Raw genomic sequence first — 144,179 nt, 5'->3', positions numbered from 1 at the left:
AGGCATAAAGAACAGTTTTTATATTATAAAACTGCATGCAGGACACTGGGCAGACCACTAGGGACAAAAGGGATGTGAAATTATTACATACAGCAATGTAATCTGTAAGATTACATTATACTGTATGTATACTGTGTGTTTCACTTTTTGAATTTGGCATCGATCTCCGTCCCCGTACGTCGCAACGCTCGCAGGGAACGGAGATTGGCTCCGTGATGAATCGAGCGGAGGACGAGCCACTCGTACAGCGCGGGGACAATGCTGGATCCAGGGGAGAAGGTAAGTAAGTGTCCTCCTGCATACAGCGATGCGGTCCCGAGTCTGGCTCGGGGTTACCGCTTTTGGTGTAAAAATTCCACCCCGAGCCAGACTCGGGAATACCGCCAGGGGGTTAATCATAGTTTTGGCTGGCTATGATTCAGGGGCTATAATTAAGGCTCTGTAGCTGTAACGCGTGAGCAGTTGTACATCTGTACTCCACCTGCATCAATAAAAAATGTATTGTGTTGCCAGCTGTATTCTTCAACACAGGGAGGCAACTGAGCTATCCGAAAGAGGGACACCTATAAGCATGTAGACAAAGGACACCCCCCACCATCTCTATTACTTGGAGAATTAATACAACCACTACTATTCTTATCTAATTTACAAATGCAACAATCTAGAAACTGGATGAGGTTTAGCACTGTAAAACATTTTTTATAGATAAATAGTGCATGTTTGTAAAGGTATATACACTATTGAGCCATGACATATCAAACCTGTTTTTTTCAGCACATCCTTGTGCTCCTAAAACCATTCTTGATATCATGAGACCAGGCCATTGCTCCATGGCGCAGGTCTGATGTTCACGTTCCCATTGTAGAAGCTTTTGGCTGTGAACATGGGTCAGCATGGGTAGCCCGACCGGTCTGAAACTACACAGTCCCATATGCAACAAACTGAGATGCACGGTGTGTTGTGACACCTTTCTATTGGAACCAGCTATAAAGGTTTCAGCAATTTGAGCTATACTGACTCTTCTATTGGTTTGGATTACACGGGCCAGTCTTCAATCCCCACGTTCATCAACGAGCCTTGGCCGCCCATGACCCAATTACCAGTTCTCCTGTTTTCCTTCCTTGGACCACCTTTGGTAGGCTTGACCACTGCAGACCAGGAATATTTCACAAGTAAAAAAAAGGAAGCACTGCTCCAGGTCGGTCTGTCTTTACAGCCCAATTTCCCAGTGGGTGTAGGTCCAGCTCATGACTGTATGCATACAAGAGAGAAAGTCAGATGACTGACTACACACCAGTGTAAAATCAAAAAGCAAATTTGTTAATTAAAGTGATGTGCCTATAAATCAAATCCAAGAATATTATATAAAAGCGGCTAAAGTCGTTACTCAGCTTTCAACATAATATAATGTGAATGTACCACCTATCATAAAATATAAATATTGATACAAAAGTGATCCATAATGTGCTCAAGTGCATATAAGTCCGTGATACTCTGACCACCCAGGATCAGTTTTCAGTGTCCTTAATACAGCAAAAATAAACGTGACTTGTCCACTGATGAAGTCGCATGTTGTGATGTAACGCGTAGGGAGTGGCTGGATATACAGAATGAACCAAGAAGTGATGTAAGAGGTGTCTAATGCTGTCTACAACTAATTGTTTGCACCATTACTGCTGTTTTTTTTTTTTTTACTGCTTTTAATGTAAGAGTCCATTATGGCCTTTAATAAATTGAGTTTAGTTAAAAGTTTTTATGCTATGTGAGGCTTTTTCTTTATCCCCTTACAACATCTGACAACATTGGAGCCATCATATAATTGGGAGCCTGGAAAGTCAGAGACACTGGTGGAAAACTTGTAGCCATGTCCAGCATTACCAGAAACCGCAGTGTCCTTGTGGGATCAAGAGATGGAGATTTGATCTGTCCCAGGGAGATCGTTAAGGCGGTTTATATTCCTCATTGAGGTAAGAGCTCTGGGAGCATCAAGTTCACACGAAGATCACATATAGAAGAATCATTCATTACAAGAATTGTTTTTCACAAGATTTGTAGATCACAGGAATTTTGGCACATTGTTTGAAAAGGACTTTCTTTCACAGCAATTGACCGATAGTTATCATTATAATTTTTGTGCATTTTTTGATGGATTTTGTCACAGTAATCATTTCAGTGTATGTTATCCAATTATAGGAAGTTGTGCTGATCACTATTATACTTATACCCATTTTTTTGTGCACTGTGTACACTAAAGGTCTAGCAGAAATTTTCACGTATATTCTATTCACTTGTATTTGATTTTATTTGTTTGTTCACTTAGTGTGCAAGAGATTACATTTTCTCAATAAACGTGACTTGATAGGTGACTGTGAATATGGCAATCTGCAGCAGTGATTACACTGAGGTGTTCCCCACTCCAAGGTAATGGCCGATCACCTCAGAGCGTGTGACCTCACAATAAAGTTTGGTCAATACACAAATTTGAATCATCATAATGGATTCCAGGTCATGTTGCTAGGTCCAAACACTGCTCAAAGATGTAGCCTCCTCACATATAAATATCAAAAAGAAACTCCATAGTGTGATACCATTTTAAAAGATTTTATTTACTGCAAACAAAGCCCTATTATAGGGTATTCACACATGGGCGTCTGCAGAACTTTTTCCGGGGGGGGGGGGGGCATCATTTGAAGGCCACTCATGCTCCGCCCCTTTTCGACAATCTCATGAAAATCTTTCCACTGGTAATACATATGTGTTATATAACAGATAATTCATCTTCACTTTGTATTGGAAGTTACTCTGGCAGCTGAGTTCCATGCCCATATAGCCTAGAGAATGTACATCTTTTTACATTGCAATACATCTGTTGTGGCCATATTTTGATCTCATACTGTCACTATATAGCTGTTTTCATCAAGATAAAAATATGGCAACAACAGATGTATTACAATGTAAAAAGATGTACATTCTCTAGGCTATATGGGCATGGTACGCGGCCACCTAAGTAACCTTGCGGACGCCCATGCTTTCAAAAACCAGCCCTGGAAAAAATGTCATACCAGCCTCACAGCATTATTATACCAGCCCAACAGCATAACGTCATTATTTTCTTGTTCATGAAAGGGAAAACCATACATTTTAAAGCACATTTGATGAAGAGAGCATTAGATATAGATATGAAATCACATAGGGCTATATATATATATATATATATATATATATATATATATATATATTCAAATTCCAGTTAATAGTGGTAAGTGATCAATCATCAAGGTGGACCCCAGAAACTCAGAACGTGGGGGGAACCACCTTCTGCAGAAAGAATACTCTAATGTAAGGGGGGTGGGTTACTAATATAAGAAGGAAACCCTTTATATCAGTGCCCCTTACATTATTGTATTCACTCCCCCCTTACATCAGTGACCCCCGACTGGCCTGGCAGTGCTTTCGCTGACCTCCTCTCAGGTGCACTGTGCAGAGCTCAGTCAGTCGGCTCCAGCTTGGTGGCTCTGGTTTTATCCTATAGTCTCCTGTCCACAGTACACACAAGTCTGACTTATCCCATGACCCCCATCCCGGCGGCGCTCCCACTCTTGACTCCTCTCCAGACTCCCTCAGAGACTGCAGACATGCTACAGGAGATGGTCAGAGACTGCAGACTTGATGCAAGAGCTCAATGCAGCCTCACCAGTGCCCATCAAATGCAGCCTCACTGTGCCCATCAACGCAGCCTCACTGTGCCCACCAATGCAGCCTCACTGTGCCCACCAAATGCAGCCTCAATGTGTCCACCAAATGCAGCCTCACTGTGTCCATCAAATGCAGCCTCACTGTGTCCATCAAATGCAGCCTCACTGTGTCCACCAAATGCAGCCTCACTGGGTCCATCAAATGCAGCCTCACTGTGTCCATCAAATGCAGCTTTACTGTGCCGTGAATGCAGTCTCACTGCCCATCATTGCAGCCCCTCCTGTGCCCCATGTCCCAGTCTGCAGTCCCTGTCTGTGGGAAGGTGTGTTGTTGATGCTCGGTACAGTACCTTGCATGCCAGCAGGATATCCATGACGACCAGCAGAAGGCAGGGTCTGTTCTTGTTTTGGATGGGGACAGTGCTCCTTCCAGAGGATCTGTTTGCTGTGAGATGGAGTGGTCCCTGGTCACCTGTACCTTCAGCCGTCCTCATTTTCCGGCCCCAGTCAGCCTGCCCTCTGGTCCTGGGGAAGTGGAGAGCACTGGGTGGGAGTTGGAGAGAAGGGGGAGCAAAGAGTACTGGCGGGGTTGGAGAACACATGGGTGGGGGCAAAGAGTGAGGGGGAGTGGAGATCACAGGGGTGGGGAGGAGCACTGGGGGGGGGCAGAAAAACAGGGGTGGAGAGCATGGGGGCTGGAGAGTACTGGGGGGGTACAAAGAGCAGGGGGGGAGTGGAGAGCAATGGGGAGAGCTTGAGAGCACCAGTGGGGGCCAGAAAGAACAGGGGTGGAAAGCACGGGGGACTGGAGAGCACTATGGGGGGTGGAGAGCACATGGGTGGGGGCAAAATGCAGGGGGAGTGGAGGGTACAGGGGTGGGGAGTGGAGAGTGTTGGGGGGAGCCAAAAAGAACAGGGGCGGAGAGCACGGAGGGTAGAGAGCACTGAGGGGGGGGGGGGCTGGAGAGCACCAGCGGGGCAGAAAGAACAGAGGTGGGGAGAATGGGGAGCTGGAGAGCACTGGGGTGGTGGCTGGAGAGTGATGGGGAGAGCTGAAGAGCACTGGGGAGGAGAAAGAACAGGGGGGAGAGCACTGGGGGGAGTCGAGAGCACTGGGGGGAGAGCACTGGGGGGAAAGAACATGGGGAGAGAGGAGAGCACTGGGGGGAGAAAGAACGGGGGGGGGGGGAGAGCACTGGGGGGAGTGGAGGGCACTGGGGGGGAGGACAGGGGGGAGAGCACTGGGGGGGAGAATGGGGGGAGAGCACGGAGGGGAGAGGACTGGGGGGAGTGGAGAGCACTGTGGGGGGAGAACAGGGGGGAGCACTGGGTGGAGTGGATAGCACTGGGGGGAACAGGGGGGAGAGCACTGGGGGTAACGGGGGGAGAGCACTGGGGAGGAGAACAGGGGGAGAGCATGGAGGGGAGAGGACTGGGGGGAGTGGAGAGCACTGTGAGGGGGAGAGAACAGGGGGGAGCACTGGGTGGAGTGGAGAGCACTGGGGGGAACAGGGGGGAGAGCACTGGGGGGGAACGGGGGGAGAGCACTGAGGGGGAGAGCACTGGGATGGTGGCTAGAGAAGGATGGGGAGAGCTGGAGAGCAGGGAGGGCAGCAAGAACAGGGGAGGAGAGAACTGTGGGGGGGGGCAGGTGAGTGTTGTGGTGGAGGAGAGCACGGGGGGGCAGGAGTGTGGTGGTGGAGGAGAGCAATGGGGGGGGGGGCAGGAGAGTGTGGTGGTGGAGGAGAGCACTGGGGGGGCAGGAGAGTGTGGTGGTGGAGGAGAGCACTGGGGGGGGCAGGAGAATGTTGTGGTGGAGGAGAGCACTGGGGGGGGGGCAGGAGAGTGTGGTGGTGGAGGAGAGCACTGTGGGGGGGGGGGCAGGAGAGTATGGTGGTGGAGGAGAGCACTGGGGGGCAGGAGAGTGTGGTGGTGGAGGAGAGCACTGGGGGGGCAGGAGAGTGTGGTGGTGGAGGAGAGCACTGGGGGCGGGCAGGAGAGTGCGGTGGTGGAGGAGAGCACTGGGGGGGGGCAAGAGAGTGTGGTGGTGGAGGAGAGCACTGGGGGGGGCAGGAGAGTGTGGTGGTGGAGGAGAGCACTGGGGGGCAGGAGAGTGCGGTGGTGGAGGAGAGCACTGGGGGCGGGCAGGAGAGTGCGGTGGTGGAGGAGAGCACTGGGGGGGGCAAGAGAGTGTGGTGGTGGAGGAGAGCACTGGGGGGGGGGGCAGGAGAGTGTGGTGGTGGAGGAGAGCACTGGGGGGGCAGGAGAGTGTGGTGGTGGAGGAGAGCACTGGGGGGGCAGGAGAATGTTGTGGTGGAGGAGAGCACTGGGGGGGGGGGGCAGGAGAGTGTGGTGGTGGAGGAGAGCACTGTGGGGGGGGGCAGGAGAGTATGGTGGTGGAGGAGAGCACTGGGGGGGGCAGGAGAGTGTGGTGGTGGAGGAGAGCACTGGGGGCGGGCAGGAGAGTGCGGTGGTGGAGGAGAGCACTGGGGGGGGCAAGAGAGTGTGGTGGTGGAGGAGAGCACGGGGGGGCAGGAGTGTGGTGGTGGAGGAGAGCAATGGGGGGGGGCAGGAGAGTGTGGTGGTGGAGGAGAGCACTGGGGGGGCAGGAGAGTGTGGTGGTGGAGGAGAGCACTGGGGGGGGCAGGAGAATGTTGTGGTGGAGGAGAGCACTGGGGGGGGGGCAGGAGAGTGTGGTGGTGGAGGAGAGCACTGTGGGGGGGGGCAGGAGAGTATGGTGGTGGAGGAGAGCACTGGGGGGCAGGAGAGTGTGGTGGTGGAGGAGAGCACTGGGGGGGCAGGAGAGTGCGGTGGTGGAGGAGAGCACTGGGGGCGGGCAGGAGAGTGCGGTGGTGGAGGAGAGCACTGGGGGGGGCAAGAGAGTGTGGTGGTGGAGGAGAGCACTGGGGGGGGCAGGAGAGTGTGGTGGTGGAGGAGAGCACTGGGGGGCAGGAGAGTGCGGTGGTGGAGGAGAGCACTGGGGGCGGGCAGGAGAGTGCGGTGGTGGAGGAGAGCACTGGGGGGGGCAAGAGAGTGTGGTGGTGGAGGAGAGCACTGGGGGGGGCAGGAGAGTGTGGTGGTGGAGGAGAGCACTGGGGGGGTAGGCGAGTGCAGTGGTGGAGGAGAGCACTGGGGGGGGGCAGTAGAGTGTGGTGGTGGGGGAGAACACTGGGGGGGCAGGAGAGTGTGGTGGTGGAGGAGAGCACTGGGGGGGGGGGCAGGAGAGTGTGGTGGTGGAGGGAAAGCACTGCAGCCCCCCCCCTCGATTCTCCTATCCAGGCACTGTGGCACACAGGGCGGGCTGTACGGGTGGGCATCTGCTCTTATGGATCACAGCGCTGGATGGCTCTGTGTTCGGCGGCCGCTCTGTAACAGAGTCCCGCCCCCTCCAAACCGGCTCATGTGATAGTCAGAACGTTGATTCTCTCTACTATCACACAGCAGGTCTGGGGGGGCGGGGCCATGTTACAAAGCTGCCGCCCAACACAGAGCCAGCCAGCGCTGTGATCCAGTGGAGAGAGCGGAGGATGCAGCAAAAAAAATGCAGCATGGCAGAGGCTGCAACACCTTGAAGATTCCGGGGGGGGGGGGGCACTTGACCCCCCTTGTCCTTGCTGCGAACGCCCATGTATTCACATGGGTCTGGTGCTTTACTGCACCACTCCATAGCATGCCTTAAGAGAGCCAGGACGAGGATGATATTGTGTGCGTGTGCTCCTACTCCATGAGGTAGACCAGCTGTCTCCTGCACCGTTCAGAAATATCGTATCTTCATCAGAATACAATACACTTCAAAATGTCCCTGTTTTTTATATGACAATGGTATGTGGTCATGCGACTTTCTCTCTTTGTCAACATTCCACAAGAACTGCAGTTTTAAAGATGCTATGACCCAGTTGTCTAGCTATTATGATTTGGTCCTTCCCTCAAATCTTTATGCTTGCCCTTTTGTTTTTTTTTCACTTATTTTTATAAAAATTTTCATGCATAGCAAATAATGAGGTACAGCTGCATATCAGCCTGCTCAGCAACAAAGTTTAACTGCAACAAAGTGTCAATTGTAACAGATCATCTACCATTCAAAAAGCTAGTATTCAATTCCAAAACACAGATCAGAGGTAACTTTTATAATGAAGAGGAGCACTAACAGTATTCAGATCCTCTAGGTGGAGATCTTTTCCCAGAGTCTCAAGTCCAGAGTGGGATCGTAAATCACTGCTTATTTGGTGAGTGAAGTACCCCAACCCCCCTGCCCAGAAGGCAGCCGCACATCACCCCCATGGGATCACACTGTGAGTGCGCGGTTCCCTCCCCGTATCCCGGAGGTCAGGGCCCCCCACCCCCTCCATATCCTAACAGTATATAGTGCTTGCCCAGTTTTCAACAGACTTCAGGACAACAAGCTCACTTGCTGCCTAATATATCTCACCCACTTTCAGATGCTATTGACACAAGATAATCAATGATATTCACTTTACCTGTCAATAGTCATAATATTATGGCACATAAGGCTCACTGCAGAATGGGCATTAGCATGCAGGCGCAAATGTATTAGTGTGTGCACAAAACGGAATGTGTATACTGTGTGCACGTGCACGCCTGGTACGGGGGGACAACTGGCCTATTTAAGCTAGACTGTGACATGAACAGATTAGGGGTCTTCAGCTAGTTCTTGTTTAACCTACGCCTGGACATGTTATATCTGCTTACCCTTGCACGAACCAGCTTGCTCTTGACCAGTCTCTGGATTCCTGTCTGCCTGCTGTGACCTCAGCTTGTACTCTGAATCTGCTCCCGTCTTGTGCTCCTGTACCTCACTTCCCAACTGTGTACCTACCCCAGCTTCTCAGCTGTTGATGATATTTTGGCTTATGTCCTGGCTACCCTCCTGCCTGCTGATCAAGTGTCACGGTGCTCAATGCCCAATTGAACTCTCAGCAGAAATCTTTTATTTCAGTAAAAATTATGCATACACTAATGTTCTTTATAATAGAGCCCCCTACATGCCCTCACATACCTACAGCTGAGTGACAGTTATAACTCTGCAATTAGTAAAGCTCACATTCCCATCTGATTGTAGAGCTGTAGCTGTCACTCAATTGAGGGAATGTCAGATTATAAACCCAATTTTTCAGTTTGACATGTATCAGTTTGCATTGTTATTAAAATTTACATACGATTAAAAATGTACGGTATTTATTTTTTCGTTAGTGGATCAGTTTAATTGATTAATTAAATTAACTTCTATACACCCATAAAATGTCACTGATGAAAGCAAAGAAATGTGTCTAAAACAAATGATGCTCGGGAAAACCCACTTCTTTAACATTTTGGACTTTAGGCTACAATCTTTCAGTGATAAATATAAATATATGAAAGATAATTATCTTTAAAACCATATTATATTTGCTTTGACCCAAATAAATCGAAACACTAAAATCATCAATATAACAGGCAGCAGTAAGAAGACTAGACTCTCCAGGACATTCAATGAGCTTCAAAAAGTAAAACTGGCACTTTTTGCTGTTCTATTATTGAAAATAAAATGGGCCTAAATAGGAAGTAGACATTAACCTTACTAACAAATGAATGAATGACTTGTATAGTGCTACCTATGCAAACTGAATCGCCTCTGGGTGCTTGTCGCCGGTGTCCATCTGCGGTATAGCACGGTCCTTTACCCCATCCCGATGCACTTACAAACACATCCACATATTTGGCCAATTTCTTTCAACAGGATCTAATTAACCTACCAGCATGTCTTTGGAGTCTGGGAGGAAACTGGAATACCCAGAGGAAACCCACGCAGGGACAGGGAGAACATGCAAACTCGAGACAGATGGTGTCATGGCCAGGATTTGAACCAGCAACTCTATTGCTGCTAAGTGAAAGTGCTAACCACTACACCACTGTGCTGCTAACCTAACCATCAAAAGTACACACAATTTTTTCAACTTGTTGGGAGATATTAGTACAACTCGGTGCCAATTAGGCAGGAGCTCGATGTTCGTGTCGAACGTAAGTTCGACCTGAAAATTGGGTGTTTGCCCGTTCGCCGAACAGCGAACATTATGGGGCATTCACAGGAAATTTGATCACCGTGGAATGCCCCACACTTCAGGCGGTGTTTTCCTATATATATATATATATATATATATATATATATATATAGATATATATATATCTATATATATATAAAGATGTAGCACTTACCCCCGAAAGGAGCGGCTGAATTTTTCTGGGCTTACCGATTACCTCCACCAGCTCGTACTCATTGTCCTTGTCTAGGGGTTCCCAGGGTTGATAACCCCGTAATTTTAGAGACCGATACTTTAATTCCTTGTTAGGATTTTTATTTTGCATAAAACAGTTGAACAAACTCAGTCTCTAAGTTGGAAATAGAGGGTATCGGGATAAGGTTTAGCTTAGGTGCTTGGAACTGCTGACTTCAATAAAAGTCTCTCTCTGTACATAATCCAGGGAATAGCCACTCACAACTGGATCTTTAACTGTTGGATAAATCCTTGAGTTTGGGTTTAGCAGCCAACAGGTAATTCTAGCTTTGAAAAGTCTCTCACACAGACTTGGTTGAAAAACTTAGTTGTAACTTGTAACCGGAAGGATAGAAGTAGGAACTTTTCTTACTGTACCAGAATCTTTCAGCCGGTCCGGCGATACTGTAAGAATTGTGGATTCAATCAATGTCCATGGCAGCTCAGCTTCCAGGCTCTTACTGAGCAGCCAGCCTTGTGCGTGGCCATCTTACTGAAGAGTCCTCCCCTGGTCGCATGTGGAGTTGCCGGGCCTCTCCAAACCCGAGACGGCACCGGAACACCTTAGAATCCTCCTTCCAGTTACTGCGCCTCGGACTAGCCAGTTCCAAGGCTCGGAAACGGATGGATCTGCACCCCAGACCATGAGGGCTCCCGGGGGCTGGTCAGGAGGACCAGGACCATGGAGTCAGTAACAACTTCTTGACCTGAACCCCGAACCATGTGACTTCAGCACCTTAGGTACCCTCTCCCAGAATACACATAGAGACAAACTCCCACTGATTGGCTCCGAGAGAGAGATTGGCACCTAATGCGTCCAACCAGACTGCATTCTAAGGCCTCTCACAGGTGTGAACCCCCACCTATGATCAGGCAGAACCTTGATACAGCCCAGCCAAACTGATGCCAAAGAAAATTTAGCACAATTAACCCCAAAACTTAACTATAGTTTTGGGCAAAAACAAAATTTACAAACATAGCACGTACTCATTAGGAGTACCGGCGCTACATATATATACATATATATATATGTGTATATATATATATATATATATATATATATATATATACATATATATATATATACATATATATACATATACATATATATATATATATATATATATATATATATATATATATATATATATATATATATATACCCTGTTTCCCCTAAAATAAGACCTAGCGTGATTGTCGGTGTTGGCTGCAATATAAGCCCTACCACCTAAATAAGCCCTACTCTGTTTCCTCAAAAATAAGCCCTACCCTGAAAAGAAGACCTACAAGGACTTTAACTAGGGCTTATTTGGGGGGTAGGGCTTTTATTGCAGCTATCACCGACAATCACACTAGGTCTTATTTTAGGGGAAACAGGGTATATACACACATATATATATATATATATATATATTTTTTATATATAATTAGTTATATGTATCTATATATACTCTGCAATCAGTGTAGCTTATATATACAGTGCATTCAACGGTGTACAGTCTAGTACATATATATCTACTCTGCATTCAGGGTATCATATATATCCAGTGCATTCAGTGGTGTATAGTTTCTAATACAATTCAGGTGGTGCACACAGTATATAATACAGGGTGTACAGTTTCTAATACACTTCAGGTGGTGTACACAGTATACAATACAGCGCCATTGCACCATTTCTAATACAGTGCAGGCTGTGTACACAGTATCTAATACAGTTAGTGTGTACAGTTTCTAATACCCTTCTAATAACCTTCAGGCGGTGTATTAATATATATATATATACAGTCTAATATGCAGAGTGTATATATATATATATATATATATATATTTATATATATATATATATATATATATATATATATATATACATACACTCTGCATTCAGTGTAGCATATATATATATATATATATATATATATATATATATATATATATATATATATATATATATATATATATATATATATATATATATATACATACAGTTTCCTATACACTTTAGGTGGTCTACACAGTATATAATACAGTGTAGTGCGGTGTTACAAAAAAAAACCCCAATAAATCATGTCCGGAAGGCCACCATGGAGAGGCAGATGCTCACAGGCCACTAAAAGAGCGCAAGCAGCCTCTGCGCCTACAGTCAACAGTGGTGGTTGTGGATGGCCGCGGGGGACGCTTGTCCTTTTTTTCTGCTGCTGGCCATGTTATTGAAGAAAAGAGAACAAGGTGGGACTTTAAATGAGACGTGCAGTCGACTGTGGTGAATGTATTTAATATACATCATAATTACAATTCATACAATAAGTTAAATGATAAGACAGCAAATTTCATATACAGTACAGACCAAAAGTTTTGAAAAATATAATTACAATTCATACAATAAGTTAAATGATAAGACAGCAAATTTCATATACAGTACAGACCAAAAGTTTTGAAAAACCTTCTCATTCAAAGAGTTTTCTTTATTTTCATGACTATGAAAATTGTAGATTCACACTGAAGGAATCAAAACTATGAATTAACACATGTGGAATTATATACTGAACAAAAAAGTGTGAAACTGAAAATATGTCTTATATTCTAGGTTCTTCAAAGTAGCCACCTTTTGCTTTGATTACTGCTCCGCACACTGTTGGCATTCTGTTGATGAGCTTCAAGAGGTAGTCACCTGAAATGGCTTTCCCACAGTCTTGAAGGAGTTCCCAGAGATGCTTAGCACTTGTTGGCCCTTTTGCCTTCACTCTGCGTTCCAGCTCACCCCAAACCCTCTCGATTGGGTTCAGGTCCGGTGACTGTGGAGGCCAGGTCATCTGGCGCAGCACCCCATCACTCTCCTTCTTGGTCAAATAGCCCTTACACAGCCTGGAGGTATATTTGGGGTCATTGCCCTGTTGAAAAATAAATGATGGTCCAACTAAACGCAAACCAGATGGAATAGCATGCCGCTGCAAGATGCTGTGGTAGCCATGTTGGTTCAGTATGCCTTCAATTTTGAATAAACCCCCAACAGTGTCACCAGCAAAGCACACCCACACCATCACACCTCCTCCATGCTTCTCGGTGGGAACCAGGCATGTAGAGTCCATCCGTTCACCTCTTCTGCGTCGCACAAAGACACAGTGGTTGGAACCAAAGATCTCAAACTTGGACTCATCAGACCAAAGCACAGATTTCCACTGGTCTAATGTCCATTCCTTGTGTTCTTTAGCCCAAACAAGTCTCTTCTGCTTGCTGCCTGTCCTCAGCAGTGGTTTCCTAGCAGCTATTTTACCATGAAGGCCTGATTCACACAGTCTCCTCTTAACAGTTGTTCTAGAGATGTGTCTGCTGCTAGAACTCTGTGTGGCATTGACCTGTTCTCTAATCTGAGCTGCTGTTAACCTGCGATTTCTGAGGCTGGTGACTCGGATGAACTTATCGTCTACAGCAGAGGTGACTCTTGGTCTTCCTTTCCTGGGGCGGTCCTCATGTGAGCCAGTTTCTTTGTAGCGCTTGATGGTTTTTGCCACTGCACTTGGGGACACTTTCAAAGTTTTCCCAATTGTTCGGACTGACTGACCTTAATTTCTTAAAGTAATGATGGCCACTCGTTTTTCTTTACTTAGCTGCTTTTTTCTTGCCATAATACAAAGTCTAACAGTCTATTCAGTAGGACTATCAGCTGTGTACTGTATCCACCTCCTGCACAACACAACTGATGGCCCCAACCCCATTTATAAGGCTTGAAATCCCACTTATTAAACCTGACAGGGCACACCTGCGAAGTGAAAACCATTTCAGGTGACTACCTCTTGAAGCTCATCAACAGAATGCCAAGAGTATGTGAAGCAGTAATCAAAGCAAAAGGTGGCTACTTTGAAGACCCTAGAATATAAGACATATTTTCAGTTGTTTCACACTTTTTTGTTAAGTATATAATTCCACATGTGTTAATTCATAGTTTTGATGCCTTCAGTGTGAATCTACAATTTTCATAGTCATAAAAATAAATAAAACTCTTTGAATGAGAAGGTGTGTCAAAACTTTTGGTCTGTACTGTATATACACAAATCGGAACATGGGTTTACATGACAGTATATAGCCCTTATACTACATTGACTGAGAAACTTCCTATTTGCTTGAAAGTGCTGGCAATGTTCCAGATATCCATATGAATGATAATAACAATAATTAATCGGCTTAAGCATAATAGCATATACTGAAGCTCTGTCCATATAAATAGAAATAGATGATAACAGTTCATCAATTTGTACACAGGTCCGCAAAAAAGGAGTCACACACCACAAGAAAGTTGTCTGTCCATGTGGTCGGCTCAGGTTACCGGGTTTGGCTGGCATTCATTTTATGTACATGTTGGTCGTTTGAAACTCAACAACAGGTAATATAGGCAATTGTGTGTATATACTTGCAGTACTTTGTTTTTATTCAAGTATGGCAATCATTTATCCTGGGACTATTACATATATACTTATTTTCTAATTTTAGTAAATATGAAATTTGCAGCCATTACCAGTATTTTGGGTTCACCACGGTCGATTGCACGTCTCATTTAAAGTCCCACCTTGTTCGCTTTTCTTCACACATAACCGGGATGGAGGTTTTTACCTCAATTAAAGTCCCAATTCCTCTCTGTCTTCTGGCCATGTTATTGAGCAACAACATACAGAAGAGTTGGTAGAGTGGATAACAAAGCCGTCCTCCTCCTCCTCATCCTCTGTCACCAAGGCTCAGGGTAGTTTGCCTTCCAACGCAGCTGCCAAAGCGGCCTATTCCACCAGCTCCTTGTTCACAGTCACTCCTTCCGTAACCCCACCATCATGCACGAAGGGGTCCCCAGAATTATTCGACCACAGTATTGGTTACATGCTGCTGGAGAATGCGCAGCAATTTGAAGGCTCCGATGTTGGTTCCCAGGTTGAGGAATGGAGTAACGTGAGCCTAGAGAGAAGGGGTGCCACAGAAGGACAAGAAACTGGCAGTCATGTTCCCCCAGCTGCAGCATACTGCCAAGTTTGCTCCAGGGATGAGGTGGGATGGGATGATGAGGTCACTGACTGTACTTGGGTGCCTGAGAGAAGGGAGGAGGAAAGTGAGGCGTAGGAGGCACAACTCCAATGAGGCAGGATGTCCTCCAGAGGGCAGCTTAAGGACAGCCACCCAATTGCATCACACTGCAGAGCTCCGCAGGTGCAGGGCATTGCTGACTCCCCACTGACTTTTAAAAGTTCCTTGGTGTGGGCCTTTTTTGACACGTATGCAGCAGATCTCCCCATTGCTGTTTGCGACTTATGTCTAAAGCAGATCAAGCATGGCCAGAACAGCAGCCGCTTGGGAATCACATGATTGTCCAGACATATGACAACCTGCCATGCAGTTAGTTGGCAACAGCACTTGAAAGACCCACATCATAGAAAAACGTGGACTTCTCCTTGCTCCTCATCTAGGATCTCCAACCCTACTATACCTCCAGTCCTCTAAAAAGCCTGAACTGAATGAAGGTATAGCAATAGGAGTCACAAGTACTTGCATCCAATCTGCTAGCAGTACACCACCAATTGATTTCAGCAAATTCCCCTACTCCAGTTGCTGAACTGTAAAAAGAAATTTGGTCCCAGCCATCCACATGCTCAGCGTCTAAATGCTAGCTTGGCCAAATTGCTAGCACTGCAACTGCTGCCTTTTCAGCTGGTAGAGTTTTGTGAATTTGTGGAATGTGCTGTACCACAATGGCAGGTTCCAAAACGGCATTTATTTTCACGTAAGGCCATTCCGGCTCTCTACCGCCATGTAGTTGATAGGCTCACATTTATAAAAAATGAATCAGTCCTGGATCAGTAGCTATCAAGCACCTGATGCTGATGTAACTGATTGAATTTGCTATGGATCGGGGGATCCCTTGAAGACTTCCTATGTTGCCTGTCTTATTCCCCCTCAATCATGATGATGCTAGCTTCCAACAATATTTTTGGTTTAGGGCACCACCACCACCACCCAAAGCCCAAATTTTCTGCCCCTGTTTAACAGGGTCATGTCATTACAATTTCTAAAATAATATTTACCAGCAGGGCCCATTCCTGCACCCAACAAGAGTAACTGTGAGGGGTTACAATGTTGTGACACCACCACCACCCAAGGCCAAATTTTTCTGCAGAGTATATAGTGCAGTCTGTATAGTATACAGTATATACTGCAGTTCAGAGTATATAGTGCCTGGGGGCCTGGGCAACCCCCATGGAATTTTTTTACATTTTGGCACAGGGTTCCCCTTTATATCCATACCAGACCTGAAGGGCCTGGTATGGATTTTGGGGTGGACCCCCAAGCCATTTAAAAAAAATAACTTTTATGTATAAATTACATTAATAAATACATTACAGCCGCAATTTTAAATTACATTTTTTCCTTTAGAAATGTAATTTTCTGTGGGACTGTTATGAACATGGGACAGATGCGCTACTTTAGACTAAGGTACCCCCCCTCGGTACAATATTTAAAGGAATATTTAATTTTTATTGTTTCACTTTAAGCATTATCAAAATCACCGCTCCTTAAAAAACTGCCATTTTTAAAATGTATTTTTGCATTGTTACATGTCCCTGGGGCAGTACCCAGGTCCCCATACACTTTTTATGGCAATAACTTGTATATAAGCCTTTAAAATGAGCACTTTTGATTTTTCATGCGTGTCATCCCTAGTGCCAATCCTGTTTTCCTTTGAGTATTTTGGTGCATAAGTAACAAAAAGCTATCACCTGAGTTTCAGAGGAGATCACAGCGGGTCCTGGCAGAGCAGTGACAGGTTTGCAGATAAACAGATGTCTTTCCACCTGCTATTCTCAGCAAGTCATCTGCTGCCCATGCTAGTAACAGCAAGTGATTTGAGCTTCATTTGAAACAATATGGCCTTATAAATGTGGAGTAGTTGCTACTTCCAGTCGGAAAAAGGGGTACATTGGAGCAGACTTTATAGGTACCAGAAAAGGAATACAAAATATTATTAGAAAAATAATTAATTTATTACACATAGATATAAAAAATTGACAATATATTAATAAAAACAAATAGCGTTGGCTTCCAATAAAATAAGCCACACATAGTATGTGTATTAATCCCTGTTGCTGCTTGAGTATGGCAGGTTGATGTTTCGCTTTCGCTTCCTCAGGACCTATATGCCTGACACCAAGCAGAGGGATTCTGCATAAGAAAGGAGAAATAATCACATTTCAAATATGGACAATGTGTACAGATATACATATCAAAAGGTGAGATGTCCCAGAAAGTGATGCATAGAGGAAACCACTCTGAGAACAGCATAACTTTCATACACATGACATGCCCCGCGCCATCCTCTGGGACTGTGACACCATAATGGGCGGGGACATCATCCGGCGATGTCCCTATATAAGTCGCCGTGCATCGCGTCGGAGCCATTGTGAGCGGAGGATGCGACGAGGCAACATCTGAAGAGAAGAAGAGAAGAAGAGAAGAACAGAAGGCGGCGGCGACGACAGCGGTGACAGAAGACCGGGCCCCCGCCTGTAAAAGAGCTATAAGAAGGCGCGGTGGCCCGGCAGAAGAACCGAAGAGGGGAACAAGACCCCCGAAGTTGGAAGAAGAGGGCGGCGGCAAGGAAGAAAGCCGGGCTCCTCCGCTAGCAAAAGAGCTAGCAGAAGATAGCGGAGGAGTCCGGCGAGAAGACCCCCGAAGACGGAAGACCCCCGGAGCTGTGCAATAAACTATTTTTACCCTGTGTTGTGTTTTTTTTTTTGTACTTTTTTTCGCAGGTGAATGGGTAGGGGTACATTGTACCCCATACTCATTCACATAGGGTGGGGGGCCGGTATCCGGGGGCCCCCTTATTAAAGGGGGCTCCTGGATTCCGATAAGCCCCCCGCCCGCAGACCCCGACAACCAACGGCCAGGGTTGTCGGGAAGAAGCCCTTGTCCTCATCAACATGGGGACAAGTTGCTTTGGGGTGGGGGGACCGCAAGGCCCCCCTTCCCCAAGGCACCCCCAAGTTGAGGGCACGCAGCCTGGTACGGCTCAGTAGGGGGGGGCGCTCGCTCGCCCCCCCCCTTTCCTGGCCGGCTGGGTAGCATGCTCGGACAAGGGTCTGATGTGGACCTGGGGGGAACCCCCACGCCGATTTTTTTCGGCGTTGGGGCTCCCTTTTAAGTCCATACCAGGTGGCGGGGCCAGCGACGTCTCCTTCGTGGGCCACGCCTACATGGAGACCCGCTCGAAATGAGCGGACTTTTCTCCGGGCGGGAAAAGACCGTTCATTTCAAAAGTACGGCGGACTGGCATACGCACGGCCGGATTGTCCGCCGAAATGCGAGTCCGGCGGGAAGATTGGAGTGCAAAACTACTTTCTAAGTCCGCCGTACTTTCGGGTCAAAAAAGTATGCCGGAGGCTACACACGGGGGGATTGTCCAGCGGACTTGAGTTTGCCGGACTTTTCCACCCGATTATTTGATCGTGTGTAAGCGGCATAAGCATCTATTACATGCTAGTGTGCAGATGTACACTTCCACAATTCAGCCCTGACATTGTGGATAGACTGCGCCTATGCGAGCACCATTGTGCGCATGCGGAAGAGCCGATGGAATGGTCCATTGGCCCGAGCTATCTAATGTGCACTTCTCGTCCCCTCTTTTCATTGCAGGGGATACTGACATTAGTGTGGCCTGGCTGTGTATCTGAAATAGCCAGTGGAGCAGTTTATTATTTGTTCCTAATGGGAATCTGACACTTCTATTCTTTGATGTCCTGTCTCTGTCTTCCCCCTGCTGGTGATCACTTTGGTAGTGCCCATTTAGCTGTCAGCAATAATTGCTGGAGAGCTGTTTGGCCTGCTTTTAAGGTACTATATAAAGCTCATTGCTGCTGTTGCCTACTATAGTGGTGTAACTTTGCTGGACACCTTGTGGCAGGTTTGTGAAATTAAGCTTGCATTGTTGCCTAAGATCCTCTTTTGTTCATTACTTATGTTTCAGTAATAGGCCATCATTGTGGAACTGACGCTAGATATCTGGTCTTTTTAGATTCTCTATCTGGAGCTAGAGGCTATTTTCTTAATGCGTGTTTGTGCCTTATCAGCACAGGGCCCTGGAATATACTAACCAGGAGACCTTTGGTGAGTCTGTATTTAGGCATATTCCTACTAATATATTACGCTTTTGTCCTGTTGGCAGTGGCGTTGCTGGGGGGTGGCTTTTGGGGCTACAAGTTTCTGCAGGGGCCCCCAAGGGGAGGGAGGCTCTCTGGGGACCCTGATGTAAGTGGGGATATATAAAAACACAATGACTTTCTTTACTACGCTGCTATGGGCTCTAGCCCCAGATCTTTTGTAGACCTAGCAAAGCCCCTGCCTGTTGGAGATCTTAAATTGTGTCATATTTCTCTATAGATGGTCACATACTGTGTCCTATGGAGATATTTTTCCTGCTGAGGGCATATCAATTTTCTTTTGAGGTAACCTCTGTTCATTATTTAATGATAGACCTTACTGGGGTTCTTTAGCTATCTACACTTCTGATGGCTTTTTTTCTTTTTTTCATTTTAGCTCACAGACACTGTCCTTTCACCTAGAGTCCAGTCTGGTACATGTACACCCACTAGCAGGGGCGTAACTATAGGGGGTGCAGCAGTCGCGACCGCAACTGGGCCCTGTGATGCAGGGGGCCCATGCAGCCCCCTCTACATATAGCCGGCAGCAGCATAGGCAGCTAGCACACACTATTACATACCCCCTCCATATCCCCCTGGGGACAGGGACCCCCACCTCCCCTTCATCTGCCCTGGAGAAAAGGACCTCATCTCTTCTGGGGACGGGGACCCAATCCTGCTTAGGGACAGTCCCCCAATGGGGCACCTAAAAATGTAAAAAATAAATAAATAAAAACTACTGATACCAGTTGTGGAACTACAGGGCTCACAAAGGTCATATCTGTGACCACGCCCTGGAGTTCCACCGCCGGACTCGGAGGGAAGGGCCCTGGCTGGGGTTCAGGGGGACCCTTCATGGTTTCTTGCATCGGGGCCCTGAAGGTTCTAGTTACGCCACTGCCCACTAGGCTTGATATTGAAACACTTACATCTCCATAGCCAAGTAAATCTTTGCTGAATTTAGGGATTATTATTATTATTATTTTCCATCCCCAAGGTTCTTGGATTATTTAGAGTATGCATATTTTTATATTATGTAGATTTTTGATTGATCCCTCTGGGTATCCTTATGATTCTTGGTACCATCCAGGCACCCGGGAAAGGCGTGGGGCATGTCATGCATATGAGAGTTATGCTGTTCTAAGTGAGTGGTTTCCTCTATGCATCACTTGTATGTCTTTCTGGGACATCTCACATTTTGATATGTATATCTGTACCCATTGTCCATATTTGAAATATTTTTTTTTCATTTTCTTATGCAGAATCCCTCTGCTTGGTGTCAGGTATATAGGTCCTGAGGAAGCAAAAGCGAAATGTCGACCTGCCATATTCAAGCAGCAACAGGGAGAAATACACATACTATGTGTGGCTTATTTTATTGGAAGCCAACGCTATTTGTTTTTAATAAAATATTGTACATTTTTTATATCTATGTATAATTATTTTTATAATATTTTGTATTCCTTTTCTGGTACCTATAAAGTCCGCTCCAACGTTCCCCTTTTTTTTCATTAGCAATTTCATATAGATGTGGTACGCCCTTGGCCCTTTCTTTATCTATGATACTTCCAGTCATCATAAGCAATATTTAATGCATTGTTAAACTGTATCCTTTCCAGTATAGTAAAATGTACATAGTTTCCATACTTTGTGCATAGCATGTACCTGTTGACTTAGAAAAAAAAATCATCAAGGAGTCATGGAGTTATGTGAGTTCTTTAAAGCAGAGTTCCACCCAAAAATGGAACTTACTCATCCCCCCGCCCCCCGGTGTCACACTTGGCACCTTTCAGGGGGAAGGGGGAGCAAATACCTGTCTAATATAGGTATTTGCTCCGACTTCCGGCGATAGCTCATCCCAGAATCTGTGGCAATCTACACTATGTCCGCCCCCCCCCCCCCCCCGCTGTCTTCTAGGAGACACACAGGTCCCAGAACACAGCAGGGACCAGTCAGGACACACAGTGTGACTTGCGCATGCGCAGTAGGGAACCAGGCTGTGAAGCCGCAAGACTTCACTTCCTGATTCCCTTACTGAAGATGCCAGCGCCTCCACCCCCGATCTGAGGAACGTGTCGTCTTCGGGGAGGACATCGCGGGTGCCCTGGACAGGTAAGTGTCCTTTTTCAGCAGCTGCAGTATTTGTAAATCTATATCTCTATTATCTCATGGGAGGTTGTTTTTCAGGGGTTGGGCTTGACCCAATAGATCCAGTGAAGGGAACTCTTAAGGCTTAAGCATACCAAGACATTTTGGACAATTTCATGCTCTCAACTTTGTGGGATGGGCCCCTTCCTGTTCCAACATGACTGAGCACCGGTGCACAAAGCAAGGTTCCATCAAGACATGGATGAGTGAGTTTGGGGTGGAGGAATTTGACTGGCCTGCACCTCAACCCAATAGAACACATTTGGGATGAATAAGAGCAGAGACTGCAAGCCGGGCCTTCTCGTCCACATCAGTACCTGACCTCACAAATGCACATCTGGAAGAATGGTCAAACATTCCCTTAGACATGCTCCTAAACCTTGTGGACTGCCTTCCCAGAAGAGTTGAAGCAGTTATAGCTGCAAAGGATGGTCCAACTCAATATTGAACCCTACGGACTGACGCCATTAAATCTTATCTACGTGTAAAGGCAGGTATCCCAATACTTTTGGTAATATAGCTGTAGCGCTGGCTCCTGACAAGCAGGTGCTATGTGTTTTTCAAAGTTAATTTTCCTGAAACCAAAGTTGGGTTTTGGGGCTAATTTTCAAAATTTCTGGTCTCGGTATCAGTCCAGCTGGCTTGCGCTGGGTTCTCCTTGACCGCAGGTGTCACTGTCACCGCCAGTAAGAGTAAGAACGCAGTTTAGCCGGGTGTATTGAATGCCACTGTTCTTTCAGAACCAGCCCAGTGGGAGTGTTCTCCTGATGTGCATTCTGGGAGTTGGTATTTAAGGTACTGACCTCATGTGCTTCAGGGTTCGGGTTCCGCAGAGGTTTTCTGCCTGTTCGGGTGGTCCTCATGACCCAGCCCCATGGCCCTCTTGGTCTGGGGTGCGGAACCATGCATTTTGGGTCTCGGGCTGGCTAGTCCGAGGCAACGCAACTGCAGGGACAGGCCTGAATGGATTTCGGGGCCTATTGATCCAGAGGTGGTCCGGTGCAGTCTCATCTGAAGGGAGAGGCCCAGCAACTGGAGAAACCCCAGGGGAGGACTCTTCGGGAGAAGGCCATGCGCAAGGCTGGCTTCTCTGAAGGAGCCTGGAGGCTTAGTTGAAGGACACAATCTGGATCTACACTCATACGGTATCGTCGGATCGACTGAGAGATACTGGTACCGTATGATGGCTCTTTAAATTTGTCTATGTCCCTCAGTAATGTTCAAGTCTGTGGCAGAGACTTTGTCAAACATCCTACACTCAAGTCTGTGGCAGAGACTTTACTTAACACCCTACCGGATGCTAGGCCTAGTGAGAGGAAGTCTATCCGGGGGGTTGTAAAATCCAGTTGTGAAATGGTTGCTATTCTCTGGATTTTTCATATAAGAGATTTTCCATTTTTGCGGTCTAAAGTACCTGAACTTACTCCTAACCCTCTACCCTAAGCAGAGAGACTCTGTTTCTGTTTCAAATAAATAACCCAAAAGAAGATTCAGTGTCAGTTTCCACATTTCTTTGGGCCATCTACCACGGGAACCCCTAGATGGAGAAGCAGTCAAGAAGGTAATGGTAAGCCCAATAAAACCAGCAGCTCCTTCGGGGGTCAGTGCTGCATGTGGGGGCTCGTCCGGGATTTGACGTTACCTCTCACTACTAAAGAGAATTGCCTGTGTGGAATTTATATGCTAGATGTGTTTTTTTTTTTTTTGACTGTGCCATTTTACAAGGAGTGATTGACGCCCACTATTTGGAGCGTAAACTGTGGGTGGAGTCGGAAAAAGCCTGCGAGTTGTGTGACCGGCAGCTCCTTCGGGGGTCAGTGCTACATAGTGTATATGTGACATCACAGAAGTGGACCTTCTTCTGAGGTGCCACATATATGTGCATTTGTGCTGGAAGTGAGCTCCATGGCATGCTCCCAGCTCAGAGAACAAGCTGTCACTCACAGCTCTAGGTCTCCTATTAACAATTGGGAACAAGGCAGACTGGTTATCGGTCATGATTGCTGTGCCTGTTATTAGTACAGTGAGAACTCAAATCTTCCACATACAGTTTTTTTTTTCCTTCTGAATGGAGAAAAAGATACACTGTATAATTTTCTCTTAGTAAGAGGAGAATAGTGTAAAACAAAAAAAAGTATGTCAAAAATAATTTTGCAAAGATTAACCGGTTCCAGTCTATAGTAGATTGATGGGCATTTTGTCATTCTGGGTGGATGTCATATGACATCCTCCCAGTCACACCACTCGTGCACACCCCCAGGGGGCCTGCAGCGCAACGATCAGTGGTGTGCCGCGTTCCTTGGCTCACACCGATATACCACTATATAATTACTCTTATTCGTATTACTTATTGCAACCATTCATTGTAAAAGGAATAAGAATAAATATATAGAGATGTCTGTTAGTAGCATCCCCCCACCCCAATTTCCTGGGGAGGCGGAGTCTTTCTGCGTGCCTGATATATGTATATATGTGTACTGCAAAGAGAGGTTAGTCATTCACTATGTTGGCTCCTAGGAAGAGTGTTCTCCCTTGAAATGCATTAGCCATCACAGACGCCGCCTGATCTTCCCACGCCACTGGTTGACTACAGCAGACCTGAAGGTTATTGATCTCACTTGCGTTGCTATAATATGCCTCTATACACCGTGAGTATAACAATTGTTACTTTAAATTTCAAGTAAAATTCATTTTGGTAATCGGCTAGGTTGGTGCACCCTTCTCTTGCTATTGTTTAGCTACTATACATGCTTGCCCCTTTTCTGCCACATGTAACTTGAGAAAACCTTGGCCTGCGGTACCACCCAAACACACAGGAAGGGATTCCCACAAAGTCTGGTGACCATAAGTCTATAAAGGGGGGGAATCCGCAAGTATGTAACTGCTGCAGCTGCCTGTGGTATAGGACCAGAACAACACCAGCAATTGGGGTAGCTTCAGGTGTACACTGTGCAGGGGGCACAATACACTGACTGTAATTGCACTAGGTTCAAAAGAAATGAAGACTCCGTCTTTGCCTATCTCTCCCTATGAGCCGCTGCAACACACTACGCAAGGCCGCCCAGCAGGCGCCCTTATATAGTGTGGGGCGTGTACTAAACCCCCTGAGCTATAATTGGCCACAGGCATCCTGCCTGTGGCCAATTATGGCTCTCCTCGCTGCTGGCGCTGTTATTGGCCAAGCATGCGAGTCATAGTGCATGCTTGGCCAATCATCAGCCAGCAATGCACTGCGATGCCACAGTGCATTGTGGGCCCTGAGCGTCACTCGAATATGGCGTGAACGGCCCATAAAGTTTTGGTTTCGCCGAAAGCCCAGCTCATCCCTACTTCCGACATTATCACACGTCACTAAAATATTAGTTTCACTTATTTTTAACAGCCTGCCATTTCCCTGTTTCTTTTTTTTGTTTCATAAAGTTTTTTTCTCTGTTTTTAATAATTTTTGCTGATCCATTTGCCTGCTGCCTTAATTGACCATGCCTCTGCCTTCCACCTTCAATGACCCTGGCCTGTTTACTGGCGATGCCTCGAACTGCCGTCTGGATTGTTTCTATACCAGATTTCGGCCCCCGGCCTGTTTATTGACGATGCCTCTGCCTGCCATTTGGGTTGTTTTTAAATCACGTTTCTACCTTCCACCTGAACTGACCCTGGTCTGTTTACCGATGATGCCTCTGAACGTCATTTGAATTTTTCTAAACCACTTTTCTGCCTTCCACCTGCACTGACCTCAGCTTGTTAACTGACCATTTTCTGCCCGTCGCTTGGACTGAGCTTTTGCCCTGCTACTGTAGTAGAGAGATTCAAGATAGCACAGGGGTCTCACATATGAGGGGCTTCCCTGAGTTTTGTAATTCATGGATCAGTGTCTGGAGGCTTTAAAGAGGTTGGGTGAGAAGAAGCCTCTACCCCTGTGCCCAGGTCTTACCCCACGAGGCCCTAAGTCTGATGTTTCTGTCTGCTGGACCAATAATTTGGCTGTGGTGACAATATATCTGCCTGCTGCCTGTACTGATCCCAAGACTTTTTATGGATTATGTTCCTGCCTGCTGCCTGTACCGACCCAGGACTTTTTATGGACCATGTTCTTGTCTGCAGCCTGGAAAAATACTTTGGCTGTGATGATCATATCTCTGCCTGCTGCTTGTACTGACCCAGGACTTTTTATGGACCCTGGGTCATTTATCAACCACATTCCTGCCTGCTGCCTCGATGATTCCTTTGGCTGTTTGCTGACCACATTATTGCCTGCTTAATGTGCCAATGCTCTCCTCTGCAGACAACTTCTCTACTAAAACCACAGGTAATCTTTTGTTTACCTTTTGTTCAGCTAGCCTGTGAAAAAGCCTCACACATGCCTAGGAGGAATAGCAAAATGTATTTTTGGGTGTAATTCTTTTTATGTACATGCTGTGTTTTAAAAATGTCTTATAAATTGACAACTTTGTGTAAAAATAAATAAATAAATAAATAAAAAAAAATTATTTTTATTTCCACATTTTCCAAAAACTTGAGGAAAAAAATTACATATTCAAAAGACTCATTATGCCTCATAGCAGTGATGGCGACCTTGGCACCCCAGACGTTTTGGAACTACATTTCCCATGATGCTCATTCACTCTGCAATGTAGTTGAGCATCATGGGAAATGTTCAAAAACATCTGGGGTGCAAAAGTTTGCCATCACTGCCTCATAGTATATACTCTGGGGTACTTTTTGTGGATATTTCCATGTCCTGGTGCTCCAGGGCTTTCAAAAGTGTTATAGATAGTCAGGAAAATAGATGTGTAATTTATGTTCCTAGAACATCTGAAGGTGCTCCTTGGATGTTGCGCCTCTCTATGTGGCTAGGCTGAGAAAACGTCTCACACATGTGTTATTGCCATGCTCAGAATGAGTAGCAGAATGTATGGCTATGCCGTGTGAGAGAAATAACTTGTTAATATGACAATTTAGTCAAAAAAGTAATGAATTTTGTTTAATTTCTTCATTTCCTAAATAATTGTGGGAAAAAATAAAAAAACTCACCATACCTCCTTACTAAATACCTTAGACTGTCTACTTTCAAAAAAGCGGGTATTTTTACTGTCCCGGCATTTTAGGGCCTCAAGAAATTAGATAGGCAGTCAATACGTCAGGGCTGATCAATTTTCAATGATTGGTACCATAGCTTGTGGACTCTATAACTTTCACACAGACTAAATAATACACACTGATTTGGGTTATTTTTACCAAAGAAGTGTAGCAATTACATTTTGGCTTAAATTTATGAAGAAAAACTACTTTTTAAACGTGTTTTTTTTTTCCCCCAAAATTTTCAGTATTTATCACATCACAAAAAATTACAAAAAACAGTGGTGTTTAAATACCCCCAAAAGAAAGCTCTATTTGTGTGACAAAAACTCCAAATGGGTGCAGTGTTGCATGCCTGCGCAATGGTCATTCAAAATGCGCCAGCGCTGAATGCTGAAAATTGGTCTGGGTGGGAAGTGGTTAAGTGGTAGATCAGAGCTTGATCTAGGTTAGTCCCAGCATCAAGGTCAAGTCGGGGTCAGAGGTTATGATTGGGACAAAGATCACAATCATTGTGTTTCTTGGACTTACTACAGCCACTAGCAAAGTGGGTGACATTACCCCATAAAGTACTACTGCAACAAAGAAAAACAAGAAAACAGGAAGGGTTGGTTAGAGAAAATGATTTGGTGGTCAGCGGAAGCAGTACTAAGATCCAGAAGTAACTGCTGACAACTTCTTTAAGGTCAAGACATATGAAGAGTAAAGGTCTCAGAGATTGGACAGATGTTGTTTTTGGCAAGTCACCAATCCACTGGTCAGCTGAGTATTAGCTCTGCTTAATGATAGCCCACAATCTGCGACAACACGTTTGCCTAGCAACATGCGTGTATCGTGAATGTGGTTTGCATATTCTATGGTAGCCAAAATCACACTGGAATTAAACTAAATAGTACAGGGTTCCAAAATTGCACCAAGCTGAGTCACATTCATGTGAACTGGCATCATTGAAAACAATGTGATTTCCATTGTCATGTGATTCTGTGTGACTCAAGTTGCATCTGAAATCACACTTGTGTAAACCGACCCTAAATGGATCATATATTAGATTCAACTACTCAGTGGCGTAACTAGAACCCTCAGGGCCCTGATGCAAGAAACAATGGAGGCCCCCCCCCCCCCCCGACCTCCGGACAGGGCTCTTTTCTCCGAGCCCGATGGCGGAACACCAGGGTCCCGTCACAAGTGGGTGGCTGCATATAAAGGAACCAATTTCTCCATTTCCCCCCGCTTCTCCTCCTCTCCCACCCACAGGCATTCAGCAGCTGCAGGAGGAAAATGGAGAGGCCAGTTCCTCTATGTTGGTGTTTCACAATCTTTTTCCAGTCAGGGCACACATGATGCATTTAAGGGGTTAAAACAGGTGGTCAGTAGGCAACATATTGCCTCTCTACCGGTTATACACATAATAAATATATATATATATATATATATATATATATATATATATATATATATATATATATATATATATATATATATATATATATATATATATATATATATATATATATTATAAATATAAATAAATGCACATATGCATGCACATATAAACCAGTGGCAAAGAAAATAAGGGGGCGCAAGCAAACTGAAAAATTCTGAAAAAAAATCAATTGCAGCCACTGTACCATCAAATGTCGACTCGCCACTCTGCCCATCAAATGCTGCCAGTGTGCCCATCAAATGTCACCACTGTGCCCATCAAGCTCTGCCACTGTGCCCGTCAGATATCGCCACTGTGCCCGTCAGATGTCGCCACTGTGCCCATCAAATGCTGCCACTGTGCCCATTAAATGCTGCCATTCTCATCTCCCTTCCTCTCCTCCTGATAGACGTCCAATAGCTGCGCCTATCGTTTCAGCCAATCAGGTGATGGGTAATAGACCCGCACACCTGATTGGTGGAGAGGCGTTTCAGTGTTAGAAAAGTGAATTTAATATTCACTTTACTAACACACCTGGGTGGACTGTGAGCGTCAAGTATGGCGCTCGCAGTTCACCTATTTTGAAGCCTATTAGAGCCTATGGCTCTAATCAGGTGCTTCAAACGCAACCCCCTGCCCCCCCCCGCCACTGTAATTCAGGGACCGGACACCTAAATATGGGGGTAGTAGCAGTGGCCATGGATAGATTCATGCTATGCTATGCATGAATCTATCCATTGGTCATAGAGGGAGTGGCTGGAGAGAGGGGGCGGCACCTGTGCGCCCTTTTGGACGCACCACCACTGATAAACACATGCATATTCACATACATACATATGCATACATGCACACTCGCATACATGCATACATACACACACATATATACGTGCATGCACACACACATACATGCACACACACGCACGCACATGCATATAAACACACATACAGTAGATAGTCTTATTAAAAGAAAACAGCAGTCATTTACCTTGGCTCTTCCTGCCTGGGTACTGCACTGTAGGGGGAGACAAAGAGAGCACACACTGTGCTTTCACTGTCTTAGGTTAATGTGAGGAGCTCCCTGCACAGTGCCAATTACAGTTCGGAATCGGGAGCTCCTCTCAGCCACCCCTCCTATCGGAGAGTACAGGGGGCTCTCAAGGGCCCCCTACAGAAAGGGGCCCGATCGCCATGGCGAGCTCTGCAACCCCTATAATTCTGCCACTGCAACTACTGTACTTCTGGGTAATACACTGTCAGAGAAATACACAAAAGAGCACAGAAATATAATCATAAAGTGTGTCATATGATAATAATCTGATATGTTCATTTGTATAACTTATCTCAAATCATTGAAATAAACTTAAAAATAGTTGTCCACTTCTTGGTCTTAAGTGCAAAAGAGTCAGTTAAAAAAAAAACATTAGGGAGACATGCATGGGACAGACACAATAGTTTATTTACAACAAAATGATTCAAATACAAGGATTTAAAGGGAATTAGTCAGTACACATAACAAACTTTTTAAAAAGTTTTACCGTTTTTATATTAAAAAAAAATTTAAAACATAAAACTATTGTTACATATACAAGCGTTTTATCTTATAATATTGTTGTAATTTAGTCAGTAATATTATAATATACTTCCTAGCCTAAAGTCTTAAAGTGACACTAAATGATATCCTTAAAGCGGAGTTCCACCCACATTTTTTACTCCTTACCATGCAGCACTAATGTGCATCCTTAAAATGAATTGGCAATTTATTTATTTTTTTCCGTTCACTTACCTGATTTAAGCCTATATCAAATTTCACTTCCTCCTTTACTGGCTGCGGCTTAGGATGTCATTTCCGGTTTTGCATTGGCTTCTGGGAGATCTTGGTCAGCTTGGCATGGCACTGCTCCCGTAACATTTAACATTGGCGTTTATGGAAATCCTTGGTCAGCTTGGCATGGCACAGCTCCAGTTACATTTAATGTTGGCATCTATGGAGATTCTTGGTCAGCTTGGCAAGCTGACCAAGATTGCACCGCACTGCACATGTACGAGATTAGCAGGTGCATGCTGGGTAGCCAACATGCATGGAATCCAGGAAGAAGGACACTATGGCTTCAGATGGCCACACTGGAGATGGCCGCGCTGTACAGGAACTTCACAAAATAAGAAAATGATGCTGCACAGATAGAAAACTGGGCATAGTTTACAGCATACCTTTGTTACATTGCACGTGGCATGAGTATTCTATGGGTATTTTTATCTTAAAGAGGTGTTCTGTACAGAGATATGTAATTTCCTGCTTGTGTGATTGGCTTACTGATTTTCTCAGAAGTCTGCACTTAGATACAAATCATGGCCTTTTGTGATTAAACCCTTTATCTACTTGTGCTGTTTTATTTTCTGTTATAAATGTATCCTTTATAGCTATGGTTTAGTCCCCTTTTCAGAAATGTATCCACCCCTTTGAATGAATGAAATATTTGTATAGCACACAACCTGAACTGAATTGCCTCAAGGCGCTGTGACGAGCTTTGATCATCAGCTAGAAGAGGAAGGTCTTGAGTTTTTTCCTAAAAGCCAGGTGGTTTTCTTCCAGGCGGATGTTGATTTGTAGAGCATTCCATAGCCGAGGTCCTTGGACAGCGAATCTCCGATGCCCCTTAGATTTGTACCTAGTTTTGGGCACGAGGAGGAGGTTTTTGTTGGCTGATCGAAGACTGTAGATTGGTGTGTAATGATTAATTTTCTCAGCTAGGTATTGAGGAGCTTCTCTATGCACGCATTTGTGGGTGAGGCAGAGGGTCTTGAATGTGATCTGATTTTTTTATGGTTAACTAATGTAGGCTCCTCAAGGAAGGAGAGATTGATTCCCAGGGTTTTTTCCTGTTATCAGCCTTGCCGCTGTGTTTTGGATCAATTTTAATCGTGCAAGTTGATTTTGTGGTAATCCTATGTAAAGTGAGTTAATGATTGTTCCAACTACCACTGCTTTATCATTCTTTGGGATAAAAGGGATGAGTCTGCGTAGTAGATGTAGCAGATGGTGAGATCCACTGACTACTGCTCCTATTTGTGCATCCATTGACATTTGTGAGTCTAAAATAACCCCGAGACTCTTGGCCTTGGTCTTAGGGGAGATGGTCTGCCCAAAGACGGTGGGAGGAGTCCAGGAGGTTTTGGTTACAGAATTATGATTTGGGTGTCGGATAAGAAGCTCTGTCTTTGATTCATTGAGTTTGAGGGAGTTGGTGGTCATCAGGTCTTCTACTGGATTGAGGCAATTTTCTAGTTGTTGGTGGTGATTTTTTTTGTCCAGTGATGCGGAAATAAAGTTGAGTTTTGTCAGCGTACAAGTGGAAGCGAAGGTCTAAACATCTGATGATTTGGAGGAGTGGGCGGATGTAAATGTTGAAGAGAACTGGTGACAAAGGTGATCCTTGAGGGACTCTGCAGGTGACTGCCTGGGATTCAGAGAAGAATTTTTCTAGTTTCACCATTGGAGATCTGTTTCACCATTGGAGATCTGCGCCTTGGACTCTGGCTACTTCTGTGAGGCGGACGAGTAGAGTATTGTGGTCTACTGTATCAAACGCTGTGCTGAGGTCTAACAGTACCAGGAGACATGACTCTCCGTCATCCGTTGCTTCGAGGGCGTCATCCCAAATCTTAAGGAGTGCTGTTTCTGTGCCATGACCCGGGCGGAAGCCTGATTGCAGCAGATCTAGGAGTTTATGTGTATCCAGGTGGAGTTGTAACTGTTGTACTACAGCTTTCTCCATGATCTTTGAAATGGTGTTAAGGCTTGTAATTTGCCTACGGTTGTTAGGGTCCTGAGGGTCGAGGTTAGGTTTCTTTAGCAGAGGTTTGATGATGCCTTGTTTGAAGGTGCTAGGAACGATCCTTTGATTGAACCTGTCTTGTAGGCCCACTGTCAGGAGCCACTTATTGGATCCAATGAAAATGGAAGTGCCCTATTGATTGGATCAGGTAACCTAATTTTGCCCTACACTTACCTACCATTCTTTATAATTGTTACCACCTCTAGATGCGCCCCCACATCCACTTGTTTGGGACTAGGCTTGTGCAATTCGTTTCGTAACGAATCGAAATTCGGCCGAATTTTGCATCTTTCGGACATTCGGATGCATCCGAATGTCCGAATAAAAAAATAACAAATTACAATGAATACGAAAGAAATATAACGAATGAATTCGAATTAAGTCGACATGATTCGAAATGATTTCAACTGCATTCGAAATGATTTCAACTGCATTCGACATTATTTCAACCACATTCGAAAATATTTTGTGACCCAACTTTAGGGCCATGTATCTCGGTGTCACTTGGTGCTAGACACTTCAAATTTGGATATGTTGTAGTGCTAGTATTATTGTGTTTTCATACCAAATTTGGGGTTTCTAGCTATAAGTGACCCCGAGATATGTGGCCCCAAAATCGGATGGGTCGCAAAATGTTATTAGTTATTAGAGCAGAGAATAACATTTTGCGACCCGACTTTAGGGCCATGTATCTCGGTGTCACTTGGTGCTAGACACTTCAAATTTGGATATGTTGTAGTGCTAGTATTATTGTGTTTTCATACCAAATTTGGGGTTTCTAGCTATAAGTGACCCCGAGATATGTGGCCCCAAAATCGGATGGGTCGCAAAATGTTATTAGTTATTAGAGCAGAGAATAACATTTTGCGACCCGATTTTGGGGCCACATATCTCGAGGTCACTTATAGCTAGAAACCCAAAATTTGGTATGCAAACACAATAGTACTAGCACTACAAAATATCCAAATTTGGAGTTTCTAGCACCAAGTGACCCCGAGATACATGGCCCTAAAGTCGGATCACAAAATATTTTCGAATGTGGTTGAAATAATGTCGAATCATGTTGAAATCATTTCGAATCCGGTAGAAATATTTTCGAATTTGGTTGAAATATTTTCGAATGTGGCCGATTTTTCGAATTCGGTAGAAAACTAAACGAAATCCGAAAACGAATTTAAGGAAGTTAACGAATATAACTAAACGAAATTAATGAATTAACGAATTAAAACAAAACGAAACTAAACAAATTTTTTCCTTTTGCACATGTCTATTTGGGACCTGGGAGTTAGCTGCTACTTTCTGCCTGCCTTAGTTCTTTACTTTTTGAATACATTGTAAGTATTTAATCACATCCTTGGTGTCCAGATTGCTTATATATAGTGTTTTTTTATTTACATATGTGTTGGTACTACTGAAAGTTTAACAAGCTCCTGAAAAAGCTTGTTTGTCGTGAAACACATGTTAAGCAGCATATGGAACTTGACTTTATCATCCCTGAATACTGTTGCCCCTAACCATATGTGTGTAGGGTACCTACTACTCATTTCTATTCCAACTGGGTAGTCTTTCCTATATCAGGAGTGTTAGTTGTACCAGTTACCTATTGGTATATAAATGCTAACAAGCATGTATTTTTAATTTCGTCTTACATTTTATGTTTTATGACTAAGAAAACATTTGAATTTTAACTATTTTGTAATTGTGGTGCCATTTAAAGTTCATCCTCTTTTTGCCAACCCAATACTAAGATACAAATCAGATTTGGAGCATCACCTGCAGATATCCCCTGAGATACTCTCAAAGTGAAATCTCATCTAAAGGGATGCAGACCCTGCCATTTTCTCCATTAGAGCCTTGCATGTACAGCAGCTGAATGATAATTATAAAACCACTCCCATTAGATTCATTGTGCACATCGACACAGGCAAACAGCTATATCGTCAGAATAACAAAAGGTAGGAATCTGCAAAGAAGTTCGTTAAAATCCTTGCAATGTACATAGATCACGCATAGGGGATTTATAAAAAAATTTTTAAAGAAAAGTGGAGTTACGCTTTAAGAATAAATAATTGAATAGATTATATTTTTTTTAAAACCAGAGTTTAGTGTCACTTTAAATTCCTGTCTGTATAGATCATTCAATCAACATGTACAAGGGGAAAGTATTAAAACAAATCCAATCCTCTATATTCTTATTACAAGCTGAAATCCAAACACAAAGGTATCATGATTAGGCTAAAATTTGTATTATTATTATTATTATTATTATTATATTGTAATAGTTTATTTACAGTGGACAAATGCAATCCCTATCTATTTGTTCATGCCTAGTGTATCTCAAAGTTACAACCAAATTCAAAACAAATCTGAAGCCGGTACATTATTGGTGCAGAACATTTATCCCTTATTGACAGAGTAATAATAGATATCATAGCACTGCATTGCTTTAGCTTCCAGCTTCACTGTATTTGAAGATATTCCTCCCTCGCAAATTCTTTTTGGGATAAGGGCTTCCTGGCTACTGTGATTAAGAACAGCAAGCCCAGACCGCAAAAAGCTTTGAGAGAGACAAAGAAGTGATGATGGTGTAAAGATGTCCTCTGTGTTTTTAAACCTTGAATCTGTAAAGACAATATTAATTATATATAATATATATGCTTCCACTTTCCCAATGTAAATTTTCACTTTCAGGAAAAGTACATTTTTGCCCAAGATCTTTGTGGGGGATTGAGACAGTGGACAGGAGGAGTGATGGTGGTGAGTTAATTACTGAATTACTGGAACCATGTCCTATGGTCTGATGAAAGCAAGATAAACTTATATGGTTCAGATGGTGACAAGTGTGTGTGACAGCAACCAGGTGAGGAGTACAAAGACAAGTGTGTCTTGCCTACAGTCAAGCATGGTGGTGGGAGTGTCATGGTCTGGGGCTGCTTCAGTGCTGCCTGCACTGGGGAGCTACAGTCCATTGAGGGAACCATGAATGCCAACATATAGTGTGACATACTGAAGCAGAGCACGATCCCCTCCCTTCAGAGACTGGGCCACAGAGCAATATTCCAACATAACACACCTCCTAGGTGACCGCTGCCTTGCTATAGAAGCTGAGGGTGAAGGTAATGGACTGGCCAAGAATGTCTTCAAACCTAAACCCTATTGAGTATCTGAGGGGCATCCTCAAATGGAAAGTGGAGGAGCGCAAGGTCTCTAACATCCACCAGCTCTGTGATGTCGTCATGGAGGAGTGGAAGAGGACTCCAGTGGCAAACTGTGAAGCTCTGGTGAACTCCATGCCCAAGAGGGTTAAGGCAGTGCTGGAAAATAATGGTGGTCACACAAACTATTGACACTTTGGGCCCAACTAGGACATTTTCACTTAAGGGTGTACTCACTTTTGTTGCCAGCGGTTTAGACATTAATGGTTGTGTGTTAAGTTATTTTTAGGGGACAGCACATTTACACTGTTATACAAGCTGTACACTCACTACTTTACATTGCATAAAAGTGTAATTTCTTCAGTGTTACATGAAAAGATATAATAAAATATTTACAAAAATGTGAGGGGTGTACTCACTTTTGTGAGATACTGTATATATTCGTCACTATGCAAGACTCACCTGTGCTTTCTCACCAGCTGGACATGTGAGGTGTTGCTCGCTTGCTGGCAAGTTGCAACTTACATTCTGCTGTGTTTTCATCACCTAGACAGTAAAGGAGTGAAACAAGAAAGAAGGTGAGTGTTTGCCTTGCACATTATGATCCTGTTGCATGCAAGCTCTCATAGGTCTGAATTTTTTACATCACTGAAATGTTGTACACTGCCTGCAGTTCTAGAATAATTGCACCAGGTGAGCAGTCATATTTATTTATTTATTTAATACTGATACTTATATAGCACCAACAATTTACACAGCACTTCACCTTCACATCAGTCCCTGCCCTCTAGGAACTTAGAATCTAACAGTACTGGATTTAGCCTGTCTGATCTGGGTGTGCATTAAAAAAGTCATTGGGCATACTGTCAACTGGTGCATGGGAGCTTTGTGAACTGGGAGTTTGTATTGCTATCTCGTTCAGGGGCTGCTGTGCCTGCTCTTCAACCAAAAAAATCAAACTGCTAATGTGTTCTAGCAAAGAAAACAAACTAGGGCACTGGAAAATCATAGCAGGCCTCAAATGTGGTCCTCTACACTTCTAGAGGACTGCAAAATAGCAGCACATTTTTGTAGCTTTTTATTTGCAATGTGTCGCAATGCACACTGAAGTTGCAGTATTGGTGTCAGTAATAATGACCAACACTGGTGTCAGTGGCCTCAATAATTAGTGGAAGTACTAAAAACGTTAACATAGACACATTAGTGGTCAGTACACATGACCGGACTTTCCAGCAGGCTAAGTCCGACGGTATTCCCGACGGACTTTCCGAACAGACTTGGCCACACATGAATGGACTAAAACCATTCGAAAGTTCATTTGTATTGAACATGATGATGTAAATGGACTAAACAAGGAAGTTCAATAGCCAGTAGCCAATGGCTGCCCTTGCGTCATATTTGGTCCGTTGGACTAGCACACAGACAAGGGTTTTCCCGATTTTAGTCCGTCAGAATTGAGTCCATCGGATAGATTTTAAACATGTTCTATTTCTAGGTCCGTCTGATTTATTTTAATTTTTTTGGGGGAAAAACAATCGGAAAGACGCATGTACACAGCATAAGAGTTAACCCCACCCAGCATTGAGAGTCAGTGACAGTTAACACCCCCACATTGGGGGTCATGTCTAGTTAACCCTTCCTTCTCCTCTGTATTGGTGGTTATGGCAGTAAAAGTTAATCCCATCTCCCTCTGCATTGGTGGTCATAGCAATTAAAGTGTTATCCCCCCCCCCCGTATTGGTGGCAATGGCAGTGAAAGTGTTAACTTCCAACATTCCCCCTTGATATCAGTGGTCATTGGGGATAAGCCCGATATTCGAGTCGAACGTAAGTTAGACTCAAACCTCTGTTTGGCAAATTTACAACATTATGGGGCGTTTGTGGCAAATTTGAGTGCTGTGGAATGCCCCATAATGCACTGCGAGATAGCGTCTAATGATTGGCCAAAGCATGCATCCTTCAGGTCTGGTATGGATTTTAAAGAGAACCCCACACCAAAAAAAAAATAAAAATAGAGTGGGGCCCCGCCCCCCCAAATCCATACCAGGCCCTTCAGGTCTGGTACGGATTTCAAGGGGAAACTCGTGCCAAAAAAAAAAAAATGGCGTGGGGTCCCCTCAAAATCCATGCCAGACCCTTATCTGAGCACACAACCTGGCATGCCGCAGGAAAAGGAAGGGGGAGGAGAGAGCGCCCCCCTCCTGAACAATAGCAGGCCACATCCTCTCAACATGGGGAGGGTGCTTTGGGGCTCTTGTCCCCATGTTGATGGGGACAAGAGCCTCATCCCCACAACCCTTGGCCCCCCTTTAACAAGGGGGCCCCCAGATCCCGGGGTAGGGGTACATTGTACGCTGCTCTGTCTCCATGCTGGAGAGAACTCCACGCACAGTACAGTCTCTCTACTAGAGCACAGAGATTGTTCCAGCATCCAGCACCCCGCTGCTACTCTGCAGTGAGACTGGTGCCCAAGAGTCCACGGGCCACACATAAAGGATCATCAGGCCACATGTAAGGCACCAGGGAACTAGGTAATAGTAGCTGAACAAAGCAAACCAGCACGTGTACAGACTTTTTCAGTTTCTCTCCCCCTCATTTTTTAATTATCTTTACAAAGTTCAGTCCCCCGCTCCATTTTTGGTCTCTCTAAAACCCAACTCCCCCTCTGTTTTCCAAAGTTTAGTCCCCCCCCCCTCCCCACCTGCAATTTTTTGCCGTTTCCAAAATCCAACTCCCCTTCTCAATTTTTGAGATCCCCCCTCTTCTTTTTTTTTTTTTGTCTCTTCAAAGTCCCTGCCCTTGCTACCTCTCCCTCTTTTTTGTCTCTATAAAGTCCAACCTCCCCCCTTTCTGTTTTTTTGCCTCTCTAAATTCCAGTCCCCCATTTTTTGTCTCTATTAAGTGCAGGCCCCTTCCCCTCCTGTTTTATTTTTAGCTCTCCAAAGTCCACCATATCCTCCTCTAAAGTCCATTACCATTTCTTCCTCTTGCGTCTCACCTCTCTCATTGCAGTGCAACTTTGTGCATTTAAAGCACAAACAAATGCACCTTACTGTACTTCTCTTCACTGCACTACACTGCTCATAGGATAACCTGGATTTTGGACTGTGTGCACTTGAGGTACAGTCAAAAATGCATCCTACTACATCTGGAGTGGATGGGTCCTAAACGGCACATAGTTGATGAGTAGGGCAGCATCCCACAATTTGTTCACAGGTCAGACTCTGCTGTATCGCATAGGTGCAGCAGCCAGCTTTGTGCTTGGACTCTGGAGAACTGTGCAGAGCAAGCTATATCTGGTGGGACTCAGGGGATCCCTGTGTGGCAGTGCAGGTAGGAGGAGCCCAGTGCGCCAACCACAATATCAGTAGCAGCCTGGGAGGGGGGCATGACTGAAATCTGGGGGGAGGCACAGCCCACCCAAGTACCCCGGTAGATCTGCCCATGCAATCTAAGGTATATATCACACATGCATACATACACATACTAGGGCCAATTTGGGCAGGAGCCACGTAACTTAAAGGCCTTTGGAGTGTGGGAGGAAACCAAAGCATCTGGAGTAAACCCACAGGGAATGCATGCAGAGTTCAATCAGACAGTGTCCTGATGTACCAATTGCTAAGTTGCTGTGTTGTTCCATGTCACTTTCTGGTTAAAGAAAATTCACAAAGCTAAATCACCAGGATACGGAGACAGTTATTTACAGGCAAGTCTAATGAGATTTGAAAAAAAAAAAAAACAGTCACATTCTCTTCTACTCCTGATGCATCTTGCCATATGTAGGAAAATACTTTGCTCATTACATGATCAAATAAATGAAAATCTCACTGTGTGTCATGTGAACAACCACATCTGTTTTTTGTGGTTGTAGGAGTGTTAGGAAATTATATCCAGTTTGCTTTTAGTCTCTACTGAAGGTCGACAATAAAAAAAAGTGTCACCCAATGCTGCCTGGCAAAACTGGGCATTGTGCAAGGCTGGAAGCATTCATTTCAGAACGTTTGGGTCCTCAGTTATATGGCCAGCCTAAGTATAAGTATGTTATGTGTTTGGGTGTGAAGCTACCTGTTTTTTTTTTTTTTTTTTAAATGAATGAAATTTCTGCATGCATTGCTCACAAATTCAAATTGGTGGAGTAGGCCAAGTGAGCATGCTTGATGTGGCTACCAATAGTCTCTCAGCAGGTCCTCAGTATCTGTCTCTCCAAATATTTATATGAGCCTAAAAATCAATATCCATTTGCACAATCATGCTGTAAATATGTGCAAACATATTGCAAGCCTGACAACCAAAATAATTGTATGAAGTATACAAATCATGACTGTTCTCTTGGGAAAGGAAGGATCGGAGTTATGTGATTACAGTATCCCATCTTCATTTTGCACCGTCTATTGATTAAGGAGATTAGATGCTAGTTGCCAACCAAGGGATGCAGTAGTGTGGACAGAAAAAAGTGGATGTCATAAAAACATCACAGATTTTATTTTTCTGCCTCTTAGAACCAGTTAGCACCGTTTGAATCCCAAACACATTTTTACATAGTGAAGGTTGTTTTCTCCTTAAAACTGCAATGGGATCCAGTGTTAAAGAAATAGATCAGTAGTTCTGTACTACCCACCTCCATTTCCATAGTTGTTGTATGTCTATATTCCTGTTACAATTGTGCAAGGTATCTGAATATGACTATGCAGTCCAATAAGTATTAAAAATAACCCCCGTCTTCAACGTTGCCAGGACCCGGCAATGGGGGCACATATGTCCCATTTCCAGTGGCGCCCACATTTTAGGGTTATGTGGGATTCCTTGCATAGCTGTAAATTACCATACTGACCTTGGGTGCAAAGCAGTGCAGAGCTGAAAATGGTTTTCCTGGTGTCCTCCTTGACTCTGATGTGTCCCAGGGCACCGCCAAGAGTAAGCATAGGACTTCAATTTACTAATGCCAGACACTGCTCTGCATCTAAAGTCTGGTGAGTGTTTTACACAGAAGAAGAAAGGGGATAGATTTATCCTGGGGGGGGGGGATTTTTGCCTGAGAGTGGGAAGAGGGAAGGGGGAGATTTGAGCTGAAGAAGTGGATTTTTGTTTGGGTGGGGAGAGAAGAGGGAAGAGGGAAAGAGGAGAATAAAGGAAGATTAATAATATATTCAATAATTAACACAAATTAGGAATGACATTGAAAATTCTCCTAGAAGACTGATATCAGGAATTCAGAAGGAAGCTTCTGTAGTGTGCCATCAAATTATCATTCACATGGACAGAAAAAATGCTGCATTTAGATTTTTATTTTCTGCATGACTCCACGTAAAATGCACACCTCATACTCACATTTATGCACGTTTAAACGTGTTTATAAGCATATGTGGTTAAAATCTGCAGCTGTCCTACTTTTGTGTGTGCGACTCAACGCAGCGTACAATTTCATAGGTAGATGCAGCTATGTATATGGGCTCATTGATAACTAGGTTTGCATTTACATGCATACAAAACTATCTGCTGTACGCATCTGAAAGTATCTAAAAGCAGTTAGTATGAACCTTTTGCATGCACCCTGTGAAAGGCATAAAGGCCCTGGTCATATACAGTGCCTCAGAGACATATTTATTATTTGCTCATATCTTGTTTAATAAACTACCCTTCACATTCAACTGTCAGCAGTTGGTGTATCATGTTAACAGAATCTTCCTGTGGATTAAGGATAAGCCGAACACCCCCCTGTTCGGTTCGCACCAGAACCTGCGAACAGACCTAAACTTCGTGTGAACTTTAGAACCCTATTAAAGTCTATGGGACTCGAAAGTTCACAATCTAAAGTGCTAATTTTAAAGGGTAATATGTAAGTTACTGTCCTAAAAAGTGTTTGGGGACCCGGGTCCTGCCCCAGGGGACATGGATCAATGCAAAAAACTGTTTTAAATACGGCAGTTTTTTCAGGAGCAGTGATTTTAATAATGATTAAAGTGAAACAATAAAAGTGTAATATTCCTTTAAATGTTGTACCTGGGGGGTGTCTATAGTATGCCTGTGAAGGGGCGCATGTTTCCCGTGCTTAGAACTGTCCCTGCACAAAGTGTCATTTCGCAAGGAAAAAAAAGTCTTTTAAAATCACTTTCCATTGTCTGCTCCCGTAATACAGAGAACACTCAATGAGTGTTCTCTGTATTAGCCGACAATTCATTGATTGATAAAACATTTTTTTTAAAAAGCGTAGGGGTTCCCCTAAATTCAATTACCAGGTGCGTTACATCAGAGGGGGTACATACGTCGCTGGGGAACCCCATGGCTTCCCTCATCAGTGTCAGGGGGGGGGCGGGGTCAGGTGATGGGTGGCCCCGCCCTCCCAATATAAGAAAGGTCAGCGCTGGGATCCCCGCAGTGTCTCCGCAGTGGAGACAGAAGACGGATGCATGTATGGACAACGCTGGACTGAAAATCACCCGTCGCTGGATCAGATCAGCCATCGCTGGGCCCTGGAGAGATGATCATCCATCGCTGGATAGCAAGAGTGGATTACCACTGCTGGAATCTTTATTTTTTTATTTTTAATAAAGGAATTTTTCAAAAGTGTGTTTGTCTTATTTAACCATTTTTACACTTTCTTTGTGAAATGGTAGGGGTAATTTTGTACCCCCTTACCATTTCACAAACAGGGGGGGCGGGATCTGGGGGTCCCCTTGTTAAAGGGGGCTTCCAGATTCTGATAAGCCCCCCGCCCGCAGACCCCCACAACCACTGGCCAGGGTTGTGGGGATGAGGCCCTTGTCCACATCAACATGGGGACATGGTGCTTTGAGGGGTCACAGACCCCCAAAGCATCCTCCCAATGTTGAGGGCATGTGGCCTGGTACGGTTCAGGAGGGGGGGCGCTCTCTCGTCCCCCCCCCTCTTTTCCTGTGGCCTGCCAGGTTGCGTGCTCGGATAAAGCACAGTAACTTGCATATTTAGCCTTTAAAATTTGCATTTTAGTTTTCTCCCATAGACTTGTACAGGGTGTTCCGGCTTTTCGAATTTCCTGCAAACAGCCCAAATTGTTCACTGTTCGCTGAACAGGCAATATTCGAGTCGAACATGAGTTCGACTCGAACTCAAAGCTCATCCCTACTGTGGATTATGTGTAATAGAAAGGAAACTTGATGGTATATTTATAAGAATTCTATGTGCTAATGCCTGAAGAATTTGTTCATCTGTCAATAATAATTGCTGTAATCTGTCCATGTTTATTTCTTATGATCGTCAGTTCCATCTAGTGGCCATAATGCAGTATTTTCCTGAAATACCTCAATCTGGAAAATACCACATTATTGCCAATAGATAAAGCTGACGATGATAGGAAATGAACATATTTCTTTTAATAAATAGGCCCCCAAGTATTTTTTATAGTTTTTAGTAATACATGTCAAAGTGACCAGCTTAATGTAAACAGTGACCTCAATGTGTGTTATTTTTAAAAAAAAACTATCTTCATTCCTGTTTGCAATTATCTATATACAATGAGGGGCAGTCATATTTGATCATTACATGTAGAGGTTTTTTTTGTACTTTTGCGGCTCCTCCTGCTAGTCCATAGCTCCTAACTGTCCCTGATTTTGAGAGACTATCACTGATTTGGAGCAATGTCCCTCTGTCCCTCTTCCCCCCTCATTTGTCCCTCATTGTAGTCTGATCCATATAGCTGTATATAAAATGCACTTTTTACCTTTCAAAAAGTGTTTCCCAGTGCTAAACCTTTCAACCAAATTCTAAATTGCTGCATTTGTACATTTTAAAAGCCAATATAAAGGAATAGTAGTGGTAAAAAAAAGCCCTTGTGGATTTAATTGACCTTTTTTTGGGCTAATTCTCCTTTAAAGGGGTGTGGCAGGGGCGTGTCTTATGCCTACATACGTTTGCTGGTAGGTGTCCCTCATTCCCATCTCAAAATGATGGGAGGTATGCTAGTCTACCAGAGGTTGTCTGAAAACAACAGATCAGAGCAGTTTCTTTATGATTGTTGGTCAGAGATTACATAGTATAAGCTACAACTACAAATGGTGGAAGCTTGGGGGCTGCAGTTTACTTTTTAATTATGTTACAAAATCATTACTTTTAACTCAATAATTGTTGTTTTTTTCCCCTAATCCTGTGATTTGGTGGTGCTTCCCTTACATATTCATGTAAATTGTAATGACAGAACAGTTTAAAACTAAAATTCTCCATAGATGGATCAAAATTCATCCAGTGCTTGCTGAACCGTATGAATTATGATCCATGTGTAGTTGTTCTCTATATGAAGATGTCATCACCACTCACCATAATCAGTGTATATCTTTTAGCACATTCTGTTCCAATGAATTAAATAACTTTGTTCCAATGAACATTTTGTTCCAATGAATCAATAAAATCAGGTCCCATTACTGTACCTGAATGTGACATTTTGGCTTTTCGGCAATTGCACTCTGTACAGAAAGCGTCTGTAACAAATTCTAGGATATTGCAGATACTTCACATTAATAAGAAGCACAAAAAGACACAATTGGCCTCTGGCAAGACCTAAAGTGGTAGTAAACTCTGTTTTATTATTTTTACTTATATGTACCGTTTAGGAGATATTCTAGCAAGCAGCAGCCAGGGATGTCAGCGGTGCATGCAGAAGAAACTGAAGGCTGAGTTTTGATCCATGTGTAGCTGTTCTTGTTTGACAGAGATTTCTGTTGAACAGGAATGATAGAAAACTCTTGTTGATCAGTGTCTGCAGCCACTGATTAACCACTTAAGGACCGCCCAGTCGTGGGTCGGGAGCGTGCCGCTGGCGGCACGCTCCCGACTCGGTCCTGTGCTCCGTGACCGTTGCCGCAGGACCAGCGGACCCGATCGCCGCTGGTGTCCTGCAATCGGGTCACAGAGCTGAAGAACAAGGAGAGGTCTGTGTAAACCTCTCCCCGTGCTTCCCTCTGTGGCTGTCACCGATTGTCTGTTCCCTTTTATAGGGAAGGACGACCAGTGACATGACATGCCAGTCCACGCCCCCCTACAATATAAAAAAACACATAACATCATACATAACACCTACACTGCCCCCTAGTGGTTATCTCCTTCACTGCCAGTGTCATTTACACAGGAATCAGTGCATTTAAATAGCACTGATTGCTGTATAAATGACAATTGTTCCAAAAATGTGTCAAAAATGTCCGATGTGTCCGCCATAATGTCGCAATCACAATAAAAATCACTGATTGCCGCCCTTACTAGTAAAAAAAAATAATAAAAATGCTATAAAACTATCCCCTATTTTGTAAACACTATAACTTTTGTGAAAACCAATCAATAATCGCTAATGTTTACCAAAAATATGTAGAAGAATACGTATCAGCCTAAACTGAGGAAAAAAAATGTTTTTTTATATATTTTTGGGGGAAATTTATTATAGCAAAAAGTAAAAAATAATGCGTTTTTTTTTTCAAAATTGTCGCTCATTTTTTTGTTTATAGTGCAAAAAAAAAAAATGCAGGGGTTATCAAATACCACCAAAAGAAAGCTCTATTTATGGGGAAAAAAGGACGCCAATTTTGTTTGGGAGCCTTGTCACATGACCGTGCAATTGTCAGTTAAAGCGACGCAGTGCCGAATCGCAAAAAGTGGTCTGGTCTTAAGCCAGCATAATGGTCCGGTCTGAAAGTGGTTAAAAGTATTGTTTTCAGCCTGTGTTTCTGTCCTCAATGGTTATTCTGCTGGTACTCTTGTGTGTCTTTGAGACAGATTCTACAATAATATACACCCATTATTTATCACATTGGATTTCTGATACATGTTACCTTATCTCCTACCCTTTAGCGTAACCACAAAAATGATGGGGCCTAGCTGTGTCTGGGAGCTCTGGTCGGCAGCATGTAAGAGCCATCCAGAATACAAGAAGAGCCTTTTTTATTCTGTATTAGATAACTAAATCATTCTTCACACTTGTCTGCTGCTCTATACAAAGATGTCATCACCATTTACTATTATCCGTATATATCTTTTAGCACATTTTGTTCCAATCAATCAAATAACTGGGAGAGAAGACCACATTACCTGGATGTGAAATTTTGCCTTTTGGCTTTTCAGAAATCGCATTCTCTACAGAAAGTGTCCATTCCTGCAGTTTATATAGGGCAATAAAATAGCGTTTTTTTTTAAAGGTAAGTCAGTGAAGCAAAGAAACACAAATTATTAGTACAGCTTAAGCAGTAAAACATAACAAATTCTAGGATATTGCAGATATTTCACATAAAAAAGAACAAAAAGACACAACTGTCCTTTGGCAAGACTTAAATAGTAAACCTTGGAACATAAAATGCTTAACTAAAGCCCGTGTGCCATCTCTTGCCCAGAATTTATGGGGAAACCAGGGAATGGAAAAGCAAAACTAGAAAATTAGTAACAGCACTTGAAAGTGTGAATATTCTGAAATATTATTTGTAGTTTTAAAACTGAAAAAAGTACAAGGAGCTGTTAAAAAGAACTTTAAGAGAGCTATCTTGCATCCAGTAAAATCTAGATGATTAAAGAAAGTATTTTAATGATTATTGCAGCCAATGTAATGCTGACAGATTCAGAAGACACAAGTGAATGCAAACACAATGCAAGCTGTGTAAGTACTGGGATTGGTATCAGAAACTTGCAGTCTCCTGTACAGCCAAGCTCAGATTGGGAGAGAGAGAAGCAGCACAATGAGCAAGTGAGTTATGCTGCAGTGTTCATGTGCTAACTACTAACATGCTACTAAAACTGAAGAGTGCATAATCCGGTGCAGCTGTGCATGGTAGCCAATCAGTTTCTAACTTCAGCTTGTTCAATTAAGCTTTAAAAAAATTCCTGGAAGCTAATTGGTTTCTAGGCAGAGCTGCATCAGATTATGCACTCTTGCACTGCTTTTTCTTTCGCTGTTCAGTCACAGGCTGAGGGTCAGACAAGATTTGTTCTGCAGCCAAAAAAAGGTCTTCAGGCCTGCCAAACATGCTGTGTGGCAGAGCTCTTAAAACTTCAAAATTGGATAGACAGGAATAAAAATCCTTTAACAGGTAAAAAAAAAAACCTCCCCATTATGCATTTCATGAAAGTATTTAGCCAATTGTATGGAATTCAGCTATAAAGACATCAATTAATGTTTTTACATACTGTACTATGTTATAAGTTAATCAATATGCGCAGCCTGAAAAAACAAAAAGCAAGTTTAAAATTAAAATTTTTGTACTCACCATAAAATCCTTTTCTTGGATCATTCTGGATCACAGTATTCAGAGACAATTGGATTATTCTGCAGCCTACAGGAGGATTTGCACACTAGCAAACAAAAAAAAGCGACCAGTCTGATGTAATCCCTCTCACTCCCAGCATGCCTTAGTTTTGTAACAAGTAGTGCTGAAAGCAAGTCCATAAACACAGGCCTATGAAATCCAAGAAAATGACTACAATGAGTACAAAAATCCAATTTTCTTGACTAAAAAATGCGTCAACCTTGGTCAGTTAACCTTTCTAAATAAAGACACAAAGCTGCATGACATGGGTTTAAATGGCCACAGCAGGCCCTTTTTTTTTTTAAACAAATGAATAATTAACATCAATAAAAACAAATGAACGATGCAACCAGGAAGGGGTCTTTGGGTGCTCTTATGTCACAGTTTATAACTGTAGTCGTACATGTCCTCAGCAGCACCCCATCTGGCTTGAAGATATTACGACCTCACACCTTCTTACATTTCCTCCCAGGAGACCTAGCTACTGCGATAACCACCAATAACCAACCAGGTGGGAGCACAATACCCTAGATGGGCCCCCAATTTTGTAACAATATAGTTACACTCTGACCCGCTAAACTGCTATGACAATGATTCCCCCTTTTTTTTAAATAAGGACTTGCCTATAAATTCATAACCCAAAATAGTAACCCAAGACCCCAAATATCCCAGTAATCCAAAATACAGGACGGGAGGGTGAGAAGTTTCCGCTTTACCTGAACTGCCTGGAATGAACACCCAGCATCCATTGCACGAAACACCCTTGCGGCTCCTCCCTGCCCATCTGACCTTCAGCCTCCAATAAGGTAAGAACTATGCCCCTTCACCACTAAATTGACAGGATTTAACCTTTCTCGTAAATGTTCCTCACTTTAGTCATGCCGACCCTCCTTACATTCTCTTCCCTGGGTTGTACTTCCTTGTTACACTATTCAGATACAATTAGGATGGCCAGAGGCATCCCAACTGGGAGGTGGGCTACCAGACCTACTATAAAGAACAAAAATCTGAAATACCTTACACCCACAGCTGGCACATCTGAACAACCACTTGGTAAAACTTAGAAAATGTGTAAATAGAAAACAAAGTGGTAGCCTTGCATATCTGGGAAACAGTTGCTTTTCATATGCCTGCTGAGCAGCAAGGCATTGCAGCCAAAATGTTCTACATCTTTACTAATATAATGCAGGAAATAAGACAGGAGATATTCAAAACCTGTCTCCACAGTAGGGATGAGCTTTATGTTCAGGTCGAGCATGAGTTAGACGGGAACATCGGGTGTTCGCCCGTTCGTCGAAAAAAAAAAAACATGGGGCATTTGTGTCAAACTTGAGCGTCACGTAATGCCCCATAATGCACTGCGAGATTGCAATGCATTGCTGTATGATGACTGGCCTACATGCTTTGGCCAATCCTAGCGCCCTCAGCTAAGAGAGACATAATTGGCCAAAGGCAGGGTGCCTTTGGCCAATTATGGCTCAAGGGGAATAAGTTCATGCCCCACACTATATAAGGCCGCCTGCATGTTGGCCCTGTGTAGTGTGTTGTTGGCGTGGAGGGAGAGAGAGTGTGATTTAGATTGAGCAGGCAGGCAGGTTATTCAGTTAGCTGCAGTGTATTAAAAAATATATATATATATATATATATATATATATATATATATATATATATATATATATATATATATATATATGTCAGTCTCATATATACAGTATCTTCAAAAAAGTGAGTACACCCCTCACATTTTTGGAAATATTTTATTATATCTTTTCTTTTCATGTGACAACATTTAAGAAATTGCACTTTGCTACAATGCAAAGTAGTGAGTGTACAGCTTGTATAACAGTGCAAATATGCTATCCCCTCAAAATAACTCAACACACAGCCATTAATGTCTAAACCGCTGGCAACAAAAGTGAGTACACCCCTAAGTGAAAATATCCAAATTGGACCCAAAGTGTCAATATTTTGTGTGGCTACTATTATTTTCCAGCAATGCATTAACCCTCGTGGGCATGGAGTTCACCAGAGCTTCACAGGTTGCCACTGAAGTCCTCTTCCACTCCTCCATGACAAAATCATGGAGCTGGTGGATGTTAGAGACCTTGCGCTCCTCCACCTTCTATTTGAGGGTGCCCCACAGATGCTCAATAGGGTTTAGGTCCGGAGATATGCTTGGTCAGTCCATCACCTTTACCCTCAGCTTTTTTAGCAAGGCAGTGATCATCTTAGAGGTGTGTTTCAGGTCTTTGTGTTGGAATACTGTCCTGTGGCCCAGACTCTGTAGGGAGAGGATCATGCTCTGCTTCAGTACGTCACAGTACATTTTGGCATTCATGGTTCTCATTAAACTGTAGCTCCCCAGTGCCCACAACACTCATGCAGCCCCAGACCATGACACTCCCACCACCATGCTTGACTGTAGACAAGACACACTTGTCTTTGTACTCCTCACCTGGTTGCCGTGACACATGCTTGACACCATCTGAACCAAATAATTTATCTCTGTCTCATCAGACCACAGGACATGGTTCCATTAATCCATGTCCTTAGTCTACTTGTCTTCAGCAAACTGTTTGCGGGCTTTCTTGTGCATCATCTTTAGAAGAGGCTTCCTTCTGGGAAGACAGCCATGCAGACCAATTTGATGCAGTGTGCCATGTATGGTCTGAGCAATGACAGGCTGACCCCCTTCAACCTCTGCAGCAATTCTGGCAGCACTCATACACCTATTTCCCAAAGACAACCTCTGGAAATGATGCTGAGCATGTGCATTCAACTTCTTGGGTCAACCATGGCAAGGCCTGTTCTGAGTCAAACCTCTCCTGTTGAACCGCTGTATGGTCTTGGCCACCGTGCTGCAGCTCAGGGTCTTGGCAATCTTCTTATAGCCCAGGCCATCTTTATGTAGAGCAACAATTCTTTTTTCCAGATCCTCAGATAGTTATTTGCCATGTGGTGCCATGTTGAACTTCCAATGCCCAATGACCAGAATGAGAGAGTGAGAGCAATAACACCAAATGTAACACACTTGCTCCCCATTCCCACCTGAGACCTTGTAACAGTAATGAGTCACATGATACCAGGGATGGAAAATGGCTAATTGGGCCCAATTTGGACATTTTCACTTAGGGATGTACTCACTTTTGTTGCCAGTGGTTTAGACATTAATGGCTGTGTGTTGAGTTATTTTGAGGGGGCAGCAAATTTACACTCTTATACAAGCTTTACACTCACTACTTTACATTGTAGCAAAGTGTCATTTCTTCAGTGTTGTCCTATGAAAAGGTATAACAAAATATTTACACAAATGTGAGGGGTGTACTCACTTTTGTGAGATACTGTATATATACACTGCATCCGGTGTAGCCTGCAGGCCATTCCTGGTGTACTTTTCTAATATACTTCAGGCAGGCAGGTTATTCAGTTATCTGCAGTATATTAAATATACATAAATCAGATATAGGCTACACTGGATGCAGTATATATATATATATATATATATATATATATATATATAGAGACTGACTGTGTGTGTGTGTGTGTGTGTGTGTGTGTGTATGTATGTATATATATATATATATATATATACTGCATCCAGTGTAGCCTATATCTGACTGCAGGCCATTCCTGGTGTACTTTTTATAATATACTTCAGGTGGTATACACATTACCATGCACCCATAGTGCCGTTGCTACTACTTTTCTGGTGGTCTGCACAGTACACAATACAGTGCACCCATAGTTGCTATTAGACTTCTGATGGTGTACACCAGGTGTCAGGTCACCTAGAGCCCAGGTGACAGGTGCACACCGTAGGGTTGGGGATGCACCGCAAGGCTGTGGACCCTACGGCTGATGGCTGCAGACGGGGGACAGATCCCACTGGGGTAAGAGCGTAAGATTCCCCGGGGCGCGGAGTCTAAAAGCCAGCTGGTGTTCACCAGAGCTTCGAGTGGTGAAGATGGTCTTGGCTGCAACTGGCTCCAGGTCGCGACCCCCAGGGTCCCCCAGCTCACACCCACAGTAGGTAACAGGAGGATAGGGATGGTGAGGGACAAAGCCAAGGTCGGGGCCACAAGCAGAACAGAATAGTCGGGTACACGCCAATAGGTCAGGGTCACAGGCAAGCAGGGATGGTCAGAACACGCCAAGGTCGGTAACGGAAATCAGAAGCAGAGCACACGACAGGAAACAGGAAGCTAATACACAAAGGTTGATCAGCAGGATAGGCTAGCAGTGCAAAGGTTAATATAGTGTAGTCTGATAGGGGCTAGGGTGGAGCCATTCCAGAGGAAGGAAATAAAAGCAGTCAGGTGAAGCTCGGCTGGTCTCTAGAAATGAACACATGCAGACAGGTAAGGAGAACAACTCTAATGCATAACCATGACAGTACCCCCCCTCTTACGAGGCCTCCCCCTCCCCCGCCTGGGACCAGGTTTAGAGGGGAACTTCAAATGAAACTTCCTCAACAGACGAGGTGCAAAGACCTCGGAAGCCGAAATCCACGACCTCTCCTCAGGACCAAAACCTTTCCAGTGCACGAGGTACTGGAGAATGCCTCTACAGAGTCGGGAATCCAAAATTTGGCTAACCTCGTACTCCTGATCATCCTCAGAGACCGGTGCTATGGTAGGGGAAGGACGAGAGAACTTATTGAGGACTAACGGCTTTAGAAGGGCAACATGGAAGGAGTTAGAGATTTTGAGGCTTTTGGGAATCTGGAGCTTGAAACAAACCGGATTCAGTTTAGAAATTATGGTGTATGGACCAATGAATCTTGGGGCAAATTTGAGGGAAGGAACCCGGAGTTTGATGTTCCTGGTGGAGAGCCAGACTTTGTCTCCTGGCTGAAAAGAGGGTGGCTTACGCCTGCGACGGTCAGCAAAACTCTTGAATTTGTTGGCAGCTTTCTGGAGGGAATCATGAACGTCAGCCCACATGGAATTGAATGATTCCTGAACAGTAGCCAAAGCTGGAATGTCAGAAGAACAAATCATAGGAAGGGGAAGCTGAGGATGTCTTCCATAAACAGTGAGGAAGGGTGTTTTCTGAGAACTGACGTTAACATGATTATTGTGGGAGAACTCAGCCCACGGTAATAGTGATGCCCAATCATCATGATGGGCAGAGACCAAGGTACGGAGAAAGACCTCTAACTCCTGATTAACTCTCTCAGTCTGGCCATTGGATTGGGGATGATAAGAAGAGGTAAAATCCAAGGTAATGTCGAGGGATTTGCAAAAGGCTCCCCAAAAACGAGAAGTAAATTGCACACCCCTGTCCGAGACGACATGCGAAGGAACACCATGAAGGCGGAAAATCTCTCGTACAAAAATGGGAACCAAGGCAGGGGCAGAAGGGAGACCAGGAAGAGGAACAAAATGAGCCATCTTGGAGAACCGATCGATTACTACCCAAATGGCCGTATTATTCTCCGATAGTGGAAGATCAGTGATAAAATCCATGGCGATATGAGACCAGGGCTCCTTAGGAATGGGCAAGGGCATGAGAAGACCAGCAGGGGCTTGAGTGGAAGATTTAGACTGAGCACAGACGTGACAAGCCTTAACATAGTCTTTAACATCCGAGCGGAGATTAGGCCACCAGTAGTGACGACTGATAAGCAGGAAGGATCGGAGGAACCCAGCATGACCTGCCATCTTGGAATCATGTCCCCAACGAAGGATCTTGGTTCTTAGCTCCGTGGGAACAAAGGTCTTACCAGGAGGAATCTTTGATTCCAGGGTGGTAGAATGGGCAACAATTCAAGAGGTAGGAATGATCGGCTCAGGATCAGGGTTGGACTCCTCGTCCAAGGTGTCAAATGACCTAGAGAGCGCATCAGCTCGACCGTTGCAGGAACCAGGTTTGTACGTAATCGTGAATTTAAAACGAGAAAAGAAGAGACTCCACCTGGCCTGTCTGGGGTTCAGACGTTTAGCATTCTGTAGGTACTGTAGATTCTTATGATCAGTAAAGATCGTTATGGAGTGAGGGGAACCTTCCAAGAGATGACGCCACTCCTCCAACGCCAATTTAATTGCGAGAAGTTCCCGATCACCAATGGCATAATTTCTCTCTGCCTGAGAATTTTTTTTGGAGAAGAACGCACATGGTTGACGTTTCTTCTCAAAGTCCTGAAGAAGCACAGCTCCCACCCCCATCGAAGAAGCGTCTACTTCAATAAAAAATGGGTCTTCAGGATTTGGTCTCCTCAAGAGGGGTCCAGAGACAAAGGCCTGTTTCAGATCGTGAAACGCAGAGACAGCCTCGGAAGACCAGTCTTTGGCATTAGCACCCTTCTTGGTCAAAGCGATAATAGGCGCAGCAATGGAAGAGTAATTCCTTATGAACTGCCTATAATAATTTGTGAAGCCAAGGAAGCGCTGTGTGGCCTTGAGGCTACCAGGAAGGGGCCAGTTGGTAATGGCAGAGACCTTTCCGGGATCCATGCGAAGACCCTCACTAGAAACAAAACATCCCAGAAACAGGACCTCGGAACATTCAAAGGAACATTTCTCCATCTTGGCATAGAGATTGTTCTCTCTAAGGCGCTGAAGTACGGTGCGTACATGGTTTCTGTGAGCAGGCAGATTTTGGGAAAAGATGAGAATGTCATCCAGATAGATGACAACAAACTGGTACAGTAGATCCCTGAATATTTCGTTGACAAAGGTCTTGGAACACAGCTGGAGCATTACACAAACCAAAAGGCATAACCAAGTACTCGTAATGCCCGTCCCTAGTGTTAAATGCGGTCTTCCATTCGTCACCTTCTCGTATTCGAATGAGATTGTATGCACCTCTGAGATCCAATTTAGTGAAAATGGAAGCCCCCTTCAACCTGTCAAATAGCTCAGATATTAGAGGTAAGGGGTAACGGTTTTTAATAGTCACAGCGTTTAAACCTCTATAGTCAATGCAGGGCCTGAGGGTGCCATCCTTTTTGGCAACGAAAAAGAACCCTGCTCCTGCAGGCGATGAGGATTTCCGGATGAAACCTCTCTCCAAATTCTCAGCGACATACTCAGACATGGCTTGGGTCTCTGGAATGGATAAAGGGTAGGTACGACCCCTGGGCAGGGTTGCTCCAGGGACAAGGTCAATAGCACAGTCAAAAGATCTGTGAGGAGGAAGTACCTCAGCAGACTTCTTACAGAACACATCCCGGAAATCGCTATAAGCCGCAGGAAGATCGGACGAGACAGATGTGGTAGCAATGGGAAGTTTCCTCTTGGGGGTCACCTTGGAAAGACAAGACGGGAAACACGAAGGACCCCAGGCCAGGATCTGCCCAGATACCCAGTCCACATGTGGCGAGTGGAGCTGCAGCCAAGGAAGACCCAATACAATGGGGGTAGAGGCCTTGGGTAGGATGAGGAAGGAGATCCACTCCTGGTGGAGTATCCCTACCGACATCCTAATAGGTAGCGTCTGGAAACGGATAGGACCCCCTGGGAGCACAGTGCCATCAATTGCCGAGACTACTAGTGGAGTAGCGAGGGGAGAAAGGGTAAGCTTCATAGAAGAGGCAGTTCTCCAGTCCATAAAATTGCCGGCAGCCCCGGAGTCCAGATATGCTAGGACTGATTGGGGAGAAGTGCCTACATGGAGGAACACCGGAAGAAGGAGACGAGAAGGTGATGTTTCTGGGTCCAATACTCCACCTTCCAAATGTATTAGACCCGAGCGTTTCCCGGACGGAGCGAGCAGGAGTCACGAAAATGACCCTTTCCCCCACAATAAAGACACAAGCCCAGAGTTCTGCGTCTAGCACGTTCTTCGGGGGTTAGTCTGGTCCGGCCCAGCTGCATGGGCTCCTCAGCAGACGGAGGATGCTCCACAGGGCGACGGGGAAAAAGCTCAAGCTGACTAGAACCTGGGGGGTGCTGGCGTCTTTTTTCTAAGGACCTCTCCTGGAAGCGAATGTCAATTTGATTACATAAGGAAATGACTTCGTCTAGACCGGCGGGGATAGCTCTTCCTGCTAATTCGTCCTTCACTCGGTCTGAGAGGCCATGTAAAAAGGTTGCGACCAGGGCCTCATTGTTCCAGCTCAATTCCGCTGTAAGGATACGGAACTGAAGTGCATATTGGCCCACTGAACCAGATTCTTGGCGAAGGCGTAAAAGGGCACTAGCCGCAGAAGAAACCCGAGCTGGCTCCTCAAAGATGTTACGAAAGAGCTTCAAGAAGTCGGACAGGCTGGAAACCACTGGATCATTTTTCTCCCACAGGGGGGCAGCCCAGGCTAAAGCTTCACCGGAGAGGAGGGAAATGATATAGGCTACCTTTGCCCGATCGGATAGAAAGTTTTGAGGCTGGAGCTCAAAATGAATGGTGCATTGGCTGAGGAAGCCCCTGCAGGCCTTGGAGTCCCCAGAGAAACGGGACGGAGCAGGCAGTACTAATGAATGCGTGGATGCGACTGGTGCGATAGGTGCAGTCGCAGACTGTACTTGAGGCTGCGGGTTCGGGGTTCCCAAGGAAGCCTGTAGCTGCTCGAAGCGAGAAGCCAGATCCTGGAGGAATCGCATCACCTGAGTCTGATTAGATTCCTGGGTCTCGAGTCTCCGCACTATGCCCTGCAATGGATCGACTGCAGGGAGCGGCACGTCAGCCGGGTCCATGGCTGATCAAACTGTCAGGTCACCTAGAGCCCAGGTGACAGGTGCACACCGTGGGGGTTGGGGATGCACCGCAAGGCTGTGGACCCTACGGCTGACGGCTGCAGACGGGGGACAGATCCCACTGGGGTAAGAGCGTAAGATTCCCCAGGGCGCGGAGTCTAAGAGCCAGCTGGTGTTCACCAGAGCTTCGAGTGGTGAAGATGGTCTTGGCTGCAACTGGCTCCAGGTCGCGACCCCCAGGGTCCCCCAGCTCACACCCACAGTAGGTAACAGGAGGATAGGGATGGTGAGGGACAAAGCCAAGGTCGGGGCCACAAGCAGAACAGAATAGTCGGGTACACGCCAATAGGTCAGGGTCACAGGCAAGCAGGGATGGTCAGAACACGCCAAGGTCGGTAACGGAAATCAGAAGCAGAGCACACGACAGGAAACAGGAAGCTAATACACAAAGGTTGATCAGCAGGATAGGCTAGCAGTGCAAAGGTTAATATAGTGTAGTCTGATAGGGGCTAGGGTGGAGCCATTCCAGAGGAAGGAAATAAAAGCAGTCAGGTGAAGCTCGGCTGGTCTCTAGAAATGAACACATGCAGACAGGTAAGGAGAACAACTCTAATGCATAACCATGACACCAGGCATGTCCAAAGTCCGGCCCATGGGCCATTTGCGGCCTACATTCTGGTTTGATGTGGCCCCCACTTGGAATTTGCATATATATACATTTGTGGCCCCCAAAGCTCGAGCGTGTTATGTTTTTTATGCTGTTAATATATCTATCTTCTTTAGCCTGACAATTCGCAAGCACTGCGCTTATTGTTAGTATAAGCCGGGGGATGTGGCTGGGCGTGTTCACAAGTCTTTGTGCCCGAGCCGCTATGAAGCTGACAGCGCGAAGAGCCAATCACATGCACTGGGACTATTCCCGATCTCTGCATCTGCGGACTGCAGATGCAGAGATCGGGAAAATGTCACAGTGCCTGTGACTGGCAGTGGCGTGCGGGCTCAGGCACATAGACTTGTAAACAGGCCGAGAAACATGCCTGGCTTATACTAAGAATGAGCTTGGCACTCGGGATTTGTCTAAAGAAGATAGGTATATTAACAGCATAAAAAACATAACATGCTCAAGCTTTGGGGGCCACAGATGTATATACTTGGGGGCCCAGATTCAGCCAGGAATGGTTGTATGCAACAATGGCACCACCTCTCCACCCTCCAACAGGGACACTTGACCCATGTTCCCTGTTTGGGTCACGTCCTGAATTTAGTGGTGCATTGGTTCTTGAGCAGGTAACCGGAGCAGGTTACAGGATCTCCTGAGGCAGGCCAGGAAAGTCTGTGGTAATTTCTGCTGGTCATATAATGCCAGTGCTCGGCTGGCTGACCTTAAAAGAGAATGCAACCTGCCCAAGAACCACCTCATTTTTGACATGCCCACCAGGTGGAACTTAACATTGACAATGCTGCCACGGCTGCACATGCAGCACAGGGCCATCAATGAGTACCTGTGTGAGTATGGCACCAGGACAGAGTCAGGGGGGCTTGGCTTTTTTTCGCCATGCCAGTGGCTACTGATCAAGGATGTACTGTCCTGTCACCATCTGAGGAGGCCACGAGTATGGTGAGCAGTGACAGTGCATGCATCAAAGATACTGTCCCTCTAGTCTTCCTGTTGGAGCACACGCTTTGTGGAATAATGGACAGGGCACTTAAGGCAGAACAGCGGGAGGAAGAGGAGGACTTTCTTACCTCTCAAGGCTCCCTTTATCCACAAAGTATTCCTGCGGGCCTGCCAATCACACAGGAAGAAGAAGAGGAGGAGAAGGAGGATTGTGTCAGCATGGAGTTGAAGGATAACACTCAGCATCAGCAGCAGTTTTCAAGGGATTGTTTTCAGTCCCCAGAAACCCATGGAGTTGTACATGACTGGGGGGAGGTGGTTGCGGATCATGTGATCCTTAGTGACCCAGAGGACTCAGGATCGAAATTCCTCTGCAAACTTACACTGCATGGCCTCCCTTATCCTGCAAAGGCTGAAAAGGACCCTAGGATTCATGGTATCAAGGAGAGGGATCATTACTGGCTGGCAACCCTTCTTGATCCACGTTATAAGGGTAAGATTGCAAAACTTATCCAGCCTTCGCAGAAGGAGCAGAGGATGAAACATCTTTGGGAGGCCTTGCAGAAAGGTTTGTGCAATGGGTTTCCAGAGCCTGGGAGGTTACAATTTCCTGGTGCTGGACAATGTGTTGCTGAGGCTTTGTTCAATCACAGAAAGAGCGGTGGAGAAGGTGGCCGGCTTACCGATGCCTTCAGACAATTCTTCAGTCCTCAGCACCAAGGTCTGATTGGTTCCAGAAACCATCGCCAGTGTCTGAATTACATGGTGTAGGAATATCTAGGGGCAAGATCAGACTTGGAGACCCTTCCAACAGAGCATCCACTGGGTTACTGGGTCTTGAGGATGGACCACTGGCCAGAGCTTTCTCAATATGCAACTGAGCTACTGGCCTGTCCTGCATCCAGCGTTCTTTCTGAAAGCACATTCACTGCTGCTGGAGGCTTTGTAACCGATCACTACTACCAAGGATTCTTGCAAATCTTGTGTGCTCAAGATGTATTATTCCAGCATATTAATTACAAGAATTTTCCAGATCAAATTCTTTACAACTATACTGCCTAGCTTTAAACTTAGGTCACTGGCTTAGAAGGGCCAATATGAAGGCTTAGAGAGAGAGATGACAACACCCATACTTACTATGGGGGTTATTTACTAAAGGCTAAAACCAGTTTACACTATAAGTGTACTGTAGGTGCAGTTGCTTTAGATCTGAGGGGAGGATCTAAAATTAGGGGAAGCACTGCTGATTTTATCATCCAATCATGTACAAGCAAACATGCAATTTTTTATTTTGCTTGCATGTCCCCCTCAGATCTATGCCAACTGCAATTCTAAGTGCACTTGCAAAGTGAATTTGCCTTTTGTAAATAAACCCCCATGTGTTTTAGCTGGGATAGGGAAAACATAAGGAGGGCTGCGGATAATGTGCATAGGGAAGACTTAGTGGAGGTCTGGCAGGTCTGTTAATGCAGATGTAAATCCCTTACTGAATGTCAGATAGCAAAATGCTGAGTTTATGAAAGAATTTGGGGGTGGGTTAGGGAAAGGTTTTAACTAATTTTCAGGCTGATAATATTATGTCACCTCTCACCGTCCACATGCACCACAGTGATAGCAGGCTACATGTGTTTACTCACAGGGCAAATTACCTAGTGGTTGCTGACACTACCTGCCTGCAAAGACAATTTAAAATACAAGGGAGCCACGGAATGATCCGACCTCAAGGGGAGGGGTAATGAGGGGCGGGCATGACCTGGTGCCCAGGAGCCAATGGAAGAAAAGGAGGCTGAGGGAACTGAGAGAAGCGAGGGGGGGCGGAGCCATATAAATAGGGGGCGGAGCTTAGACGGGACCAGTGCACGAGGAGACATCACAGGAGGAGGCAGCTTTGTTCACTGCTCCTCTACATCCAAGATGGCGGCGATCGAGGCGGCGCTGGCGCGATTGCGGGCACAGGCGGCGGTGAAGGGACCGGAATGGCTGACCAGGCAAGTGCAGGAGCTGCTGGGGGACAGTGATGAGGCGAGGGGCGGCGGGGGGACTGTACCACGGGCCCGGCGGTCTCGGCCGCCGGCGCGATTTTCGCCAGGCCCCGCCCCTCGGCCACCTCGTGACCGGCGGAGCCCGGGGAGGGACGGATCGGTCCCCCCGGCGAAGAAGAGGCAGCAGGAATGTCGGGGTTCAGGGCGGTCGACACGCCGCCGGCCCGCCCCGGGGAGCGGGGCCACAGGCAGTACCTGCGCTGGTTCCCCGTCTCACAGCCCGGCAACCAGTCGCGTGGGGGTGCTCGGGGGGGGCCCCAGCACGAGCGGAGTTCGGGTGGAAGAGGTGCCAGGGGCGGAAGACGGCAGGAGCGTAGCAAGGAAGCTGGAGACAGGGAGGAAGGGACGCAGACCGGCAGATGGACAAGCAGGACGCCGCGGGGGACAAGTGGAGGAGCAGGGCGGTACGGGGGGGCACCACAGGTCCGGTCCACATCGCCGGTCTGGGAGTGCGCACCCTGGGGAGACACACCTTTCCAGCCGCCGGAGCGTTGCGGCCTCTGGGGGGGGATCGCCCAGGGGGCTCCCTTCGCAAGCAGAAGCGGACGTGGCGGAGCGGTCGGAGGGAGAGCTGTCCACAGAAGACGAGGTGGCAGATCCGGCAGTGGAGAGCGGCAGTGCGGCTGTGGGAGCGGTGCCTGGTCGGCCCGGTAAGTCCATGCATAATGTTTTGACTGATGCTTTGCAGGGGTTGCTGGGGGTGGTTCAAGGGGTGCCGACGGGGTCTCCGGCACCGGTGGTGCCGGTGGGGGGGGAGCAGCGGGGGGCGGGGCCCGGCTCGACTATGCCGGCGCCTGCACCGCAGCTGCAGGGGCTTCTGGACGGCCTGCGGGCATTGGTGGAGAGGTTTGGGGGGGCGCCGGGCACTCCTGCCCTGGCAGCACCGTGGGGGTCGGGTGCGAGTTCGGCAGCTGCGGCCGTGCCGGCGGCGGTAGTGGAACCCGCGGCATCCGGGGTGGAGGGGCCGGCATCGAGTGGGGGGGCCGGTGGCGACAAGGTCGCGGAGGTGGCGGCAGGTCGGTCGGACGTGGTCAGAATTGGGGACGCGGCACGGTGCGAGGTGTACGTCTGCTTCGAGGGCCCGCTGGGAGCACACTTGAAGCCGGAGGTCCGGGAGAAGATTACAAAAGGTGAGTACGTGGAGATATTCTCGCTGCTCCCATTAGAAAAGTTCAATTTGGATCGGGTCAAACCTAATGACACCAAGAAGGACGATGAGGAAAAGAGGCGTTACCGGCTGATACCGCGAACGTTTGCAAATTGGTTGCAGGCATTCGCGATATTGGCGAGCGTCATTGGGGAAAAGAACCCCGAGCACTGCTCGGCGTTGTTTTGTTACATGGACGCCATCGGGGAGGCCCACAGGGTGTACGGGGGTGTTGCGTGGCTGCGGTATGATGAACAGTTCCGGCAGCGAAAGGCGGTGCGTCAGGAACTGCGGTGGGATCACAAGGACATCAGCCTCTGGATGCGACTGATGTCCTCGGCCCGGGCCCAGCCTTCGTTTTTTCAGGGGGGGGCCGGGGGTACAACCTCCTCAGGACTGTCGGCCGGAAAGAAGTGGGGAGTTTGCTGGCAGTTCAACGAGGGTGCGTGCAAGTTCGGGGGTGCCTGCAGATTCAAGCACGAATGTTCGGGTTGCGGGGGGGCCCACGCGCTGTCTCGGTGCTTTAAGAAAGGGAAACGTGCCGGCGACGCTTCTAACAAGAGGGAGGACGCCGGTGAGGGTGGAAAGGATGCTTCCTTTCCTAAATAAGTACCCGGACGGGGAGGCGGCGCGTCTGCTGGCGGAGGGGTTCCGCGTGGGTTTCCGGATTCCTTGCGACCTGCAGGTGGTGCCGCCGTTGGCGCGGAACCTCAAGTCGGCCCTACTGCATCCGTCGGTAGTGGATGACAAGTTGGGCAAAGAGGTTGCGCTGGGTCGCATGGGGGGTCCTTTTGAGGAAAAACCTTGGGGGTGTCTTGTGGTGTCTCCACTGGGGGTTGTCCCCAAGAAGGAGCCGAACAAGTTTCGGCTCATTCACCACTTGTCCTTCCCGAAGGGGGGTTCGGTCAACGACTTCATTGATCCGGAGTTCTGCACGGTATCTTATACGTCATTTGACGCGGCGGTCCGGTGGGTGCGGAAGTACGGCCGGGGGGCGCTTATGGCAAAGGCGGACGTCGAGTCGGCGTTCCGGTTGCTTCCGGTGCACCCGGACAGTTTTCCACTGTTGGGTTGTCATTGGAGGGAGCAGTTTTACGTGGACAAGTGTTTGCCCATGGGCTGCTCCGTTTCGTGTGCGGTGTTCGAACAGTTTAGCTCGTTCTTGGAATGGGTGGTGAGGGATGTCTCTGGCCTCGAATCGATCATTCATTATTTGGACGATTTTCTCTGCATTGGCCCCCGGGCTTCGTCTGTGTGTGCGATTCTTCTTTCCACGTTGCAGCACATCGCGAGCATTTTCGGGGTGCCTTTGGCGGCTGAAAAAACGGAGGGTCCTGTGCAGGTGTTGAGTTTTTTGGGCATAGTGATCGATTCAGAGGCCATGGAATGCAGGCTGCCGTTGGACAAACTGGAGGGCCTGCAGAGGGAGATCCGGGAGGTTCAGGGTCGCCGGAAAGTGCAGTTGAAGAGCTTACAGTCATTGCTCGGCAAACTGAATTTTGCGTGCCGGATTATCCCTATGGGGAGGGTGTTTTGCCGACGGCTGTCGGCTGCGACGGCCGGGGCAAAAGCCCCGACGCACTTCATTCGATTAACGAAGGAACACAGGGACGACTTGAGCGCGTGGCATGACTTCCTGTCCTCTTACAATGGTCGGGCAGTCTGGATGGCCGGGCCGGTGAGCAATTTCGATCTGGAGTTGGTCACCGACGCGGCCGGGTCAACGGGTTATGGGGCGTTTTTTCGGGGGGAATGGAGTGCGGCACCGTGGCCGAGCTCCTGGAAGGAGGCGGGTTTCCTGGGCAATTTGGTGCTATTGGAACTCTTCCCGATAGTGCTCGCACTGGAGCTGTGGGGGGAGAGGTGCAGGGATTTGAAATTGCGCATTAACTGTGATAACATGGGGGTGGTGCAGGTGGTGAATCGCATGTCGGCATCTTCCCCCCCGGTTATTCGAGTTTTGCGTCATTTGGTCTTTCGGTGCCTGCGTTTAAACGTGTTCATTTATGCCGTGCACATCCCAGGGGTGGAGAATTCCTTGGCTGACTCACTGTCTCGTTTCCAGTGGGACAAGTTCAGGGAACTGGCGCCTGGAGCGGCGGTGGACGGACTCCCTTGCCCAGAGTGGATGTGGGCGCTGCCCTTGGAATCGCCGCGGGATGGATACGGCGGTCTGTGAGTGGGTCTACCTGGTCAGCATACGAAAGGGTATGGCGGGAATGGCAAGGGTTGGTGGAGGAGGTGTCCTCGGACGGGGATGCGGGTGACTGGCGTTTATTGGTGCTGTATTTTGTGGTCCGGAATATGGAGGGCGGGCGCTCAGCGGCCGCGATTGACAAGAAAATGGCAGGTTTGTCATTTCTTTTTAAACTGTTGGGTTCGGAGGATTGGACAAAAGACTTTTGGGTGCGGCAGATGCTGCGGGGTTTCCGTAAACAGAGTAAGCGGGGGGACGGACGGCGTCCGGTGACGTTCAACCTTTTGGTGGCCATATGCGCGGAATTGGGGTCGGTTTGTAAGTCTAGTTTTGAGGTGCGACTGTTTACTACGGCTTTTTCGTTAGCGTTTTATGGGGCGTTTAGGGTGGGTGAGTTGGTCAGCCCGTCCAAAAAAATGCCGGGAGGGCTGTTGGATCAGGACGTGCAGGTGACGCGGGATAAGGTGTGTTTGCTTCTCCGAAGATCAAAAACTGACCAGCGGGGTCGGGGGGTGGAGGTTGCGTTGTTTCAGTTACCTGGGTCCCCGGTTTGCCCGGTTGCAGCGGTTCAGGGGTATCGGGGGGTCAGGCCGGGCTGGGAGGGCCCGTTCCTTATGCACGAGGATGGGTCTTTCTTGTCACGGTTCCAGTTTGTGTCGGTTTTTCGGCGGTGTTTGCGGAATCAAGGTTTAGTAGCGGCGGAGTATGCTTCACACTCCTTCCGCATCGGGGCGGCCACGGAAGCGGCCAGGTGCGGGTTGGACGAAGCATCGGTGCGCAAGATAGGTCGATGGGAGTCGCGTAGGTTCAGGTCCTACGTCAGGCCGCAGTTGGTGGTAGGGTGCTAGCGGTGGGGTGGTTGGTTTGGAGTGGGTGTCCCCCATACAGGAAGTGGGGGTAACTCGACAACTTGGTTCCAGAGGGCTTGGTGTCTGGTGGGATGGTACGGTTGGGTGGTTGATGTGTTTTTGCTTTGTTTTGTTTTTTTCTCTCCGTTTCAGTGTACGTGTGTGTGGTTTTTCGTTTCAGATGGAGGTGCACCACGCCTCGTTTGGATCGTGGGCCATTCTTATGTATGTTGGGGGGCCAGGAGAGGTGACATGAGACCGGATGGTAGGCAGCTGGGGATTTCCAGGAGAGCAGCGGAGTTGCATTGGTTGGGAATCCCGGGCATGCAGTGGGACGGGGTGATGGGTGTGGTGGACAGGTATGTGCTTCTAGATGGGCCCCCGGATGTGTTGGTGCTCCATGCTGGGGGGAACGACCTGGGGTTGCGTAAGGTCCGGGACCTGCTCGTGGACATAAAGGCGGATTTTCTGCGGCTCCGAGAGAGGTTCCCGAACACGATTTTGCTCTGGTCCGACATCGTGGCCCGGACAAGGTGGAGATGGGCCAGATCGGTGGCCAGTATCCAGAAAACACGGATCAGGGTGAATAAGGTGGTGGGAAGGTTCGTGGTCAAGAATGGAGGGTTGGTGATTAGACACAGGGAACTGGAGTCTAATGTGGGTTTGTATTTAAGACGGGATGGCGTACATCTCACGGATGTCGGCATCGACTTATGGTCCCTGGGTTTGCAAGGGGGCATTCAAACTGCTTTAAGGGTGTGGGGTTGCCCTCAAGGGTAAGGGGGGTCACCCTTTCAGGCTGTGGCGTTATCTTTCTGGTGGTCTTTTACGGTGGCGGTAAAATGGAGGTGATCTAAAAGGGGTGGGGGGCTCATCAGTAATAGGGGGCCCCTCCGGGGTATTCCCGAACGTTGGACGGAATACTGGGTGTTTTGCACTGCAGGAATTGGTTGTCTCCGGGCGGTCACAGCTGGAGGCCTGGTTTATGTTAATGGTACCGCAGTGAGGTTGGTTTTGGTTATAAAAGTGGGTCACCGTCAGAGATCACCAGACTGGACTTGGGTTTAAATGTTGTTTATGGTTTATATATATATATTTATATATTTATATATTTATATACAGATCTTTGGAGTGAGTTAAAAATTTCGGTGTGTTAATAAAAGGCTGTTGTGGCCAGTTTTACTCCAAAGAAAAGGTGTGGTCTCATTATTATTAAAAGGTTGATAAGGGGCAGAGGTGTCATGGGGTTTTTTTTAATAACAGGAAAGGGGACATTGGGGCTACGCAGGTCAAGGGAGCCACGGAATGATCCGACCTCAAGGGGAGGGGTAATGAGGGGCGGGCATGACCTGGTGCCCAGGAGCCAATGGAAGAAAAGGAGGCTGAGGGAACTGAGAGAAGCGAGGGGGGGCGGAGCCATATAAATAGGGGGCGGAGCTTAGACGGGACCAGTGCACGAGGAGACATCACAGGAGGAGGCAGCTTTCCCACCCTCCCTCCCTAATGTGGGGTTATTTGAGCATTCAGGTTATTGGTAGCTGGCTGGTTGTTGTTTTTCTTTCTTTCTTTCAGGAACAGAGGATTGGTCGTCACAGCAGTGAAAACGGCCCTATTGGGGGCTGCAGCGTTATCTTTCTGGTGGTCTTTTACGGTGGCGGTAAAATGGAGGTGATCTAAAAGGGGTGGGGGGCTCATCAGTAATAGGGGGCCCCTCCGGGGTATTCCCGAACGTTGGACGGAATACTGGGTGTTTTGCACTGCAGGAATTGGTTGTCTCCGGGCGGTCACAGCTGGAGGCCTGGTTTATGTTAATGGTACCGCAGTGAGGTTGGTTTTGGTTATAAAAGTGGGTCACCGTCAGAGATCACCAGACTGGACTTGGGTTTAAATGTTGTTTATGGTTTATATATATATATTTATATATTTATATATTTATATACAGATCTTTGGAGTGAGTTAAAAATTTCGGTGTGTTAATAAAAGGCTGTTGTGGCCAGTTTTACTCCAAAGAAAAGGTGTGGTCTCATTATTATTAAAAGGTTGATAAGGGGCAGAGGTGTCATGGGGTTTTTTTTAATAACAGGAAAGGGGACATTGGGGCTACGCAGGTCATGCTATTGCTAAAGAAAATGATTTCACCCTGCCTCACTGTTGACTTCTAGGATAGCTTGGAGTTCAAAATCTCACAATAATATGACCCTCCAAAGACATGGAGTGAATTTACATGGGGTTTCCTTTTTTGAGCTTTATTTTTAAATCCTCTGTGTGATTTGCCTTTCTTGGGAGAGCATTTTCCTCTTTTTTAACTGTTTCACCATCACTACTATATGTCATATATCAGCAACCTCACACTTCTGGCTGTTGTAGCCAACTTTTGACTAATAGACCCTTGATGTGTCAGTAAGGAAAACATATCATCACATAGGGATGTGCACCTCTTACCCATTGTTATTCAATGGTGTTAGTTCACATCTGTGTGGTGCATTGATATGTAATGTTGAAAAAAGTTAATCTCTGTTTTTGATCTGTTAATGCTTGCTGTAGGGGCTTTTGATGGTACTGGCAGCACATGTCAATGTACCTACCCAAAGCAATAGAAAAATTGCAGGAAGATGCAAATGCATATCTGTGAAGCCAGCCTAAATGAGATGAATACTGATAAAAATACAGAGGATGCTCTCTGACCTTCCTATATAAATACCAATTCTGTGGAGTCACTGACCTTAAACAAGCACATAGTTAGAGAAGTCAGTGTAAGATCAGAAGGTCTTTTTTGTATACATTAGCCCAGATAGCAAGAATAACTTGCCACAAATTTGTGGCAGTGTTGAATTGCAAGTCTTGTTAACTTGCTGCACATTTTTACTGGCAAGTTGTACACTTGCAGAGTGCTTGAAGCACAAATTCTAGTTGACACTTTTTCCAAATTCAGACACAGTAAGCCCTGAGGTGGTATAACTATTGCACAACATAACTGAACCAGAACCTGCAGCAGACTTGCAGAATGTTTGCAAAGAAAGTTGATCTGGAGTTATGCAATACAGACTTGCTGCAATTGTGCAATAGACTTGTGAAGCCTCGCAAGTCTAGCAATAGCATAGCAAGCCATTTTCAAACTTGCAGCCCAATTAATTGCTATCCGGGAGTAAGAGACTATTGCGTTCAGGAACAGTGGAATCCATATTCATTTGGTACAGGTTTCCTTTAATATATTCGAATGTGCTTTATAACCGCTTAAGGACCGCCTCCTGCACATTTACATCGGCAGAATGGCACAGCTGGGCACAAGCACGTACAGGTACGTTGCTCTTTAAGTGCCCAGCTGCGGGTCGCAAGCCAGCTGTCGGCAGCGCTCTCGCGACCCGGTCCTGAGCTCTGTGTCCGTGACTGTGGGATCTGTGGACCCGATCGCTGCTGGTGTCCCACAATTGGGTCACAGAGCTGAAGAATGAGGAGAGGTCTGTGTAAACAAACCTCTCCCCTTGCTTCCTACTGTGGCTGTCACAATCTTCTATTCCCTGTTATAGGGAAAGACGATCAGTGATGTCACATGCCAGGCCATGCCCCCTACAATAAAAAAAAACACACAATGTCACACATAACCCCTCCTCGCCCCCTAGTAGTTAACACCTTCACTGCCAGTGTCATTTACACAGGAATCAGTGCATTTAAATAGCACTGATTGCTGTATAAAAGAAAATGGTCCCAAAAATGTGTCAAAAATGTCCGATGTGTCCGCCATAATGTTGCAGTCACAATAAAAAATCGCTGATCGCCGCCATTACTAGTAAAAAAAAATATTAATAAAAATGCTATAAAACTATCCCTTATTTTGTAAATGCTATAACTTTTCTGCAAACCAATAATCGCTAATTGCAATTTTTTTTACCAAAAATATATAGAAGAATATGTATCAGCCTAAACTGAGGAAAAAAAAATATTTTTTATATATTTTTGGGGGATATTTATTATAGCAAAAAGTAAAAAATATTGAATTTTTTTTCAAAATTGTCGCTCTATTTTTGTTTATAGCGCAAACAATAAAAGCCACAGAGGTGATCAAATACCACCAAAAGAAAGCTCTATTTGTGGGGAAAAAAAGTACACTAATTTTGTTTGGGAGCCACGTTGTACGACCGCGCAATTGTCAGTTAAAGCGACGCAGTGCCGAATCGCAAAAAGGGGCCTGGTCCTTTGGCTGCAAATTGGTCCAGGGCTTAAGTGGATAACCAATCCCTGAAAATATATAAATTTTTATCTAGAAACAGGCTCTATAGAGGAAATCTATAACTGGGTAGTATATGTACTGTAGAAATATAGCTGGGACATCTGGTTACAGCAGCCTCCTGGAGGATTTAAAGCCTTGTACTTACCATTCTGAGATCAGAAAAGCTGCAGATGAACTGGCAGGTTGGTGGATTGATGAATGACTCCATCCAATCCTTTCATCTATGACAACAAGAGATAAAACATAAGAAGCATTTGTATCCTGCATGTTAGAGCCTACAATCTAATATGAAAGCCAACAGAGAACCAATGCAGTTAAAGTAGAACTATAGGCAACACGTTTTTGTTAGTTTTGGATAGAGTTATGCCGCGTACACACAATCAGATTTTCCTACAACAAATGTTGGATGTGAGCTTGTTGGCGGAACGTCCGACCATGTGTATGCTCCATCGGACATTTGTTGTCGGACGTTCCGCCAACAAACGTTGGCTAGCAGGTTCTCAAATTTTCCGCCAACAAATGTTTGTTGTCGGAAAGTCCGATCGTGTGTACACAAGTCTGTTGGATAAAAGTCCACGCATGCTCGGAATCAAGTACGAGCCAGAAGCACTCGCTCTTGTAAAACTAGCATTCGTAATGGAGTAATCACGTACGTCTTGTACGTCACTACGTTTGTAATTGTTGGCCAACCGTCTGTATGCAAGGCAAGTTAAATCCAACATCCTTCAAACAAAAATCCATGGTTTCATTGTCTGAAAGTCCGATGGTGTGTACGGGTGGGGGGGTTGGTTACAACCCATGCCAAATTTTTTTTTGCCATCTTGGGAGATGTACCTTCACTTCCTGTTCCAAAACAGGAAGTGAGAGGACATTGGAAGATTTCTCCTCTATTTGGGATTTTCTTTTAGTTTCACTTTCAATGATAATGGTAAACAGGACACTTATGCCGTGCACACACGAGCGGAATGTCCAACAGAAAAAGTCAGACAGAAGCTTTTCATCATATATTCCGATCATGTGTATGCCTCATCTGACTTCTTTTTTTGAAAATTCTGACGGACCTAGAAGTAGAACATGTTCTAAATATTTCCTACGGAACCAATTCCTATCGGGAAAACCGCTTGTCTGTATGCTGTTCCGACGGACCAAAAACGACACATGCTCTGAAGCAAGTACGAGATGGAAGCAATTGGCTACTGACTATTGAACTTCCTTTTTCTAGTCCCGTCATATGTGCTGTATGTCACCTCGTTCTTGATGATCAGACTTTGGTGTGATCGTGTGTACGCAAGACAGTTTCAGCGGAATTCCATCAGAGTTTATTCCAACGGGAAAACTGGTTGTGTGTACAGGGCATTAGAGAGGGTGAATCTCTCTAATGGGGGCAGAGACAGCAATAAAAACCTTGACAAGGTAGCCAGATACCTTACTACGCCAATCCATACATGTACACCCCTTTTATACCTTTTCTTATAAAAAATGACACAGACACCTGCTGGATGTAAATGGCCTTTCCAGGCCTTTATTTAAACAATAAACCAAACTAAAACTTTTTCTTTAAAACTTCTGTAACCATTTTATTTTACCATATATTTTCTTGTAACCAAAACCAGCTCATCAGATAAACAGTTGTTGATCCCTGACGACCCCATTTCAACTTGAGCCTGTAATCCCAACTTTTTATGGCATTCGTCCCCAGCCGCCAACTTGCCTCGGGGACTTACCAATTGACCACAGACCCCCAACTTATTAGCCCGTCAGTCTGGCCAGCCGCCAGACCACCCGGGAGGACTCCATACCCATGATGGGTCCTAACTTTACCAAAACCTAATTTGGAACAGATAGATTGCATACCAGCCGTCAAGGACCCTACCGCCACGCGTACTCATGGTCACCCCATATCCAACCAACCCTCCCCATTAACAGGGCGGGCGGGCGGGAACGTTCCTCCTGACCTGCTGCTCCAGACTGCTGACCCTCCTAGACTCACGTGCCTTCACATCAACTCTACTCCACCCCCTCTTACACCATCCTCCAATCAGGTAAGCCTTGTAACATTCTTAACCCCTCGTACCATTCCCCTGCGTAAGCCTTGCACCCTGTCATGTATGTCCTACGCTTACGTTGCACTACAGCTACGTACATGTCTTGACAAGGTAGCCAGATACCTTACTACGCCAATCCATACATGTACACCCCTTTTATACCTTTTCTTATAAAAAATGACACAGACACCTGCTGGATGTAAATGGCCTTTCCAGGCCTTTATTTAAACAATAAACCAAACTAAAACTTTTTCTTTAAAACTTCTGTAACCATTTTATTTTACCATATATTTTCTTGTAACCAAAACCAGCTCATCAGATAAACAGTTGTTGATCCCTGACGACCCCATTTCAACTTGAGCCTGTAATCCCAACTTTTTATGGCATTCGTCCCCAGCCGCCAACTTGCCTCGGGGACTTACCAATTGACCACAGACCCCCAACTTATTAGCCCGTCAGTCTGGCCAGCCGCCAGACCACCCGGGAGGACTCCATACCCATGATGGGTCCTAACTTTACCAAAACCTAATTTGGAACAGATAGATTGCATACCAGCCGTCAAGGACCCTACCGCCACAGCAGCACAAGAGTGACACCTCACCCTTGTGCCTGCCGCCACACCTGCAGAGCCCTGCCAATGCCATCTTCCAAACCCAAAGCCCACAGGTCAATCCCGATTGGGTTAAGGTGGACACCATCCCCCCGTAAATACCTCCACGTCTCCACTTCCAACTCCCAATGCCTCACCACAATACCACCATTCCGGGCAACAAACCTCCCCACCTCTTTGTTCACCTTAATCCGGGCCCTATTAATCTTCTCACAAGACCGGGCCCCCCTCCAAGACATGCGGGCCACAATATCGGACCACACAATAATCATGTCCGGGAAGGCAGTACGAAGCCTGAGGAAGTCCCACCGTATGTCTTTAATGATGTTGCGCATCGGCCTGACAACCAAGTCATTACCTCCCACATGTAGGACCAGTACGTCCGGTGCCCGATCCAGGCCCGCATAGCGATGAACCTCTGACACCACCCTGTGCCACATCAGTCCCGGGATGCCAATCCATCGAACCCGGCCTTCATCCCTGGACAGTCTGAGTTGCCTGCCGTCCGGCCTTACATCCGCCCGTCTAGCCCCCCAGAACACAAAAGAATGTCCCAAAATCCAAATGAGACATCCCGGCTCTGAAATGACATAACCAAAAATTAACCAACCCAACCCAAAACAACCAAAAACATATAGTCGACCACTCCAATGACCATACTCCCACCCCTTTTACACGAGGTGCGGTCGCACATAAAGCCGATACCTCCGAGACTCCCACCTCCCAATTTGCTTAATAACCTCTTCCGGCAATCCCCATCTAGCTGCCTCCGTGGCCGCCCCTATCCGGAAGGAATGAGCAGCATACTCTCCCGGAGACAAACCCCCGCTCCGCAAACACTTCCTCAACACTGCCGTAAATTGAAACCGCGAAAGGCACGAACCATCCGCATGCATGAATAACACCCCGTCCCGGTCCGGGCGAACCTCCAAATAAACCCTTAAAGCCTCCACCGGACAAAAACTAGGGTCCGTCCCCCGAAACAATGTTACCCGCACCCCTCTACCCAACTGGTCCGTTTTGGACTTCCTGACCAAAATCACCACCGAAGAAGGGGCCCATGAAACGTCACCCCTCCCCAAACCCCCCGGAGCTGTTTTAGATGGCGACACCAATTCTCCTATCCGAAACGCCCCAAAAAATGCCACCAGGAAAGCAGCTCGGAAAAGTAGTTGTTCAAAAACCAGAGAACACACTTCCCGGACGTGGCTCAACAAAATACCCAAAACTTCAAAAGAAATCGGGCGCCGCAAATCCCGTTTTGCCGCCCCTTTTCTAAAACCCCTCAACGCCTTTTTAACTAAAAAATTCTTAGTCACATCCGCCAACCCCTTACATTGAAACAAAAAGGCCAAAGCCGACATTTTCTTGCTGACTGCCGAGCCCGACACCCCAGACACATAATTGTAACAGATAAAACCCAATACCCACCGCAGCAGCTCAGCCGGGCCCTCCGACCCCCCAACCTCACCCAACCAGTTCGACCATTCCCTCCACACTGCATTATAAGCCGCTCGAGTACCTGCACTCAACGACTGCTGAATCAGTCCTCCGATGATTCCAACGCAATCCCCCACATCTCTGGAGGGCACGGGTCCCCGCGTCTGTTCGCGTCCGGAGCCATTCTGCGAAAGTCCTCCCACTGGAAACGAGACAGAGCATCCGCCAACTTATTCTCAATCCCAGGGATATGCACCGCATAAACAAACACATTAATCCGTAAACAACTGAGTACCAACCTCCTTAACAACCTAACCACCGGGGGGGAGGAGGCCGAAACATTATTTATGGCCACCACCACTCCCATGTTATCACAATGGAAGCGCACTTTTTTATCCCGGAGCTTGTCCCCCCACAATTCCACCGCCAGAACTATGGGAAAAAGCTCCAGTAACGCCAGGTTAGTTAAAAACCCCGCCTCCCTCCAAGAGTCCGGCCATGGTTCGGCACTCCATTGCCCCTGGCAATAAGCTCCATAACCTGCCGAACCCGCTGCGTCAGTAAACAAAACCAAATCAGCGTTGCTGACCGGTCCCTCCTGCACAATCGCTCTCCCATTAAACTCCACCAGGAACACCCCCCATACACCCAGATCATCCCGTAAGTCTCTGGACAACCGCACAAAATGAGTGGGCACCTTCACCCCTGCTGTGGCTGCCGCCAGTCTCCTGCAAAAAATTCTCCCCATAGGCATAATCCTGCAAGCAAAATTCAATTTGCCCAGGAGCGATTGCAATTCCTTCAACCTGAGTTTTCGTTTTCCCCGCGCTGCGACCACCTCCTGCCGCAGCGCCACCACCTTCTCCTCAGGCAACCTACATTCCATGGCCATGGAATCAATCGTGATTCCCAAAAACACTATCTCCGACCTGGGACCCTCCGTCTTCTCCCTCGCCAAGGGAACCCCAAACCGTTCGGCCAAATGTTGCAACGTCCCCAGCAGTATCCCGCAGCCGCGGGATCCTGGCGGCCCTACACACAGGAAGTCATCCAGGTAATGTATGACCGAGTTGACTCCCGCCGTCTCCCGAACAGCCCATTCAAAAAACGAACTGAACAGCTCAAAAAGTGCACACGAGATAGAACATCCCATGGGCAAGCAGCGATCGACAAAATACGACCCCTGCCAGCAACAACCCAACAAGCGCATACTCCCCGGATGAACCGGCAACAAACGAAATGCCGCCTCTACATCCGTTTTAGCCAAAAGAGCCCCCCTGCCATACTTTCTCACCCACGCTATCGCTGCATCAAATGATGTATAAGTAACCGCACAAGCTTGCGGGTCAATACCATCATTTACCGATCCGCCCCTGGGGTAAGACAGGTGGTGAATCATCCTGAATTGCCCCGGTTCCTTCTTCGGAACAACCCCCAAAGGCGAGACCACCAGATCCGCCATCGGAGGGGCAAGAAATGGGCCGGCCATCCGGCCCAACGCCACCTCCTTAGCCAATTTTGCCGACACCACGTGTTCATGCAGCAAAGCTGACCTTAAATTCTTGGCCAGCGGGGGAACCTCCCTCAACGCACTCGGAATCCTAAACCCATCCCGAAAACCAGCCTCCAACAACCCCGCCGCCGCACGATCAGGATACCTACTTAGGAAAGGAAGCATCCTTTCCAGCCTCACCGGCGTCATCCCTTTTTCCAGCGAAATCTCCAGTACGACCTTTTCCCTGTCTGAAACAACGTGCGAAGGGGTGCCCTCCACTGCATCCCGAACACTCGTGCTTGTAACGACAGGCGGTACCAAACTTGCACGTCCCGTCGTTAAATTGCCAGCAGACCCCCTTCTTTTTTGGGGCCAGCGATCCCGCTGAGGCGGCGGCGCCGGCCCCCCCTGGAAAAAACTGTCCCGGGGCCCGGGCCGAAGTCATCAACTTCATCCACAGGCTGATGTCCTTGTGGTCCCACCTAATGGACGTCCGTACCGCTTTGCGTTGACGAAACTGTTCGTCATAACGTAACCAGGCCAAGCCCCCATAAACCCTGTGCGCCTCACTAATGGCCTCCAGGTAACAGAACAATGCCGAACAATTCTCCGGCGCCTTTTCCCCAATCACGCTAGCTAAAATCGCAAACGCTTGCAGCCAATTCGCAAACGTGCGCGGAATAAGCCTATATCTCCTCTTCTCCTCCTCTTCTTTCTTGCTCTCATCCGGCTTGACCCTGTCTAAATTAAATTTCTCCAACGGCAACAACGAGAAGATCTCCACAAACTCGTCCTTCCAAATCTTCTCCCTCACCTCCTTCTTCAAATGCGCCCCTAACGGTCCCTCGAAGCACACATAAACTTCGCTCCTCGCCGCATCTGCCAAGCGAATCTTTTCAGCATCCTTGTCTTTGTCCACCGTAGCCCCACTTGGTCCCTCGCCGTCCTTCCGCGCCAGCACCTCCCTCTCTGTCTGCGTCTCCGCTGCCACCCCACCCACCGACAACCCCAAACCGGAGGGGACAGCCGTCCCCAGCTCTAACCGAGCCGCGGCGGGCGGCCCTACCCATGGAGTACTCGGGGCGTGCACCGGCCCCGAGTCACCCTGCAGGCTGCGCAGCAGCTCTTTCAACACCACCAACAACTCCCCCCCCCCCTTCGCCCCCCCACCCCTGCATCCCCCCCACTCACCCCCGCAAGAAACCCCCCCACAGACCCCAAGGACTTACCGGGCTGCTGTTGCCTGGAAGGCCCTCCAGCCGCTGCCCCTACTGCCGCCGCCGGATCGCACTCGTCCTCCTGCAGCTCTCCCTCTTCCATGCTGCTGTCCTCCGTCAGTGTCCTGACCCTCGGGGGCCTCTGCGCTGGCATGCCAGACGGCCCAGGCCGCTCCCGACCGGTTTCCTGTCGTTGTACATGGCGGCCGCCATGTTTTTTGTTTACTAGGACATCACTTCCGGTCGCGCCGACCTCACTTCCGCCGACGTCATCAGCGTGCGCCGCGCCGAGCGCGCGCGCGCTGTTCCTCCGCTGGCCCTCCCTCCCAGGCACAGAAACATGCCCGGAGGCGTGGCCACCCGACTGCCGCTCTGCATCCTCTAATGGGCCCCCCCCCGAAGCTAAGATGGCGCCCACACGTGGCAGGCCGACGGCCGCCTCCGGGACAAGGCCGGCGCCCGAGGACCCCACTCTCCCCCGTCGAGCGGCCCCCCCGACCGGAGCATCGCCAGGGGGAACCACTGGAACCACCAACGATCGCGCGGTCCTGGAGGTGGCCTGAGGCAGGATCCGGTGAGTGACCCCCCTCCCTCTGGGACTCAGCCGTGGACGGGGATTCCTCCCAGGCCCCCCACTAGACGACCGGGGTGTCTGCTTAGCAGGGGGGCCTGAAGGGGCCCAACTGGGGCTCCCAAGCCGGCGCTGAGTACGGGGGGCAATATCAGGGCTAAGGCGCACAGGGGGCCGAGACCTCCTTGCCCGTGTCGAGGGTACCCCATCTGCGGAAGGTCCCTGCCCTACCCCTTGAAGGGTGGCCGCAATTTGGCTTTGTAACCAGTCTGCGCCATGCTGTTCTGCGGCTGATCTAAGCTGGGCCCAAAGCTGCTCTAACCCACTCATCTTTTCCAGGTAGCTGATCCTGAACGTTCCTCCTGACCTGCTGCTCCAGACTGCTGACCCTCCTAGACTCACGTGCCTTCACATCAACTCTACTCCACCCCCTCTTACACCATCCTCCAATCAGGTAAGCCTTGTAACATTCTTAACCCCTCGTACCATTCCCCTGCGTAAGCCTTGCACCCTGTCATGTATGTCCTACGCTTACGTTGCACTACAGCTACGTACATGTCTGACAGGGTGTTCTAATCTATCTCCACTCTATCAAAAACAAAAATAAAAGTTTTGCCTTTAGTTATACTTTAACTACTTGCTGACTGCTGACAGTACGTTTGCTGCTCAATCACATATATGGACTTGATCCAGCCTGGGTACTTTGCGTGGCCCAGGGATCAAGTGATCGCTATCGTTATTTGCGCAGCAGTTTTTCAAACACAATTCTTTGGGAAATAATACACGTTGGTGAATTTTAATGTACAAAAACTTAATATAAAACCCAATTGTTTGGTAAAGTATAAAAGATAATGTTATGCCGAGTAAATAAATACCTTCATAAGCCTTTACAAGTTACCAGGTTAACAGATTAGAGTTACACAGGAAGTCTGGTGCTAGAACTACTGCTCTTTTTAACACATTCACGATGATACTTTACATGTGTGGTACGATTGCCATTTACATGCACGTGCACAACCTACGTATGTGTTCATCTATGCGGACATGGGGGGGACCCCAGATCTCTCCTCTGCCCTCCAAAGCATCCGATCAAATAAAGATCGGTTTGATCAGATGCTTTTTCAAGCCAGGAAAAGGCTTGTTTACATGAGAATGAAAATGGAAGTGGCAAAATCCTTGTCGCTTCTGGTTTCTGAAGTCATGCACCGGGAGGAGCAACATCAGTTCGTCTCACTGTGTCCCAGGAACCAGTTGCCGCCAGTCGCATTCTTGGCCTGGTAAAGGTGGTGGCGGGAGAAGGGTGTGATGACTTTAGCTGCTAGGATTACTTTTACATTGAATCACCAACCCTAAAAAAATAATATCTCAATCATTGCTGCAGCTGCAGTGATGACCAAAATATTGCCCTTCCAATCCAGTGACGTACTGGTATGTCGCTGGTTGGCAAGTGGTTAAAAAACACAAAATACATGTTATCTCCAAATTTTCTTACCTGAAACAAAAGCTCACTTCTTTAAGGGAAACCTTGCTGCTGCTGCAAAAAAATCAGTTGGGCCCCTCGCCAGGCAAGCAGAACCCTACTAGGATTATTACTTTATTATGCCCGTAGGTCTGTAGTACTCCGATGGAATGCTTCGTCCGCACCCTTAATACTTTTTTGGAAGAGGTTAGTGAACTCAGTCTGCCACTATACAAGGCTACTTAACTGTCACGTGGCTGTGCTAAGAAATTCCATAAAATATGGGACATCTGGACGGAATCCCTGTCCACTAATGCAGACTCAATGAACGATTAGTAACACTCTATTAATTACCTGTAATGGCTCAAGTAGCATCTCTGAACTTGTAGGCTTCCTTGGGTTGCTCGGTCAATAGTTATGGGGAGAGGGGGGAATATGAATGTGTATATGTAACGTGTACATCATTTAATTTCATAAATAATTAAAATAAGCTATGTGGAGTATCTGTGGAAATAGAAGAATACTTTAGATAATCTACACAGGTGGTTGTGCGTACAGTAGTTTAGATGTTTGTTATTATTTTAGTTTTAGTTTGTGTGTGACCGAGCCTGGCTATGCCCAATAGGCTCTGTATTGTATTTTTTTTTTTACCTTGAAATTACAATAAAAACAACTTTAAAAAAAAGCAGTTCAATCCCTTTTCTAAGAAAAAACTAAATAAATGGAGACTCTAAAGTTCTACACCTGAAACAAAGGCACAGTTTTTTTTTAAAGGGGAAGCCCTGCTGCTGCTTCAAAAAGAGGTGTTTAATCTATTTTCTACCAAGCTCACAGCCAAGTCTTGGTTCTCATGCAGAAATGATCCAGGCAGCTGTAGAGCTGCCCATTCACTTTAACAGCTCACTAAATGTTCCAACCCCCCCCGCCAGTGACGCCTGCAATGGTTCCCCGGTTTTCCTGTCCCTCCATGGAGGCTGGGACCAGGGTAAATGGTTTCAGGATGCCAAGCGGGATGAGATCAAGAAATTCTGTACCTCGATCCCCTCTGTACTAATTAACTCAGATACAAGGAGGGTTTTGTTACTTCTGTCATTTGAGACTACTGTAGCTGGGAAAAGGTGAATCAAGCATGGTATGCGCTTAATTAGATGCAGTGCAGGGCAAAGGAGACACTGGGGTCTAATAGACCCCTGATGTCTCCATAAAGGGGACCTGTCAACTTCCCAAGCTATCACATAGGAGGCTTGGTAGCCTCCTTGTGATAGCAATAAAGTTAAATTTAAAAAATAAAAACAAAAATTAAAAGCACCTCTGTCACCCCCATACACATATGAATGCAAACATGCACATAGGGCACGTATGTCTACATAAATCGTGTCACACATATGTGAGGTACAGGCGATCCCCGGGCTACAAGAACCAGAAAAGACTGTAGGTTTGTTCTTAAGTTGAATTTGTTTGTAAGTCGGAACAGTAAATTTTTTAAGTTTAACTCCAGCCTGTGCAGTGACGTGGGATGTTCCAGGTGTTTCTGTGAGTGTGGTCATGTTATTTGTGGCTTTTGTAGCCATGCAGTATTGCAGCATTGTCCGGCACTGCAAGATGGATGCTCTGGGACCAGTGTGGATGGCAATCAGCCAGCAGTGACATCACGCCACCTCCGTTCGTAAGTAGGAGTCATTTGCACCTGGAATGTTCGTAATCCGGGGACTGCCTGTATTTCCACAAACATTGGAGTAAAAACAATAATTCTGGGGCCATAGCTCATGGTTAACTTTAAACTGATAACTTGTAAAGGCTTTTTAAACTGTCACATATAGATCATTTTGGGAACCAAAGATTTTTTTGCCATTTTACAGATATGCAAAATTTTTAGGCTTCACATGTTTGGTATATTTTACCTAGATGAAACCCCATATTTTACATTTAACCAAAAAAAAAAATATTGTGTTTGTGTGCAGTAAAATTCAATAAAGTATATTTTTGAAATACATATTTGATAAACAAATATTGCGAATATCATATGACATAAAAACTGCAATCATTGTCTTCTACAGGGAAAATATATCATTGTTTGGTGGTTTAAAGTGATTTTCTTTAAAAAAAATAGTTTAACATGTGCATAACCCCCCCCCCCCCCAAAAAAAAAACCTGCACTGGTAGAAAAGTGGTTAATCTAAAATAAAACCCATATCAACATTAAAGTAGAAGTCCAGTCAAAAAAAACTACCGTATATACTCGAGTATAAGCCGAGATTTTCAGCCTCTTTTTTGAGGCTGAAAGTGCCCCCCTCGGCTTATACTCGAGTCACCGCTGTCTGACTGCCCGAACAGCGTGTCGAGCAGACAGACAGCGGCCATTCTACCTTTCAAAAGCCGCACCTCCGCCTCCGCCTGTGATAGGCGGAACACTCAATTTCCCAGCAGTCAGTGTTCCGCCTATCACGGACATCGGCTCATCCTCGGATGAGCCGATGTCCGTGATAGGCGGAACACTGACTGCTGGGAAATTGAGTGTTCCGCCTATCACAGGCGGAGGCGGAGGCGCGGCTTTTGAACAGGGGAATGGCCGCCAGGGCGCCGACGAAGAGCGGCGATCCTGGCATGGGACGACACGGAGGCTCGGGACGGGACGACACGGAGGCTCGGGACGGGACGACACGGAGGCTCGGGACGGGACGACACGGAGGCTCGGGACGGGACGACACGGAGGCTCGGGACGGGACCGGACGGAGGCTCGGGACACAGGTAGGCTGGACACACACACACACACACACACACACACACACATGGATGGATGGACACACACACACACACAGGGATGGATGGATGGATGGACACACACACACACAGGGATGGATGGATGGATGGACACACACACACACACACACACACACACAGGGATGGATGGATGGATGGACGCACACACACACAGGGATGGATGGATGGACACACACACAGGGATGGATGGATGGACACACACACAGGGATGGACGGACACACAGGGATGGACGGACACAGAGGGATGGACGGACACACTCAGGGATGGACAGGCATATCTCACCCTCGGCTTATACACGAGTCAATAGGTTTCCCAGTTTTTTGGGGGTAAATTGGGGGCCTCGGCTTATACTCGGGTCGGCCTATACTCGAGTATATACGGTAAACCTAAACCTGCTCCCGCCCCCATTCTAAGCCCTATACTAACTACCCTGTAGAGGAAAGATGCTTATGCTTACCTATTCTCAGAGCGCTCCAGTTCAGATTGGCTCCCAGTGCTGACTTCATTGTAGAGGAGTAACACCCGACAATGCATGGCCCATAGTAAGCCTATGGGTGACGTCGCCACACAGACATTGCAGCCATTGTCGGCATTTTCTCCTCTTCACTGAAGTCGGCCATTCAGGAGATCATATTACTGGGATGGAGTGCACTCAGAATAGGTAACTATAAACATCTTTCCTCTACTACTTAGTATAGGGCTTAGAATTGGGGTGGGAACAGGTTTAAGTTTAGATTTAGTTTAGTTTAATTTAGTTTAGTTTAGTTTAGTTTCATTTTAGTGTTGAGTGCTACCTCAAATAAAAATCCCGATGATGAGGTTGTCATTGGTGGACAAGGTTGTCATTGGTGCATGCGTATAAAGAGACTTGTATAGTTCTTATGAGTTATAAGGTTTCTAATTATACAGGCTTATGGCATGGCTTATATAAGTCAATTCAACTGGCATACCTGACATAACCTTCTTTGTAAACATTGGGGAGTGTTAACTACTCCATCCAGGCTTACAATTTGGGACTAAATTAGTCTTCATGTTCTCTTTTTCTGTATCTGCCCAAGAACAGTGGTCCATGATACTCCTAGCAGTATTTCCTAGTGTAAATATCATATAAAACATTGGAGAACTGTTTGGTTTCATACAGCATCCATTTTATTCTGGTTTTTAAGATCAGTGGGCTTACAGTTTACTATAAATTATATGACTTTGTAGTGACCAGTAAGGCTCAGTTCACACAGGGGGCGACACGACTTGCCGTGCCGTGACCTGACAAGTCGCCCCCGTTCTGTACTATGGAACCGTTCTAAGAGGAGCGACTCGAGTCGCTCCGACTTAGAAAAAAGGTTCCTGTACTACTTTTGGGCGACCTCGGGCGACTTGCATTGACTTCTATACAGAAGTCATTTGCAAGTCGCCGCTGAGGTCGCGGCAGGTCGCGGCGCGGCAAGTCGTGTCGCCTCGTGTCGCCCCCTGTGTGAACCGAGTCTAAAACTGGTGCTAACCAAATGTTTCTTGTAAATACACCATCAAGATGAAATAATATACATGATTTTTTATTCATTTTAGCAGGTCATTGGCTTATTTTCTTATTTAATAGTCAGTAGCTTTGTTCTGTGATTGTTAAGGTCTTTGAAGACTTCTTTATTTGTACCAGGAACTATAACTGTGGCTGTAAATTTGACATATAGGTTATCTAATATAATGCTTAGCATATCCTTTTGTTAGGACCATTTGCTCAGGTAAATGTTGCAGAATGACTGCTACTATCATTCTAGGATCACATATCAATGGGCTTTAGAACTGTTTACCTCCTGATACAAGTCTATAGAAATGCAAAAGCAACATGAAGCAGGTCACAGGAGGTCAGAAGGAAGTCAGCTGCAGTACAAATGCACCTGTCAATGAATCCTGAAATCACAGAAGCATTTTAAATTGATGTCTAAAGCAAGTGGCATATGCCAATTTGCCCATCAACAGAATCCTAGTGATCCTGTTGATGGGCAACAGTAGGTAAAGCATTTTTAATGAAACCTGCAATATATATTTTAGACCTTTTTTGCAATTAAAATTGAGACAAACTTTAATTGTTGTTTCCAAAAATTTGGAAAACATTTTTCTAGTTCAAGAAATTCTAACTCACATGAAATAATGGTGCACTTACATGCATTCTATGATATCTGTTTTTAATGGCTATTATTTTTATTATAGGCATTTATATCGCACAAACATTTTACGCAGTGGTTTGAATATATATTGTACATTCACATCAGTCAATGCCCTTGAAAAGCTTACAATCTAAGATTCTTAACTCACATTTATACACATACTAGGGACAATTTAGACAAGTGTCAATTAACCTACCAGCATGTCTTTGGAGTGTGGGTAGAAACTGGAGTACCTGGAGGAAACCCACACAAGCACAAGGAGAACAAACTAATTACAGTACATGCAGATAGTGTCATGGTTGGGATTCAATCTGACCACCCTAGTGCTGCTAGCTACTGTGTTCCATGGCTAAATCGTATCCCTGATATTTAAGAAGGTCTTCTTCTACATCATGTTAGGGGCAAAATACAAAGCGTGCATGCTGTTTTTCTGCCTAAGAACCCACTGGGGGTATGATGTCTTGTTATTTGTAACCTGCAATATCTTCAATAAAATATTGGTAATAAAAAAAAAAGAACCCACTGGGACTATGGAGGCTCTTTTTTGAATGATTATGGGTCGGGTTGTTGTTTGCATCCTCTCTCTCTGTTGCATAGACCTGAACACTGGTCACTTTTAAATTTGGTGAGAAACTAGAGAAATTCTTTATCATGCCTTGAAAGTGTTTTGGTTTGTAATGTTTGTAATGTAAGTGTTGTTGTAGGGGAGAGCACCCACATCAATTCTTACATGACTGACACTAACACATGGAAAATCCTAATGATTTGATTTTGATTGTAAGTAAATAGGGTGTTTGCTGTCTAATCTCAGTTAGAGAGTTCATGTTCTAATAAAGATTACTCTTCATCTGCACCTACCTATCTATATAAGTATTTGTACTTTGGGCAGTAGTTTACCATTGTGGTATACTGTTATTTTAACTGAATTGGAACAGCCAATTAGCATGTTGTACATCAGTGCAGCATTTTAGCTCCAGCATAAGAGATTTGTTAAAAAAGCTTATATACTTTGGCACATGCACCCATGAATTTTTTTGCCATCCCTATGCGATCCACAGGTAGACCAGACCACAGTATAATAATTAGTTTAACAAGTACAGAGCCTGTATGAATATGGGGGGCTTGTTTGCCAGTAAAGTTACCGACCAAGGCTTGCCATCATGCCTTTCCTCTGTTTAACTGCCCTGTGCTTGTAATGTCAAAGGTTAGGCTATCTCTATACATTCTACTGTGCTCTAGGATCCATGTAGACCACAGTAGATCCCACACTGGGAACATCTAAAAGTATCTTATGTACAATCCAAAACTCCCTTTCATGTAGTTTGCTCAAAGATGTTTTCTTGGGGTCAATGCAGAACAAGGTTTTAGGCATTCTCAACACTGTCCTTAACTCTATTGCAATATGTCTTTCCTCTTTCGCAATAAACTGTGTAAGGGAAATGCATATCTACAAGAATATCAACATACAGTTTTTTTGCTTAATACAACAATGATTTTGTTTGCAGTTTGCAGTAATCCCTGTTTTCTCCCTCTCTAGGGGCAATCCCTGCCTTCTCCCTCTCTTGTGGTGATCCCTATCCTCTTCCTCTATATTGGTGATCCCTGTCCTCTCTCTCTTTAGTGGCTATCCCTGTTGTTTGCCTCCCAAGAGGTGATCTTCTCTGCCAGCGGTGTTCCCTGTCCTTTGCCTCTCCTGTGGTGACCCCTGTCCTCTGTCTTGCCAGTGGTGGTCCCTATCCTCTTCCTCTCCTGTGCTGACCCATTTCCTGTGTCTTGCCAGTGGTTGTCCCTGTCCTCTGTCCTGCCAATGGTGATCCCTGTCCTCTGCTTCTCCAGCAGTTATGCCTGTCATCTGCCCCTCCAGCGGTGACCACTGTCCTTTGCCCTGCCAGCCGTTACCCCTTTCTTCTGCCCTGCCAACACTGATCCCTGTCCTCCACCCTGCTTACCCCTGTCCTCAGCTCGTCCCCTGCTGACCTTTCATCCTTTGCCCTGTTGACTCACTGTACACTGCTCTGCTCCCTCCTGTCCTCTGCCCTGGTAACCCCTGTACACTGCCCTAAAAACCAATAGCCTCTTTACACTTCCCTACAAACTGCTGATCCTATTCTCTGCCCTGCTGACGCCCTGTGCACTATCCTGTTGACCTCCCATCCTCTGCCCTCTTGACATTTTTTATACCACTCCCACATCAAACAGTCTAGATCTGGCCCTGGTCTGCCATCTTTGGATATGTCATGCTAGCCCGCCTAGATTTTACAATCTTATGCTTACCATTTATCGGAATTGGTGGTATGATCCCCTGAAGCTCCTCCTTTTTTTTCCTCCTCCTTCTCTCCCTTTTTTTTTCTTTCTATTTTTTTGGCTTCTCCCTTTTCCATACTCTTCTTCCTCTCCTCTTCAGCTCTTCATTGTTCTTTTGAAAACTTCCTTCTCTACAGCAGTTTTCACTTCACCCCATGATTAACACTCAGATACTCTTCGTTATTAGTGATGGACGAACTTCCGACGGGACGTTTCGCGAAAGCGAAATGCGAACGGACCCAAACGTTCGCGAAACCGAACGTTCGCCGCGGGCCCCATTGACTTCAATGGGAGGCAAACTTTGCAAACCTTCATGTCGAATTTGCGGCCACGTGGTAATTATTAGGGGGTAAAACGTAGTCCCACCATCTGGACAATGACATAATACATGTATGAGGTGAATTTGGGATCGATAACTACAAGCATTTTTATTTTATTTGGGAAATTGTTCTAACAATTCAGGACTATGGAGCTAATGAAGGCAATGGAGGAGAGGGAAGGTCAGGGACCAGGGTAGGCAAAGAAGAGGGTGCAGGAGATGATCACCAGCAGCGTGACATACCGGAATGACACATGCACCGTGATAGAGGCATCTGACAGCAGCACCGTAATACAGAGCACTGACAGCAGCACCGTGACATACAGCGCTGACAGCAGCACCGTGACATACAGCGCTGACAGCAGCACCGTGACATACAGCGCTGACAGCAGCACCGTGACATACAGCGCTGACAGCAGCACCGTGACATACAGCGCTGACAGCAGCACCGTGACATACAGCGCTGACAGCAGCACCGTGACATACAGCGCTGACAGCAGCACCGTGACATACAGCACTGACAGCAGCACCGTAAGCAGCCCCAGGAGGAAGTCAGCACAGCACAGGGATGGTGTGATCCCCTCATTAGTGATGGACGAACTTCCGACGGGACGTTTCGCGAACGCGAAATGCGAACGGACCCAAACGTTCGCGAAACCGACCGTTCGCCGCGGGCCCCATTGACTTCAATGGGAGGCGAACTTTGCAAACCTTCATGTCGAATTTGCGGCCACGTGGTAATTATTAGGGGGTAAAACGTAGTCCCACCATCTGGACAATGACATAATACATGTATGAGGTGAATTTGGGATCGATAACTACAAGCATTTTTATTTTATTTGGGAAATTGTTCTAACAATTCAGGACTATGGAGCTAATGAAGGCAATGGAGGAGAGGGAAGGTCAGGGACCAGGGTAGGCAAAGAAGAGGGTGCAGGAGATGATCACCAGCAGCGTGACATACCGGAATGACACATGCACCGTGATAGAGGCATCTGACAGCAGCACCGTAATACAGAGCACTGACAGCAGCACCGTGACATACAGCGCTGACAGCAGCACCGTGACATACAGCGCTGACAGCAGCACCGTGACATACAGCGCTGACAGCAGCACCGTGACATACAGCGCTGACAGCAGCACCGTGACATACAGCGCTGACAGCAGCACCGTGACATACAGCGCTGACAGCAGCACCGTGACATACAGCGCTGACAGCAGCACCGTGACATACAGCGCTGACAGCAGCACCGTGACATACAGCGCTGACAGCAGCACCGTGACATACAGCGCTGACAGCAGCACCGTGACATACAGCGCTGACAGCAGCACCGTGACATACAGCACTGACAGCAGCACCGTAAGCAGCCCCAGGAGGAAGTCAGCACAGCACAGGGATGGTGTGATCCCCTCATAATAAGAACCCCCAGGAGGAAGTCAGCACAGCACAGGGATAGTGTGATCCCTTCATAATAAGAACCCCCAGGAGGAAGTCAGCACAGCACAGGGATATCATAAGCAGCCCCAGTAGAAATATGACACCGCTCAACCTCTTCAAAGAGGAGGGTAGGGGCATATAGTACGGTGTGCTTTTTTGGGTCAAGGAAGTGAGCCAAATGAATTAAGAAGGTCTGTGTGCTTGATTAAAAAAATAGTTTATAGACATATACATGGTCTACTGGTCACATGTGTTGAATTCCTCCGAGATCCATGCCTCATTCATTTTTAGAAATGTGAGGTAGTTAACACTGTGGTGAGCTAGGCGAGTACGCTTATCGGTCACAATCCCCCCTGCTGCGCTGAACGTCCTTTCGGACAGGACACTGGATGAGGGGCAAGCCAACAGTTCGATTGCAAATTGGGCAAGCTCTGGCCAGAGGTCAAGCCTGCCCACCCAGTAGTCTAGGGGTTCATCACTCCTCAGAGCGTCCACATCGGCCGTTAACCCAATGTAGTCGGACACCTGACGGTCTAGGCGTTCCCTGATGCTGGATCCGGATGACACCTGTCGATGGGTCGGCTGAAAGAATGACCTCATATCCGAAGTCACCAACACATCTTCAAACCGGCCTCTTCTTGCAGGCGCTGTTGGATTGGTACCCGCAAATCCTTCTCTGGGAGTGGGAATTGCTCCTCTGCCAGCGCACGCAAAAGCAGAATGCAGCATTTCTCGAAGCAAGGCCTGGAAGTGCTGCATTCTGACAGCCCTCTGCGACGGCGGTAACATTTCCGCCATTTTGTGTTTGTACCGGGGGTCTAAGTACGTTGCCACCCAGTACTGGTCCTTGACCCTCATGCTTTTTATACGGGGGTCCCTATTAAAACACTGGAGCATGAAGGCCCCCATTTGCACTAAAGTGGAAGCGGTGTGGTGGCCTGGCTCCTGCTCATCATCCAGGATAATGTCGTCCTCTTCATTCTCCTCTCCCCATCCTCGCACAACAGGGATCCCAGAAAGGTTTAAAGCATGCTCTTCTTGCTCCTGCTCATCCGCCCCGGCACCATCCTCCTCTGACTCCTCATCAGACTCCTGTTGTTGACTTGTCTCAGATAGAGTAGCCCCCCCTGGGAATTCATCCAGCATTGCGACTTCCTCATCTTCCCGCTCCTGCTCCTCCACAGCCTGATCAATGACACGACGCAATGCACGCTCCAGAAAGAAGGCATAAGGTACCATGTCACTGATGGCGCCATGGCTGCGACTGACCAGTTTGGTGATCTCCTCAAATGGCCGCAGAAGTCTGCATGTGTCGCGCATGAGCAGCCACTGGCGCGGTGAAAAAAAACCCAGCTCCCCAGAACCGTTTCTTTCGCAGAGTTCATACAGGTAGACGTTAACTGCACGTTTCTGCTGGAGCAGCCTATCAAGCATATAGAAGGTTGAGTTCCATCGCGTCGGGCAATCGCAAATAAGACGTCTGACCGGCAGATGGTGTCGCCGCTGAATGTCAGCAAGGCGAGCCATGGCCGTGTAAGATCTTCTGAAATGGGCCGAGATTTTCCTTGCCTGCCGCAAGATGTCCTGGACCCCAGGGTATTTGACAAGGAATCGCTGCACGACCAAGTTTAAGACGTGTGCCATGCACGGCACGTGCGTGATTTTGCCCTGTTTCAATGCGCTAAGCAGATTGGCACCGTTGTCACACACCACTTTACCAACTGTCAAATTGAGCGGTGTTAGCCACTCATCTGCCTGTGAACGCAAAGCTGAAAGGAGTGCCGGGCCAGTGTGGCTCTTTGCTTCCAGGCACAACAGACGCAGCACGGCATGGCAACGTCTCACCTGGCATGTGGAATAGGTTCTGGGGAGCTTGGGCGGTGCAGTGGAAGAGACGCTAGCAGCGGAAAAGGAGGAGGCAGCTGAGGAGGAGAGGGAGGAGGATGGAGTAGGAGGAGGAGAAGAAGAGTCAGGCCTGCATGCAATCCGTGGCGGTAAAACCAAATCTACACGGGTGCCACGGGTTACATGCTTGACGGCCGTCAGAAGGTTCACCCAGTGGGCAGTAAAACTGATATACCTTCCCTGCCCGTGTTTGCTAGACCACGTGTCTGTGGTCAGATGTATCTTGGCACCGACACTGTGTGCCAGAGATACATTCACTTGCCGCTGAACATGGCCATATAGCTCTGGGATGCCCTTCTCTGAGAAATACTTCCTTCCTGGGACCTTCCATTGTGGTGTTCCAATGGCCACAAATTTGCGAAAGGCCTCCGAGTCCACCAGTTTATATGGCAGTAGTTGGCGGGCTATGAGTTCTGACAAGCCAGCCGCCAACCGTTGGGCAAGAGGGTTATCCGGCATCATCATTTTTTTACGCTCAAACATTAGGCCCACGGAAGCCTGCCTTTTTGCAGAAAAATGTGAGCTTGGCGTGATGGAAGGTGGAGTGGAGGACAATTGTGAGGAGAGAGGAGAAGGAGAAGTAGAAGACGAGGCTGGACGGTGAGAGCCTGCAGTGTGGCTTTGTGTGTTCCGTTGCTCCCACTGGGCTCGGTGATGGCTGCTCATGTGCCTTCTTAAGGCGGTCGTCCCTAGGTGAGTATTGGGCTTACCGCGACTAACGCGTTGACTGCAAAGATTGCAGATGGCAACGCTATTGTCAGCAGCGGACACGTTAAAAAAAGCCCACACTGCGGAGCCATGTGCCGGTGTCCTGGGAGCGCCAGATGTGACCGTACATGGTCGATGACTCGCTCCTGATACATTTGCAGTCTGCTTTGTCCCTGCTGTGCAATGTAAGTCATTGCTGCTTCTCCTCCCTATCTGCTGGTCCATATCTCCCTCTGAACTCCCCTCCTCTTCCTCTCTTGTGGGCACCCACGTGACATCACTAGACACGTCATCATCAACGTCACCTTCCCCACCGCTATAAGTAGAGATCTCGGAGTAGGCAGCAACACCGGGGACCAACCTCCTCCTTGGGCTGATCTGGGTACTGGCGTCAGACTGCTGAGTAGCGCTTGTTGCTACCTCCTCTTCCTGATCCAATACCAAGAGTGGCTGCGCATCAGAAATGTCCTCTTGATATGGATCGGAAAATAATTCCAGTGACTCAAGCGGAAGGTATGTGGTGGTGGTGGTGGTGGTCGTGTTGTTGGTGGTAGTGTCTTTGGGGGTGCACATAGCAGAGAGTGAAGAAGAGGGTGCAGATCGAGAGGATGAGGAGGGTGCAGAAGAGTAAGGCTGAGCGAGCCACTCAACCAAGTCTGGTGCATCCTTTAAAGTAATTGAACGCACCTTCTGCAACTTCCCACTTTGGCTCAAGCCTGTTGCTCCTGCCCTACCCCTACCACCCCTGCGGAAGGGCCTGCCTCTTCCTCTGCATGTCATTTTTTAAATGACCCTGTGACAAAACTCTTAGTCCCTATACCGCTGAAGGACTGCTGCAGTATAGGTGAGCGGTCAGCAGTGGTGCACGTCAACCCTATCTATTGTGGACCTATAGCGGTCCTTACAGAACAGCAGACTGTACCGCACTCAAGCCTATGTACCGTAGCACCCTATACCAAGTTACCAGTCCTTATAAGAACTTTTGTGGACCAAGCAGGTTGTGTATTAGTGTTTAGCAGACTGTACGTCAGTCCCTATACCGCTGAAGGACTGCTGCAGTATAGGGCAGCGGTCAGCAGTGGTGCACGTCAACCCTATCTATTGTGGACCGATAGCGGTCCTTACAGAACAGCAGACTGTACCGCACTCAAGCCTATGTACCGTAGCACCCTATACCAAGTTACCAGTCCTTATAAGAACTTTTGTGGACCAAGCAGGTTGTGTATTAGTGTTTAGCAGACTGTACGTCAGTCCCTATACCGCTGAAGGACTGCTGCAGTATAGGGCAGCGGTCAGCAGTGGTGCACGTCAACCCTATCTATTGTGGACCGATAGCGGTCCTTACAGAACAGCAGACTGTACCGCACTCAAGCCTATGTACCGTAGCACCCTATACCAAGTTACCAGTCCTTATAAGAACTTTTGTGGACCAAGCAGGTTGTGTATTAGTGTTTAGCAGACTGTACGTCAGTCCCTATACCGCTGAAGGACTGCTGCAGTATAGGGCAGCGGTCAGCAGTGGTGCACGTCAACCCTATCTATTGTGGACCGATAGCGGTCCTTACAGAACAGCAGACTGTACCGCACTCAAGCCTATGTACCGTAGCACCCTATACCAAGTTACCAGTCCTTATAAGAACTTTTGTGGAACAAGCAGGTTGTGTGTTAGTGATTAGCAGACTGTACGTCAGTCCCTATACCGCTGAAGGACTGCTGCAGTATAGGTGAGCGGTCAGCAGTGGTGCACGTCAACCCTATCTATTGTGGACCGATAGCGGTCCTTACAGAACAGCAGACTGTACCGCACTCAAGCCTATGTACCGTAGCACCCTATACCAAGTTACCAGTCCTTATAAGAACTTTTGTGGACCAAGCAGGTTGTGTATTAGTGTTTAGCAGACTGTACGTCAGTCCCTATACCGCTGAAGGACTGCTGCAGTATAGGGCAGCGGTCAGCAGTGGTGCACGTCAACCCTATCTATTGTGGACCGATAGCGGTCCTTACAGAACAGCAGACTGTACCGCACTCAAGCCTATGTACCGTAGCACCCTATACCAAGTTACCAGTCCTTATAAGAACTTTTGTGGAACAAGCAGGTTGTGTATTAGTGTTTAGCAGACTGTACGTCAGTCCCTATACCGCTGAAGGACTGCTGCAGTATAGGTGAGCGGTCAGCAGTGGTGCACGTCAACCCTATCTATTGTGGACCGATAGCGGTCCTTACAGAACAGCAGACTGTACCGCACTCAAGCCTATGTACCGTAGCACCCTATACCAAGTTACCAGTCCTTATAAGAACTTTTGTGGAACAAGCAGGTTGTGTGTTAGTGATTAGCAGACTGTACGTCAGTCCCTATACCGCTGAAGGACTGCTGCAGTATAGGTGAGCGGTCAGCAGTGGTGCACGTCAACCCTATCTATTGTGGACCGATAGCGGTCCTTACAGAACAGCAGACTGTACCGCACTCAAGCCTATGTACCGTAGCACCCTATACCAAGTTACCAGTCCTTATAAGAACTTTTGTGGAACAAGCAGGTTGTGTATTAGTGTTTAGCAGACTGTACGTCAGTCCCTATACCGCTGAAGGACTGCTGCAGTATAGGTGAGCGGTCAGCAGTGGTGCACGTCAACCCTATCTATTGTGGACCGATAGCGGTCCTTACAGAACAGCAGACTGTACCGCACTCAAGCCTATGTACCGTAGCACCCTATACCAAGTTACCAGTCCTTATAAGAACTTTTGTGGAACAAGCAGGTTGTGTATTAGTGTTTAGCAGACTGTACGTCAGTCCCTATACCGCTGAAGGACTGCTGCAGTATAGGTGAGCGGTCAGCAGTGGTGCACGTCAACCCTATCTATTGTGGACCGATAGCGGTCCTTACAGAACAGCAGACTGTACCGCACTCAAGCCTATGTACCGTAGCACCCTATACCAAGTTACCAGTCCTTATAAGAACTTTTGTGGACCAAGCAGGTTGTGTATTAGTTTTTAGCAGACTGTACGTCAGTCCCTATACCGCTGAAGGACTGCTGCAGTATAGGGCAGCGGTCAGCAGTGGTGCACGTCAACCCTATCTATTGTGGACCGATAGCGGTCCTTACAGAACAGCAGACTGTACCGCACTCAAGCCTATGTACCGTAGCACCCTATACCAAGTTACCAGTCCTTATAAGAACTTTTGTGGAACAAGCAGGTTGTGTGTTAGTGATTAGCAGACTGTACGTCAGTCCCTATACCGCTGAAGGACTGCTGCAGTATAGGGCAGCGGTCAGCAGTGGTGCACGTCAACCCTATCTATTGTGGACCGATAGCGGTCCTTACAGAACAGCAGACTGTACCGCACTCAAGCCTATGTACCGTAGCACCCTATACCAAGTTACCAGTCCTTATAAGAACTTTTGTGGACCAAGCAGGTTGTGTATTAGTGTTTAGCAGACTGTACGTCAGTCCCTATACCGCTGAAGGACTGCTGCAGTATAGGGCAGCGGTCAGCAGTGGTGCACGTCAACCCTATCTATTGTGGACCGATAGCGGTCCTTACAGAACAGCAGACTGTACCGCACTCAAGCCTATGTACCGTAGCACCCTATACCAAGTTACCAGTCCTTATAAGAACTTTTGTGGAACAAGCAGGTTGTGTGTTAGTGATTAGCAGACTGTACGTCAGTCCCTATACCGCTGAAGGACTGCTGCAGTATAGGTGAGCGGTCAGCAGTGGTGCACGTCAACCCTATCTATTGTGGACCGATAGCGGTCCTTACAGAACAGCAGACTGTACCGCACTCAAGCCTATGTACCGTAGCACCCTATACCAAGTTACCAGTCCTTATAAGAACTTTTGTGGACCAAGCAGGTTGTGTATTAGTGTTTAGCAGACTGTACGTCAGTCCCTATACCGCTGAAGGACTGCTGCAGTATAGGGCAGCGGTCAGCAGTGGTGCACGTCAACCCTATCTATTGTGGACCGATAGCGGTCCTTACAGAACAGCAGACTGTACCGCACTCAAGCCTATGTACCGTAGCACCCTATACCAAGTTACCAGTCCTTATAAGAACTTTTGTGGAACAAGCAGGTTGTGTATTAGTGTTTAGCAGACTGTACGTCAGTCCCTATACCGCTGAAGGACTGCTGCAGTATAGGTGAGCGGTCAGCAGTGGTGCACGTCAACCCTATCTATTGTGGACCGATAGCGGTCCTTACAGAACAGCAGACTGTACCGCACTCAAGCCTATGTACCGTAGCACCCTATACCAAGTTACCAGTCCTTATAAGAACTTTTGTGGAACAAGCAGGTTGTGTGTTAGTGATTAGCAGACTGTACGTCAGTCCCTATACCGCTGAAGGACTGCTGCAGTATAGGTGAGCGGTCAGCAGTGGTGCACGTCAACCCTATCTATTGTGGACCGATAGCGGTCCTTACAGAACAGCAGACTGTACCGCACTCAAGCCTATGTACCGTAGCACCCTATACCAAGTTACCAGTCCTTATAAGAACTTTTGTGGAACAAGCAGGTTGTGTATTAGTGTTTAGCAGACTGTACGTCAGTCCCTATACCGCTGAAGGACTGCTGCAGTATAGGTGAGCGGTCAGCAGTGGTGCACGTCAACCCTATCTATTGTGGACCGATAGCGGTCCTTACAGAACAGCAGACTGTACCGCACTCAAGCCTATGTACCGTAGCACCCTATACCAAGTTACCAGTCCTTATAAGAACTTTTGTGGACCAAGCAGGTTGTGTATTAGTTTTTAGCAGACTGTACGTCAGTCCCTATACCGCTGAAGGACTGCTGCAGTATAGGGCAGCGGTCAGCAGTGGTGCACGTCAACCCTATCTATTGTGGACCGATAGCGGTCCTTACAGAACAGCAGACTGTACCGCACTCAAGCCTATGTACCGTAGCACCCTATACCAAGTTACCAGTCCTTATAAGAACTTTTGTGGAACAAGCAGGTTGTGTGTTAGTGATTAGCAGACTGTACGTCAGTCCCTATACCGCTGAAGGACTGCTGCAGTATAGGGCAGCGGTCAGCAGTGGTGCACGTCAACCCTATCTATTGTGGACCGATAGCGGTCCTTACAGAACAGCAGACTGTACCGCACTCAAGCCTATGTACCGTAGCACCCTATACCAAGTTACCAGTCCTTATAAGAACTTTTGTGGAACAAGTGAGTTGTGAATGTTTAGCAGACTGCAGCAGAAGGGCAGCAGTCAAGTATAATATCCTTTCTATATTTGGAAGAAAGAATATTATACATGTACAAGCCTATTACTGTACCACTGATACCAGTCCTGAAAAGAACCTTTGTGGAACTAATAATAACAGCAAGTCTTTAAAATTACCCTCACTGCCTGACAACACTGCTTCCTTCCTGTCCCTATACAAATTGGCAAAAAAAGAGAACGATTAGTGGTTACTGGAACAGCTCTTTTGTGGACCTTGATAGTAACAGCTAATGATGATGATGATGATGATGATGATGAAAGACTAATCTGGCTGTCCCTGTAGCATACACCGTCCTTTCCCTTTCTCTAAACTAACAAAAGACACTCAGGCTGCTGCAAGAATCAGCAGCACAGCAAACCTATCAACACCTAACACCTATACCAGTCCTGAAAAGAACTTTTGTGTACCAAATAGCTAGTGGTTTATCTCTCCCTACTCCACACAGGAACCTGTCCCTATCTTAACAGAAGAAAGAATGTAAAATGGCCACCGGATCGGGTGTATTTATAGGTTAGGGGGAATGTACAAGTGTCCATGTGCTGTCATGTCTCAATTGGCTGTCCTGTATCACATGATAAACGTGTCACCAAAGGTTAAAGTTCTTGTATACATTAAACACGTAAGTCCGCCGCGGCGAACGACGGAAAAAGGCGTTCGAACGTGCGGACCGCGAATGTCGGAAATTCGCCGCGAAACGACCGCCGGGCGAACCGTTCGGCCATCACTACCCCTCATAATAAGAACCCCCAGGAGGAAGTCAGCACAGCACAGGGATAGTGTGATCCCTTCATAATAAGAACCCCCAGGAGGAAGTCAGCACAGCACAGGGATATCATAAGCAGCCCCAGTAGAAATATGACACCGCTCAACCTCTTCAAAGAGGAGGGTAGGGGCATATAGTACGGTGTGCTTTTTTGGGTCAAGGAAGTGAGCCAAATGAATTAAGAAGGTCTGTGTGCTTGATTAAAAAAATAGTTTATAGACATATACATGGTCTACTGGTCACATGTGTTGAATTCCTCCGAGATCCATGCCTCATTCATTTTTAGAAATGTGAGGTAGTTAACACTGTCGTGAGCTAGGCGAGTACGCTTATCGGTCACAATCCCCCCTGCTGCGCTGAACGTCCTTTCGGACAGGACACTGGATGAGGGGCAAGCCAACAGTTCGATTGCAAATTGGGCAAGCTCTGGCCAGAGGTCAAGCCTGCCCACCCAGTAGTCTAGGGGTTCATCACTCCTCAGAGCGTCCACATCGGCCGTTAACCCAATGTAGTCGGACACCTGACGGTCTAGGCGTTCCCTGATGCTGGATCCGGATGACACCTGTCGATGGGTCGGCTGAAAGAATGACCTCATATCCGAAGTCACCAACACATCTTCAAACCGGCCTCTTCTTGCAGGCGCTGTTGGATTGGTACCCGCAAATCCTTCTCTGGGAGTGGGAATTGCTCCTCTGCCAGCGCACGCAAAAGCAGAATGCAGCATTTCTCGAAGCAAGGCCTGGAAGTGCTGCATTCTGACAGCCCTCTGCGACGGCGGTAACATTTCCGCCATTTTGTGTTTGTACCGGGGGTCTAAGTACGTTGCCACCCAGTACTGGTCCTTGACCCTCATGCTTTTTATACGGGGGTCCCTATTAAAACACTGGAGCATGAAGGCCCCCATTTGCACTAAAGTGGAAGCGGTGTGGTGGCCTGGCTCCTGCTCATCATCCAGGATAATGTCGTCCTCTTCATTCTCCTCTCCCCATCCTCGCACAACAGGGATCCCAGAAAGGTTTAAAGCATGCTCTTCTTGCTCCTGCTCATCCGCCCCGGCACCATCCTCCTCTAACTCCTCATCAGACTCCTGTTGTTGACTTGTCTCAGATAGAGTAGCCCCCCCTGGGAATTCATCCAGCATTGCGACTTCCTCATCTTCCCGCTCCTGCTCCTCCACAGCCTGATCAATGACACGACGCAATGCACGCTCCAGAAAGAAGGCATAAGGTACCATGTCACTGATGGCGCCATGGCTGCGACTGACCAGTTTGGTGATCTCCTCAAATGGCCGCAGAAGTCTGCATGTGTCGCGCATGAGCAGCCACTGGCGCGGTGAAAAAAAACCCAGCTCCCCAGAACCGTTTCTTTCGCAGAGTTCATACAGGTAGACGTTAACTGCACGTTTCTGCTGGAGCAGCCTATCAAGCATATAGAAGGTTGAGTTCCATCGCGTCGGGCAATCGCAAATAAGACGTCTGACCGGCAGATGGTGTCGCCGCTGAATGTCAGCAAGGCGAGCCATGGCCGTGTAAGATCTTCTGAAATGGGCCGAGATTTTCCTTGCCTGCCGCAAGATGTCCTGGACCCCAGGGTATTTGACAAGGAATCGCTGCACGACCAAGTTTAAGACGTGTGCCATGCACGGCACGTGCGTGATTTTGCCCTGTTTCAATGCGCTAAGCAGATTGGCACCGTTGTCACACACCACTTTACCAACTGTCAAATTGAGCGGTGTTAGCCACTCATCTGCCTGTGAACGCAAAGCTGAAAGGAGTGCCGGGCCAGTGTGGCTCTTTGCTTCCAGGCACAACAGACGCAGCACGGCATGGCAACGTCTCACCTGGCATGTGGAATAGGTTCTGGGGAGCTTGGGCGGTGCAGCGGAAGAGACGCTAGCAGCGGAAAAGGAGGAGGCAGCTGAGGAGGAGAGGGAGGAGGATGGAGTAGGAGGAGGAGAAGAAGAGTCAGGCCTGCATGCAATCCGTGGCGGTAAAACCAAATCTACACGGGTGCCACGGGTTACATGCTTGACGGCCGTCAGAAGGTTCACCCAGTGGGCAGTAAAAGTGATATACCTTCCCTGCCCGTGTTTGCTAGACCACGTGTCTGTGGTCAGATGTATCTTGGCACCGACACTGTGTGCCAGAGATACATTCACTTGCCGCTGAACATGGCCATATAGCTCTGGGATGCCCTTCTCTGAGAAATACTTCCTTCCTGGGACCTTCCATTGTGGTGTTCCAATGGCCACAAATTTGCGAAAGGCCTCCGAGTCCACCAGTTTATATGGCAGTAGTTGGCGGGCTATGAGTTCTGACAAGCCAGCCGCCAACCGTTGGGCAAGAGGGTTATCCGGCGTCATCATTTTTTTACGCTCAAACATTAGGCCCACGGAAGCCTGCCTTTTTGCAGAAAAATGTGAGCTTGGCGTGATGGAAGGTGGAGTGGAGGACAATTGTGAGGAGAGAGGAGAAGGAGAAGTAGAAGACGAGGCTGGACGGTGAGAGCCTGCAGTGTGGCTTTGTGTGTTCCGTTGCTCCCACTGGGCTCGGTGATGGCTGCTCATGTGCCTTCTTAAGGCGGTCGTCCCTAGGTGAGTATTGGGCTTACCGCGACTAACGCGTTGACTGCAAAGATTGCAGATGGCAACGCTATTGTCAGCAGCGGACACGTTAAAAAAAGCCCACACTGCGGAGCCATGTGCCGGTGTCCTGGGAGCGCCAGATGTGACCGTACATGGTCGATGACTCGCTCCTGATACATTTGCAGTCTGCTTTGTCCCTCCTGTGCAATGTAAGTTATTCCTGCTTCTCCTCCCTATCTGCTGGTCCATATCTCCCTCTGAACTCCCCTCCTCTTCCTCTCTTGTGGGCACCCACGTGACATCACTAGACACGTCATCATCAACGTCACCTTCCCCACCGCTATAAGTAGAGATCTCGGAGTAGGCAGCAACACCGGGGACCAACCTCCTCCTTGGGCTGATCTGGGTACTGTCGTCAGACTGCTGAGTAGCGCTTGTTGCTACCTCCTCTTCCTGATCCAATACCAAGAGTGGCTGCGCATCAGAAATGTCCTCTTGATATGGATCGGAAAATAATTCCAGTGACTCAAGCGGAAGGTATGTGGTGGTGGTGGTGGTGGTCGTGTTGTTGGTGGTAGTGTCTTTGGGGGTGCACATAGCAGAGAGTGAAGAAGAGGGTGCAGATCGAGAGGATGAGGAGGGTGCAGAAGAGTAAGGCTGAGCGAGCCACTCAACCAAGTCTGGTGCATCCTTTAAAGTAATTGAACGCACCTTCTGCAACTTCCCACTTTGGCTCAAGCCTGTTGCTCCTGCCCTACCCCTACCACCCCTGCGGAAGGGCCTGCCTCTTCCTCTGCCTGTCATTTTTTAAATGACCCTGTGACAAAACTCTTAGTCCCTATACCGATGAAGGACTGCTGCAGTATAGGGCAGCAGTCAGCAGTGGTGCACGTCAACCCTATCTATTGTGGACCGATAGCGGTCCTTACAGAACAGCAGACTGTCCCGCACTCAAGCCTATGTACCGTAGCACCCTATACCAAGTTACCAGTCCTTATAAGAACTTTTGTGGACCAAGCAGGTTGTGTATTAGTGTTTAGCAGACTGTACGTCAGTCCCTATACCGCTGAAGGACTGCTGCAGTATAGGGCAGCGGTCAGCAGTGGTGCACGTCAACCCTATCTATTGTGGACCGATAGCGGTCCTTACAGAACAGCAGACTGTACCGCACTCAAGCCTATGTACCGTAGCACCCTATACCAAGTTACCAGTCCTTATAAGAACTTTTGTGGAACAAGCAGGTTGTGTGTTAGTGATTAGCAGACTGTACGTCAGTCCCTATACCGCTGAAGGACTGCTGCAGTATAGGGCAGCGGTCAGCAGTGGTGCACGTCAACCCTATCTATTGTGGACCGATAGCGGTCCTTACAGAACAGCAGACTGTACCGCACTCAAGCCTATGTACCGTAGCACCCTATACCAAGTTACCAGTCCTTATAAGAACTTTTGTGGAACAAGTGAGTTGTGAATGTTTAGCAGACTGCAGCAGAAGGGCAGCAGTCAAGTATAATATCCTTTCTATATTTGGAAGAAAGAATATTATACATGTACAAGCCTATTACTGTACCACTGATACCAGTCCTGAAAAGAACCTTTGTGGAACTAATAATAACAGCAAGTCTTTAAAATTACCCTCACTGCCTGACAACACTGCTTCCTTCCTGTCCCTATACAAATTGGCAAAAAAAGAGAACGATTAGTGGTTACTGGAACAGCTCTTTTGTGGACCTTGATAGTAACAGCTAATGATGATGATGATGATGATGAAAGACTAATCTGGCTGTCCCTGTAGCATACACCGTCCTTTCCCTTTCTCTAAACTAACAAAAGACACTCAGGCTGCTGCAAGAATCAGCAGCACAGCAAACCTATCAACACCTAACACCTATACCAGTCCTGAAAAGAACTTTTGTGTACCAAATAGCTAGTGGTTTATCTCTCCCTACTCCACACAGGAACCTGTCCCTATCGTAACAGAAGAAAGAATGTAAAATGGCCACCGGATCGGGTGTATTTATAGGTTAGGGGGAATGTCCAAGTGTCCATGTGCTGTCATGTCTCAATTGGCTGTCCTGTATCACATGATAAACGTGTCACCAAAGGTTAAAGTTCTTGTATACATTAAACACGTAAGTCCGCCGCGGCGAACGACGGAAAAAGGCGTTCGAACGTGCGGACCGCGAATGTCGGAAATTCGCCGCGAAACGACCGCCGGGCGAAACGTTCGTCCATCACTATTCGTTATGCAATATCGATCACTGGGCTGCATTTTGAGACCTCATCTTTATTGCTACCTATGCATTAGCAATTCTTTTTGTCCTCATTATTGCATATCTCCTACCAGACATGACGTATTCTTATTCATGTGTAATTCATTGATGTAACTGATGATTGCTCCATCCAGAATCTACTTCACTTATATTACAGCCTTTTGTGCCTTTTTTGTACCCATTTAATGTATATTGACTGTTTCCCTTCTGTACAATACTGCTAATAAACTCTTTGTTAAAAGAAATTCCCAGTGATGCCGTTTTGTATGCTAAAGCTCTTTAAAAATTGCCTTGTGAATTGATGCTGTAGATTAGTTCAGGCACATTTTTTTTTTGTTTCATAAATGTTTTATCTGAGAATATATGCGTGTTAAAACAACATATATAGGCAGGTAAACAAAAGGTATCCAATACAGTATGAAAATTCATATTTTTGGTTGTCTTTCAAGAACAAAACCAACAGAAAACATACAGAAACAAAATGAACAAAACAATATAAAATGGTGCCTGTTCAGAAGCCGATCGTCACACTCAAAATATCATGCATTTATATGGATTCAGGATTGGCTGAAGGTTTAGAAAATGAAAGGAGGGGGCAGAGGGGAAGGGGAGTAAGAGGGGGGGGGGGGTGGAAGGGAAAGAAGCAAAGGAGGCAAGGAGGGTGGTGGTAGGAATAGGGGATCCAGTTTCTCAATACTGCACCTTCACCCTCCTCCACCATTATGTTCCAGAGCTCCATGTAATCATAATATGGCCCCTAAGTGCAGCCGATAAACTTGTCTACTACTTCTACCTCTATCAGTGAAATTAAAAGGTCTACTGGTAGGAAAGATAAGTCGCTGATGTTTTCAAGTGAGTCCAACAGCACCATGTGGTTGTGAACTTAGTTAGCCTGTCCTGTAAGATATGAATAAATTCCTCCCTCTCTTACATTTTGTTTATACTATGAAACCATTCCTCCATCGTTGGTACGTGGCTTAAAGGCCGATGGCAGGGGATACATTGTCTGGCCGTTTTAGTTCAGTTATACTTAAGGCAACATTATTTTTTCCTAGTGTTAAAATGTCTAGTTGCAAAAAAGATATGGGTAATTAATATCCTGAAGCTGGGGGAGATATTGTCAGTCCCAAGACTTGGCAAAACCAGGTCAGGGGTAAGTTTAAATAAGTCAGTAGCTTCAGAAATTATCTGAAAAACATCTCCAGAAGCTGATCTGCATTTCCAAGACCAAAATACATGTGAGAGATATCCAGGTTGCCCACAGTCTCTCCAGCATTAAATTAGTTGGCGGTGGAGAACTTAGCTTGCTGGGATGGAGTACAAAAACCAGAGGACTGCGAGATTTTGGAATAGACTCACATGACCCAGAGCCATTGTGAGGCTGTGTATGAAGATTTAAAAGTTGGGAAGCTTGACAATTTGGCCTGAAAGAAATTCTGAAGTATAGAGTACTATAAAATGCAAGGCATTTTAATGTGGGGTTTAGAGATAGAATGGAGATAATAAGCTATTTTTAAATTTCACTATCTCTCACTTTGGGGCAATTAACATTAGGAGGTTAGGGTATTAAATCGCTTTACTGTACTATAATGAGTTATATCAGCTGCCAATTGAATTTTTTTTTTTTCTATAACAGAGTGGAGGTTCATTAAGATCTGTAGAAACCGTATACACAGTAGTGTCACAGCAGTGGGATTATTGGTGTATCTAAACCCAACAGTGAATACACTGCACTTTACCAGCCCTTCAATGTGGTGACTGCATTTGTTTTCTTTTTTTCAAGCTTTTTCACTTTCTTTTTACCTGGTGATCTGGCCAGTAATACATTTCTTCACCTAGAGCAACAACTCTCACTGGTTGTACTATATAGGTGGAGCAGAGTTGTCACCCTAGGACAGACAGTGCTTTAGGACTACAGAACACCAGCTGCTTTCCTCATTTAATAACATAGGGAGGAGGTGATCTGCAGTCCTACCCACATCGTGAAAGCAGTGTTTCCGATATCACTGCAGAGTGCGATGAACACAGGACAGTACTTGATTTCTGTCAAGATCAACAGTTATTCTTTTGCGTTTATCAAACAAGAAATCTTAAATGCTGTTAATGGTATTTTTAACAGACCAAAGTGGGAAAAATAATAGAGGTTCATTTTTACTTTGAATTATTTTTATTGAAATTTCAAAGAAAACTTGTTAACATAGGTACAAGTGGATCAGTTTTGTTACATCAGGTACACAACAACATAATGTAACATAGTGCTTTAGAATACTACAAGCTCTTATGCACCCTCTAGGGGGTTTCTATTACGTCCTCATACTCTGGAGGAAGAGATGACTCCTCACTCCCAACACTCCTCACAGGATGTGGCTGTGTTGGGTGGTGAGGGGCAGCTCCCTTGGTAACAAATTGCCAGATAGTTGTTGCAGGTTTATTGTAAATCAGAAACAGGATAGACAAATAAGGATCATATCATATATGGAAAGTGGGTTTCTGGATGAGACAATCCTTAAATCAGGCTCTAAAAAGTCCAACTAACCGTAAATAGTGAACCCGTAAAAAACCTGGTTATAGATTATAGATGTGAGTGCAAAAAAAAAGAAAAAAATTGAAAGACTCTGCATGACCACAAGACAAAGGCACCTGAACCAGCTGTAATGAACCCAAGGGATTCATATATGAAGGTTTCTACTAATCAAGAGGTGTCATACTGAAGGTTGAGGTATCAACTGATCCACAGGCACACTGGTCTATATACATGGAATACTCTTCCCTCAAATCACGAGAGAGGGGTATTACTGTGTCCCAATGGGAAAGTCCTGTGACTGTACCTATAGAGTAACAGAGAAAAGCATAAAGATAGAAAAGAAAAGGTTGGAAAAGAGAAAATAGAAGAAGAGAGACAAAAAAAAAAGACCCAGTGACAGTATGATACTCCCTTCTCTACATGGATCCTGGGTGAGGGATGGCAGTAGGTGTCAGAGATATGCATCTGGTCCAGGGTTCCCAGATTGCATCATGTTTATCAGTAGTATCCAAGAGGATGCTAACTGTTTTCTCCAGGGCCTTTATCCAGGAGATTTTCCTTTTGACCAAGGAAAAAGAAACATTAGGTTGCTTTCAGGCTCGAGCAATTGTCAGCTTGGTCTCATGGAGAATAAACATGAGGCACTGGACCAATTTTGGGGTCCTGGGGCTAGTAAAGTTAAGGAGAGCTATTTGGGGAGCCTTCTGAATGAGTATGCCCATAATTTTCCTGATGGCGTGGAAGACTCTTTTCCAGAGTCCTCTGATTTTGGGATAATTCCACCATGCATTATTGATCCATGTGTCCGCAATTACGGAAGCACAGAGGGGAAGTGCTCAGGCAGATTTTGGCAATTTTTAGAGGAACTGAATACCACCACATTAAGATTTTTTTTAAGTTAGCCTCGACTAGTGCTATGTTCATTATGCCCTTGGAGGCTGAGGCCGAAGCCATGTGCTACTCGGTTAGGCTCCAGTGTTGTCCCAAGTCTTTCTCCCATTCCCTCATAAAGAGGGATTTTGACTCTACCATAGCAAGTGATCGGTATATCACTGTTATCCCTCCCCTCTGCTCCATGGTTTGATCACAGCACATTTTATACGCCATGATCGAATGTGGGTTGGGTTTAGAGGTCCATAAAGAGTGAATGAAATGAGAGATTTGGTGGAGTCTGATCCTTTGCGACCTGGGCATGTCAAGCTTGCTTACACAGTGGGCCATAGTGAGTGGTCCCATAATGTTGGGATGAGAGAGTGGACACCAGTTAGAGATCAATTGTGGGTTATTTTTTAAAGAATCCCATATGACTAAGGAGTGGGATAGTGTAAGAGCCATGATAGCGGGTCTAGATTTAGAAGGGAAAAAGAGAAGATAGTTCAATGTGTAGTAGGGTATTGCTTGCCTTTCCATATGTATCCAGTCTGGGTGTGCTATTTTGGAATATATAATGGAGAGTTGGCATAACTGGGCTGCTTGATGGTACCAGATAAGGTTTGGTAGACTCACTCTTCCATGATCTCTAGTTTGAAAAAGGGTTCCCTTGGCAACTCTATGTCCTTTTGCTCCTCATATAAAGTTGATCATTTTGGATTGGAATTTCCTAAGTTGATCTCTAGGAATTAGGATAAGTAATGACCTAAATAGTTTGAGGATGCGTGGCAACAGGGTCATCTTTACAGTTTATCCCATTGCGAGAGATTTTTTTCCAATTTACAAAACAGTGGGGGAAAATTGGAGGCATATAAGTGGTCTACCGAGGCTGTCAGATTGATCCCTAGATAGGAAATCGCCTCCTCATTCCATCCTAACTGGAAGTCGTCTTTAAGCTGTGTGACCAGATGGTCTGGTAAGTTGACATTTAATGCCAGGGATTTTATGTAGTTGACCCTGAGTACCGAGATTTTGTCAAAGGCATGAAGTACCTTGCAGATATTTGGTAGTGAGGTTAGTGGTCATGTGATGAAGAGCAAAACATCATCAGTGAAAAGTGCGCATTTGTGGGTTTGTGGCCTGCATTTCACCCCATGTATATCAGGGTGGTCTTTAATGGCAATAGCTAAGGTTTTGATGACAATGGCACATATCATCGGGGACAAGGGATACCCCTGTCTTGTACCGTTAAAAATTGGAAAGGGTTTCCAAGTAATATCCCTGCAGTTACATTTTTGCTTCTGGGTTGGAGTAGAGGGCCTCTATCATGTTCCTTAAGGATGGACCAAAGCCCCATCATTGTAAAATTGCAACCAGATAAGACCAGGAGATGGAATGCAAATGCCTTCATGAGTTCTAAAGAGAGTTGAAATCCAGTTTGAGGTAGGCTATTGTCCCATCTTTTCCCCAGAAGGGAAACAATGTCAATCGCCTTCCTAATCTGATTTGGGCCTTATCTCCCAGGTATAAAGCCGACCTGGTCCTTGTGGATATAAAGACTAATGAAATTGGATATTCGGTCTGCCATAATTTACGTAAAAATTTTAAGGTCATTATCTATTAAGAGATGAGGTGATAATTAGCAGTACAACTAGGGTCCTTGCCAGGTTTGGGGATCACTGTGATAAAAGCCAAATTTAATGCCTTATCAAGTTGTGCTCCTGTACAGAGTTGGTTGAAAAATCAAGCCAAATAGAGAGCTAATATTGAGGAGAAGTGTTTGTAATACTGTACTGAGAAGCCATCAGGTCCTGGGGCCGAGTTGCTTTTGAGATCTTTAATGACCTGTGAAACCTCTTCTGCTGAGATCGGTGTCTCTAATTTATCTCTGTGGTGGTCCTTGATCTTAGAGATATTCCGTGAACTAAGAAAGGAGTCATTCGAGCTAGTTGGGGAATCTTTCCCTTCCCTACTATACAGGGTTCAGTAGAAGTCATGAAAAGCTTCCATGATTTTCTGGGGGTTTTGGGAAAGGGAACCATTGCATAGTTTTATTTTAAGTAAGGTATATGTCCTTATTTTAGGGGTCAGCCTAGTCGTCAGCAAGGAGCCTGTCTTATCTTTTTGGTGATAAAATCGGCCACCTTCCCAACGCAAACTTTTTCGGCTATGGCAGTGAGAGCTAGATTTAAGGCTGTGCGTGCCGCATCTAGTTTTTCCACTGAACCTGATGAAAGGTTACATTTGTGTTGTTTGCTTAGTGTGTATAGTCCCATACAGTTGGGTTCATTTACCTCAAAACATCAACATTTACCCTGTTGGTAAATTTGTCTAGCCATTATAAAGCTCTGCTTGGTGGGATGGATACGGTTCCTTCCCTGAGGGTGGGTTTTATCTAATCTTGTATCAAAATCTTTCTTAGAGTCCCCTCCGTAGATGACCATGCCTTCAGTAAGAGGGTTTAAAAAACAAAACAATTTTAATTGACCCCCATTTGGCGCGTAGTATGAAACGAAGGAGTAGAGCTGGTTGTCAATGAGACCTTTAACGAGTAGAAATCTACCTTCTGGATCCTTTAAATTCAAAAAGGAATGACAACTGAGAATTGCGGGAGAAAACTATACCTATCTCTTTAGTTTTGTTGTCAGCATTTGCCAGGCAGAACTTGGGAAATTTCGTGTGAATGAATGAGGGGGAATAGGTTTTCAGATAACGTGTTTCTTGTAGAAACAATATGTCTATTTTTTGGTCATGGTAGTACTGTAAGATCTTCTGCCATTTAATAGACAAGTTAATTCCTTGAACACTGTGTGATGCAATGCGCAAGGAGGGTTTAGGTGTGTTAAGGTCATCCATGGAGCAGTTTAGGAGGGAGTGCCAATGAGCCCCAATCACCTACCTTCAGCCTGGTGAATAATTAAGAGTCCGGGAGTGTAAGTCCATTGCAACGCCATCCAGGGTCCTACAGAGCCACTAGAGCACACATGTCACTAAGAAAATAGAAGTTAATACAAAACAATAAAAACAAATAGAAGACAAGTGAGAGAAAGAATAAGATAGTTCCCCAAGGGTATAGGTAGAGTATGTCCACCATACCCAGAGAGACAAAAATTGTTCCCTCCCACCAGTGGGGGGATCTTGTGGGAGGGATCTTGATTAGTAGAGCAAAAAATATGCATCTCCGTGTACAGGAGGAGGTGCACTAGTACCGTTCTGTCCACATCACTCCCTTATGTAGAACAATAAAACTTGTATAAACCTTGAGGCATCACCCTCAACAACTGTAACTTAAGAAAATTCAATGGAAGTTAAGCTAAGGCAGGTGTGATGAATGCTGGGGATTCTGAGAAGAAAGGAAAAGATTCTATTAGGTAGGGGTTGATCCCTCTAAAGGGGGATAGGGTACTCAGGATTACAGGGAGTGATGTGGGGTGGGAACAGAGGGAGCACCAGAGTGCGAAGTTTGTGAGGCCTTAATAGCTAATTTACCACCTGGTTACTGTTAGGGGGGACTAGGATTGTGAGTGGCCCCTGGAAAACTGTAATAACAGCATACATGCCTAGGGGGATAGCTGGACCGAATAAAGTCAAAAGCCCCGTACACACGAGAGGACTTATGTCCGACAGACTTCCGAAGGAGTTCCGTCGGAGTTCTGCTGGAATTCCGACGGAGTTCTGACAGACTTTTCGGCTGAGCGGACTTGGCCACACACGATCACACTAAACTCCGACGGATTCGAACGTGATGACGTACGACTCGGCTCGAATAAGGAAGTTCATAGCCAGTAGCCAATAGCTGCCCTAGCGTCGGTTTTAGTCCATCGGAGTAGCATACACATGAGCGGATTTTTCGAAGGGGACCGGGTCCGGCGGAGTTCTTTCGGAAAAATTTGAAGCATGTTCCATATTCTAAAGTCCTTCGGACTTTGGCGAATCAAAAGTCCGTTGCAGCCCACACACGATCGGATAGTCTGACGGACTCAGTCCTTCGGACTTTGGATGTTGAAAAGTCCGCTCGTGTGTACGTGGCAAAATAGTTCACAGTTTCATGGCAGGCCTGAATAAAAAAAAAAGTGGACGTTGCTCCTTAGTGAATAGTCCGAGGCTTGATTCAGTAGATCCATGTGGGCCTTGAGGTAATCCATGTCCGATGAAGAAGAATATATGTAGAGGGGTTAGTTATAACCAGTTAGTATAAAAGTAGTGTGAAAAGTTGAAGGGAATAGGCTTGTTATAAAGGTGGAACAGAAATTTTGTGAGATCAATGGGTTCATAGATCCAGGCGGGCATTAATGTTGTAAGGTCCATAGGGACCTAGCCTCAAGAATGGGGGTTAAACGAGTTAAGTGAGAAAATACTCCAAATCAGGGGGTAGTCCTTCTTTGGCTTTTTTGGTTTTAGGCTTCTGCCACAGAGAGGTGAGTGGGCTAGACGGGGGGATTAGGCTTGAGGTTGAAGACTGCATCAGAGAAGATGGATCTCTGGAGATTCTGTAGAAGATTCTCTTCTTCCAGAAATGTAGAAAATCTGAAGGGCTTATTGTTAAACTTGAACTTCAGGCTGAAGGGGAAAAGCCACCAGTATTTGATGTTCTTCTGTGTCAGCTCTGTCAAAGGGGGTTTGAGTGCTCGCCTACTCTGAATCGTGTATGGGGAGATATCGGTGACGATTTGGATTGGATGACCCATAATCTGGATTTGTGGAGTGCACCCTTTTCATGACTTCCTCTTTAACATTATAATAGTGTGGCTTGCCCACAATGTAACAAGGCAGTCCATCAGGTTGGGGGGGGGGGGTCCCAGGGTCCTTTGGGCCCGATTAAGCTCCAGTTTGTGGGCTCGGATGTCTTGAATAAGGCTCCTAATGAGAGAGTTCACTTCTTCCGGTATATCCGTAAATGTCTCGGGCAGGCCCCTGGTTGTAAGGTTGAGCCGTCTCGACCTGCTTTTCAATTTTGGCCATGGCCCCTTCTAATTGTAAATCTTGGATACGGTCTGTGTTCTGGTTAACGCAGTCTATTATGACATCTACTCTGTTTTCAATGGTCTCAAAGCGAGAGCCCAAAAGTTGGAGATCCATTTTAACGTCAGGAGTAATTCTGGCTGTGGTCTGAGCTAGCCTCCTGTCCAGCATCTCTGCAAATTTAGTGAACATGAGAGAGATATAATGTGGCTGTGAGGAGTTTAGCCCCCAAGTGATGTGATAATGGGGGCCCTTCCACATGCCTCTTCTTGCATGGTGATGAGACAGGGATCCCTGTGTGAGCTGCTTCCTGCAGTGGCCGTTCCGCCGCCATCTTGGATTCTTCTTTTGCCCCTAGAAGTGCTTCAAATCTTGGCCGATAAGTCACATTTGGCAGACCCCACTGGCATAAAACGGTTCCCGCGGGTGTCTAAGTTGTCTCCCATGCTGGCTTCTCTGGGGTGATGCCGCTCGCTACTGAGAGCGCCTGATGGACGGAGCAGGATGAAGCTCTGTGATTAAGCGTCCATCTCACAGAGCGCCGTGCATGCGCCTAAGAGGTTAATTTATAGTGTGTACACAGTACAGGGTTTATAGAGGTAGTTACTATAGGATAATACTTATATTTTCCCCTTTATTTTTCTTGCAGCATACTAAGGACTCATTGTCAACACATGTATTTTGTATTTCAAATCTCATATTTTTCATATTTGTATTTTATTATTTCTTGCATATGCATATGTCTGTGTTCTTTTATATAATTTAATAATACATGTATTATAAATACATTTATCTCATGATAAATAATGTATTCCATTATAAATCATTTACAAATAAATTATGCTGATCTGTTTTACAATTATTTGTCATATATGTTTAAGTGTGTGCGGTTAGATCAAAATCTTTCCTCAGTAAGATGGTCTGTTTTAGAACAGTTGAGAAGTTCCATCTTTTTTATGATAATTATTTATTATATAAAATATTCTGTGTCTGTTGTGCTCATTACTTCACAATTGTATGTCATTGTTCATTTATTAATATTTTTCTCTATATAGGAGGAATGTTTATGAATGAGCCATTTTTAGATATTTTTATAGTTTAGGGTTGGGTCTTTTTATACTGTACATGTAATCTTGATTTTCAGGCTAGGATTTACATTATATTTAGTTATGTTGTTGTGTTCTTGTGCATTTAATAAAATGCATACATTTGAGTGGTGCAGCTTTGTATTTGTGCAGGATTTTTGGTGGTGCCATGGACATTTAAACTTCAGTTTAATATGAAGTTTAATATGTAAAAACATATTATGTAAACATATGTAAAAACACTGAGCACTTTTCAGGCGCTTTTGAAGAGCTTTCCATTCATTTCAATGGAGAGGGGTTTTTTCACAGCCCTGCCAGCACACTGCCCCAGTGTAAAAGCGTTCATTGATTTTAATGGACTACATTTTCGTGAGCTTTTTAGGCGCTGTTTTTAGCGTGAAAGCGACTGAAAAGCGCTTCAGTGTGAACGTGGTCTAATACTGTCCTAAAACTAATGTAATTAATAACTGCATTATATTTTTTAATAAGGCAGTATAAGCAGTGTTAGTTGATTACAAAATGTAGAAGCATGTAACGACCAGGTTTAAAGCGATAGCAAACTCTGTAATAAGGTAAAATGGTAGGTACAATGCTACATATATGGTGGGAATGTCCCACCATAAAAGATTATTGGATAAAGATGATAGAATTGATAAAAGAGATAACAGGGGAGATTATCCCTCTTGACCCATGGGCCTGTCTGTTCCATGGGACGGACAGACCGATGAGATCATACAAAGCTTTGTTGTTACCAATTCTATTAAATATAGCTAAGGGACTGATCCCAAAAAACTGGCATAAACCAGAAAGCCCGAAGATAAGTAAGTGGATAAATGGAGTAAATTACACCCAAAAAATTGAGAGGGAGCAAGATAAAGAGAGGGAGGGGGAAAAGGAAGTGGAAAGGATAGATAAATGGAAGGACTGGGATCGTTTTAAAATTTTTTGGAGGTATGTGTGGGAGATAACCTGAGAAAATTCGATCTGGAAAGAGCATAAAGGGAAAGAGGAAGGCCAATCAGGTGGACCTATAGCGAAGAGGAGACGTGCATGGAGGTGGTGGGGGGGGGGGGTGAGTGGGGAGGGGTTTGGAGGGGACTGTCGATGTATAAGTGATGTAATTTTTGTGTAAAATGTCAGATTCCTTCTTGTTTTTTATGGTTGGAAAATTGAAAATTTAAATAAAGAATGAAAAAAAAGAAAAAAAGAAAGAATAGAAAAAAAAAAGGTAAAAAAAAAATGATTTCCACCTGCAAGGCAATAACATAATGTGCTAGTATGCACTGCATGCTAGAACATTATGAAAGACTTACCTTAAAATTAAGCCCTCCAGCGGCATGCTGTCACCACTGCAGAGGCTTCCATCCTGGTTAGGGGACTCTGGGCATCTGATCCGCAATGACATCACTCCCGCGCAGAGTCTTGGCTGTGGCACACAGCTCCGAAGCAACAGCACAGGTATGTTGTTCCTTTAGGGTACATGCACCGGTAACCCCGAGCCACACTCGGGATCGCATTGATGGATCCTGGAAGACGTTTTTTACCTTGTTCCCGGGATCCCGCAATGTATTTCCGTTGTGTACAGCGGCCGAATCTTCCGGATCTACCGCCCAATGCACGAGCGTAGCAACGCAGGGAGGTGGAACCAGCGGCAAATTCAAAAAGTATAAAACACAAACACACTGATACTTTGTAATCCTATTGAATTACATTACTAAATAAAATAAAATTGACCTTAGCTTGCCCCCAGTGCTTTATCCAGTGCCCTTGCCTGCAATTTTACTGTACTTTGTGTCTGGAAAATGCAGAGCGACCATGGCATCAAAAAAGCGCGCCTCTACCTCAAAAGCGGCATATGACCTGTTGGAAAACAACGACATTTATACAGAATCTCTTGCAGAAGTGAGTGATAGCGTTTCGTGGGGAAGTTCGTCATTAGGCACGTAAAGCAATTTTTTTAGCGATGATCCTGTGACTTTGCCCAGTGATGTGTGGACTTGGTGCTCGATTGACTGCGGTATGGAGCACGCAGCGCCCCCAAGATTCCCATTTACTGGAACACCTGGTATCAAAGTGGATGTGGAAGATGACAACCCATTGGCATACTTTCAACTCTTTTTGACCGATGAGGTTATAAAAAAAATTATTATGGAGACAAATCGGTACCAGGAACAACAAGCTGCTACACATCAGAGGTTTGGAAGGAGCAGAAAGTGGGAACCAGTAACCAAGGAGGACATCTGGAAGTTTCTGGGCCTCATAATTCTTCAGGGAGTGATGGGGAAACCCCTGCAGAAGTGGTATTGGACAACCAACAAATTACTAGCCACTCCTTTTTTTGGCACCGTCATGTTGGAGTACAAATTTTCTCTTATTATGAAATATTTTCACTTTGAGAACAATGAAGAATTTGACGAGACTTCTCATCCAGCCCCAAAACTCAAAAAGATTTGGGGGGTATATCAAATTATTCAGGAAAATTTCCAGAAGACCTATGTACCCGATAGAGACATCAGTATCGACGAAAGTCTGACGGCTTACAAAGGAAGACTCAGCTGGATACAGTATATTGCGTCTAAGCCCTTGTACACACGGTCGGAGATTCCGACGGAATGTGTCCGATCGGACCGTATTGTCAGATAATCCGACTGTGTGTGGTCTCCATCGGACTGTTTCCGTCGGAATATCCGACGGACCAAGTTTTCCAACTTGTCTATAAAATTTTCCGACAACCTGCTCCGATCGGACATACTCCGATCACGTGTAGCCTACTCAGACGGACAAAGTGCCACGCATGCTCAGATCAAACTCCTAGACCAAAGCTATTGGCTACTAGCCTGAATCCCATCGTAACGAAATAACGTCATCACGTTATGTACAATCGGATTTTCCAACAACATTGTCCGACCGTGTGTATGCAACAGTTTCGGACAAAATCCAACGGATTTGGTTGTCAGAATGTCCGACCGTGTGTACAAGGGCTAAGAGGGCACGTTTTGGCATAAAATCATTCATGCTCTGTGAATCCAGCATTGGTTACATATGGAATTCGATACTTTACACTGGGAAAGGAACCAAGTTTAATGAAAGATTCAGTAACTATGCAACCGCTTCCGTTCTTACTTTGATTGAACCACTGCTGAATCAGGGCTACTGTGTAACCACAGATAATTTTTACAGTTGTCCAGAACTCTATGAGTTCCTTTTACAGCATAAGACAGATGCATACAGGACTGTTAGAGCTAACCGGCGTGACATGCCACCAACCTTTGGCAATAAAAATCTCAAGGCAGGAGAAATAGTTGCTTGGCAGAAAGGCAAAATGATGGCACTGAGATGGCACGACAAAAAAGATGTGTGCCTAATGAGTACTATTCACAACACCTCTACTGTCATGGTACACACAAAAGGTGGAAAAGACATAATGAAACCCCAAGTCGTGATGGACTACAACCATACTATGGAAGGTGTTGACCGAGCTTACCAGGCCATGACTTTTTACCCAGCCATGAGAAAGCAACACAAAAAAATAACAAAAAAATCTTTAGGCAGCATCTGGAGCAGTGCCTGTGGAATGCTTTCATTCTTCTAAAAAAAGAGTGACAAGCCTGTTGTTCATGCAGACTTTGTTTGCAACGTTGCCGAACTTATATTTGTCAAGCACCAAACACCAACGACACCAAAACAGATCTGGACGTCGTGCTGCTGGTGTTGTGAACCCAGAACGCCTGACTGGTTGGCACTTTATGGACCACATTCCACCAACGGAAAAGAAGGCAGCACCCACAAGGGTGTGTGTGGTTTGCTGCTCTAAGCGTGATGACACTGGAAGGAAAATCAGAAAAGAAACCAGGTTCTACTGTCCTGACTGTGACGTCGGACTTTGTGTTGTACCATGTTTTAAAATTTTCCATACCCGGAACATTTACTGAAGCAATATGACTACCAATATTGCACCCTTGTCTGGCAAAAAAAAAATGTCAGTGTTTTTGATTATATTATTTACTAAAATTTATTGAATAAAAAGTATTATTATTATATTATTATTATTTGTTATTATTTACTTATTATTTATTTACTTATTATTTTACTTTATCATACCTGAGATGTCTACTAGACTCTGGTTTGGACAGATTTTAGTGAGTTATTCCTAAGAATTACAGGCCTACAATATAAAACGCCAAACTTCCATGCAAAATAATGGTACCGCTTTCAGCACCTAAAATCTGAAATAATCATACCACCAGGGAGGTTAAGGAAAAAAACTTACATTTTAATGCCCATTAATGCAGCCTTGTCAGTGTCATTTGCAGCCTTGCATTGCAGCCTTGTCAGTCATTTGCAGCCTTGTCAATCATTTGCAGCCTTCCATTGCAGCCTTGTCAGTCATTTGCAGCCTTGTCAATCATGTGCAGCCTTCCATTGCAGCCTTGTCAGTCATTTGCAGCCTTGCATTGCAGCCTTGTCAATCATTTGCAGCCTTGGTGCCACTGAGATACAGATGTCCTGTATATCTTGGCGGCGCTCGGTAGCTGTCGGCCGTTCTGGGCGGCTTCCGGCTATTTTCGGCCGCACTCGGCCTTTCTTGGCTATTTTCGGCTGCATACGGCCGTTCTCATCGGCTTTCAGCTGCACTCGGCCATTCACGGCGGGTTCTGGCTTTCCGAAAGCCGCCGAGAATGGCCGAGTGCAGCCAAAAATAGCCGAGAATGGCCGAGTGCGGCCGAAAATAGCCGAGAACGGGCGAGTGCGGCCGAAAAGCCGCCGATAACAGCAGAGAAGCTTAGAAATGGTGGGGGATCAACGTATAACACGCACCTACGTGTTAAGTGCGTGTTATATGCCGATAAATACGGTATGTCATCTAGGATCCCCAGCTGTATACTGACATTCTAGCAGTGTTGTGGATTCTGTCATCTATTCTGGAAGTAGAGGCAGGGCAACATTGCCCCCTCCCCCATTTTTTAAAGTGATACTGAAGTCTTGTTTTTTCTTTTGTTTAGAAATAACAAATATGTTATACTTACCTTCTATGTGTAATGGTTTTGCACAGAGCAGCCCAGATCCTTCTCTTTTGGGTCCCTCGCCGGCACTCCTGGCTATTCCCTCCCGCCGAGTTCCTCCACAGCAAGCAGCTTGTTATGGGGGCACCTGAGCTCTGTGTGTCCATTCAGGCACAGAGCTGTGGCTTGGCCCCACCCCCTCTCTCTCTACTCATTGGCTCACTGACTTTGATTGACAGCAACGGGAGCCAATGGCACCCAAATAAAAAAATGATGTGGGGGGCCCCCAGGCACTATATACTCTGAACAGCAGTATATATACTATACAGCCTGCCCTATATACTCTGCAGAAAATTGGTCCTTAGATGTTGGTGGTACCAGAACACTGTAAGCCCTCACGGTTACTCTTGGTGAGCACAGGAATGGGCCCTGCTGTGAAATGCTATATCAAAAATTGTAATCACATGCCCCTGTTACACAGGGCAGAAAAATTGTCCTTTGGTAGTGGTGGTGGTACCAGAACACTGTAAGCCCTCACAGTTAATTTGTTTGGGTGCAGGAACGGGCCCTGCTGTGAAATATTATTTCAAAATTTGGAATTACATGCCCCTGTTAAACAGAGGCAGAAAAATTGGGCCTTGGGTGGTGGTGGTGGTGCCATAACACTGTAACCCCTCACAGATACTCAGGAACGGGTCCTGCTGTAAAATATTAGATCAAAAATTTAAATGATATGCCCCTGTTAAATGGACAGAAAAATCGGGCCTTGGGTGGTGGTGGTGGTGCCCTAAACCAAAAATATTCTTGGAAGCTAGCACCATCAAGATTTAAGAGGAATAGGATAGTCACTTAGCATAGGCAGTCTTCAAGGGATTCCCACATCCATAGAAAATTCAATCAGTTAAATCAGCATCTGGTGCATGATAGCTGCTGATCCAAGACTGATTCAGTTTTATGAATGTGAGCCTATCAACGGAGTTTGTGGACAGGCACACTCTATGATCCGTTACAAACCCACCAGCAGCACTGAATGTGCGTTCAGAAAGAACGCTGGGTGCCAGACAGGCCAGTAGCTCAATTGCATAGTGAGCAAGTTCTGGCCAGTGGTCCATTCTCAAGACCAAATAACCCAGTGCATGCTCTGTTGGAAAGGTCTCCAAGTCTGCTCTTGCCCCAGATATTCCTGCAACATGTAATGCAGATGCTGGCGATGGTTGCTTGAAACAATCAGACCTTGGTGTTGAGGACTGAAAAATTGTTTAAAGGCATCGGTCAGCCAGCCACCGCTCTTCCTCTGACTGAATGAAGCCTCAGCAACATGTTATCCAGCACCAGGAAATTGTAAACTCCCAGGGTCTGGAAATGCATTGCACAAACCTTTCTGAAAAAGCTTCATCCTCTGCTCCCACTGCGAAGGCAGGATGGGTTCTGCAACCTTACTCTTGTAACATGAGCGCAGCCCTTCCTTCTCACAGCTTTAGGCTAATTGCCAGCTTCTATCTCTCCACAGTGACACACCTTTTGATGATATCCTACTTGTCAGTCCTGTCTACTTAAGCCATCCAGTCCAGATGATCTCTGCCTTCGCCTTGGTCATATCTCTAGAGATGCTCTCCTGCGTTCCTGTTAAAGACTTGCTTGGCTGACATTCCTTCTGGCTCCAGATCCTGCTTGCTGTTCTACTACGCTCATCTCTGGCTCCCTGATGTTTTTGCTTGTCTGACTATCCGTTCCAGTTCCTGAACCCTGGCTATGTTTTAAATACGTTTACTCTGTTTACCTTTTTTTATTATTATTAAACAAGTGTGATTTAACTGTACTTCTGTCTCAGTCTGATTCATTGTTTCTGACAGTAGGTGAAGGTCATGAATTCAGAAGATGAAGTCAAGACACTTGTTGGTAATATTTTTTCCAGATTGGATGTGCAGGATCACAGCATGGATCAGATTGCCATGGCTCACCTGGATTCTCCCACTGTGGTTGCTCCAGTACAATTTGTGTTGCAGGCTGTCCCTGTTGCTGCTGCAGGCACCCGCCTCGAGTATTACCTCTATAAGACGTATGTCTGGTTCCGCTCCACTTCCCCAGCCATTTGGGCGTTATCCAGTCCAATGCAGAGGGTTTCTCAACCAGGTTGAGATATACTTTGAGATGCTGCCCCATTTAAATTACATTAAATTATGGGTCTCTTAGCAGAGGGCGCTGGGATTGGCCAAAGCATGCAGGTCAGGTGCATGCTTTGGCCAATCATCATAAAGCAATGCACTGCGATCTTGCAGTGCATTATGGGGCATTCCATGGTGCTCGAATTTGATGCAAACGCCCCGCAATGTTCGCTCTTTGGCGAACGGGCGAACACCCGATGTTCGTGTTGAATGTACGGTATGTTCGACCTGAACATCAGGCCAATCCCTAATGATGACCCATCACCACAATGTTTCTCTTCTGCCACAATGACTCACAGTCCAATGACGTTGCCCTGCCACACTACTGTCGCCTAATGACAGATCCCTGGGGCTGCTGGAAAGTAAACACAGCAGCTGGGATCCCTGGCTTGTTTGTTTACAAGGGATTTGTCATTTAGTGGCAGTAGTGTGGTTGGGCAACATTGTCAGGCAATGGGTTGTCACAGTGGAGGGGTAACACTTTTGGATAGCAGGTCATAATGGCAGTGGGAAAACTTCTTTAAATGGTGGGTCATCATGGTGGCAGGATAAAATTGTTGGGTGGCGGGTCATTGTGATTTCATTGAAGGGCATTATTTACATATTTTTTTATTTAAATGTTAATAGTCACTTGAATTCCAGCCTGTAATACCCGTGCATTATCAGGCCATTTTTCAATTTTCAGTGCTGTAATAGTTGAACTGGCAATTACTCCATCATACAACATTCTACCCAAATTAAATTCATATTGCATTTCTTTTGGTAATATGTAATAACTACTGTTTTTTATTGTTTTTTTTATATATAAAGGAAAAAAGGCCAAACCATTTGAAAAATAATCTGTTGCCCTTAATTTCTGTTATAAAATATATCAGAATAAAAATGAACACCTCCAAAATGTCCCCTTTTTGGAAAGTAGACACTCCAAAGTGATCTGTTTTTTTGCCACTTTTTTTTTTAGAAATGAAGAAAAATGCTTGTACTGAGGTGGATAAAACACAGGGGGGATTTACTAAAACGGGTACACACATAATCTGGTGCAGCTGTGCATAGTAACCAATCAGCTTCCAGGTTTACTTGTCAAAGCTTATGTTGATGTGCAGATGGGCAGGATAAGGGAGGTGAAGGAGTTAATATACAGTCACCACAGAGATAGGATGGAGCTGAGATATACAGATGCAGAGAGTGATCTCATATTGGTTCTGTACACTGAGCCTTTGATCTGAGCCACCAATGACTGCTCACATCACAGCCATTAAAGTAGGTTTTACTTCCTCTTTATTTAGCTAAAGCATAATAGGCTACTATGCATCACATAGTAGCCCATTATGTGTCACTTACCTGAAACCAAAGCCTGTGATGTCACTGCTGTCCCCACTAGCAGCTAGCGTCCATCTTCACCCCTCTTCCTTCTGGGACCACGATCTCCGACTCTGTTCAACCATTTAGAAAAGGCACGATGTGCCCTTTCTAAAGTGCGCATGCCCTGTAGACATCGACGCATGCGCCGTAGTCATCTGCGCTCTGCTTTTTTCTAAATATCTCATAAACCGTGGTGGTTTAGGAGATATTTCAAGCACCTACAGGTAAGCCTTAATATAGGCTTACCTGTAGGTAAACGTGGTTGTTCAGGGTGTACAACCACTTTAAGGCGAACAATGCCTGTCCTGGGTTGTTTTATGTTTATAAATAGCAGTGCAGAAATAAATGTTCACCATTTTGTAGTTTTTCAATGTACGGCCGTAGTACAGTTGTTAAAGGACTCTGACAATGTCTGTGGGGTTGATTTACTAAAGGCAAATAAACTGTGCACTTTGCAAGTGCAGTGGCACTCATTTTACCCAGAGCCTAGTAAATGCTGATTTCCATCATCCAATCGTGTGGAAGCAAAATTGTGTTTTTTTTTCCTTGCATCTGATTGGGTATTCTTTATGAAGTGAAACTTCACCACATTTACAATTACTAAGGAAAAGAAGTGCAACTGCACTTGCAAAGTTCACAGTCTATTTGCCTTTAGTAAATCCACCCCATTATGTTTGTTTACATTTTCTTTTGTTGGGAATAAGTAATAAGCGGTAATAATGTACCCTGTACTGATTCCCATGGTTTAAGATATATGGGGACTCCTTTGTTTTAAAGGGGACTTCTAGAAGTTCCCCCACAAACCCCCTTTTTGGGGACAGGATGTGGGGAAAAAGCCCTTTTCCCTTAACACTAGGAAAAGGTCTTGCAAGGAACAAAAGGTTGGCCGCAGCTGATCCCCATCTTGAAAGATATGTGGCCTGTTGTGGTTCCAGAATAGCGGGATGGGCACATGCTTGCTGACCTCCCTTTCCTGGCCACCCAGGCTGCATTCCTGGATAAGGGCCTGGTAGAAATTTTAAGGCATACCCCACGCTATTTTTTCTTTGTTTTTCTTTTGTAAATGTTAATTTAAAAGGACTACTGTGTATTGTTTTATAACTTCAGGTACAGCTTTAAAGCATCCCCGAAGCAAGTTATTTAAAGGAATTGTGTTTTTTTCAATGTTGTCCATTAAGACATATGAAAAACCACACACTGAACAGTATTTTTAAAAAATATTTTTTGCATTGGTACATGTCACTCATTGTAATTGCCAGCTACCTTTGTTCTTTTTTTAAATTAGCTTGCAAATGTGGCAGAAAAAAATGACAAGATTTGGCTCTCATAGGCTTGAATAGTTTGGCACTATGTTTGGGGTTCGGGAACTTTGCACTGGATTTGCTGAACCTACTGCAGACCAAACTTAGCTGGCTTCATTCATCCCTACTGATTAGTTTCAATATACTATATTGCGGAACTTTGTACAGGGAAGGGGCAGTACTGAAAGCCTATGAGGGTTTACTACACTAGGCAGTACATAGGGAGCTGGCTGAGAGGAGGGGAGGGCACAGGACTGATCTCATTGTTGTGTTGATCCCCATTCGCTATCCAATCACAGACTGAGGCTGTCCTTCACCAAGCTGAATTAATTTAGTTGAAGAAGAAAAAAGAAAATCCAGATCCTGATAGTGGTTTTTGACCTGGATCTTTGAATTAGAAACCTAGCCAAACAAAATTACATTTTTGGTAGGTAAGGGACTTTCAATTTAATGTTGCTTACTGCAATCATATTTTCTTTTTGTTATGTTAAACCACAAAAAAACATACCAGCTGCTATGGGCAGAGGGAATAATCCTCAGGGTGCCTACACATACTGTGGTAAGTACTTACCTTGAGCATCAGCGCCTAGTTTTTTCTCATCCTCTGCTCTGCTTGCAGGGGAGGCTGGCACCTTCTTCTCATTAGTCAGTAGTGGGAGCAGGGCCGGTGCTACCACTAGGCGGACTAGGCAGCCGCCTAGGGCGCACTGCAACCTAGGGCGCAGCTACAGCCCCTGGGAGGAAGAAGTTGGGGAAGCATCCAGCAAAACGAACAAGCCAGCGGGAGAAGGAAGTGACAAGCTGGCCGGCCGGCCATGGTGGCAGGGATGGATGACAGCAGTGGCATAGTAGCGATACGTGGGGGGGGGGGCGGTAGCCGGTTCGCTCACCCCAGATGACATTACAAAGGATCTTGCCGGAGACACAGGCAGCGCCGCCGGTCAGCACAGCTAAGAGAAACGGCGGCTTGCAGGAGGCGGGGCTGGGGGATGTCATGATCTCTTCTATCAGCGGAGGGCTGGAGGAGCAAACAGTGATCGTGAAGCAGGCGGAACCAAGTAAGTCGTAAGTCTGTGCTGTGCAAGTTTCAACACACACAGGGACAGGAGAGTAAGGTGGGTGGAGGCATGAACCCCTTACTGTGTGTAGGGTGGCCAGATGAGATGGAAGCCCTGCATGTTGGGTCTGGGCTTGCCGCAATTTCCGCTCCCTCTTCCTGGACTGTTAGGGATGTCACTGTGTGGTGGGAGGACAGGCAGCAGCGCCGCTCTCCTCGAGGTGAGGCTGCCACGGCTGGTGCATTGTATTGTGAGAGAGGGGAACAGATTTGGAGGGTACCGAGGAGAACTAATGTGTGTGTGTGTGTGGGGGGGGTTACAGAGGGGAACAGATTTGGGGGGTATAGAGAGGAACTAATGTGTGTGTGTGTGTGTGTGTGTGGGGGGGGAGGGGGTACAGAGGGGAACAGATTTGGGGGGGTACAGAGGAGAACTAATGTGTGTGTGTGTGGGGGGGGGGTACAGAGGGGAACTAATGTGTGTGTGTGGGGGGGGGGGGTACAGAGGGGAACTAATGTGTGTGTGTGTGGGGGGGGGGGTACAGAGGGGAACAGATTTGGGGGTTACAGAGAACGTGTGTGTGTGGGGGGGGGGGGTTTTACAGAGGGGAACTAATGTGTGTGTGTGTGTGGGGGGGGGGGGGTACAGAGGAGAACTAGTGTGTGTTTGGGGGGGCAGAGGGGAACAGATTTGAGGGGTACAGAGGAGAACGTGTGTAGAGGGTAACTAATGTGTGTGTAGGGGAGGGGGTACAGAGGGGAACAGATTTGGGGGGTACAGAGGAGAACTAATACGTGTGTGGGGGAGGGGGTACAGATTTGGGGGTACAGAGGAGAACTAATACGTGTGTGGGGGAGGGGGTACAGATTTGGGGGGTACAGAGGAGAACTAATACGTGTGTGGGGGAGGGGGTACAAAGGGGAATCGATTTGGGGGGTACATAGGAGAACAGATTTGGGGGGGGGTTATTTGAGGTGTGGAGGTTTAAGTTCAGCTTTGTAAAAAAAGAATAAAAGCAGATATTTTTGCAGTTAAAAAAAGTGCATTTATTATTATTTTTACTAGGAGCCCATAAAGCATTGTCACTAGTGTATCTCTCTGCTCGTACAGATAGGCAGTTGCATAGTTAGCCAGTCCGTATAGTACCCTAGCCAGTCCGTATAGTACCCTAGCCTGTCCCTATAGTACCCTAGCTGGTCCGTATAGTACCCTAGCCTGTCCCTATAGTACCCTAGCCCACCGTATACATGGACAGGGAAAAGGAGGTGGAGCCAATGGGGGGGGGGCGGCAAAATGAGGTTTCGCCTAGGGTGTCAAAAATCCTTGCACCAGCCCTGAGTGGGAGGGCCAAGTCTTTAAGGGTAGAAGTCTTGGACCTGAAGGTTGGATCATCTAACCCTATCACTGCTGCAAATGTACATCTGGAGCAAAGGCTCAAAGCAATGAATGACTTTCTACTAGGACTCATAGGCATTTAGGAGGAAATGAAGCCAGACAAGATCTGTGCAAATAAAACAAGCCTTTCACAGGGTGGGTGGTGGAATCTGCCAAGCTGCGTGACAAGCAATTGTGTATTGTGAATGATAGTCTGATACGTAAAGAAATGTTATTTTATTTTACTGATACATGTTTTTTCTTTGCATTTCTTTTGGTGTGCTCTGCAGTCTTCAAGTTTGACATCTATATTCATCCCATCCTGGAAAGGTCACTTGATTTATTTGTAAGCTCCGGTACTGTCACTTACTTCCCCCATATTATGAATCCATTCTTTTACAACAAAAGACCTGACACATCCACATGCATCTCACAGTTCAAAAGTGTGACTCTTCAAGTGTTCCACCGATAGTCAGAACAGACAAGTCTTAAACTGTAGGGAGTGAAGAATCCTCAATTTTCTGCATGATGTAATTTGTTTATGGAGTGCCCAGGTATGGGGCATCCCGGAAACTCTTATATCACTAGACCAGTATCTCTAGGCACCTTGAGGTGCCTACTCTCAGTAAAACAGGTCTGATTAAACAGTAAGGAAAGGGATGGTCAGCACACAGGGTGACATCCAAAAAATAGTATTTCTTTATTGAAAAGACATGTACAATGCTGTAAAAATAGCCTATGCATTTCGGATGTTAAGCCTTAGTCATGGCAAAGGACTGTCATCTGAAACGCGCAGGCTGCTTTTACGGGATTGTACATGTCTTTGTAATAAAGGAATACTATTTTTTGGATGTCAAGTGCCGACCATCCCTTTCCTTATTCTGGTACGTTGGAGGTGTCGGCAGTCTTGAGGTCTGACCACCGGGTAGAGTTATTATGTGGGAAGGTTGTGCCGCATACAAACCTGTTTTCGCTTGATTAAACTGTATCTTGGAAATGTAAGGTTTATTTAAAAGATCTATATCCAAATAAGCTGGGCCTTCCCACAGAAGATATATATTTAGGTTTTTGGGGCAATGGGCACTTTTGTATGCATGCTTTTACTTGGGAATTTGCATGTAAATAAAAATGTGGTGATCACCAACCCTACTAATTTGTATGGCAAAGAAGAGTTGCCATACAAATCGGTCTACCTATGCCCTTTTCTGTTATGAAACCAATACATAAATCAATCAGTTAATTGATCAATTGATCAATCAATCAATCCTTCTGATACACTGTATAATTCTGCATATCTGTGGTTATAAACAACTTGCTACAAGGGAAATATCTGAAAATAAATGCATACATGGTGTAGGCTTTCAATGTGATTTACTAAATGAATTCTATGTACTCTTGGTGTCGAAGACCAATGTTTGTCTCAAACATCCAATCATGTGCATAAAAAGTTATTTTTTTCTTTTTATTGCCACCTTACATAATTAAGTGCATAACTTATTCATCGCTAAAGTGACAATTACTTTCTCGGTATATCAACAGTATATCAACTGCAAGTTTCAGACGTAAAATAGTTTAACATTGTCATTAGACAGAGGTTGGAGACTAATTGCCTTAAAAATATAAAGATATGACTTAGGCAAATAAATGTCCTTATAATAATCTAAATGACAGACAACAGGCTGTAAAACACATTATCTTTTATGCAAGAGATTACAAACCAGCATATTTCCGGAGTGTAGAATGAATAATTTTTCATCAGGGTGATGGCTGTGTCATAATCTATCATGAGCAGAAGATAATTAGCTAAAAGAACTACCCAGGGTTTGTGGATGCAGGCGTATAGCGGAAAACCCAGCTGTTCATTCAGCGCAGTGTTGCTTGGGAAAACCAACAGACCTTCTATTGCGTCTGTGAATACGAGACATACGATGTGGCATTTTGCTGTACATATGGGATTACCCAATACGGTAGTTTAAAGAGCAGTGATGATGTGCAAAGTGTATAAGCCCATAGCCACCAATGAAATCTTACCTTTGATCAGTTTAGAGCAATCGTGACAACAAAAGAGGAGCAATGATTGGTTGCTATGTGCTCTAGCACTTTGAACATTGCTTTCACTCATTGCTCTGTATCTGGTGCAGCAATGTCACTTTGAAACAGTATGACACACATCTATATGCTTGCTCTCATTTTTTTTTTCCTTTGCAGATGCTGTGCTGTAAAAGGAGTATTCATTATGACTTTAAAAGAAAATTACATTCCTTATCCCTTTAATTTTTTAAATTTTAATATATATATATATATATATATATAGATATATATATATATATATATATATATATATATATATAATATATATATACATATATATTACCAAAACACCCAAACTAGAGATGTTTGATGTTCTCATCAGCCTTTCTTAGTTGACATACTGTTCATGGTGTATGTTTACTGTATGTTTTTTCCATTATGGCCGGTAGCAGATATCCTGTATGTGATGGGAGCTTCTGTGAATGTCTCATACAAACAGCCTCCGATTTATCAAAGAGATCTATCCCTTTGGAAGCAATGTGAATTCTGTATTTTACAGAATCAGAGCAGATGGGTTAAAAGCTCCGGTGATGTTTGCTTTTATTTAATCATGCTGTTAGGATCATTCTTGAACCAGGATGGCAACTGGTGGGAAACTGGAGTACCAAAGCCAACAGGTCGACATTAAAAACAGAAAATCAAGATTTTCATTGGAATCATATTTAATCTAGTAATCTATTTACAAGTGGCTTGTAAATAGAATGAATTGCAGCACTATCAATTAAAGCAGCATCTTCATGGACGCTGATGTACACATATGTGTCAAGTTTAGAAATCACTGTGAAGAATCACAGTATCCTCATACGTGGAAGGACCAGCAGTTGCTAGGCATGGGATGCAAAGATCCTACATGTATGTTCTACTGATAGATGAAATGTATTAAAGAAAGTAAAAGACACATACCTCATAACAAATTCCAGTTTAGAAGGCAAAGTCTAGATGTGGGATTTCTCTTTTTCTTCCCCATTTTCAGGCTCTTGTATCCAAGTATATGAGCTATATGACTAATCTAGGGATAGTAGAAGAGAGTCTGTAAATAAGCTGCATGTGACTGCAAAGCATTGCATAGCAAAGCTGCCTTTTTCTTGGTGTAGAGACTGTGATTCCCTGCTTGTACCTTCCAATCCTGCTAATATTCTGCAGCCAGATGCATGCAACTGACTTCCACCAGTCTGGAGCTGACCTGCAGTGACGTCATTGCATCATTAAGTTTCCCCCTAGGAACACTAGGCTTCTATATATAGCAGCACATTAATTCTGCCAGTGAAGGATCTATCTGAAGCTCAGCATTAAACTCTGATTTTAACGCCCCCCTCTTCCACTTCCCTGCCAGGAACTGCTTTATCTTCTCTGTGCAGGCTATTCTCAGAACAAAGCAACATCAAAATCAAGCATTATATATATAGAAAGGCCAGTATGGTGGCCTGAAATTATGGGAGGAGCCCGGTGGTGTATATAACCTGCCGTCCGCCCATCTTCCTTGTCGGTTCCGGTGCGCGATATCTGACACGTCAGATATCAAGGGCCGACTATCCAGATCAGACGCAGCGAGCCTGTTCGGCGGTTCCCGCGTTTTCGTCTTCAATTCGACAATCCCGTCTCGTCCATCAGCGTCCGTAGGTTCGTCGTCGCTGCACCCATCGAATTTGTCGCTCGGGCCGGCTGTCGCAGGTAGGGCTTCGGCACCCTCTTTTATTACGTTTTCGATGTACCATTATTTTGCTTGTACGCACAAGCCGCTCTGTTCTGTCATATCGAATGTTTCGGTGGCCTCGTACACTTGTCACTGTATGCTACTTTCGACGTAGGCGTTGTCATCATTCGACACGTTCGATTACGCCACGACAGGCGATTCATTCGCAGCTACGGCATTCGAAACCGTTCGACTGCCGTGCATTTCTATTGTAGCGGTCGAATCGTTCGACCCACAGCCGACTGCTTGTTACGACAAGGCAATCAGTCCGCACGTGTCGCTGCTCTGCTCCAGTTCGAATGTGTCTCTTCATTTCTTGCAATTATGTTATGTGTCTCATTTCACCTCGTTCAAACATTTCAGTCCCAGTCATTTCTGCTGCTCCAATATCATTTCTGTCACTAGTCGCGCTCCGTCGCGAATCCTGTCGCACCGCTGGTGCACCGATTCGCTTTGAAGTGCCCCAGGGTTCGGCCTCATTTCTGTACATGCTCCAGAGACGGAATCACTTGCAGGTTCACGCTCGGTCCCTGATTCTTGTCTTTGTCATGGCATATCATTTCTGTCACTTATTACGCTCCAATTCGAATCCTGTCGCATTCCTCTATGCACCGATTCGTCCTGGTGCGCCCAGCTGCTACGCCTCATTTCAGTACATGCTCCAAAGACGGGATTCATTTGTTAGGTGCATGGGCTCGTCTTCTGATTCCAGTCTTTGTCATGGGTTTCATTTCATTTCACCTATCACGTTCCGGTACGAATAGTCATGTTCATGGACCAATTCGTCTCGGCGTGCCCCAGGAATGGCCTCATTTCAGTACATGCGCCAGAGACGGATTCATTATTTGCTACCATCGGTCCACTCGTTGAATCTTGTCTCTGTCATGGGATATCATTTCTGTCACTTATTACACTCCAATTCGAATCCTGTCGCATGTTACTATGCACCGATTCGTTCTGGCGTGCCCAGCTGCTACGCCTCATTTCAGTACATGCGCCAGAGACGGATTCATTATTTGCTACCATCAGTCCAGTCGTTGAATCTTGTCTCTGTCATGGGATATCATTTCTGTCACTTATTACACTCCGATTCGAATCTCGTTGCATTTATTTGATGCACCAATTCGTTCCGGTGTGCCCAGCTGCTACGCCTCATTTCAGTACATGCTCCAAAGACGGGATTCATTTGTTAGGTGCTTGGGCTCGTCGTCTGATTCCAGTCTTTGTCATGGGTTTCATTTCATTTCACCTATCACGTTCCGGTACGAATAGTCATGTTCATGGACCAAATTCGTTCCGGCGTGCCCCAGGAATGGCCTCATTTCAGTACATGCTCCAGGTTCCGCTTCGTGCTCGGTCGCAAGTTTGTGGCATGGCGATTCGGATCTCTGTCATGGCAGATTCACTCATTTCACGGTCACGTGTTACTTCCCGCTTCTAGTCCAGTTGGTTTTTCAACGTTGGATTCTTATCGGGGGGCCTTGCTCATCAGCCTCATTTCACTAAAAAAAAAAAAAAAAAAAAGGAGGGGAAGGAAAAAAAAAAAAAAAGGGAAAAAAAAAAAAAAAAGGGGGGGGGGGGGGCGATTCAGGGGGGTGGGAAAGAGGAAAATTTATTTCCTTCCTTGGTGTCGTTTATCTCGTGTGTGACGTCTCACTTCCACTGTTAGCTAGCCTTCGTCAGGTGGGAGTCTCAAACAAACTTCACCTTCATCTCCTCAGGTCAGTCGAGTTCAGTAGGTCCAGCCTGCACCTGGTCAGACGGTGCCTTCTTAGGTAAGCATAATCATCTAGCGGGAAATGCCCTTCAGCAAAGCTGCCTTCTTTGAAACAGGTATTTCTTTAGGAGTCTCCAACCAGTTGTAATCCATCTCACCCCTTATAGGTCCGTATTAGGAGAAAGAATCGCATCAGAGGGCTTGTGGCCTCGTCAGACCCAATTTCCGCCACCATGTCCCAGGCCGGCAGCGAGGACCTCACGGCTCCATTGTCTCCATCCGGTTCAGAGAATGGCAGCCAAAGGGCCTTCAGAGCTTGGACCATTCCCAGGCTAACAGCCGAGCTAAGACGCAGGGGTGTCCCCTTCCCAGCAACAGCCAGAAAGGCAGAGCTTTTCCGGCTCCTGTTTCCTCCTCCCGCGGCGGTGGAGGCTTCTACTCAGCAGGCCTCCTTAGGCTCCATCGCCTCTTCTATCTCCCAGCTCCACACCCTGGTGTCATCTATCACGACCTCGATGACAGATCTGCAGGGCCGAGTAGCCCTCCTCGAGACCCAACCCTCTGTCTCTCCGCCTGTACCAGCGTCCCTACCAGTTGTGAGCCCTCCTGCAGGTATCCCCGGAGCTGCACCGATAGTGTTCCCATCGCATATGGTGTCAGCAAACATCAGGAAGGACATTTTAGAGGGAAAGGACGTCAATTTGGCTTCCTTGCTGATCTCAATTCATGAGCTGGCAGAGAATAAAGCCTATACTTGGGGGGACGTATCAGTGGTCCTCAAAGCTAAGGACTCCAGATTAGATAGGAAGCTCTCAGTTACTGAGTTTACCTTAGCTTTTGGCATGATGAGGGACATCATTTGCTCGGCCTCCCCTGGCAGGAGGGAGGAGCTGGATCGGTACCTCCATGTGGTAGTTGACCTGGGCTACAAATACGGCGGATCTTCTTTTTATGACTACCACCGATCCTTCTCCGCTAAAGCAGCCGCCAGGCTTTCCCAGTTCCAGACCCCTACGGATTGGAGCACAATGGACACAGAACTGTTCTGCCGCCACTTCGCGGGGCTTCGGTCCCCTCTGTGTACAATCTGCCAGTCAGCAACACATACTGCGGCCTGGTGCGCTACCTCAGTGGCAGCCCCGCCCTTCGTCGGCCCATCTACCTCGGGGGCCGCTCAGGGCCTGCAAGTGCCAGCTCGCCCGCCACAGACCGATAAGCTAGGGCGCCCAGTTAAAACCATGGGCGGTGCTTCGATCTGCAATAATTATAACAGTGGGTCGTGTAATTTCAGCCAGTGTAGGCTGCTCCATGTGTGCACCCAATGTCATAGAGCTCACCCCCGGCTCATGTGTGAGATCAAGCAGCTCAAAAGGTCCTGACTAAGCCGGCTCAATGTGTCGTGGCTTAGCGTCTACCTATCCAGCCACCCTACCCCCTCACTGTCCACCTTCCTCGTCCAGGGCTTCACGGAAGGCTTTCACACTGGACTCATCTCTCTCCCTCACGTCACACACGAGTGCCAGAACCTCCGCTCAGCAGCCACGGATGAGCTTGCCATCGACCAACTGCTGCAATCTGAACTAGATCAGGACTTTGTCATCGGCCCTTTCATACAGCCCCCATTCGTCACCTGGCGAGTCAGCCCTATTGGGCTTGTCAAGGGCAAGTTCTCTAATAAACTCAGATTGGTTTATGATTTGTCAGCGCCTCATTCCTCTACGGTCCCCAGTCTCAATTCCCTTATTCCCTCTGAGGAGTTCTCCCTTAAATATGCATCAGTAGACATGGCCATCCAGGCCATTCTTAAGACAGGTACAGGTACCTGGCTCTCCAAGGCCGACATCTCAAATGCTTTTAAACTTCTTCCTATCCATCCTTCCCTCTGGTGCTGGCATGGAATCAAGTGGAGGCAGCAGTACTACTTTGCCACTAAGCTCACGTTCGGGTCCAAGAGTAGTCCTTGGCTCTTCGACACCTTCGCACAGGCTCTTGCTTGGATCTTGTTACATGTAGCCCAGTGTCGGGAAGTCATTCATTATCTGGATGACTTCCTGCTGATAGAGCCGCCCGGCTCTCCCCCACAAGATCTGGCTAAGTTGAGGGGAGTCTTCGGTAACCTTAATGTCCCCATTGCGGAGCACAAGGTGGAGGGTCCGTCGCAGGCTATCACCTTTCTCGGGGTCAGCCTAGACACTAACACCATGCAGGCCAGCCTTCCCCCGGATAAACTGACCCGCATCAGGACGGTCCTGAGGGACTTTACTCATGCCAGGACTTGTACCAAGAGACAGCTCCAGTCCCTCCTTGGTATGCTCAATTTTGCTATGCGCATCATCCCCCAGGGGCGCTCGTTCGTGTCACGCCTGCTGGCCTTATTATCCCACTCTCAGGACCCGGAGCAAGTACTCAACCTGGATTCCGCGGCTATTGCAGACCTAGCCATGTGGGAGGAATTCCTGTCCTCCTGGAACGGAGTGTCCCTGTTCGTCCCCTCCGTGTCCGCCCTGTCACCTCGGGTGGTGACCGACGCAGCGGCCTCCACGGGCTTTGCGGCTATTTTTGGCAACCTCTGGCTCGCAGCCCCCTGGCCTCCACAGATACTGGCTATTCCTGGCTTCACTGAGACGTCCTCCCTGTTTGAGCTATATCCCATTGTAGCCGCTGCACACACCTGGGGCCGCAGCTGGTCAGGCCAGACGGTGGTCTTTTCTACAGATAACCTGGCCACTGCGGAGATTGTCAATAAAGGCAGGTCCAGATCTCTACAGATTATGTCCTTCCTGCGGCGACTGACCCAGCTCTCATTATTGTTTCAGTTCAACCTTCATTGTTCTTTTGTCCCCGGCAAATTTAATCAGGCGGCGGATGCCCTCTCCCGCTTTAACTTTGTTTCGTTTTTTGATCAGGTACCCGGAGCCGGACCAACTTCTGCAGCTATCCCGGACTGGTCTCAACTGACATTGGATTAGCCCCGCACTTGTCAGCAGCGACTCAACTTATTGATCACTCCCTCTCAGACAATACCCGCAAGGCCTATCAGTCGGCCTGGAGGGCCTTTACTCGCTTCATATCGTCCCACAATACAGAGACCTCCCGGGTCAAGCAAGTCCTTGCCTTCCTTTCCTACTGCCATTCGGACTTGGCATTATCGTTCAACACAATCCGATTGTACTTGGCCGGGGTACAACACTTCACGTCCCTCCAGGACCCTACTAAGCCCTCCTTATTCACCTGTCACGCCGTCCGGGCACTCATGCGCGGCATTCAGAAACGTCGGCCGGTTTCCAGCATCAAACGGCTGCCTATCACGGGCGAAGTATTCAGGGACATGTCAGACATTCTGGCCTCCTCACCTTTCGGTCTCCATGTCAGTGTCGTCCTGCAAGCAGCCATACACCTGGCCTTCTACGGCTTCTTGCGGCCAGGCGAATTTACCTGCAGTAGCCCCTCGGCACGTATGCTGTGCAAACACCATCTAGTAAGGTTTGAGGACCATTTCATCCTACATTTAGCGGTCTCAAAGACACAGCAGCTTGGCCCAGGTACGGACATACATCTCTATAAGACCCACAACCGCTGGTGTCCGGTCGCTGTCCTCACCCGCTTGCTGACCCTTTTGGCCGATCAACCAGGGACTGGCCCACTTCTCCCCTTTCACTCCAAACCTCTCAACGCAGCCCAGTTCATGGAGCATGTCAGGATACTCCTGAGCATCCTTCACCTCAATCCTGCGCACTACTCGGGACATTCGTTTCGCATCGGGGCAGCTTCAACAGCCTCCCGCCAAGGGGTCCCGGTCCACGTCATCAAAAAGTTGGGTAGATGGAAGTCCTCCTGTTTTGCCCGTTATGTACCCAATCCGCAAGTTGAGATGGCTCAGGCCTTTGTCAAACTTACCCAGTAACAATCTTGGTTCAATAAAATGCATCCCCTACCTGAGTGTTTTGCCCCCTTATTTTGGTATACCGTACGTTAGACCAGGGCACACTTTCAGGTCCATTTCAGGTAGCGAGTTTATGTTGTCCTTGTCTATCATCCTTGTCCGTATCGGTCAGAGGGCTCTTCACCATAAATAGAAAGGCCAGTATGGTGGCCTGAAATTATGGGAGGAGCCCGGTGGTGTATATAACCTGCCGTCCGCCCATCTTCCTTGTCGGTTCCGGTGCGCGATACCCGCCCACCCGTCCCCTTTTATCAGGCCTTCACTCTAGCATACTCCTCATATGAGTACTCATTTCACCCATTTCATATTCATTTCATTTTAGGGTATGCCCCCTTATTTTGGTATACCGTACGTTAGACCAGGGCACACTTTCAGGTCCATTTCAGGTAGCGAGTTTATGTTGTCCTTGTCTATCATCCTTGTCCGTATCGGTCAGAGGGCTCTTCACCATAAATATATATATATATATATATATATATATATATATATATATATACATACATACATTAAATTATCTGGATATTTTATGTAACATATACGTATACACATACATTGTGCTCTACCTCCCTCCTCTACTCCAGACTGTTGTCTAACGCTGTATAGGAACAGCACTATAGAGCTATAAATAGAAAATGCTTAACGGTTAGCTGTCAGGGAAAAAGCAAATAAAATAAAGAGATGCTTGGAGCTTCATGGAGCTTTTAAGATGGGAATTTCCCCAACATCATCATGTTTTCAAAATTATATTGTATTAATAGATTTTCCAATCTCATGAATACTGGGAAAGGAGAGGCAATTTAGCATCATTTAAAAATAGGATAACTATGCATTTTTTTTTAACTGGTTTTCTTAAAATAATGAAGCAGTGAAAGGCTATATGCCTCATGCCGAATTAGGAAACTAAATGGTTTGTATTTTAGAAGGTCATTGGATGCATATATTTTACTTAACCCAATGTGAGTAAATCTTGTAGGATGTAATCCTTTGCAATCTTCCTAAAATGGCTTGGGGGGGATCCATACACAGTGTGAAAAAAAAACTGTAGTGAGATAAAGATGTAGGCTGCCATTGCTGACCTCTTTGTGAGTCACCAAGCCAGAAAAAGCAGGCGGCCAGTGAAATCAGATCAAATCAAATCAAAACACCTGATTTTTCCATAAGCTCCATGTCAGTTAGTTGTATTGATAAGATCATCTATAGCTAAAATACAAATTTCATAACAGGAAGTCTGCGTGGCAGCGTAGCTAATAGTTTTCCTTACCAAGTCGATGGACAGTCAAACAACTGCCTCTTCTTGAACCGTCCAGGACATGCTTTGATATTCTGCAGAACTCCACTGTAGAGTAGCAATGCTTGTGTGCTATAAAAGGAAGGATCAGACTACTCACATGTAGATACTGCAGCAAGTTGGTAAAACACCATGGACAACAACAACAGTTTTCATTGATTAGAAATGATCATTATCACCCCAATAAGGGAAGTTAATGTATGCGCTCCCCTTAGGCCGTGTGACCTTGCACCTAAGCTCGGTCAAAACGCGCTTTTAAACCACCTCTGGGTTTTTTGGTCAGCATTTAGATCCTTGGATGGTTGCTTGCAGCAATATTTACATGGAAAACAGAGGAAACTGGATAGTGTTTTACCGTTTTAAAAGTTTTATTTAAAATTACAATATTCCCTATATTAGGGTACTCACATTTAATAGGTGCTATGAGTGCACCACTCTGTATAAAGCCAAACAAATATAAAGGTGCTGTGCTAATGTGTCCTCTCCCGCTCCAAGAACACGCCACTGTCTCACAAACCGTCCTGTCCCCTTCCCAACATATGTCGATACCAGGGAGGGGACAGGATGGTTTGTGAGACGGTGGAGTGTTCTCAGAGCGGGAGATCACATCAGCACAGCACCTTTATATTTGTTTGGCATGATACAGAGTAGTGCGCTCATAGCTCCTATTAAATGTGAGTACCCTAATATAGGGAATATTGTAATTTTAAATAAAACTTGTAAAACAGTAATATACTATCCAGTTTCCTTTTTTTTCCCTATAAATGTTGCTGCAAGCAACCAATGCTGACCATAAACCAAGAGGTGGTTTAAAAGCATGTTTTGACCAAGCTTAAGTGCAAGGTCACACGCTCTAAGGTGAGTTCATACACCAAAGGGGGAGCACAAGAGTGGACACGAGCACTTTACTAGTACTGTTATATCATCTGTTTTATCATCTGCAATGAGCACCAGAAGAATGGAGTAGTTATGAATGGACTTTATGCTGCGATTTTATGGACACAGATTAAAGCATAAATAAGTTTCACTTTATTTCTATATTGATTATTGTATATTGATGCACTTTTATATAGATTGATGTAAATTACAGGTTGTCACTAAGGATGAGCTTCATGTTCGAGTCGAACATATGTTCGACTCGAACATCGGCTGTTCGCCCGTTCAGCGAATCCTGAACGTTATGGGCCGTTCGCGCCAAATTCGTGTGGCGCTCACGGCCCACAATGCACTGCGATGGCGCAGTGCATTGCCCGCTCATGATTGGCCAAGCATGCACTGTTACCCCGCATGCTTGGCCAATCACAGCGCCGGCAGCGAGGAGAGCCATGATTGGCCACAGGCAGGATGCCTGCGGCCAATCATAGCTCAGGCTGTGTAGTACACGCCCCACACTATATAAGGCCGCCAGCGCGGCGGCCTTGTGTAGTGTGTTGGCATCTGTAGCAGTTACTGGGTGTTCTGTGTACCTTCAACACAGTATACACCAATCACTATCGGACGATTTTTCGTTCTTGCTCTTCTGTAGTGGCTGTTGTCTGCATGCCCTGACCGCAGTATACAGCGCTATATTCACCTATATAGCTAGCGATATATCTATCTTTTATAATAGAGCTTGCAGTCAGTGTTAGGAGCTTGTGCGTGCTGTCTGCGTGCTCTGAACCCAGTATACACCGCTATATCCATCTATATAGCAAACTATCTTGCTCGTTTTAAATAGAGCTTGCAGTCAGCGGTAGGAGCTTGTGCGTGCTGTCTGTGTGCTCTGAACCCAGTATACACCGCTATATCCACCTATATAGCAAACTATCTTGCTCGTTTTAAATAGAGCTTGCAGTCAGCGGTAGGAGCTTGTGCGTGCTGTCTGTGTGCTCTGAACCCAGTATACACCGCTATATCCACCTATATAGCAAACTACCTTGCTCGTTTTAAATAGAGCTTGCAGTCAGCGGTAGGAGGTTGTGTGTGCTGTCTGCGTGCTCTGAACCCAGTATACACCGCTATATCCACCTACATAGCTCTTCTCTATTTGAGCCATCTGCAGGAGTTAGTGGAAGTTGTGTGTGCCTCCAGCACAATATACACCACCCAATTGCTGGTTTTCCCAACTCCCTTCAGGCCATTACCATGTCTGGAAGGCCAGCAAGGAGAGGCAGACAGGTGTGAGCTGATAAAAGAGGGCAAGCAGGCTCTGTGTCTAGAGACAACAGTGCTGGTCGTGGACGCGGTGCATCGTCATCATCAGCACGTGGCCATGGGACACGCTTGTCCTTCTTTTCGGCAGCTGGACATGTTGAGCCGCAACATGCCAACGACTTGGTAGAGTGGATGACCAAGCCCTCTTCATCCTCCTCATCCTCTCTCACCCAGTCTCAGGGTACTAGCAAAGCAGCTGCCAACTCATCGTCTTCCCTCCTCTCAATGTCATCATCAGTGACTCCTTCTCTAGACCCACCACATCCTCCTGAGGAGTCTCCTGAACTCTTTGAGCACAGTGTTGGGTACATGCTCCAGGAGGATGCCCAGTGTTTTGTAGGCTCTGATGATGATACTCAGCTAGAGGAAGGCAGTAGCGTGAATGCAGAGAGAGGGGATGCTCAAGAAGGACAGCAATCTGGCTCCAGCGATGAAGAGGGAGGGGATGATGAGGGCACTGACTCCACGTGGGTGCCTGGTAGGAGAGAGGAGGAGGAGGAGGAGGCACATGTCCAACGAGGCAGGATGCCCTCCGGGGGCCAGCTTAGGGGCAGCACACTGACTGAATCACACCGCAGAGCTCCGCCTGTGCAGGGCGCTGCCTCTGCGCGTTATTCTAAAAGTTCTTTGGTGTGGGCCTTTTTTGAGACGAGTGCATCAGATCGCACCACTATTATTTGCAACATATGTCTCAAGCGTATCTCGCGTGGCCAAAACATCAGCCGCTTGGGCACCACATGCTTGACCAGACATATGTTGACCTGCCATGCAGCTCGTTGGCAAGCGTACCTCAAAGACCCACACCAAAGAACAAAGCAGACCTCTCCTTGCTCCTCATCAGCTGGGATCTCCAACCCCACTAGACGTTCAGTCCTCTCCGAAACCTGCTCTGAGAGGAATGAAGGTGTAGAATTAGGTGTGTCACAGCCAAGTGCTTCCGGGCACTCTGCTAGCAGTACACCCACGTCCGATTATAGCAGGCAAATGACCCTGCCCCAGCTGCTGGACCGGCGAAAGAAGTTCACTCCCAGCCATCCACATGCCCAGCGGTTGAATGCTAGCTTGGCTAAATTGCTAGCACTTTAACTGCTGCCTTTTCAGTTGGTAGACTCGGCCCCCTTCCGTGAGTTTGTACAATGTGCGGTTCCTCAGTGGTAGGTCCCCAAACGCCACTTTTTCTCATGGAAGGCGATTCCGGCTCTCTACTGGCATGTGGAAGGCAATGTCCTTGCCTCGCTGGACAGGGCGGTCAGCGGTAAGGTGCATATTACCGCTGACTCATGGTCCAGCAGGCATGGACAGGGACGTTACCTGTCTTTCACGGCCCATTGGGTCACTCTTCTGGCAGCTGGGAAGGATGCAGGACAAGGTGCAGTAGTGTTGGAGGTTGTTGCTCCACCATGCCTCCAAAATGCTACTATTGGTTGTGACACACCTCTCTCCTCCACCCCCTCCTCTTCTTCTTCCTCCATGGCCTCTTCCAGTGCTCTGTCCTCAGAACCAGCGGTGCTCCGTAGGCGTTCCAGGGGCTACGCAAGTACGCAGGCAAAATGATGCCATGCCGTGCTTGCGCTGGTTTGTTTGGGGGACAGGAGCCACACTGGGGCGGATGTTTTGTCAGCTCTGCAGGGGCAGGCCGAGAGGTGGTTGACGCCACGCCAGCTTAAGCCAGGAATGGTGGTTTGCGACAATGGCACCAACCTCCTCTCCGCCCTCCGACAGGGACAACTGACCCATGTGCCCTGTGTAGCTCACGTCCTTAACCTGGTCGTGCAGCGGTTCTTGGGCAGGTTACAGGATGTCCTGAAGCAGGCCAGAAAAGTCTGTGTGCATTTCCGCCGATCATTTAATGCCTGTGCTCGGCTGGCTGAGCTCCAAAAGGAGTTGAACGTGCCCAAGAACCGCCTTATATGTGACATGCCCACCAGGTGGAACTCAACATTGGCCATGCTGTAGCAGCTGCACACGCAGCAGAGGGCCATCAATGAGTACCTGTGCGACTACGGCACCAGGACAGGGTCAGGGGAGCTCGGTTTTTTCTCACCACGCCAGTGGGGCATGATCAGGGATGCATGCACTGTCCTGTCACCGTTTGAGGAGGCCACAAGGATGGTGAGCAGTGACAGCGCATGCATCAGTGACACTGTACCTCTTGTCCACCTCTTGGAGCATACGCTGCATGGAATAATGGACAGGGCACTTGAGGCAGAACAGAGGCAGGAAGAGGAGGACTTCCTTGCCTCTCAAGGCCCCCTTTATCCAGACAGTGTTCCTGCTGTGCCACTCATCACACAGGAAGAGGATGAGGAGGAGGAGGAGGATGATGATTGTGTCAGCATGGAGGTGGAGGCTGGCACTCAGCATCAGCAGCAGCAGCAGTCTTGTAGGGATGATTTACAGTCCCAAGAAACCCGTGGACTTGTACGTGGCTGGGAGGAGGTAGCTGCGGATCATGGTGTCCTTAGTGACCCAGAGGACTCCAGACCAAATGCCTCAGCTAACCTATGCTGCATGGCCTCCCTGATCCTGCAAAGCCTGCTGAAGGATCCTCATATTCTTCGGATCAAGGAGAGGGACCATTACAGGCTTGCCACTCTCCTTGATCTACGGTACAAGGGTAAGGTTGCCGACCTTATCTTGCCATCGCAGAGGGAGCAGAGGATGAGACATCTCTGGGAGGCCTAGCAGAAAGGTCTGTGCAACGCGTTCCCAGAGACTGGGAGGTTACAAACTCCTGGTCCTGGACAACGTGTTGCTGAGGCATCGGTCAGAAGTGGTGGAGAAGGTGGCCGTCTGACCGATGCATTCAGACAATTTTTTAGTCCACAGCCCCAAGGTATGATTGGTTCCAGCAACCATCGCCAGCGTCTGATTTACATGGTACAGGAATACCTAGGGGCGAGGTCAGACTTGGACACCTTTCCCACCAAAAATCCTCTGGCTTACTGGGTCTTGAGGATGGATCACTGGCCAGAGCTTGCACAGTATGCAATTGAGCTACTGGCCTGTCCTGCATCCAGCGTTCTTTCGGAACGCACCTTCAGTGCTGCTGGTGGCTTTGTTACCGATCACAGGGTGCGCCTGTCCACCAAATCAGTTGATTGACTGAACTTCATCAAGATGAATCAGTCTTGGATCACCCACAGCTACCAAGCACCTGAAGCTGATGTAACCGAATAATATTTTTTTTAAATATCATATCCCTTCAAGACTGCCTATGCTGATGCTGAGTGACTGTCCTGTTATGTTGATTGCCTATCCTCTTCCTCCTCCGCTGATATGTTGGAAGAACATTTCTGGTTCTGGGTGATGCCATCAGCCCAATTTTTCTGCCCCTTTTTAACAGGGGCGTTTAATTACAAGTTTTGATGCAATGCTTTGCAGCAGGGCTAATTCCTGCACTACAACTATTGTATATGGGAGAGGTTGCAGTGTGGTGGCACCAGCACCAGTGCCTAAGGCCCAATTTTTCTGCCCCTGTTTAACAGGGGCGTTTAATTACAATTTTTGATGCAATGCTTTGCAGCAGGGCTAATTCCTGCACTAAAACTAGAGTATATGGGAGAGGTTGCAGTGTCGTGGCACCAGCACCAGTGCCTAAGCCCCAATTCTTGATATAATCGTTCACAGCAGGGCGCCCCAGCGCCCACCAAGAGTCACTTTGAGGGCTTACAATGTTGTGGCAAAACCAACACCTTGTTCCGCCATTTCTGCAGCGCATATAGGGCAGGCCCCTACTTTCAAACATCCAACTTACAAACATCTCCTACTTGCAAACGGAAGGAGACAACAGCAAGTGAGATGAAAAAAGATGGACGACAAAACAAATTATACAGGGGTGATAACCCTTCCCTATGTTTTCAAAAAAGCTTTAAAATAGTTTTTTTGACTGGAGCTACACTTTAAAAATGTACCAGTGGAAAATTACAAACAGATTCAACTTAACACAACAAACCTACACAGTCCCTGTCTTGTTTGCACGGCCTGTATACTGCTGTTCTGAGTATATAGGGCCTGGGGGCCAAACGCATTTCCTTTTTTTAATATGGGTACGGGGTTCCCCTTAATATGCGTACAAGACCCGAAGGGGCTGATAATGGGCAGGGAGGGCTACCCATGCCATTTTTCTCAATGATTTTCAACCATATTGCAGGAACCAGATATAACATTAAAACCGCAAGCAGTTTTAAATGATGTTATTTCCGTTAAATGTCATTTTGTGCAGGGAGTGTTCTAAACATGGGAAAAACGTGGCACTTCACAGGCATACTACAGACACCCCCCAGGCACGATATTTAAAGGAATATTTCACTTTTTTTTCACTTTAATCGTCATTAAAATCAATGCTCCCGCTAAAACGGCCATTTTTAAAAACATTTTAGGCATTGACCCATGTCCCCTGGGGCAGGAGCCAGGTCCCCAAACCCTTTTTAGGACAGCATCTTGCATATTAGCCGTTAAAATTAGCACTTTTAATTTCGAACGTTTGAGTCCCATAGACTTCAATGGGGTTCTAAAGTTCGTACGAATTTGGGGTCCGTTCGAAAGTTCTGGTGCGAACCGAACCGGGGGGTGTTCGGCTCATCCCTAGTTGTCACTGCAATTATCGCAGTATCGTAATTATCGCACAGGTTTGCAAATTTCTCTATTGCTTATGAATGCTACATGTGTATAAAGAAGTGTGTATGCTATACAGGTTGTCATTGGGAGGACTGCATAGGATTGCAATTTTTAATTGTTCATGATCACAACTTATAATCACATAAGATTGCGTTATTAGATTCACTAGATTTTTTTATATAGGATTGGAATATCTCACCACCACTATTTAACTGCAATCAGTCATATTATGATTTAGTACGGTTACCGTATGATTATGTTTGGATAGCGCAGCATTATATTGGTACAAAATCTTCTGCTATTGGCAATTGGATGCAGGGAACGCACATTTTGCAAAGGTGTGAACCCAGCATTAGGCAGACGTGGCCACCCTTTGCCTTCAAAACAGTGTCAAATCTTCAGGAAACAAACTGCATCCTACTACAGTCAAATATTTCATATTTTGACTCATCAGTCCAGAGCACCTGCTGCCAATTTTCTGAACCCCAGTTCCTATGTTTTCGTGCATAGTTGAGACATTTAACCTTGTTTCCATATTGGAGGTATATCTTTTTTGGCTGCAATTCTTCCATAAAGACCACTTCTGGCCAGAGTTCTCTGGACAGTAAATATGTGTACCTGGGTTCCACTGGTTTCTGCCAGTTGTGGGCGGATAGCTTTCCTGGACATCTTAGAATGTGGAAGGGAAGTAAGCATGATGTGTCTTTCATTTTCTGCCTTAAGTTTCCTTGGCTGACCTCTGAATCTTAGGTCCTCAACATTACCTGATTGGATGCTGTGAGCAAAAAGATATTTTTTATTTTGTACGCTTTTTCTACATCGGGCCCATAGATGACAGAGGCCAATCAGATCTATTTAAATCTGATTGGCCTCTGTCAATAAATACTGATAAGAAGCATACTTATCAGTATGCGAAAAAGAGCGACAAATGCAAGCACAAGGAGAGAGACAACACTGAAGAAATTACACTTTGCTACAATGTAAAGTAGTGACTGTACAACTTGTATAACAGTGCAAATTTGCTGTCCCCTCAAAATAACTCAACACGCAGCCATTAATATCTAAACTGCTGGCAACAAAAATAAGTACACCCCTAAGTGAAAAAGTCTAAATTGGCCCAAATTAACTATTTTCCCTCCCACAGTTACTCTTGTTGGGCTCAGGAACGGGCCCTGCTGTGAAACATTATATTAAGAATTGTAATTACATGCCCCTGTTAAACAGGGGAAGAAAAACTGGGCCTTGGGTCCTGGTGGTGGTACCATGACACTGTAACCCCTCACAGATACTCTTGTTGGGTGCAGGAACGGACCCTGCTGTGAAATATTATATCAAAAATTAAACAGGGGCAGAAAAATTGGGCCTTGGGTGGTGGCGGTGACCTAAATCAAAAATATTGTTGGAAGCTAGCATCATCAAGATTGAGGAGGAACAGGATAGTCAGCATCGGCAGTCTTCAAGGGATCCCACATCCATAGCAAATTCAATCATTTACTTCAGCATCAGGTGCTTGATAGCTGCTGTTTCAAGACTAATTATTTTTTATGTATGTAAGCCTTTCAACAGAGTCTGTGGACAGGCACACTCTTTGATCCATTGCAAACCCTCCAGCTGCACTGCATGTGCGTTCAGAAAGCATGCTGAATGCAGGACCAGCCAGTAGCTCAATTGCATATTGTTCAGGCCAGTGGTCCATCCTCAAGACCCACTAACCTAGTGGATGCTCTGTTGAAAAGGTCTCCAAATCTGCTCTTCCCCCAGGATATAGCTGCACCATGTAATGCAGATGCTGGCGATGGTTGCTTGAATCAGACCTTGGTGATGAGGACTGAAAAGTTGTTTAAAGGCATCGGTCAGCTGGCCACCTTCTTCACCGCTCTTCCTCTGACTGAATGAAGCCTCAGCAGCACATTGTCCAGCACCAGGAAACTGTAACCTCCCAGGGTATGGAAATGCATTGCACAAACAAGGTCTCCTGAAGATGTTTCATCCTCTGTGTCAAGGCCAGGCTCAGCCCTTCCTTCTCAAAGCTGGCCGCGCAGCTGTTGGCTAATTGCCAGCTCCTATCTCTCCACAGTGACTCACCTGTTGATGATATCCTGCTTGTCAGTCCTGCCTACTTAAGCCACCCAGTCCAGAGGAGCTCTGCCTTCACCTTGGTCACATCTCTAGAGACGCTCTCCTGTGTTCCTGCTAACAACGTACTTAGCTGACATTCCTTCTGGCTCCAGATCATGCTTGCTGTTCTACTACGCTCATCTCTGGCTCATCTCTGGCTCTCTGATGTTTTGGCTTGTCTGGCTATCCGTTCCGGTACTTGAACTCTGGCTATGTTTTGACTACGTTTACCTTTTTTTATTTTTAATAAACAAGCGTGATTTAACTGTACTTCTGTCTAAGTCTCATTCATGATTTCTGTCACTCTGCTCCCTCTGCGAAGGCAGGATGTCTTCTGCAACCTTACCCTTGTAATGTGTATCAAGAAGGGTTTCCAGCCAGTAATGATCCCTCTCCTTGATACCACAAATCCTAGGGTCCTTTTGCAGGCTTTGCAGAATCAGGGAGGCCATGCAGCGTAAGTTTACAGAGGCATTCGATTCTGAGTCCTCTGGGTCACTAAGGATCACATGATCCGTAATTATCTCCTCCCAGCCACGTACAACTCTTTGGGTTTCTGGGGACTGAAAAACATCTCATGAAGACTGCTGCTGAGTGTTATCCTCTACATCCATGCTGACACAATCCTCCTTCTCTGCTATATGGATAAAGGGGGCCTCCAGTGCCCTGTCCACGAAGCGTGTGCTCCAACAGGAAGACTACAGGGGACAGTGCCACTGATGCAGGCATTGTCGCTGCTCACCATCCTTGTGGCCTCCTCAAATGGTGACAAGACACTGTATGCATTCTTGATCAGTAGCCACTGGCGTGTCAAAAAGAAGCCAAGCTCCCCTGGCCCTGTCCTGGTGCCATACTCGCAAAGGTACTCATTGATGGCCCTCTGCTGTGTGTGCAGCCACTGCAGTATTGCCAACGCTGAGTACCACTTGGTAGGCATGTCACAAATGAGGCGGTTGGTGGGCAGGTTGCATTCCCTTTGAATGTCAGCCAGCCAAGCACTGGCATTGTATGATTGGTGGAAATGACCACAGACTTTTCTGGCCTGCCTCCGGAGATCCTGTAAGCCTGGGTACCTGCTAAAGAACTGATGAACCACCAAATTCAGGACATGTGCCAAACATAGAACATGGGTCAAGTGTACCTGTTGAAGGGCGGAGAGAAGATTGTGATGTAATAGGGTGGCTGCCCTTAACCTCTCCCTCTACTCTCTTTAGGCACACGTTACTACCTTACGCAACAAGGAAACCAACATCGGAGCCTTCAAATTGCTGCGTATACTCCAGCAGCATGTACCCGACACTGTGATCGAATAATTCTGGGGACTCCTCCATGCATGATGGTGGGTCTATGGAAGGAGTGACTGTGGACAAGGAGCCGGTGAAATTGGCCACTTCAGCAGCTGCGTTGGAAGGCAAACTACTCTGAGCCTGGGTGACAGAGGATGAGGAGGTTGAGGATGACTTTGTTATCCACTCCACCAACTCTTCTGAATGTTTTGCCTCAATAACGTTTTGAATTGAGCTTGAAAATGATTTGAATTAGAAAATAATTCAAACTGAATTAGAAAACAATTACATTTTGATTAAAATTTTGTCAAAAATTTTGTTTTGTTATTTCGGATTTTTTTAAATTCGTTGCTATTGAAATTTGGAAATTTGAGTACATCTGAATCACTGAATAACAAATAATTTGTCTGAATTTCAATTCGGAATGAAATTAACTGCACGTCTATCCTGCAGGTCAAACCATGAACGCCACATTCTATAAGAAAATTTTGAAACAGTTGCTACGACGTATCTGCCGTGTTTGGCCAGAGTTGCACAGGACTGGACAGTGGATGTTGCTCCACGATAATGTGCCTGCACACTGTGCAATCTGTGTGTGCCAATCATTGGCTCAGCACCGCTTACCTGTTCTCAGTCATCCACTGTATTCCTCTGATCTGGAACCTGTGGACTTATTTCTGTTTCCCTGCTTGAAGAGCATCATGAAAGGTGCACGCTTTGTGGACATGGTGGCAATCCAAGAATGTGTGACAGCGGTTCTGCTATCGATTCCTAAAGAGGCCTTTGCTGACAGTTTCCAGGTGGTTTAGGCCTCATTCACATGAGGCGTATCTGCTCAGCAAAGTCCGCCAACTCAGCAGGAGATCTCTCCGTTGATCTCCGCTGAGTAGGCAGATGACAGGTGGGGGAAGGGGCTGAGTTGGCAGATGACCCCAGGGTATGTGCCCCCAGGGTATCACCTTACAGCATTTTCCCCAGTGTGCCACCTTACATTAGTGCCCCCAGAGTGTCACCTTACATCAGAGCCCCAAGAGTGTCACCTTACAGCAATGTCCCCAGAGTGTCACCATATATCTGAGCCTCTTGAGTGCCACCTTACATCCATGCCCCCAGAGTGGCACCTTACATCAGAGCCCCCAGGGTGTCAAACTTCATCAAAGCCCTCAGAGTGCCATCTTACATCAAAGCCCCCAGAGTATCACCTTACAGCAGTTTCCCAAGAGTGCCACCTTACAGCTGTGCCTCCAGAGTACCTCTTACATCAATCCCCCTTTACACCAGTTCAGAGCCTACAGCATTCCCTCTTACACACACACTCTTTTTTTACCTTGGCACAGCACAGGCTAAAAGGCTTTAAAAAAAATCCACTTGTAGCTGGCAATGAACTATACATGAACCAGCCAAATGGTAAACTACTGGGTTTGGCCTTGGATCGTGCAGCAGGGCGTGTGAATTAAAGCCACTTCTGATGTGTGCCATGATGTCACTGCCCAGGCCTGCACCCAGACCCGCATCACTGCCAGCAGTTCAGAATTGGCCACAAGTGGATTTTTTACGGGCACTTTTCTCCTGTGTATGGACATTTAAGGACAGGCGAAACGTGCCTGTTTTTTTACAAACTGTCTGTATATTTACAGATGGTTGGCAACACACAGGGCATAGTTAATACATATCACAGAATTTAAGAAGTAAATGTGTGGGGATCTTCATGAAGTAAGTTTACAACCTGCAAAATCATTCAGGCTAGGAATAATTGAAATACAATATGGAAATGAATATATTTTCCAATCTGACCATAGTAGATACGCTTTATGAAATCAGGGCATACATCAACTGCACATTACAAAAAAGATGGAGGACAGACGAATAATGTCCTAATAGAACATTGTAACATTTTACATATTTTTTTTTAAGTAAAACATTGCAAGGAGCAAAGCGTTAATTGCAAAACAATATCCAAAGCACCATACAGTATCTGATTCCATTTTCTACCGGTCTGACTTAAATAAGATGAATTTGATTGCTGTGAGTTACTGTACGTTGTTTATTGAATAAGCCCACCTAGACTTTTAGCACATACTAAAGGCAGCCATTTTCTACTTTGAAAGTATGGAATCTGCTATCCTATCTTTCACATTCAAAAAATGATTGGATGATATTATTTCTTGTCTACTAAAGCGGAGGTCCACCCTAAAATGGACCTTCCGCTCATCGGATTCCTCCCCCCCTCCGGCGCCACAATTGGCACCTTTCAGGGGGGAGGGGGGTGCAGTTACCTGGATAATCCAGGTAACTGCACCCACTTCCGGGCTAGCTCTCTGCGGAAAGGGGGGTACATTACGCCCCTTTCCGCAAGTGCCCGCCCCCTTCCGCAAGTGCCCCGCTGCCTGCTGGGAAACACACAGATCCCACAGGCAGCGGGGACCGTCCTCATTGCGCAGCGCGGCTCGCGCATGCGCAGTAGGGAACCGGGAAATGAAGCCGAAAGGCTCCATTTCCTGATTCCCATACCCAAGATGGCGGCGGCAGCACTCGAGTGTCGATCTAGAGATCGGCTTCGGGTGCCGACATCGCGGGCGCGCTGGACAGGTAAGTGTCACTATTTTAAAAGTCAGCAGCTGCAGTATTTGTAGCTGCTGACTTTAAAAAAAAAAAAAAACGCGGAGTCCCGGTGGACTCCCGCTTAAGGTCTGTAGAGATCTCAGTATTTGTGCTATGATAGTCATATCACTTAGCTTGCCATATAAATATGGTTTCAATAAGCGAGTAAAGAGTTACATTTTACATCTTGACATTCCATTATATTTTTCTGATATATCTGAGAAAATAACATCTTACTCACAAATTTCTCTTTTGGCTGAATTTCTGATTAGAAACGTGTCATCTACACAAATGTGCCTCTTCAGCACGCCTAGGACAAATGTCTAGAAATCCAGGTGCTAAATAGTATGAAAATACTTGTTTGGCTTTTTTTGGTCAGTTACATACATTTTATTTATTTTATTTTTTTCACTGCATTACTTTGCTGTACATTTTATTTTATTGTCTAAGCATAAAAGGCTCTTAACAAAAAAACAAAAACAAACAAAAAAACCCCCAAAAAACTTCAATGTGTATTTAACCACTTGCTTACTGGGCACTTAAACCCCCCTCAGTCCCAGACCAATTTTCAGCTTTCAGCGCTGATGCACTTTGAATGACAATTGCGCGGGCATACAACACTGTACCCAAATGAAATTTTTATCATTTTTTTCCCACAAATAGAGCTTTCTTTTGGTGGTATTTAGTTACAGCTCGGAGTTTTATTTTTTGCTAAACAAACAAATAAAGATGCAAAAAAAAAAAAATCATGTTTTAATAGTTTGTTATAAAATTTTGCAAACGGGTCATTTTTCTCCTTCATTGAAGTGCGCTGATTAGGCGGCACTGATAGGCTGCATTGGTGGGCACTGATGGGCTGCATTGGTGGGCACTGATGGGCTGCA

General features: G+C 46.3%; 1 protein-coding gene and 1 long non-coding RNA gene across 4 annotated transcripts; one reads left to right on the top strand and one right to left on the bottom strand.

Moving 5' to 3' along the window:
* Positions 1 to 29,219: 29,219 nt before the first annotated feature.
* Positions 29,220 to 123,021, bottom strand: LOC143962992 (uncharacterized). Of its 3 annotated transcripts, none has more exons than XR_013270852.1 (6): positions 122,740 to 123,021; positions 66,883 to 66,958; positions 45,986 to 46,174; positions 44,820 to 44,883; positions 35,235 to 35,318; positions 29,220 to 34,238 (listed from the first exon to the last, which is right to left on the bottom strand). It is a non-coding gene; the product is annotated as an uncharacterized LOC143962992 (long non-coding RNA). The 3 variants fall into 3 exon arrangements; XR_013270853.1 differs by having other exon boundaries at positions 45,986 to 46,070; positions 122,740 to 123,020; XR_013270854.1 differs by lacking the exon at positions 45,986 to 46,174 and having other exon boundaries at positions 122,740 to 123,018.
* On the top strand, positions 57,977 to 63,750 carry LOC143964315 (uncharacterized). The gene is made up of 2 exons (XM_077474014.1): positions 57,977 to 58,967; positions 62,691 to 63,750. The coding sequence occupies exons 1-2, from the start codon at positions 58,046 to 58,048 to the stop codon at positions 63,287 to 63,289; spliced, it is 1,521 nt and encodes a 506-aa protein (XP_077330140.1). The 5' UTR covers positions 57,977 to 58,045; the 3' UTR covers positions 63,290 to 63,750.
* Positions 123,022 to 144,179: the final 21,158 nt, after the last annotated feature.

This window comes from Lithobates pipiens, unplaced genomic scaffold, assembly GCF_037356315.1.
Source record: "Lithobates pipiens isolate NorthernLeopardFrog02 unplaced genomic scaffold, aLitPip1_a1.2 Scaffold_8, whole genome shotgun sequence".
NCBI classification, from domain to species: domain Eukaryota; kingdom Metazoa; phylum Chordata; class Amphibia; order Anura; family Ranidae; genus Lithobates; species Lithobates pipiens.
This window is presented reverse-complemented; position numbering and strand designations above follow the sequence as displayed.

What these genes read in the sequence shown, in the direction of transcription:
- LOC143964315 (XM_077474014.1), top strand. Translation starts at nt 58,046, where the DNA reads ATGGAAGAAAAGGAGGCTGAGGGAACTGAGAGAAGCGAGGGGGGGCGG. An exon ending in AGCGGTGCCTGGTCGGCCCG is followed by an intron (nt 58,968 to 62,690) that starts GTAAGTCCATGC and finishes TTTTCGTTTCAG; the next exon opens with ATGGAGGTGCACCACGCCTC.